The 125,520-nt window shown below is 40.1% G+C and overlaps 4 protein-coding genes across 6 annotated transcripts; 2 read left to right on the top strand and 2 right to left on the bottom strand.

Annotated features, from left to right (window-relative positions):
* Nucleotides 1–24,406: 24,406 nt before the first annotated feature.
* Nucleotides 24,407–29,171, bottom strand: LOC127652905 (heterogeneous nuclear ribonucleoprotein A0). Its single transcript, XM_052139351.1, has 4 exons — nucleotides 29,036–29,171; nucleotides 28,842–28,937; nucleotides 24,705–24,851; nucleotides 24,407–24,590 (listed from the first exon to the last, which is right to left on the bottom strand). The coding sequence occupies exons 1-4, from the start codon at nucleotides 29,114–29,116 to the stop codon at nucleotides 24,486–24,488; spliced, it is 429 nt and encodes a 142-aa protein (XP_051995311.1). The 5' UTR covers nucleotides 29,117–29,171; the 3' UTR covers nucleotides 24,407–24,485.
* Nucleotides 29,172–29,716: 545 nt separating this feature from the next.
* Nucleotides 29,717–78,105, bottom strand: LOC127652894 (transmembrane channel-like protein 6). Its single transcript, XM_052139331.1, has 20 exons — nucleotides 78,000–78,105; nucleotides 76,215–76,319; nucleotides 75,989–76,129; nucleotides 75,760–75,903; nucleotides 67,874–67,982; nucleotides 67,701–67,788; nucleotides 65,725–65,967; nucleotides 65,130–65,302; nucleotides 64,889–65,033; nucleotides 61,083–61,238; nucleotides 56,098–56,252; nucleotides 52,627–52,717; nucleotides 43,743–43,840; nucleotides 43,572–43,667; nucleotides 43,397–43,472; nucleotides 43,153–43,286; nucleotides 36,847–37,023; nucleotides 33,681–33,759; nucleotides 30,426–30,512; nucleotides 29,717–30,278 (listed from the first exon to the last, which is right to left on the bottom strand). Exons 2-19 carry the CDS (start codon nucleotides 76,294–76,296, stop codon nucleotides 30,441–30,443), a joined length of 2,259 nt encoding a protein of 752 aa, XP_051995291.1. The 5' UTR covers nucleotides 76,297–76,319; nucleotides 78,000–78,105; the 3' UTR covers nucleotides 29,717–30,278; nucleotides 30,426–30,440.
* Nucleotides 78,106–83,671: 5,566 nt separating this feature from the next.
* cant1a (calcium activated nucleotidase 1a) lies at nucleotides 83,672–94,851 on the top strand. 3 transcript variants are annotated; one of them, XM_052139343.1, is made up of 4 exons: nucleotides 83,672–83,727; nucleotides 90,124–90,786; nucleotides 92,655–92,858; nucleotides 93,652–94,851. In XM_052139343.1, exons 1-4 carry the CDS (start codon nucleotides 83,724–83,726, stop codon nucleotides 94,020–94,022), a joined length of 1,242 nt encoding a protein of 413 aa, XP_051995303.1. In that variant the 5' UTR covers nucleotides 83,672–83,723; the 3' UTR covers nucleotides 94,023–94,851. The 3 variants fall into 3 exon arrangements, with proteins under 3 accessions (XP_051995303.1, XP_051995304.1, XP_051995305.1); XM_052139344.1 differs by having other exon boundaries at nucleotides 83,691–83,825; nucleotides 93,652–94,844; XM_052139345.1 differs by lacking the exon at nucleotides 83,672–83,727 and adding an exon at nucleotides 87,061–87,132 and having other exon boundaries at nucleotides 93,652–94,848.
* A 9,143-nt stretch (nucleotides 94,852–103,994) lies between these two features.
* Nucleotides 103,995–124,668, top strand: LOC127652902 (gastrula zinc finger protein XlCGF7.1-like). Its single transcript, XM_052139347.1, has 4 exons — nucleotides 103,995–104,135; nucleotides 113,596–114,518; nucleotides 119,134–119,181; nucleotides 119,304–124,668. The coding sequence occupies exons 2-3, from the start codon at nucleotides 113,601–113,603 to the stop codon at nucleotides 119,158–119,160; spliced, it is 945 nt and encodes a 314-aa protein (XP_051995307.1). The 5' UTR covers nucleotides 103,995–104,135; nucleotides 113,596–113,600; the 3' UTR covers nucleotides 119,161–119,181; nucleotides 119,304–124,668.
* Nucleotides 124,669–125,520: the final 852 nt, after the last annotated feature.

Raw genomic sequence — 125,520 nt, 5'->3', positions numbered from 1 at the left:
AAATAGAGTTCTCTGCTGACCTCCAGTTAAGAGGTCACTTCTAGTTTGGGTTTCCCATCGCCCCAGTCACTTCTAACCTTTTGACGTCACTCAAGACAATGCAGCTTTTATTTTTAGAGGCCTTCCCAAAAACGAACTGAAGGACTTTCAGGCATTTACAGGCTACTGTTATGTAAGGAGATTACCTCGATGTTACTGCATGTGTCTTGGGCATCTAGTACGACCCGCTTGGTGGTTACCAACAAAGGAAAGGGCAGAGTGGCTCCAGAAATAACCCAGCCTAATTGTTCATCCCTTTAGCTCCAACAAGGTCAGTGACCCTATCATCCACCTCGCTTGTTCCGGAAGAGTCTTTTCCGCCCCCTGTGGTTTCAAGAGCACCAGTCAATAGGCAGAGCACAGCAGTAATCGACCTCAGCCCCAGAAAAACAGCCAAGTGCCAAAAGCACTTAGGAGTGATCCCAGCAAAGTGCCCTAGTGTCTGAAGCTGCCAGGTATGTTTTTATCAGCACAAATACGGAGCCTGAGGCTCCCTATGGAAGCTGAGCCAGTCTTTGGAGGAAGGCCTCTCAGAAGCCAGGTCAAGCTGCTTGTGGGCCCCCTTCAGGTCAGGCAACCAGTGATGAACAGCACTACATCTCTCCAGGCCTTGACATGCAACACTTTATGTAGATCTTTCCAAAATATTCTTGAAAGTAGAGAAGTGTGTAACTATTTCGATTTTAAATTAGTTTATCCTATACCAGCTTCATATCCAGAGAAAATTTAGAAAAAGTAAGCTATTGTAGGTTGATTCCACCAAACAGTAGTCTGTTTCCATTCAAATTATGACTTTACACACAAATTGCAATATCACAAAACGAAAAATGTCACATGCGAATTAAGCATGAATAGTGAATTATTTTAAGTTTGGAGTGCACAGACAACTCTGATGAACTTCATGTTTGCAAATGTTTAGTGGCAGATGCCTTTTGTCTAGGAGCGTGTCAAACAGTTCTGGAAGATAACAGAGTGAAACTGTGTCCGCACTCTTTTTCAGCTGTCTGGGATCCGGAAGTATTTTTCCCATACATTTTTTGCATAGGCTTTTAAAAAAATCCTCAATAAAAGTGTTGTAAGCCATGAACTAAACCAACCAGCTTCAACGTGAATCACAACATTACAAACTTTGCTTTGAGGATTTGAAAATCGGACCAAAAGACTAAGGTACAAGACTATGTACTTACCACCTTTAACTAGGGAACAAACTACAATCCCATGAAGTATTGCGAATTGTGTAATTCAATAAAAAACTAAAAACAATATTTTTAACAATTATTGTGAAATATTTTAATATGTACAACTATATAAGTAGTTTAAGAGTAAAAGTAGACTGACTTGATTGCATCATTCACAGTGTGTCATGGGAGTGGGAGGTCGCTCCTAGGCTCGTATCATGGGCTTTGTTGGCTACGGTTCTCTGATTCGTGAATATTTCTCTATATAATATGGATAAGGGGCAGACGCGGCATCAGCCGATTTTGCTGGGGCTTCAGCCCCGAATGTTTTCAGTGTAGCCCTGAATGTATTTTGAAAAGTTGACTGACAATTATGAAACAATAGCCTATGTAAACCCCCGAAATCATTAGTTGCTTTATTTCATTGTGCTTTGGCTTTGCATATACTGCATACAGCCTGTAAATATAGACATTAGTCTTAAAAATAATCTAGCCTATAGAATAAGTTTCTTTGCTGTCGGTAGCCTATGGGCAACTCCTTCTCTTCCTCTCTGTTGAATATGCAGTAGGTAGGGGAGGAGCTAGTATAGTCATTGACATCAACTAACGTTACTTAGTGGCGAGTTAACAGCATTTAGCAGGAAAGACAGCAAAAATGAAGCAAATGAGGCTTTGGGGATTTTTCCAAAAGGAAAGTCAGTGGGCAAAAATTCTATTTATTTTGGTAATAAAAGTCTGAAGATCATCCTCTGGCTGGCTTTCACCCACAGTAGGCTAGTTATTACCATAGGCTACATTAGCACTTGGACCAGCATGCTTATCATCGCATTTGAAGATAAACAACGGCTACACATTTCGAGATAAGTGTGCCCATTTCTAGAAAAGTGTAGGCTACATAACCTTGCTATTGTTCATGCTGAAGGTAGCCAGGAACACTAGTTTTATCCCACTGCACTGAATACTTTCCTTGTTTATCAGGTGTTGATTTCTCTAAGGATAACCAATAAGCATTAACAGAAAATGTATGTGTGACTTGTTTTGTGATATTAGTTTGTAGTAAATATACACTTTGATTTGATTAAATGGTTTTGTAGAGGGTAGCAAAGATGAGCAACAGACTGAGGAGCAGCAGCAGCAGCTGTGCCAGAATCAGGCATGGAAACTGGTAACAATTAATAAGTCACTTTACTATAAAGTTAAAAGTGAAACATTGTTTATCCCAATGCTCCTAATGATCCTAATGAAAGGATTTTGACAGATGAACATTGAGAATGATATACAGTTCGATGCCATGGTGTGTCAATGAACTTGGACTAAAGTAATTCATGTATTGCTTTAACTTAGGATCTTATACATCATTTTGACTAATATGTCAAAAAATATAAATTATTTATATTAAATATTTTTTTTTACCTCACTTTACTCACTATAATATAACTCTTTTATGATGACTTTATGGTAATGTACATGAAAATTCAAGAATCATGATAGATCATAGGGCAATCCCACTGATCTGCTCTTCCCAATACATTTTCTTCAATGGTATTGGTCTTCACTTTGAAATATGTAGCACTTGATGAATTAGTTGCTTGAAGCTGATTTGCAATAAGTTATGTGCTGTATCTGTTCTTTTGCATCACAGATGATTCAGGGAGGAGAGAGGATGAGTTAGTCGAGGATAGTACTAGAGAGAGAGAGAAACAACAGCAAGTGATGAAAGAGACAACATTAATTGATGAGAGAGTGAAATATAACAAGTAATGAGAAGGACACCAGATAGACAGCAAGAGGTGAATAGAGAGAGAGAGTGTGTGTATGTGTGTGTTAAACTAATGTTAACATGAAATACCTTTTGTCTCTCTGGTAGCTTTCTGGTGGAAGGAGAGAGAAAAAGACAGCAACACTTGATGAGAAGGGAGAGCGACAGGAGCAGGTGAAAAGAGATTGACTGAACTCTCTAGGACAGTTGTTTTGTTGACATAAATTGTAATATACCAATACATAACAGTTCATATTATGTTCTACTAAAGTCTTACACAATTAAGATGCACTTTGACTGAAAGTAAAGTATTACTGTAAAAAAAAAAAACTCTTCGAGTGATCCCTGTATTTGCATAAAATGGTCTGGGCTAAGCCTCAGATGTCCTTCAATGCTGTAAACACCTCTGATAAGGGGTAATGTAGTTGTTCACCAGGAATTCCCCTATCAAACTCAGTGAAGTTGAAATAATGCAGACTGATGGCTTCAACGGAAGCATATACCATTGAATAACAACCTCAGAGCTCAAGTTAGGTCTGTCTTTAAAGGTTTAAAAACGTTTTGGCTGTGTTTAGCCTGTCAGTCCAAATAAAATTTTTGTGCATCTCTGATTGGAATCCGATCATATTTAGCAAGCATGAACGGCAAAAATATCAAATTCACATGAAATACGTTTTTTACAAATACAGTTCAAGCTACATTCATGTGTGGTTTGAAATCCTATTCAAATCACATTTCTGGAAATCTATTTTAGTCTGACAGCTCTGATCAGATCTCAAGTGGCTTTTTGCCGTATGTCACTTTTTTAAAGACACGTTCCCCGTCTGTAGCTCACTTCGACGTTGTGTCGAAGCAGCGACACTAGGACCTCTTCGATTTCTTGAGAACCTCGGTCTCTTGAGAACCTTGCCCATCTCTGAAAGTCCAATGAGTAATTGGCAGACAGACTTTGCATGTCCCTCCCCCAGACATACGGGTATAAAGGGAGGGAATCATGCGTCTGTCCATTCAGATTTTTTCTTCGGAGCTGAGCGGTTGTGTGATCAGCGAGCTGCAGTGACTTACTGTTCCGCTCATCTCTGTAGAGTGTATGATGTTGGATCTACGGCGCATATCAGCGGATTTTTCTCCAGCTTTACCCCTGGGCGCTTCAACAGCGCTTCTAAAAGAGAATACTTCCTAAAAGAGTTTATTTTCTCTAAAAGAGCAATACACAGCGGCGTTGAATGTCCTTTCAGGTCGAGTCTTTATAAAGATGCCACTCTGCCCCTGTGAAGTTCCTGGATGTGGTCGATTTCTCTCCGCTCCTGAAGGTCACAGATGCTGCCGCATGTGACTGGGCAGCGATTACACCGAGGCAGCATTTGTAAATGGTTCGTGTTCTCACTGCAAGAACCTCACCATGGCAACATTGCGGTCGCAGCTTTCCTTCTTAAAGAGGAATGCCACTCCAGCCACCCCCTGCGTCGCTCATTCTTCCCACGGAATTGAGGAGGACCCGGCTGGCGATGGAGGCAATTTGGGAATGGCAGCGGGCTTGGTTTTGCCGATTAGATCCCCAGGAACCACCGTCGCCCCGGCACGCTTGTTGACTTCCGTCCAGGTTCAGGGTGAGAGCGGCTCGCCCCATGGCCAGTCTGCTTACTCCCTTGAGCCCCCTGAGCTGGATGATGAGTTCGCCGCTGCATCGGAGAGCGTTCCGGCATCTGATGCGGAAGACTCGTCTGGACTGCCACCTTCGGGTTTTTTTTTTCATCATTACAGCGAAAACAACATAAAATACTCTGTAATTTTGGGGCATACAGATATGTGTAAGACATCATTAGAGACTATAAAGGGTCTACTTTTATTTGTGTAACACTCACAATAACAACAAAACCTTGTGTTTTTGTAAAATAAAGAAAACAAAAAGGGGGAGCTTTCAGCAGTCTACAAACATCTATTTTGTTTTGTCCACATTCAGAGACAGGTTGTTGGCTCTACACCAGTCCGTTAGCCGCTGCACCTCCTCTCTGTATGCTGACTCGTCATTCTTGCTGATGAGACCCACCATGGTCGTGTCATCTGCGAATTTGATGATGTGGTTCGAGCTGTGCATTGCTGCACAGTCGTGAGTCAGCAGAGCAAACACCAGTGGACTGAGCACACAGCCCTGTGGGGGCCCCAGTGCTCAGTGTGGTGGTGGAGATGCTGTTCCCGATCCGGACTGACTGAGGTCTCCCAGTCAGGAAGTCCAGGATCCAGTTGCAGAGGGAGGTGTCCAGGCCCAGTAGGTTCAGCTTTCCAATCAGGTGCTGAGGAATTATTGTGTTGAATGCTGAGCTGAAGTTTATGAACAGCATTTGAACGTATGAGTCCTTTTTATCTAAGTGGGTGAGAGCCAGATGGAGGGTGGTGGCGATGGCGTCGTCTGTTGAACGGTTTGGACAATACGCAAACTGCAGTGGGTCTAGTAAGGGGGGCAGCTGATTCTTAATGTGCCTCATGACAAGCCTCTCGAAGCACTTCATGATGATGGGTGTAAGTGCAATGGGACGGTGGTCGTTGAGGCAGGACACCGAAGACTTCTTTGGCATGAGGACAATGGTGGTGGCCTTGAAGCACGTTTGAACGATGGTGCTGCTCAGAGAAATGTTGAAGATGTCGGTAAGAACATCTGCCAGCTGATCTACACATCCTCTGAGCACTCTGCCAGGAATGTTGTCTGGTCCAGCAGCCTTCCGTGGGTTGACTCTATGTAGAGTTTTTCTCACATCAGTCGTGGTAAGACAGAGCACCTGGTCGTTGGGAGGAGGGGTGGTCTTCCTCGCCACCACATCGTTCTGCGCCTCAAACCGAGCATAGAAGTCACATCCGGAAGGGAGGCATCTTTGTCACAGGCAACTGATGTTGTTCTGTAGTTGGTGATGGCCTGGATGCCCTGCCACATACTCCGCGTGTCGCCGCTGTCCTGGAAGTGACTGTGGATTCTCTGGGCGTGTGTGACATTGAAAACTGCAGTAATGATGCTGAAAATACAGCTTTGATCACAAATTGCATTTTACAATATTTTCAAAAAGAAAAAGTAAATTCTTTATGTAAAGAAAATGTATAGTCTGATTACTTCTTTTAACTTAAAACTTGATTTTGATCATTAAGTCACATTCCTCATTGATAGGCCTAGGGGAGGGATCCTTGTCTCCTCAGGTGTGAATTACAATATTCATGATAATTCACGCCTCCTCACATATGACATTTCTAACACTAAAAGTGTCTTACAAAAGTTAAATTACTATATTGTTTTGTATGAATGAGTGATCAGGATGGTTTTCACATAATTTTGTAGCAAAAACTCTAGGCTACAAGATCCAGTATTATGGACAAATGTTTAGTATGTGTTATATGGCTTTATTTCAATTACTTCAAAAACAAAGCAGAAACGTTACTTTCTAAAAAATACAAACATGTACACACATGTTGCTCACACATTATTTTAGCCCAGTTTGTGCTGAATACAGTGTTATCAGACTTTAGCCATTAATATGTTTTTAAGCAACTGAAAAAAGCACAAATGTCAAGACATGTCAAAACTTCTCCAAGGCCCAAAACAGTCCCGGCCGCAGACCCCCTGCCTCTGGACCCACGACTGCTGCCCCCCAGCCAGCCAGTTCTAACGAGTTCAGAGGATGCCACAAGGGACCTCCTCCTCAGTCACTAACCCAACCCCTGCCGGGTGTGCGGCGCAAGGTAAGTGCTTCGAGTCTTCTCTCAGCACCAGAGCCTCGGGACGCACTTTTTCCTCTCGACGCCACACTACCTGCCCTGCCCCGCTGCGATGAAAATGATCGTCCCCTTAGTGCCACTCGCACGGAGCTTGGACGCATTGGGTTTCACTTCCCAACCCGTCGCGCTGGTTGGCCAGGACTATCCGACTCGGCTATGTGATTCAGTTTGCCAGGCCCCCGCCTCATTTTGGCGGCGTCAACTTGACCTCGGTGCATGGCGAAGACCCTTTTACTCAAATATGCGATAGAGCCTGTCCCTCCAGCCGAGATGAAGAAGGGTTTCTACAGCCCTTACTTCATCGTACCCAAAAACGGCAGCGGCTTACGACCAATCTAGGACTTTTCAGCCGGGCCTTGCACAAACTCCGTTCAAAATGATCACGCAAGACACATTCTAATTTGCGTCCGACATCAAGATTGGTTCGCAGCAGTAGACCTGAAGGATGCGTACTTCAACATCTCTATCTTGCCTCGACACTGACCCTTTCTACAGTTCGCGTTCGACAGCCAGTCGTATCAGTACATGGTCCTCCCCTTTGGCATGTCCCTGTCCCCTTGCATCTTCACGAAGGTCACAGAGGCAGCTCTTGCCCCGCTAAGGGAAGTGGGCATCCGCATACTAAACTACATCGACTATTAGCTCATCCTGGCCCACTCTCGAGAGTTACTGTGCGCCCACAGGGACCAGGTGCTCAGGCACCTCAGCCATTTAGGGCTTCTGGTCAACTGGGAAAAGAGCAAGCTCGCCCCGGTTCAGAGCATCTCTTTTCTCGGCATGGAGTTAGACTCAGTCTCAATGACAGACTAGCAGACATATGCAGAGCAGTGGGCTGGGCAACACCCAATACCTTTACAAGATTTTACAGTCTCAATCTCTTGAGTCGGTCTTGTCCCGTGTTTTCTAAAATACGAGCCGATAGAATTTGGTAACACGGAACAACTGACCTGGTGTACCGCTTGCACCTAGTGCCTTTCCCCTCCACTGAGGCGATCATGTGCGCTCCTATCCCAGGATATCACACTAACTCGGCTCCCTGGATGACTCCTCCCTAGCCCTCTGGGCCGTGAATTCAGCAGAGGATACTGAAACTACTTTGTACTGGAATAGGTGCTCCACAGGACGGGCCCGTGTGTGGATTAATCCCCCTGTGTGTATTTTCCACGGTACAGTCCCTCTACGGGTGGACCCGCGTCTCCCTTGGGCTGTCCCCACTGCCCCCCAGTCACCGTGTTTGTAGCAACTCCTCCCTCACAGCAGGTAGGATCTACCACCGCGCCATTCCCACACGTGTCCTGAAAACCCATGTGACGTATTCCGCCAATCTTTACCTCCCCCCAGCCTGGGCAGGTGGTGGTCTCCGTGGGGTCTTTTCCCCCTGAAAGAATAGGAGTTGGAAAGGAACGCCTTCCCTGATGCATGTGATAGCGTTAAGATGGACAGAGGTTACAACAGTAACCTAGACGTTGTATGTCACATATTGTTGCAGGAAACAGCATTAATATGCTGTGCGGTGGTGAAGTGTAGGTCTCACGAAGAATAGTGCATTCTTCCAGAGTGCATTCTGAATTTCGACAGACACATCGTTGTTATACACAGTGCAGACACATCGTTTCATGAAAGGTGGTTACTACACGAGTCCACCAGTCACTGCTAGTATGTCTGGACAACAAACTACTTTGAAGTATGATACCGGCAGAGACGGCAGCACAAAATATAGTGGCGCATGCCAGCCTCCTCCTCCTCTGCCTTATAAGGAAGTCAAGCACCACAGATATACATTGCCATGTTATAAGCTAACATCTCTATTCCATTCCCCTTCATGTTTTATTTTTTTGATTACTGACTCAATGTCATTGCTACAGCAACCAATGCAGATATGGCAGAAAATGAAGGTGTCCATGGGACATATTGGATCTGATCAATTGAGATACACAGTACGGACAGTCAGTCATGAAGATCAGATTGCGATAAGACACACACAAAAAAATATTTGTTTTTGGACTGACAGTCTGAACATAGCTTTTAATGTGAATCTATATTACTATATCAGTTGTATAGAAATATATTTGGTAAATGTGTTACCATCGTAGTTTATGTGCATTTCTTCTTACCGAACAAAAAATATTGTCCACCTCAAGCGAGCTTATACTTTTTTTTAACCATTATTTTTGGAAATTTTTATTCGTATCTTGGTGTTTCCGTACAGTATTCTTTATGCGCTATCCCAACATTTACATAAAAATACATGGATGGAAACCCATCTACTGAGCATCCCGACATCACGACATCGGTTTGAACAATGGTGTGCGTTTGGGGCAGGACTGTTTGATCTGTTTGTCCGACCAACACCAGATGGGAAGTGTTTAGGAATTTTTTGCAATTCTGCTTGGTGATACCTGTGGTAGAGAAATTCTATTTGAGAAAAAAAAAGACACTCAAAAAAAGTTTTTACAAACACATCTAAGACTGACCCACAAGTTGTACGAGCACTGGAAATTTTACAATAAATTTGACATTTTACAGCAAATTTGACAACAAAACATGTATTTTTATGTACACACTACAAGTTTTATGGGGCACCTAAACTGCCCAACTTATTTCACCTGATATATGCAATTCTTGGATGGGATTGTTTTGTATTTTTGTGACTTGGACAAAATGCCTAATACTGTATTGCAAGGACAAGTAAAGAAAATTAGATGACATTAGGCACATGGCGACTGTTTATGCTGATGCCAACTCAACTAGCAACAAAGCAAATACTACAGCTCTTTGCAAAGTTGGAGAGCATACTCACACCATACATGGACATGCTATCATTTACAACACATGTACAGAGTGCATTCCAAAAGTTATATTGTGTTCTTGTCTGAGATGACTTGGTTTATTTCTCAGTTTCAGAGAATATAAATGGAGCTTGAACAAAGGAGCATCTTAGAAGGTAACATGATGGGTGTTGTGTTGAAGAAACTATACCAAAAAGTTAATATTTTTGCCAGAAGTGAAAAAGCTAGAGCTAGTTTAGAAGATGTGGTTCATATTTGTATAGCATTCAACAGTGTCTCGCTGCAGTAATTCTGTAACATCAGCCGAGATCATCCTCACAATCTACATCCCTGATTACTGACATATATATACAGGCAGCTCAAACTCTGCTGCTGAATTGGAGATGGATCAGTCTCTGTTTCGCGAGCTTCTCCAAAGTGTCTGGAATGGCTGTTGACACTCCCAGCCTTTAATGTTGGATCAAGAAAAACTTCAACTCATTACTCTTTTCAACCCACCCCTCCATTTTTAACTGCTTTCAAATGTTTAATAAGTAACCAACCTTGGTCACCCCGCTGCGAATGGGACTCGAACCGACGTCTATGGCGTGGGAGGCAGGAGCACTAACAAGGAGACTATAGGCAGTAAGATTTGCAGTGTGCAAGAATATTAGAGTGCAATTCTGCTGCATGTTGTAAGTTAAGGAAAAAAACCAGAAACATTTCTGGAATATCTAGAAATAAAGCAAAGCACAAAGAGTATGGCACTTATACAGTTCACAAAACCCAAATGCAGTTTTCTTGCAATACACTGCTTTCTGGTGTCCATGTAAATATAGTCAGTGCCTGTTCAGGTAAGACAGAACTTTTTGTTTCCTATAACAAACAACCCAAGCTTTCTAGGTACTCTGCTAACACAATAAGAAAAACAAGCAAGCAAACCTTCACTACTGGAAACTTATTGGCGTCAGGTTATTGTGACGCTTTTGAATTAGTAACGGAGGCTTGGGCGCATCTTTCGAACTAGCAATGGTACATCCTGAATCTGTGGTATAAGAAAGTAGTTCCACACACACATGCATTTTTTTGGGACAGCCCTTAGTTTTCCGTAGTTATTTTTTACTTGTTTGTTGAAATGTTGTATAAAAGCAATATCACTTGAGCAAGAGTTCCATTTAGTCCGTGCATACCAGCATGGCATTTACCTGCGGCCGAATCACAAAAGTGCTGATATACAGCTATAACAGCACTCTTGCTCATGTGATATGGCTTTAATATACACTCAAGGAGAACTTTATTAGGAACACTATGGTCCTACTAAAGTGCCTGACATGGTCTTCTGCTGTTGTAACCCATCTGCCTCAAGGTTTGATGTGTTGTGCATTCTGAGATGATATTCTGCTCACAACAATTGCACAGAGGGGTTATCTGAGTTGCCGTAGTCTTTCTGTCAGCTCGAACCAGTTTGGCCATTCGCCATTGACCACTCTCATCAACAAGGCATTTCTGACCACAGAACTGCCGCTCACTGAATGTTTTTGGTTTTTGGCACCATTCGGAGTAAACTCTAGAGACTGTTGTGTGTGAAAGTCCCAGGAGATCAGCAGTTACAGAAATACTCAAACCAGCCCGTCTGGCACCAACAATCATACCACGGTCCAAATCAAAACATTTTCCCCAGTCTGATGGCCCTTATGATTTTATGCACTGTACTGCTGCCACAAGATTGGCTGAATAGATAATTGCATGAATAAGTAGGTGTACAGGTGTACCTATTAAAGTGGTCTGTGAATGTATAATTTAAATACATGGGGGGGGTACAGTCTTGTACATTTTGACTGCTTAAGACTGAAAACTTCTGGTTAAACTGATTCCAAAGGCACAATTATCGGAGCAAAATCTGCCATGATGAAAGACTGGGAGCCCCCCTTATGCGACTCAACGTCTTGTTTATTTACCTTCAAAATTACACCCCTCTCTTCCTGTGTCATGTTTTTCTGTTCCAATTTGCTTTGTTATGCTTCCTCTAAAACCGAACAACTATGCGTGTGGTCACAGTAATTCTAACAGGCTGACACTCTCTCTGCGCACAAACACACACACATTCCGCTCTGTGCCCTCTCACCTCCATGACACCTTCAACTATACCACATTGCAGGACAGCGAGGGGAAAGGGGAACTTCAAAGTGGCTGGAGGGGGGTGCTCATTTATCCTGCCACTTGTCATCATCTAAGGGGCTTTGCTGCCTCCCTTATTACTTTAATCAATTCCAACTGCTTCAAGAGGCTTTGATGGGGAGCGGAGCGAAGCATGCTGGAAGCACCTGCTGCTGAGCGGAGCACAGGTGGCCTACAGAGCCACGACGGGGTGAGACTCAAGACCCCTTTACAAGGAGGCAATAACACTGCTGGTAACCAGCAGGCATTCCAACTGGCCAATCTTCACATGGCATTGCTGCAGTTAAACTACTAAACAACATAAAAGTTGAACAGACTGATAAAAACAAGATAACAAGTAAAATGACTAATAAAAATGTGAATGTTTTTTTATTTAATTAGTCATACATGAAAAACATACACAGTCAAGACAAGATTGCTGAAATTGGAAAGCTGCAAAGGAAGTGAAGTGAAATCCAGGTTGTTTGTGATCCGTAGAACTAGGTAACATCGCCATCTTGTGGTTCCATAGCGCAAAAATGATACATTAGACTGTAAGAGAAACTGCAGAATACTTGTTACAGAATACGCAAAATGATGCATTGCAGACTGATAGCAAACAATAATAATATTTGACATTCATTTTCATAAAAAATCAGTTCAGTAAAAACATTTAGAGCACAGAGCTGCAATTTTTTAAAATTGTTTTTTACATAAAATGAAAGTGAAACAAATAAATTATGAATTAAGATGGAAATTACTAAAAGTGCTAGTTCACCCAAAAAAATGTAAAATCTCTCATCATTTACTCACCCTCATGCATCCCAGATGTGTATGACTTTTTCTTCTGCTGAACACAAACAAAGATTTTTTAGAAGAATATCTCCGCTCTCTAGGCCCATACAATGGAAGTCAACATCGTACAAAACTTTGAAGCTACAAAAAGCAAATAAAGACAGCATAAAAGCAGAAGAGAGAAGAACTTTAGTGAATGCGCATAGGAGAGCTGTTTGAAAGTTTATTTATAGTAAAAAAGGACTTTAAAAAAATTATCTGTTTCTCATCCACACCTGTCATATCACTTCTGAAGACATTGATTTTACCACTGGAGTCTTATGGATTAATTTTATGCTGCTTTTATATGCTTTTTGGAGCTTCAAAGTTCTGGTCACCATTCACTTACATGTATATTGTATGGCCAAACAGAGCTAAGATATTCTTCTGAAAATGTTAATTTGTGTTCTACAAAAAAAAAAAATTCAGCATTTCGAAAGTGCTCTCTATTACCACATACTTTGTAAAAAGATGACGTTAGGAATCATTAGTATGGATATGGTATTAGAAGAGAGCTTTGAACAACCTTTAACTCAATATAAACAGTGTCACAGTTCTCACTGTCGTCCTGATTAACTGTTCTGCCACCTTTAAAGCATTAAGACATCACATTAATAGCATTAAAAGAAATAACCTCATATAGATCATATAATACATTAGCAATTCTCCAAACTATTATTTGGGGTTGTATGTACGACTGCTCAAGATAGAACAGAGTTATTTTCCAGATTAACTTTTGCAAATGGAATGAAGTATAGTTTGTTTTACCTTCAACAAACACTTTCAGCATCTCAGCCATGAGCAGCACAGCATCACTATGCTGTGGAAGAAAAATATGGTGAAACCACCTAAACCCGGATTCTTAACAGTTCTATGAAGACAACGTGTCAGATAATTCTAAATCATTGGGCTCTGGAGACATTAAAAGACACTTAAATGCTGAAGCTGATACCCCAGACAGGGCCGCAAACCAGGGACTCTGTTTGGACTGTGTGGCGGGAGAGATTCAGCATCAGCTGTCCAGTATGTTGGCAATGCTGGTGAAGGTTGTAGCTGACTTGGATGATCTTGCTGTAACCTTTCAATTGATTACGGCCATTGAGACTAAATTCACTGAGTGGGTTACAAGAATGGGGGACGTTGGGAAATGGATCGATTATCTGCTAACATGCCATCAACCATGGATTTGCAACGCATTTGGGAAAAACTGGAGGATTTGGCCGAGGTAAGGTGCAATTCCTAGACATGCTCTTCCAGAGTCTGCATGACATAACAGGCCATAAGCTGGAAATCGAGCGAGCTAACAGAGTCCCAGCTCGGAGATCTGCTAAGGGAGACAGGCCCCAATCAATTCTGGCCAAATTTCTGAGATCATCCGATAAAGTTCTTGTGTTACGTGAGGTGAGGAGTAAAGGAAAGCTTTCTTGGAAGAACCACAGCATTTTCTTGTTCCCAGACTTTGCAAATTTGACCGTTGAAACCTGATTGATTCAGGGAATGCAAGAATCTCTTACATCAATAGAAGGTCACTTTTGCTCTGATGTTTCCGGCCAAACTGAGAATAGATACTAAGGATGGCTGTAGAGACTATACATGCCCACAGCAAGCATTGTCCTTCATAAAGACAATCGAATGTGTAAGCCATTTGGTGATTTTCATGTTGCTGTCTAGTGGGCCTGACTCACTGAACATTCACTTGTCTGTCCGAGGAAGCTGGGTACCTTTTTCAGGGTTTATTTGTGCTGGTTCCTCTTAGCAGCTGGAATTATTTTGTGTAAGATCATTTCTTCGAGACAGCTTGTGGGTAAATCTGCAAAACCTGGGTTGTGATTCCACTCCCTTAATCAGGGATAAAGGCCGACTGGAAGCTGCATTGTGTGTGTGAGAGAGAGAGAGAGAGAGAGAGAGAGAGAGAGAGAGAGAGAGAGAGAGAGAGAGAGAGAGATTTACGGACAGCTGTCCGACACCTTTGTGTGTTTGTCTTTTTGTTTCAGATTTATATTAAAACTATTATTTATATTGTCAAGTCCCTCATTTCATCTGTCGTTGATTGCTCAGTTGGAAACATCTTAGTCTGAGATCACGCCCTGTTGAGTTTAGAAGTGTTGCCACATACAGAGAAAAAAAATCATTCAGCTTTAATGTATCCCCCCAAAGTCCTGAATTCCAACAAATGTTAAAGGCTGCAATCAATGTTTATATGGAGATCAACTGGTCCTCAGTATCCTCAGTGGGTGTAGATTGGGAGGCACTAAAGGTGGTTCATAGGGGCCGGAACGTACATTATGCCTCATTCATCAAAAAATCCTAAGCACGAGAACTCGTGGAGTTGGAAGGGAATATTAAAAGTGCCGAGGAAGAGATGAAGTGCCGAATGTCGTCTGATGTCCTCAGAGAACTGACCCAATTAAAATACAGATATAATACTATTTTGTCACAGAAAGTGGAGTTTTGGCTATTCAGGGCAAGACAGTCATACTTTGAGTCAGGGGACAAAGCAGGCATGCTTTTGGCAATATGTATAAAGCAAAGAGAATCTTTTTCTACCTTCCCTCAGTGAAATCTGCTGGTGGTAAAATATTTACCTCAGCCATTGATATTAATAATGCTTTTAAAGAATTCTATCTGGATCTCTATAGTTCCACATCTTCGTCTACTGATGAAGATATTAGAAACTTTGTGGAACCATTAGAACTCCCTAAACTGACGATTGAGCTAAAAGTTATCTTGATTCTGAAATAAACTTGGAGGAGCTTGATGAGGTAATTAAGGCCTTGCCTACAGGCAAGGCTCCATGGCCAGATGGCTTTGCCACTTAATTTTTTAGATCATTATGCTACAGAACTGGCTCCAATTTTGTTAGAAGTTCATACAGAATCATTAAAGAATGGAAAGCTTCTGCCAACCATGACGCAAGCCTGGATCAGTCTGATTCAAGTTATGACATCTCTTATACATACAGATCAGGTGGGGTTTATTTATGGGTGGCAGCTCTTCTGATAACATTAGGCGTTTCATTAATATTATGTGGTCAGTGGCGAATGATCAGACTCCGGCCGATGCCATCTCACTTGATGCCAAAAATGCTTTGATAGGTAGAATGGGATTATCTTTTTAAGCTTCTGGAAATATACAGGTTCGGGAATACTTTTAATGGATGGATTAAGTTACTTTATAGACACCCGGTAGCGGCAAACAAATGGATTCATTTCCGATTATTTAACTCTGGATAGGGGCACCCGGCTTGCCCGGGTTGCTCTCTTTCCCCATTATTGCTCTGTCTTGCCCTGGAACCATTAGCAGCCCCGATAAGAAAGGAAGATGGCACATAAACTTGATTTATGCAGATAATATTTTATTATTTGTCTTCGACCACACTAGATCTATGTCTTGGCTTTTATTAATTATTAATTCATTTTCTAAGTTCTCAGCATACAGAGTCAATTGGTCTAAATCTGAAGCTTTGCCTCTGACAGCATATTGCCCATTAACGGCTTTTCAGCCGAGCCCCTTCCAGTGGCCCAAACAGGGCATTAAGTATTTGGGCATTTATTCCCAGCAAATGTGTGTGATTTAGTTAATTTTGACCCCTTAATAAAAAGGTTTACGAGTAATGTTGGCAGCTGGGCTTCATTACATTTATCGATGATTGGGAATGTTAATGTTATTAAAATTAATTGTATTTCAAAATTCAACTACCTGCTACTATATCTCCCTGTAGATGTCCCCCTCTCTTATTTCAAGCAATTAGATAGCATAGTGAAGTCCTTCATTTGGAATGTTAAGCGTACCAGATTACATTTCAATAAGTTATATATGCTGATTGAGAAAGGTGGGCTAGGCCTACACAAGATTTAGTTTTATTATTATGCATTCGGTCTCAGACATTTGGCTTATTGGTTGCTTCCAACTGAGAGAGCCCCTGAAGTTGTTGCCCCTATTTTGCCATTACAAAACTTTTCTATTAAACTAAGAGGAGAAGTTAAGTTACACCCTGTTATCTCGTATTTGTACTCGGTATGGACAAAAGTATCCAGAGTGTTTAATTTGGACATTTATTTAAATGTTGACTCAAGCATTTGTATGAACCCAAATAATAAGTCCCCTTACTGCTGGCCAGAGTTGATTGTGAGGGGGTTACTACACTCGGTGACCTATATGAGAGTGGAGTGTTGAGATCTTTTAAAAATATGGTTCAACATTTTAGTATTCCCAGACCTTTAGGTATTTACAGCTGTGCCAGATACCGTGGAAGTAGTGATTACTGCTTTTGGAAAAGGTCATGAGGCATCAGTGTATTACTCCCAGTTAGTTCAGAGTCTGGGGGATGTGGCTTCAACTTCTCTCAAGAGATAATGTGAGAAAGATTTAAACTTGGTATTGGAGGAGGTAGTGTGTGCTAGGATTCTAAAAAACATCAAGTCTGCATCTAGAGATGCAAGGGTGCACCTATGCAATATAAGATTTTGCATAGATTCTATTGGACCCCTCTTGATTGTATAGGCTTGGCCTTAAAGACCCACCAACCTGCTGGCGATGCCAGTCAGAAGACACAGACATGTCCCATGTTTTTTTGGGGATGTGTTAAGATCCAGGAATTTTGGTTGAGGGTCCAGAGCTTTGTGTGTGACATACTGGACACTATACAGTATAGTATAAATGGTTATAAGTTGGATAATTCTGTGGTTAAATGTATTCTTGTCTTTGTTGGAATCAATACAAAATGTTAATAACAACAACAACAACTAGTGTCCCATCTCTAATTAGTCAGTCACTTTGTTATATTTAATGGTCAAAAGAAAGTTACTCATACAATTTTAGTTAATCAAGCTATTATATATATATATATATATATATATATATATATATATATATATATATATATATATATATATATATATATATATATGTATGTATATATATATATATATATAAACAGCTCTGAAAAAACTATAAAGACCATTGCAAAATGATCAGTTTCTCTGGGTTTACTATTTATAGGAATGTGTTTGAGTGAAATTATTTTTTTTATTTATTCTATAAAGTATTGACAAAATTTCTCCCAAACTCCAAATAAAAATATTGTAATTTAGATCATTTATTTGCATAAAATGACAACTGGTCAAAATAACAAAAAATAACAAAATATTTTCTTTTAATAATGAAAAAACAAAAATTAAATATTGAGTGTAGGTTTATTACATTATGCTTTGTGTTATATAACCCTGGAATTAGTTGTATAAACTGAATTTCCACAGCTGTGAGGGGGTTTGTATTAAAGCTGCTTAGAGAGCGACAGTAAATCTGGCATCTTCTCCCATCTGACTGTCTATATCACCGCTCTCTATTTATTAACTCTTCTGGAAAGTCAGTTAAATGTAAGAGTGGATTTTTTTCTTTTGGTCTTGGAGCAAATGGGTAAGTGAAAATAATATTTGCTGTGGTCTCCCATTCACTGCTGTCGATTTTATATTGTGACTTAGGTAGTTTTCACACTGGGCACGGTTTCTACACGTTTCAGACTCGTGTATGATTCTGTTGAATCCCGGTGCTTTTACGTCATCGACTTGAATCATCACAAACGTGCACATGATGGAAAGAAATGTGTGTGTTTGTTATTCATTTTGTGACATTATGCACACCAACATAAATGACACTGCACCTCTGTGCTTTGCATAGTGTCATTCAGCAGTTGTACATGTCCAGGGGAAGGAGACTATATCTGATGCTCCAAATGATCTTTTTTGAGGACACAGCTGGTTGCACTCACTCATGTATATAAAAGGCACCTCATCTTTACTGTGTCCTGCAACACTTCCCTGCCACTCATGACGCATGTGTTTGTTTTTGTGCAACTGATGATGCAATGCACAAGTGATTTTATTTCCTGAACAAGTGCGGACCCCAGTGCAAGGCTGCGTTCCATTTAAAATTTGCAACCCCTCACAAACTTTATTCCGTCTCATGGACTTGGATGTACGTCACTGCTTACGTTGCGCAAGTGTCCACTACTGGTGGAAGATGTGCAATGGGTTTAACTGGAACACATTTAACCCTTGATCACTTGGAGCATGTTGAAGGCTGATGTCAATTTGTGGAATTATTTAGTGATTTTTGCACCTAAGAAAACAATGTTTTCTGAGATTGATTTCAGAGACATATCTATAAATCTCGTATGTTATATTTTGTATTTTTTGGGGGGGGGGATTAGAATTAATTGTTAGAAAGGATTCATCAAGATTTACACGAACGAAAATGTTAACATAACAAAAGCTAACATAACTGATAAACCGTTCAAGGTAGCTACAAGTATTATGCTGTTAAATCTCAATATAAATTTTCTGAACTGCTTAACTGACCTAACTTCACTTCCATCATACATAAGGGTTGTGTGGGGGTGGGGTTGATAAAGGGTAATCTGCTGTCACATCACAATTGAGATTATTTGTGGGATATGGATCTGCCTGAAGCGTACATCAGAGTAAGCTCGCTCCCTCTGTCAAAATCGAGGGGTTAAGGGTCTGTTAACAGAAACTTCCCTCGCTCACTTAACGAAGTGGAACAGACTTCCAAAATGGTGGCGGGGATTCCCCCGAGGGGAAGTGCTTAGGGGAGTTAGAAAGTTGATGTTAAAAGTGAAGTGGAACGCAGCCCAGGTTGCTCAGATCACCTCCTACAGGTAGTGGTACCTACACATGAACCTTTCATGCATACTGTGCTCTGTTTCAGACTAAACTGTCAGTGTGTTCAATGGGAGAGCATATGATTTATGTGAGAATGTTCATGCTGAATTTTACTGAGCTTGCTCGAAGCTGCAAGCGGCTGGATCCGCAGGCATGGGCCCACACGGTAGGATGAACAGGATGAATCCTCGAGTGTGGACTCATGTGGCGTTTAACAGGAAGACCCCATGTTTTTGTGTGAAAGGTTTATGCTGCAAATAAGCAAGAACTCACCCTGCTGTTTGAATTGGTTGAGCAAGGCATTTCGATTTATTTGAGAAGACGGCCGAGGTATGGAAGTGGGCTCTCGACCAGTGTGCAGCCCACTTATTGCCCTTACTCTCCAGGGAGGTGCAGCTAGCGGCACAACAACTTCCCGCCGCCACCCTCCTTAACTATTAACATCTGAGGAAAGCCATCCAGCAACGGGTTGGTCGTAGCCCTGAACAGAGTCGTCAGCTCTTCGGATCCCTGAGCTTCGGGAGGCATGACCGCCCGTTCGCTTTTGCTGGCCGGAAATTGTTGCTGGCAGAGAAAACCCGTGGCTCCGTGGATGATGGAGTGGTACTGGAGTAGTTCGTCTCCAAGCTTCCTCGAGGAATGTCCGAGTGGGTCCAGTGCCACCATACAGCATCACTGGAGGAGGCCGTCCAGCTGGCAGAGGACTACATGGTGGCATTTTCAGGAGGCAGTGATGCAGTGTTTTTTTCTTCCCCCCCTTCTCGTCCCTCCCACCTGTGCCCTGTTCCGGCTCCCTGGAAGAGGGGAGGAGCCCCACCCAAACCCCTCTCCTTGTCCGTCCCTCCTACTCCCCCTGTCTCTCTCTCCGCTCTCCTCCCCAGGTTGGTGAGACCACCCCCATGAGTGTGAAAGGAAAGCCTGGGCCGGTCTGTTGGGGCTGCAGGGAAGCCGGGCACTGCCAGGATCAATGTCAGGGGATGGAGGTGGGGACACTGATCCAGATCCCTGACACTCCACAGGCCGCCCCTGATTAGGCGGGGGTGTATCGGATACTGGTAAAGGTAAAAGGGATACACATCAAGCTTTGGTGGATTCAGATTGTTCCCAAACCTCTATCCACCAACACTTGGTGCAAGACAGGGCATTGGATAAGTATAAATGGGTGAGGGGTCTGTGTGTGTGTGTGTGCATGGTGACATTCACAAGTTTCCGGTGGTTACCATTGAGATACGATTCAGGGTAAAAAGGCATAGAGTCAATGGTTAATTCCCGCCTCACCCCTCCACTAATTCTGGGAACCAATTGACCTGGCTTTAAAAATGTATTGAGGGTAATTTGTTTGGATGGGTCCTGCAAAGTGGTGTTGCGGTGTGTGATGTGCGACGCTATATCTGGAGAGGTGGTGCCAGGGCCGTTGATGACTGCTTTGCATCATGAGGACGCAAACGAGGGAACTCCCATACTCAGGGCTTCCCTGAGGGGTATTTCCCTCTGGAGCAGTCATGTGACAAGTCCCTCAAGCACTCCTTTGACCAAGTGAAAGTAATAGATGGTCCAGCCTAATGTTGTGCTCACATACCCATACTTCTCTATTATCAAAGAGCAGTTGTATCGAGTGAGGCAGGATTTTCAGACCAAAGAGAATACAACTCAGCTATTAGTACCAAAGAGCATCAGGAAACACTCTTCCAGGCAGCTCAATATAACCCAATGTCTGGTCACCTAGGTCACGACAATACTTTTAATCGTGTAATGGCCAGTGTCTTTTTTCCGGACATTCACAGAGATGTACGCAAATGGTCGGTGTGTGCTTTGAATGTCAGTTGGTGAATCCACCAGCAATGATTGAAATGGGCATAATAGAAGAGTCACACAGCGATTGGGCCAGCCCGATAGTTCTGGTATTGAAGAGCAATGGCTCAGTCTGGTTCTGTGATGACTACCAGAAAGTGAACGCGGTGTTCAAATTTTATGATTATCCAATGCCGCGAATTGACGAGCTATTCGATCGGTTGGGTGCGGCTCAATTTTACTCAATGCTGGACTTAACAAAGAGTTATTGGCAGATCCCTTTAACTCCAATATCCTGAGAAAAAATGGCTTTTCCAACACCATTCAGATTACGGCAATTTGTGACGCTTCCGTTCTGTTTGATCGGAGCCCCAGCCACAATTCAGCACCTCATGGACAAGATCCTCAGACCATATATGGCATATGATGCTACATATCTAGACAATATCGTCATTTATAGTAATGACTGGCAGCGGCATATGCAACATCTTAGGGCAGTCCTGAGAGTGCTGCGGCAGGTGGGACTCACTGCCAACCCGAAGAATTGTGCAATTGGGCAGGTGGAAGTTAGGTATCTAAGGTTCCACTTGGGTCAATGGCAGGTGCGTCCACAGGTTAACAAAACTGCAGCTATCGCAGCCTGCCTGTCACCCAAGACCAAAAAGGCAGTTTGAATCTGTTCCAGTGGACAGAGTTGTGCCAACAGGCTTTCCTGAAGGTAAACTCTGCACTTTGTGGGAGGCTGCTTTTACATGCACCTGACAACTCTCTCCCCTTTATTTTGCAGACTGATTCATTTTATGTGGCATGGGAAGGTGCTCTCGCAGGAGGTGGGAGAGGAGGAATGGCCAATGCAGTTTATTAGTAACAAGCTCTCCTTCAGGGAGACAAAATATATTACCTTTGAGAAGGAGTGTCTTGCGATTAAGTGGGCTGTTCTTACCCTATTCTACTACCTGATGGGGCAGGCCTTCACCCTCTGCTCTGATCACACTCCTCTGCAGTGTCTCCACCACATGAAGGATACTAACATGCGGATCACCCATTGGTATCTGGCTCTTCACCCCTAAAATTTGAGGTAGTCCACAGACCAGGGGTACAGATGGTTATGGTTTACTTTCTCTCCAGAAATGGGGGGGGTAGTAGGCAGGCTGGATGTTGTCCTGGCCTGAGTCCACAGCATGCCCATGTGTGAACCTTTGCCCAATCCTAATTGCCGAATACGCTGATGTGTGAGCAAAATTTCATTACATTTTAAGCATGCCAACTGCCTCAAAAACACCTAAATATAGGGAGAAAGGAATAATAACAATTAATGTGTTGCCAACAGTATTTAAGATATAAAATATTCCTTTAATATTTTACATCAACAGCGTCTTGACATTATTCTAGAGAATTTTGAAGCAATTCATGTAAACATAAGATAGCTATTTCAAAGTCTGTTAAAAGTGCCATTCTTCCAGCAGCCAGTTGGTGGCACTATGACCATGACCCATAATAGCCACATTAGTGTGCTCAGTCCCCATTACCAAACATACAGCTGAATTGTCATCAAAATCACACAATGCATACAGAAGATATAAGACACTTCCTGTTTTGCATTTTTCACCATAAATGTATTTCTTTGCTATGGCGACAGTTCAAAATATATAAAAATCTGTTCTCAATGTCTTGTCATAATATTGTCTAATTATGGTGACAATCTCTTGAATCACTTGGGAGTATTTAAAAGTTCAGAGGGTGCAATATTCAAAAAATCCAAAATGGCTGACTTCCTGTTGGGTGGACCTAACAACTATTATGAAAGTTGTCTTGAGTTGGCTTGATGAGAACTGTATACAGTATGTACCAAGTTTGGTGACTGTAAGTGAAAATGGGGGTGCGACAGAGGCCGTCTTACATGCCCATTTAAAGGGGGCGCTACAGAGCACCCCTGCATGACAAAGTGAAATGACAAATTGATTTTTAGTAATGGAGTGATATACACTCACCTAAAGGATTATTAGGAACACCTGTTCAATTTCTCATTAATGCAATTATCTAATCAACCAATCACATGGCAGTTGCTTCAATGCATTTAGGGGTGTGGTCCTGGTCAAGACAATCTCCTGAACTCCAAACTGAATGTCAGAATGGGAAAGAAAGGTGATTTAAGCAATTTTGAGCGTGGCATGGTTGTTGGTGCCAGACGGGCCGGTCTGAGTATTTCACAATCTGCTCAGTTACTGGGATTTTCACGCACAACCATTTCTAGGGTTTACAAAGAATGGTGTGAAAAGGGAAAAACATCCAGTATGCGGCAGTCCTGTGGGTGAAAATGCCTTGTTGATGCTAGAGGTCAGAGGAGAATGGGCCGACTGATTCAAGCTGATAGAAGAGCAACTTTGCCTGAAATAACCACTCATTACAACCGAGGTATGCAGCAAAGCATTTGTGAAGCCACAACACGCACAACCTTGAGGCGGATGGGCTACAACAGCAGAAGACCCCACCGGGTACCACTCATCTCCACTACAAATAGGAAAAAGAGGCTACAATTTGCAAGAGCTCACCAAAATTGGACAGTTGAAGACTGGAAAAATGTTGCCTGGTCTGATGAGTCTCGATTTCTGTTGAGACATTCAGATGGTAGAGTCAGAATTTGGCGTAAACAGAATGAGAACATGGATCCATCATGCCTTGTTACCACTGTGCAGGCTGGTGGTGGTGGTGGTGTAATGGTGTGGGGGATGTTTTCTTGGCACACTTTAGGCCCTTTAGTGCCAATTGGGCATCGTTTAAATGCCACGACCTACCTGAGCATTGTTTCTGACCATGTCCATCCCTTTATGGCCACCATGTACCCATCCTCTGATGGCTACTTCCAGCAGGATAATGCACCATGTCACAAAGCTTGAATCATTTCAAATTGGTTTCTTGAACATGACAATGAGTTCACTGTACTAAAATGGCCCCCACAGTCACCAGATCTCAACCCAATAGAGCATCTTTGGGATGTGGTGGAACGGGAGCTTCATGCCCTGGATGTGCATCCCACAAATCTCCATCAACTGCAAGATGCTATCCTATCAATATGGGCCAACATTTCTAAAGAATGCTTTCAGCACCTTGTTGAATCAATGCCACGTAGAATTAAGGCAGTTCTGAAGGCGAAAGGGGGTCAAACACAGTATTAGTATGGTGTTCCTAATAATCCTTTAGGTGAGTGTATAAAACACTGTCATCATCTGGACAGTATGTGAAATCTGCTGTGTAACCTATATTGTTACATTAGTGGGCAAAATAACAAAGAAATAAAATAAATATACCTTGCATGTCAATTAAAACTGATTTTAGAATGAATTTATTCAACATTATAAAAGGCATCCTTTACAGTAAGACATTTTACATACATAAAATCACATCAAAAACAAAAAAGGAATATGAAGGTGATAATTAAAGTTAAAAAAATGACAATAAATTGGTATAACAAACAGTTTGAGGGAGTAATATTAGAGTATGAGTTTAGAGTAAATCACTGCAGACAGAGACTGTTAGTGTGTCTGTATGGCATTTCTAATTCATGTGAAGGTTTGCATGAAAGGGTTGGTATTGGAGATTTTTTAACCGGCTCAGCAACCTGTTCAGGACAGACAGATGATAAAGTTGTAACAGAGTCTTGATGCTTCATATCTGATCATAAATGTTTAAGATGTTGCTACTCTGTTAGGGCAAAAACAGCAGTTTGACTCACCTTTGGTGTAACAACTTTGATTATATCTGTCTGAAACCCTCCAAGATGTGGCGGTCCAGCTGCCTCTGCTGCTTCAGCCTCCTCTGAAGTTGAATATCTAACAAACCCCACACCCTTTGGCCAACCTGATGTCTTGTCAGTCTTGATCTGTTCATTGGGGGAAAGTTGCACATGACAAGGAAAGTTTGTCACATTTAACTAGTTTATCACAAATACTAGTGTTTTGTCTCAATCAGCTTCCTATACTGATAGCACATATTCATCACCCAGACATCTAGTTGATGTGTGTTTACATCTGGAAGATATAATTTTTGTAATTATTTGTTCATCTGCAATATGTCTATAAGAGGTTTCCTCTCGGATGTCAATAAGACATTCATCAGATGTCTTTGAGACATTAATAACTTAAAAATAAAGATCTTTTTAAGATATTTAGCGGATGTTAATTAGATTGTGATGCCAGCTAGTTGTGATTTCCAGATGAAAAGATCTAAAACAGACATAACAGTGATGTATGCACACTATCCAGCTCAGTAGTCAGTGCACTGGCCAGGGTGTCAGCCATTTCTAGGGCTGTCCCATTCCAGTGCATCTGTGAAAACTACCAAGCATCAGCTGCGCACTACTGTGCCTTTCACGTCTCATCTATTACAAGTAAGTGAAGTAAGCTGATTTGGTATATTACTGTAATTACTTTTCAAAATCATGAATTAACTACATGTTTTTTCCTCTGTTGTGAGCCAGGAATGAGAGTGTGACATCTTCTCTGTAACCGAAGGACAGATCGCCCTGTTTTTACTATTCTTGATGACATAGCAATGACTGCTTTGTCGCAACAAGGTGCCCCCATGTTGTCTAGTGGCCCTCTCACTTTCCCCAATATCACCAGCCAGGAACGGGTTTGTTGCGTGGCACAGGTCACTTCGATGCCTGATGTTTTTACAGTTGTTGACGCAATGCTAGAAGACTGCCATATTGCAACAAGGAGATTTTTGGCCCCTCCATGTGAGCTAGGTAGCCCTCTCACATACCCCTCTTTTGCAAGATGGGAATGAGTTGACACAGGTCACTTTGATGCCCATTTTCACTGTTGGTTAAACCATGATGGACGACTTTAGGCACCGAAGATTTTAGGCACCGTCATGTCACATAGTAGCCCGCTCGCTTATCAACCGTTGAAGAGGCAGGAATGAGAACAGTTACAGTGTGTTCACTATGTGTTTCTGTTGGCTCTGTGTCATGATTGAAGTTTTCGAACCCCATTGCAGTTGCACAAGGCACAAAACTTCTCATGACCATGGGCTTCAGTCTAGAGTTGGGGTACTCAAGTTTGGACTTGGACTCAAGTCCAATTTTAATGAACTAGGACTCGTCACAGAATAAGATGCATCAAGCCTTTGGGACTCTGGATTCTAACCGCATCAATGACATTTGTGATGCAATAAAAAACATAATAAATAAATTAATGAACACATCTCTGTCTGCATGCAGCTGTTTTAGCCCCTGAAGTCGTAGACATGGCCAGATTTGTTTCACTGTGTTTTAGCAAACACACACACATACACATGTGCACAGGCACACTCATCAGTCAACCAATATGCTTGAAAGTTACTACTGAGACTACTGTATAACATTGACTTCCAAGGAGCTGGCACGACGAAAACATAAAGACAGGAATGTATCCAATGTAATAGAAACTAAACAAGGCAGTTTCACACAACACGGGACCGGACAACTGGTAGAATTGCATGTAGCGTTTGTGTAGCCAAGACAGTGCTCGCATTGAGGTTTCATCGTGGTTAAAAACTTAAAATCAAGAACATCATTGAGTCAAGTCACACATATTATGTCACTCACAGTTTACTAAAAACAGTATATCAAAATAAAAATACATGAATAGTATTAATATTGGATATTAAGTATTTTTAGGTGTAATATATTTACACGTGTAGGCTTCTGTAGTCTCTCGTGGTCCATGCAGTGTTGTCAGCTTGAACTGTTCATAATAGCTTGATGAATAAACTGTGCAACTTTTTAAATAGTCGGGGATATTAGGATATTTTGGGCAGTGAAATGTTTTGTTTATAATTTAAGTATAGACTATAAAATAAATGTATTATTTGATGACAGAATTTGCGTATGAAGCTAAACTTCATGTTACGAGATGAATTTAGTTGATTATGACGTTTTTATTTCATTTTTATTGTAAACCAGCAGGTAACTTATGCACGTCTTGTTTTAGCCTATATCTCTGACATATTTGAGGGAAAATTCTGTTAAATTTATGATTCAAAATGATTATTCTTCAAGTTTTTGCGGTTAAAAAGAGCTCAATAAAAATGTTTTTGGTTGACCCACTGCATTGTCCTTGGACTACCTATGACAATAATGTCCTGCTGAGACTGTCCTCAAATCTAGTGAATTTTAATTGCATGGTAGTCTTCTTTGAGTATTTTTTGTACAGTAAAGCCATTTGAGCTTCATCCCCTGCATGTAAACAAAATACACCAACAACTGTATATTGACTTTATGTTAGGATAATGTCATAAGGAAATTGTTTGCCCGAGACAAAGGTCCATAATAAAGTTTAGACGTCTTTATACAAAAATATTTGACAGCAGAATTCCATAATTGGCATTCACTAACAAGTCTTTAATTATTCAGAAGTTTTGCTAATTTAAAACATCAGATGTTGCATTTATTTGTTAATCTTAAACCTCCAAATAACAGAAAAACAATAAACTTAATTGAATCTAATTTTTTTGGTTGGTATTTAAAGATTTCTGACTGATTGCAGACCAATGCGGCTGCTGCTCAAGGAAATATTTATTATTATTTTTTTGTTCTACGGCAGCTGCTGCGTGACACACATGGATGCATCAGGTATTTAGATACACAATCAGCATGCAAATGCCCTGCATTTTGCGGTTTCCTGCAAATTAAATAGAAGATCATGTCCGTGACGATATGACCCTAATATTATCAGTGGGCTTTTCAAAACTGTTTTTGGATGTAGCATTTGCAGTCAAATTGTGAGACGTAACTTCTCATCGAGTGCAAATTACTACTGTGCTGACTCATTTCTATGTACTATATTTTCCCAAATCAGTCAGCAGATGGCTCAGTATAAACTATTATTTCTTTAGATAGGGATAATTTTAAATAAAACTTAAATTGACAAATTGAAGTAGAAATAAAAATGAAATACATTTTTTAAACATAACTCAGGTTGTATTGACTAACACAGATTTCACTTCTTTATTCTATGTTTGAGTGGAGGAGAAAAAGCAACAAATAATTGAAATGTCAACAGGATTTCTCAATAAGATTTGTGTTGAAGGACAGTTTTGTATATGTAAAGTATGCTTTCATTCTGAAACCATTTGAAGTGTTCAGCAGGATACCAATCATAAAATGTGAATATGAATGTAACAAGAGGTGTTTTGTTACATTTATATTGACAAACTGATTTTCTTAGTTGTGAAGTTTAAAATAAGTTTAAAATATTGATGTAGAGTTTAAATTCAGATTCATGAACAGATTCATTCGGACTCGATTTGGCCTGTTATGGACTCTGTCTTGAGTCTGACTCTGCCCCTTTTGGACTCCAACGTGATTGTTTGAAGACTTGGACTCGACTAAGTTGGACTAGAAACCAACACTACTTCAGTCAAAGGGCATCCATCTTGCTTTTACGGCATCCACTCCTCGGAAATCTTCATCTAAGATGATTACTCAAGAGACAGATTTTGTCTTGCGTCCATACTCTTTTTGCCTTATCGGTCTGTGGCCATTATTTGTTTCACTTACTGAAAGTGTGAATGCGTACCATACATTTGTGTATATATTTGTACATTGTCTCACTACTCGATGGCTAGTGTCATTATTGACTTCTAACCCATTTATTGTGCATTTTGGTTCTCCTTCCTTTCTATTATTCAATACAAAGGGGAGATCATGTCTGAACTTTTCTACCCTTTTGGCTAGAAGCGCAAAAATGTATTGAATCATCACCTCTGCTAGTGCCCAAACTCGTGTTCACAAGGGAGTCCACAACAACATAGGTAAGTTGCTAATGAGAAGGTTGAAAAGTGTGTTGTACCCTGGTTTAAATATTTTCATTATAAAAGCACTTACAACACATTCTGTAATTGTCCCAAACTTTTGGAAGTAGGCCTGAAGCCCAGTCTCTGTCAAGAATGGATTCAGGTCTACGACAACAATCCCATGGTCCTGTGAAAAAGATAGAGGATAACATCTATCAGAGTTGTAAATCTATTAGCATAACTTAAAAATTACAGCATAAAAAACATAATATAACAACAGCTTACCCATTCTCCCAATTCTTGAATAGATCTTTCATATTCTTTTGGGAGACTGATGTATAAGGGGCGTGTGGATTTCATTGCCATTCAAACCCAGTATCTATAAATAATGAATAGAAAACAATTCCAAGGTTGTGTGCTGATGTACCATAAACAAGCAGTTATACAAAACCAGCATGGTTAACCAATTAATCTAATCATAAACAGATGCAGAATAGTTTAAAGTAATAGTATTTTTTTTTAAAGTACCAAGTAAAAAACAAAAAAAGGCTATAGTACAAGATAAGAAATACACGCTGAACATACCTTCCTTTGGGTGAGTAAATGACAGATTCTGTAGTTAATATGGCATGATATTGACACCTCAAATGAAAACACCTCTTTTATACAGTGGATAGCAGATCAAGATATGCAAGATCCTCCCTCTGAGAATGCATTTCTGGCATTCTTATCCTTCCTCAGAATAAAATCGGACCAGTTTCAATGACAGTTAAGAAACCAAAACTTGACCCACTGCATTGTCCTTGTACTACCTATGACAATAATGTCCTGCTGAGACTGTCCTCAAATCTAGTGACTTTTTAATTGCATGGTAGTCTTCTTTGAGTATTTTTTGTACAGTAAAGCCATTTGTGCTTCATCCCCTGGATGTAAACAAAATACACCAACAACAACAAATAAGGGATTGTATATTGACTTTATGTTAGGATAATGTCCTTCGGAAATTGGTTGGCCGAGACAAAGGTCGAAATACGAAAATATTTGACAGCAGAATTCCAGAATTGGCATTCACCAACAAACTCATTAATTATTCAGAAGTATTGCTCATTTAAAACATCAAATGTTGCATTTATTTGTTAATCTTAAACCTCCAAATAACAGCAAAACAATAAACTAATGAATCTCATTAATGTGTAATGGAAAATGCTAAATAAAAGGTATTGATCGTCTTCCTCGTTTAAAATGATCATAATTTACTCAAACATACCAAAATGTTGCTGTTGCGATGCAACAAATAATTGATGCAAGAAAAAAAGGTATTAAAAGGTATTAAAAAAACATTTTAAATTATGCTTAACATGATTACATCACAAGAACAACCACAAAGCACAGGTGTAATTTGAGTCCAACAAGCAGCTTTAATCCTAGTCCATCTACTATGCACTGGTTTTTCAGGTCTCGTGTTTCCTGGATTACGTATTGTTGAAAATTTTCTGTAGAATCCAGCCTTCCTTGAAACAAACAACTCCTTTACAGAAGAAGGAAAAATGACAACAAGTATAAAAGCTGTGGTATTTCAATTTATCCATGACTCAAATGAAAAAAAATCAAACCTCTAGAATGTACAAAAGGAATGTGCCAACAAGAATTCAGAGGATTACAAAGAATGTCTCACCTGAGTCCTTGGGAGTTATAGCACATGTGCACTCTGCTCATTGATAGCCTGCAGTTTAGCTATAAGGAACTTCTTATCTTCACCCTCCTAAGAAAGTCAGATTTGTTTATCCATTAATGCAGCCAAGAAAGGGGTGAAAACCAAAATGTCATAATTATAAGGTTATTGTGACGATTACTATGGCAAACCTCCTTATTAAAGCAGATTTGGTCCATTTCAGTGGTTCCCAAACTTTTTAGTGTTGTACCCCTCCAAACATTTAACATTCTTTTGCGTACCCCCTCTCTAACGCATAATCACATTCACGCAAGGTATTTTAAAATATATGTGCATTTAACACAATTATCTTTGTAAAACAACTCTTCAACTCAACTCAAACATGTTAGATCACATTTTATGGGCCCTATTTTAAGATCGCAAGCGTTAAGCACAGGGCTTTAAGTCATAAGAGCAAAGTCAATGGCCATGCCCAAGACATTTTGGTATTTTCATGCAAGCATGTGCCAAGTCCAGATGCAAGTGGGGTTGGTGAAATTGCCTGCGCAAACTGCAAAAAAGCTGGACCAAGTGCCATTTAATTCTGAGGTTTTTCTCCCGTTATTCCTGCATCTGCATTATATTATATCCTGCATTATATTAGTCCATTCCCTCGAGCACCAACGAACGAACCAAACGTTTCAGCACAATTACATATTTCTCAGGAAAATAGCAAATGGCACTTTACGGCATTTAATTTCTATCCAATACACCTTCAGTTTGTGCTCATACACCCACAGTAGCACAAACACTCCCTCCCACGCCCAATTGCACTAGCAAGAAAGTTGCACTTAGAATTAGCACTCACAAAAATTGGATAAGACATGGTCTTAGCACTGCACTTTCACATTTGACACGGTCAGCAAAATTGAGCTAATTTGCTGAAAAAACATCCTAAACAATGAAAAAAACCCTAGGGTGTGAGCAAATGCGAGTGAAAATTACTGCGTGGGAATGTGTCAAAATATTTTGCCGCACCAGTGTGAGTGACATCTGAAACCGGTCATCAAAACTTAAGAACCTTTACCATCAGAATCAAATCTCCCTATGCATCTCATCTTTTACAAATTATGTTTCAAACGGTGATAAAAAAAAAACATAACAGACGAGCTTGGCAGACAACATGTCACATTCTAAAATTAGTAACAATTATTTATTTTCTACAAAAGGTACAAACACACCGTCAACGCTTGGTGTCAACATTCTGAAGTGCCACGGAGCACAACTCACATAGTTTTCCATTAAATTCTAAACAAATCATTATCAAATGGACAAAGATTATTCACTCTAGTATAACTGGATATATTGTGTATAAGTATCTTTCATAGAGCCTACACAATGTATTTTCAATTACAAATATGTCTATTTGTGGTTGTTTGACAGCTTGAATGAAAAGGCCTATTCAATGCTTCATACAGAGAAATTGCATAATAAAATTAGCAGTTATACAAGTTTCACTAACCTGCAAACCAATCAACATCACTGTTAATTCTTAAATTACAAAAACATTTGTACATTTGGACTTCAATCTGCGCAAACTCCCGTGTGTGTGTGTGTGTTATGCGTGTGATCATGACCGGCTTCAGTAAATGGTATATCGCCCTCTTGTGGTCTCCCAATGCTATTACGCCTCACTGTTAAACAGTAATCATAATCGTAGCCCCATCGTCACATCACGAACCCCCAGGGGTATGCTTACTCCAGTTTGGGAAACACTGATCTATTTGAAAAACCTCTAGCCAGAAGTACAATACATCATTGTGTACCTTGTACCACACTGTTTATGTTACAAACATGAATGAAACCTAAAATCATGCAGCTTAATGACAAATTAGGCTTAATTTTAGGAAACTCTGTGGCACAGGCTGATAGGTCACCCTGGCAATCCTTTCTACGTTAACCAATCAGAACCCCTTTTGTCCTCATCAAATGTATATATATATATATATATATATATATATATATATATATATATATATATATATATATATATATATATATATATATATATATGTTATATTATTCCAAGTGTTGTCCTAACTAAATTGACATAAGGTGTTCTATTGCAATAAAACACATAGGTGGAAAAAAAGAAACTTGGACTTGAGCCATATCTAAAGACCAAAGTGACATGGGGTGGGCCCTTTTGTGTCATACCTCCAAATGAAGAGAGCAAGATCTCATCAAAACAGTTTGGCAGACACTCTCAGCCAAAATCTATTTGTTTTGAGTCTGCTAGTGTGGTGCCGGCTTTAGTAACCACATTGCGACTTCCTGGCAACTACCTTCAACACCCTAACATCATGGCAAGCACCACTCACATTTTCTTCAGAAGATGTAAAAACGAAGGATGCCACAATTCTCAATATAATATTGAACCATTCGGTACGACATCCACTATTAAATACCGTAATTTCCATGTGTTTCATTTCCTCCAAATTGGCTCTGTTTGTGTGCCCATGAGTCTACATGCTGAGATGAGGAAACGCCAAACCATGAGTAAATATCCAATCACCATGCACTAAATTTAGGGGGCACTTAACCATGCTTGCAATGCTGGTGCAGATTTCACACTTTAACATAACGTAGGAAAAGATATATATTGCACTTTACATTCTGAATGAATGGAGTACTGGGAAGTTTAATTGAGATGGTTAATGTTTACTGAAGTACATGTATGTTTATTTGAAATGGTCAATTTATGTTTACATGTATGTTTATTTAAAAAAATTTGGAATTCATGTGCTCCCCAGTTTATATATGGGCTACCAGCAGCTGTGAGCTACCAGTGTTAATTTTTTTATATACATTTATTTTATACTATACAATACACTAATGTGTACAAGTGGAATCTCATTTTCTTTTTTATTTCAAGTAAAAGAGTATTGCAAAAAAATATATATATATATATATATTTTCTCCTTAACCTCTTACTGTTACTCAAGCATAGAATAACAAAAAAACACTCTGATGTGCCAAGCCATCAGAACCGAACATCATGGTTAAAAAAACCGAGGTATGTATTGAAACGTGGGCTAACTGTATTGTTGCATCCCTAGTAAAAAAAATATAGTTAGGATACTTTTCTTGCTTGCTTTATCACCCGCTTACTGCTGTATTGCTTATTCACTATCTGGGTGTAATAAATAAATAAATAAATAAAATTTACCACAAGAGTGCAAAGGATTTTACTAATTCAAAGTGGATAATAGTACTCACATAGCCCATTTGTTCCTGTAACACTGAAATCACTTTTTTTTGTCCATCCAAAATTTGCATGTGAATGTATATAACAGTTCTGGAAAGAGACAGAGAGGGCAATTAAAAAAATCACATGGGAAGTTAAGCACATTGCATCAGCAGTATGGGAGACCTGGGTTCAGATTCTGCATTGGAACCAGGAAGTAATTGCATAATCAGTGATAAGTGATTGGGGGTTCCATTTTTACTCAGCTGATTGATAGGTTTAGGTTTGGGGAGGGAGTTCACTGGGGCAGCATTTTGCATTCCAGTAAGCGCAGACCGATTTTATCAAAAGAAATGTCAACCTACGGTTTCCGATTTCACTGTGAGATCAGCATTTGTAAATTGCAGTTCATGTTAAGTCTGTCAATGCATCTGGAGCATAAAGGCCAAATCATACTCTACCCAAATACGTGAACGCAGACACTTTCAGATACACAAACTCAATTTTGAGAGTTGTTGTGTTCCAAAATGTGTCAGGCTGCAATTCATAACAGTGCAAGTAAGTGTTGCATTCTCAATGTTGCCACAAGAGGCGATATAGTGGACATTAATATTCCTATTTTAAGCTGAGTTTTCAGTTTCAAGACAACTACTGTCATGGCGGTGCAACTGTTTGAAGAGAATATTGCTGCGCAAGTAAGATATAGTCAATATATTTATAGCAATTTACAAGAATAATAACACATCCAGTTGCTTGAAGGTAACTATCGCCCCCTTATGTAATGAGGTTTGTTCCAGCAGTTTTCTGAGGTTTGTTGTCAACATTAACACAAGAAAACACATTAAGCCTGTTCAGCCAGACAGCGTGTTGGCGATATGGTGGTCAAGTGCTCGCATCTGTGTTTACATACTTAAGTGTGTTTTGGCCTTAATGGTTTGGGGAAAAAATGTCAATGTTATTGCCAAAAATATGTAGCCATACTCCATTGTTAAAGATTTGATATTTCAGCTTATGATTAAAACATTCAAGCCACATTACGTCCCTTCCCATATCCATTTTTGCAATGATGCATTCCTTATAGTGATGTTACAGAATGTTGAATATATGGCATGTTCAGTTTGAAATAATAATGTATTTAAGTTCAAATGTTGATTTAGCCTGCTAAAAAGACCAGCTTATTTCCATGCTGGTCTAGGCTGGTTATTGCAGGTTTAGCTGGTGGACCAGCATATCCATGTTTGTCACCAGCAAAATATAACTGTTAAATGGTTGACCAGCATGGCCTTTCTGAAGAAGCTGGTTAAGATAGTTTAAAAGCCTTGTGAAGACACCAGCATCCCATGCTGGGGAACCAGCACCCAAAATAAAATCTGTTGATCAGAAATGCTGGGTAGTAAAAAATATTTAAAAGCAAGCATGTTTAAGTGTTTGTTACCAAGTAAAGATAATTCTCACTTCACATTTGGCAGCACTAGTTATTTTCTGTACATAACAAGTGGTGAACCATAGATAGTATGTGATTATGTCTTCAAACACACCCCTTCTGCCATTTTAGATCGGGACACCGGTAAACAAAGCACTGAGTTTCCAACAAGATAAAGAAATTTGAAACATTGTGATCGCAAAAAAAACAAAAACATTAAGTTTATATAGAAACACTGGATTATTTTTCACAAAGTTGTTAAAAGATGATATTACAACCTGGAGTTAAGTGCCTTGCTCAAGGACACAACGGTGGCTGTGGGGATCGAACCGACAACATTCTGCTTAAAAGTTGTGTGCTTTAGCTCATTACGCCGTCACTTCATTTACTGTGATCAAGGAATATATATATATATAAAAAAAAGCCTATCACATTCATAAATTAAAAAGGGTCTCTTTATTCCTATACCTGCTTTATTTACAGTGATTGAGAGCGTTTACTACAGACTTTAGGAACAAGACCCAGCCATGTTTTGTATTACCTTAAAAGTAACATTGTCGACTTGAAAATAAATGTAATAATTGAGATTGTCAAACACGTATTAATTTTGAAGTATTAAGCAAATAAGAGCCTACTTACAAGACATGAAAGCAAGCTTGCATGCAGATGCTAGTGGTTTTGCTTTATGTAAACAAGCCACAGAATGCTAGTGTTGTAACCTCAAGATTAAATTCATTGCATTTACACAGGTGTACAAGAGATACAAATATTTGTCTAAAGGGCCTGTATTACTCCAGTAACAATGAGATATATATCCTTACAGTTCCTAGATTTATCTTAAAATATGTGACCAGAATACACTTGGCTGAAATTATTTAATAATACTCTTTCTCCCACCACACTGGCAGAGAACTGTTTTGATCGGTGTCTCCAGATAATGTAGCGGTGGTGCTAGTCGTGACATCAGAATACTATCTCCTGTATACAGACACCGTGACCCTGAAACCGTAATACAAACCAGCACATGACAAATTTTAACTGTTAAATCCCCTTAAAGTTGTTTATCATCGCAGTCTAATGAAAGGCAACTATCTCCAAAAGATTTTATATTTTAATTGGACTTACATTGGATTTTTGTTAGCTTACATAGACAAACAAGGTTTTCTTAACGTGGGTTCCAATGGTGCGTGTTCAGTTAACAAATCATGTCTAAATGTTTGTGTTCCCAGAACTCAGTTGTTAGGTTATTGATTGCTTGAGAATTTATTTTTGGATATAATCGGAGCTTTCACTTACCATTTTAGATCAAAATCAATTTTAATAGAAGGGTTTCTAGTCCGGTTGTTGAGTGGACTGTTCGGTTTCGAGATTAATTTTCTGGGTCCAATACATAAATTGTCAGAATTAGCTTTCACTTGCAGTTTCGCGAAGCTGGAAATCTGGCAACCGTATATGGCTGGTATACTCTACTTTTTAAAGCCACCTGACATTGTGGGTGCATGAATGGCTTTGGTTGTCAGGGAAATCACAGAGCCAGCATGATGTAGGCAATCTCTTCACTACACTTCAAACTAAAAAACAATAATATTTTTACACAAACACATGCTTTTGGACTCCTTTATACTGTACATAACACTATCTTCAAAGAACAAGAGGAGATACTTTACATTGGTGGAGGTGTTATAAATGAGCAGACATTTAGAACCTCATTCTAGTGTTAACAAATCTCACAAATCTATACTGGCCCACCAGACCAACAAGTAAAAAATACTCACAGCAACAGGCCTGCAATAATGAAAAGGAATAAAGGGTTGTCCACCATATAGGTGTATGCCCAGCTCAGCCAGGCCATATTGGGGTTAGAGTTTTCCAGACCCCTGATCCACTCCTTGGCTGATAGAAGCATGTTGTGGAGGTTCCTGAATGGCCCACATCCTGACGACGGCTTGATCCTAAGAGAACCGATCAAATAAACCAATTAACAAATCACACTCACATTGTAATATCAACTATTATGGAAATAATTTGTTCCCCGTCTGTCGCTCACTTCGACATTGTGTCAAAGAAGCGACACTAGGGGTCTCTCTTGAGTGCCGAATATGCCTCTGATCTATGAAAAAAGGCCAATGAGAAATTGGCAGATAGTATTTGCATACCCTGCCCCCGGACATACGGGTATAAAGGCGAGGTAATATTATGAGTTCATTCAGAAACTTTCTTCGGAGCCGATGGTAGTGCATGCAGTCAGCTGCGAGTCACACACACCAGTTCCTGCCTTTTCCTCTGACGTTCTGCATGCTGTTGGATTGACGGCGCATAAACAGTGGCTTTCTCCTTCTCTGCACGGCAGTGCAGTTGCCCCTGGGCACATCGACAGCGCAGTTAAAAGAGTTAATTTCTCTAAAAGAGCAAATACACAGCTGGCGTTGAACGCTTTTTAAAGACGTGTTTCCACCTCGGTGTATTTTCTGGGTGCGGTAGATTTCTCCCCACCTCTGACGGTCATAAAAGCTGCCTTGCGTGCCTGTGCTGCGATTACACACAGGCAGTGTTTTATGAATGGTCTATGTTCTCAGTGCGAGAACATAGCCATAACAGCATTGCGGTCGCGGCTTTCTTTTGTCATGAGAGAAAGCCACTTCAGCCGCTCCCCGCGTCTCGCCTCTTTCCTACGGGATTGGGGCAGGTGCCCCCCGGTTCCTTTCTTCCTGGACGTTCATGACGAGTTGAGTAAGCAGTAGAAGGGCACCTTTTACACGGACGGCTTCCTCACTCCTCCGCTCTCACTACCCTCGATGGTGGACCGACCCAGAGTCCGAGACGTTAGCTCCAGAGGTGGTAAGACTGCTCCGTCCCCCGGTGGAGGGCCGGGAGGAGAATGTTGTGTTGAAATTATTTCACATTCTCAATAACAGAGCTATTTCCTTTGTCTCGGCACCAAAGCCTCTGGACGCACCTTTACCTCCCGACGCCGCGTTACCTGCTCCACCCCGCTGCGAAGCCCTGCCGGGTACGTCAAAAATACTCATCCCCTTGATGCCCCTAGCTCGGAGTTTAGAGGCGTGGCTTTCACTGCACAACCCATCACGCTGGCTGGGCCGGACCATTCGACTCGGTTCCGCAATTCAGTTTGCGGGCGTCCGTTTTTCCGCAGTATACGGCGAACATGCAAAGTCCCTGCGTACGGAAATCGTTACTCTTTTACTCAAAGACGCGATAGAGCCTGTCCCTCCAACCAAAATGAAGAAGGGTCTATACAGCCCTTACTTCGTTGTACCCAAGAAAGGCGGCGGCTTACGACCGATCTTGGACTTGCGAGTTTTCAACCGGACTCTGCTCAAACTCCCGTTCAAAATGCTCACGCAAAAACATATGCTGACTTGCGTCCGGCATCTAGACTGGTTTGCAGCAGTACACCTGAAGGACGCATACTTTCACGTCTCGATTTTGCCGCGACATCGACCCTTTCTACGGTTCACGTTCTGATACGCCGGGCATATTCTCCCTTTCGGCCTGTCTCTGTCCCCTCGCGTCTTCACGGAAGTCGCAGAGGCAGCCCTTGCCCCACTCCGAGAAGCCTGTATCCACATACCCAACTATCCTGCCACATGTCACGGCTCGCCCGTCGTCTCCTCCTTTGGAGCCAGCAGCGACACTGCGTGCCACTCACATCCCGGCAACCTCAATGTGATAGCGGACGCGTTGTCACGACAACACTGTGCAAGGTCAGGGAGGATGAGGAGCAAGTCACCCTAGTGGCTCCATATTGGCTTACTCGGACTTGGTTCTCAGACCTTACGCTTCTCGCAACAGCCCCTCCCTGGCGAATTCCGACGGGGCACGCTCTGGCATCCGCACCCAGACCTCTGGAACCTCCACGTCTGGCCCTTGGACAGGACGTGGAAAATCTAGCTGGTCTACCACCGGCCATCTTACACACGATTAACCAAGCCAGAGCCCCTTCCACCAGGCACCTTTACATCCTAAAGTGGCGCCTGTTCGCAAATTGGTGTTTTTCCCGAGCTGAAGACCCATAGAGGTGCGCAGTTAGGTCAGTGCTTTTATTCTTACAGGAGCGGTTTGAGGGGAGGCTGTCCCCTTCCACCCTTAAGGTGTATGTCGCCGCCATCATGGCTCACCACGATGCAGTAGACGGCAAGTCTCTGGGTAAGCACTACTTAATTAGCAGGTTCCTAAGAGGCGCCCGGAGGTCAAATCCCTCCCGGCCAAGCCTGTTCCCCTCCTGGGATCTCCCAGTGGTCCTCACGTGCCTCCAGAGACCCCCTTCGAGCTGCTAGATTCAGCTGGACTCAGGGCCCTCTCTCTCAAAACGGCCGTGCTGATCGTGCTCGCCTCCATCAAGCGGGTCGGGGACCTTCAAGTGTTCTCTGTCAGCGACACTTGCCTGGAGTTCGGTCCGGCAGACACATATGTGATCCTAGGACCGCGGCCAGGCTACGTGCCCAAGGTTCCTACCACGCCCTTCAGAGATCAGGTAGTGAGCCTGCAAGCGCTGCCCGGGAGGACGCAAACCCAGCCCTTTCGTTGCTGTGTCCGGTACGTGCTTTGCGTACTTATTTGGACCGCACACAGAGCTCTAGACGTTCTGAGCAGCTCTTTGTCTGCTTCGGGGACAGCGGAAAGGGAACGCTGTCTCCAAACAGAGGCTCACCCACTGGGTTGATGATGACATTTCATTGGCTTATCACACCTAGGCCATCCCCCCTCCTTGTGGGTTCGAGCGCACTCAACCAGAAGTGTTGCGTCCTTGTGGGCACTGGCACGAGGCACCTCCCTGGCAGACATTTGTAGAGCAGCAGGGTGGGCAACACCTAATACCTTCACGAGATTTTACAATCTGAGTCAGTATCGTCCCGTGTTCTCTCAGGTCCGAGTCCGTAGAACTCGGTAACACGCTGACGAACTGGCCGGGTGAATCGCTTACGCCTAGCACCCTTTCCCTCAGCTGAGGTAAAACCATGCGCCTGTTTCTCCCAGGAGACCCCATCTCTCGGATCCCTTGATGATTTCTCCCTAGCTCTCGTGGGTCCGCAGTTCAGCGGAGGAACTCGCCGACCCAATCCACTGCGGGTACTTAATCTACCCTGTACTGGAATAGGTGATCCACAGGTCAAAGGCTCCTACGCGGACTCCCCCTGTGTGTATATTCCGCGGTGTACGGTCCCCTTACAAAAGTGGACCCGCGTTTTCTTTAGGCAGTCCCCGGCTGCCCTCCGTTCGCAGTGTGTAGCAACTCCCCCCTCCTTGAGGCTGGATCTACCACCGCGCCACTTTCCACATGTCGCCTAAAGAGCCCATGTGACGTATTTACCACGCTGACCTACCCTTTCGGGTAGGTGTGGTCTCCGCAGGGTCTTTTCCCCCTGAAAGAATAGGAAACTGGGAAGACCCCCTTCCCTTGATGCATGTAAGGGCCCCGACCGTAATTGCTCTATGCGAGAAACATAGAGAGAAAAGAGGCCCGACCAGGCTTGGCCCATTCCCAGGTTGGCAAGTATCACCTTGTTCCCCTCATTAGGGTAACCAGAAGGAATCTGATGACATTTTTGGGGCATGGGGGAAGGGTACGTGCAGCCTGATACAGCTGGTCAAGTTTGCACGTAAGAGTACCTGTATCAGCAGTTCACGTTCATGGCATGATCCAAGTGGGACCTACGGTTACGTATGTAACCTCAGTTCCCTGATGGAAGGAACGAGACGTTGTGTCTTCCCTGCCATATCTCTGAGTCAAGCCACTGTTGTGGCCGGACCATTTCCGGCTCCTCAGAAAAATCCTGAATGAACTCATAGTATGCCTCGCCTTTATACCCATATGTCCGGGGGCGGGGTATGCAATTACTATCTGCCAACTTCTCATTGGCCTTTTTTCATAGATCAGAGGCATATTCGGCGCTCAAGAGAGACCCCTAGTGTCGCTTCTTCGACACAACGTCTCGATCCCTCCATCGGGGAACTGAGGTTACATATGTAACCTAGACGTTTTGTGTGCTGGACTAGCATGCAGTGTGCATTGCCAGGACTTTAATGCCATTTATTTATAGGCTGTAATTCAAATTAAACAAGAGTTAGTATTTATTTACATTTGTATTAAACTACTTATTAGTGTAATACATATTTATTTGAATGTATTTACATATATTTATGTCTGGATTTATTTTTCATTTATTTAGGTATTTCTTTGTCCTTATGTGATAATGGGGAGGTGTGGCTTTCACATTCAAGCATAGCTATAGAGTCCTGATTAGAGCAGTCAGAGTGTACAGTGAAATATATAGATATTTTGTAGGGCTGTCGAGATAACGCGTTAATAACGCGTGATTAATTATACAAAAAATTATGCGTTAAAATAATTAACACATTTAATCGCAGTACCACTTGTATACTCCAGAGGGCAGTAAGTGAAATGTCAGCTGTGTGAGCAACACACAGTTTATACAGTGAAGAAACAACACAGATATGCATTACTAAGGGTTCAAATGTGAACTAAGGGATCTCAATATGTGTTTAAAGATTGAGTATTAAACTATATTTAACTTGACACAGTGACCTAAACGTTTTATTTTTATGATGCAACACACCCGAGACACGACACAAGCATGTCTGACGCAGGTCATATTGTAGAGTGACCACCTGTTCCCGCATTTTGCTTTGTCCCGCATCCTGCAAGTCATAAGCAGTGTCCCGCATTTTAATTTTGTATGTATAATTTTTTATCTTTATTATTATTTCGGCATCATTTTATTTAATCGTCCTTTAATTACAAAATCACTATAAAAAAATTGTTAATAAGAAAACACTGAACATGCACAGCGCAGCCTTTTTTTCTTGCCAGAGCAGGAAAACACTGGAAAAAAAACTGCAACAGAAAAATGGGTCTATCCGGAGCTCCCGAGAAGAAAAAGTGTCTTTGTTCGTTAAATAACGAATTGGAGACAATATATACATGGTTAAAACCAGTTACAAGTGACCCTAAAAAAGGAGAGTGCAGGGTATGCCACCAAAGTTTCACAGACAGCTCTGCTGAAGCAGTTCAGTGCTCCAAACATGACAGCTCTGATATCTTTGGCTTTGAGCATTCCTGTCACCAACACGTTCGTGGAGAGGGTGTTTTCACTGATGACCGCTGCATGGACAGAGACAAGGAACTGAGCATCTGTGGACCTCATCAAAAGTGAACTCCTGGTGAAAGTGAACACCTACACCTGCCAGGAGTTCTACAGTCATACTGAATGAGAAGGCCCTACTCGAAGCAGCCAGATCAGACCAAAAAAAATGAATTCAAGATGCACTAAATCCGGTAAGAACGCATTTAATCTTTCTAGTCTTTAATAATGGAATTGATGTGCTTATTTGGAAATGTGCTTTTTAAAATGAGTTAAAATGAGTGTTGTTCACAGCGCGTCATTAACATTTAACATCACTGCAAAAATACATCTAATATAAAATCAATATTTATTCACCTTGTACAATAATAGTACGTTATCTCTCCCACTTGTCCAGCAAAATCAGGTCTGCTGACCTGCAACAGAGCAATAGCCAGGTGGTCACCCTATGTATACCCCTGGCTTGTTTCTAAAAAATAAAAAAAATGTCCGACACAGGTGTACATTGACGCTTCTTAAACAAACTCTCATAATAAATCTCCAACTGATTGACAAATGCACTTGTGAAATGGATTGCTGTGAACTGTATGCCAATGATTGACTTATGATCAATAATATGGTAATAAACAATACATTGTATTCTAAAGCTACTTTTATATTGTTTTATCAATGATGAACTCTTCTGCTACAAGAATGTCATGCATTTTAATAATCTGAATATTTTTTTATTTTATATATATATATATATATATATATATATATATATATATATAATTTTTCTCAGCAAATATTTGTATATGCGATTAATCGCGATTAATTAATCGGGATACCATGTAATTAATTCGATTAAAAATTTTTATCGATTTACAGCCCTAATATTTTGTTTAGTTTTTTGCCAGATTTAGTCCTCCATAGGCAGTGTCTTGCAGAGTGTGAATGTAAATGCTCTTATCATACCTCCACATTGTATATAAGACACATGCAAGGGCTCCAATGAAGCAGGGGAAGAACAGGAGGGTGATGAAGAGGGTGCTCATATGTGTGGCTCTCCAGTGCTTCTTGGGTGCTTGGAAGTTAATCATCAAACTTTTCTATTAAAGGGGTGAGAGAAATAGGCCCTCAGTGAACAGTGGATATTACATTTTACATTTATGCATTTGTCAGAAAATATTTCAAATTTTTGGGTGAACTATCCCTTCACCTTTTTCATGTAGAACAAGAGAAACAGTTTCCCAGTTTGTACTGAAGGCAGCAGCGGGGCAAACAGAACACCAAGCCTAAAAAGAGAACAAAGAAAGACAGTTTGAGAGAAACTACCTGAAAAAAAAGTGGGGATGATATGTTTCTTCATGATTGGCAAGGGGAGATGACATTACCACACAAGTGTTTGACCATAGATAAGCTCCAGTACATTTCGTGCTATGTCAAACACTAGTTTCCTTCTTCTAAATGATATGCTTTGAGTACATAGCCTGAGGGGACAGAAAACATCAACAAACCTGGGCGAACATCATTCACTGTCACAATAGAGAATCATATGAACTCACCCCCACAGAAATTCTCTAATGATTATGTAAAGCATCGCAAATATGAGATCCATCAAAACCAGACGATAAACCTCTTGACCAACAAGTGTCTCCCAACACTGCAAGGAAACACAATTGAAAATTTGTTTTGTAAACAAACCCTTGTCATAATAAAAAAAAAAAATAGAAAGAAGATACAGTTTAAGTCAGAAGTTTAAGTCATACATCTTAGACAAATACAGTACATTTAAACTCAGCCTTCCACAAGCTCCTCACAATAAGTTGTTGGACATTTGGCCCATTCCTCCAGTCAGAACTGATGTAAGTTAGGTTTGTAGGCCTCCTTGCTCACACACGCCTTTTCAATTCTGCCCACAAATGTTCTATCGGATTGAGGTCAGGGCCTTGTGATGGCCACTCCAATACCTTGACTTTGTTGTTCTTAAGCCATTTTGCCACAATTTTGGAGGAATGCTTGGGGTCATTGTCCATTTAGAAGACCCATTTGTGACTGAGCTTTAACTTCCTGGCTGAAGTCTTGAGATGTTGCTTCAATATGTCCATATTTTCCTTCCTCATGATGTCATCTATTTTGTGAAGTGCACCAGTCCCTCCTGCAGCAAAGCACCCCCACAACATGATGCTGCCGCCCCCATGCTTCACATTTGGTATGGTGTTCTTCGGCTTGCAAGCCTCTCCCTTTATCCTCCAAACATAACGATGGTCATTGTGGCCAAACAGTTACATTTTTGTTTCATCAGACCAGAGGACATTTCTCCAAAAAGTAAGATCTTTGTCCCCATGTGCACTTGCAAACTTTTTATGGTGGTTTTGGAGCAGAGGCTTCTTCCTTGCCAAGCAGCCTTTCAGTTTACATTTACATACATTTATTCATTTGGCAGACGCTTTTATCTAAAGGGACTTACAAAAGAGGAAGAACATCAGCGAATCATCTTAGGGAGACAGTGGTACAAAAAGTGCCACATTACAAAGTTTTACTACCATCAGAATAGTATACAAAACAGATTTAAGTGCAACAAGAAATGTAAATAATTATTTTTTTATTTTTTTTTTAGTGACCGGTTAAGTGCTTTTGGAAAAGATGTGTTTTTAGCCGTTCTTTGAAGATAGAGAGTGAGTTAGCTTCCCGGATTGAGTTGGGAAGGTCATTCCACCACCGTGGTATGATGAAACTGAAAGTCCGGGAAAGTGTTTTGGTGCCTCTTTGTTTTGGTATGACAAGGTGACGTTCCTTAGCCGACCGCAGGCTTCTGGTGGGAACGTAGCTCTGCATAAATGTTCTCTTACGAGAGGTTCTCTCGTATTGCGTAAACTAGCTTACGCTACGGGAAAGATTAATCTTTTCTGAGATATTGAAGCCAAAAAATTATCCTTAATTTTGTATCCATTGTCAACGCAGTGCGGCAGCTGCAGACCTTGAGCGGGCTAGCTAGCGAGCTCATTGGTTGCTCTGTGGCAACTGCTGCAGCCTATAGACGAGCTTGGGCGAACTCGCATCCAATGAGAGGCGTCCGCGCTCACTGCATCAAAGCCCGCCAAAAGGGCGTGACTAGAGTGCATATAAGCGTAGTTCGTAGGCTGGAACCCTGATTTTCATCTCTTCAGCGAAGCTCTTCGCATCACTGAACTGGAAGCCGCGTCGCCGTTTGAGGGGCATCAAGCAAGCGTGGACAGCGCTCGAAGAAGCCGGCCGTCTTCGCCACCTTCAGCCGTCCTGCGAGCTACGCCATCCGGCGACGTATCCTTTTAAAAGCAAGCTAGTTCTTAAAGAACTTCACAAAAGAGTACTGAGCGTCTTTTTAAGATGCCTCGCTCCACTTGCGCCTCATGCCGCGCTCCTCTCAGCACCGGAGACCGCCACATCATCTGCGCTCTCTGCCTGGGACTGGGGCATGCAGAGCTCGCCCTCGCCGAAGGCGGATGCGATCTATGCGAGGAGCTGCCGATGTCGACCCTGCGGGCTCGACTCGAAGCGCTCAGGACCGAAGCCGCCGCGGCACCTTCCGTTCAGCCGCGCAGAAAAAAGCGCCGCTCTCAAAGGCTGCCGGAAACAGTGGTAGAAGCGATTGCCTCACCGGAGCCCATCCCTCGAGCATCGCCTTCACCCTCCCCGCCCACCCGGGACGCGCAGTTGCCGCCGAGCGGCTGCTCTGCTGCCATCTCGGATGAAGAAGCGGAGGATAAGGGCTGTTCCATCATGGCTTCGGACAGCGAGGAGTGGTCAGGCTCACACGCCTCCTCCTCAGCCCAGGAATCCAGCAGGACCCGCGCCGGAGTCGAAGGGGAACTAACATGCCTCCTCACACAGGCCGTCGACCGCATTGGGCTTGAGTGGTCACCGCCCCTTGAGCAGGCACCCAACAGACTTGACGGCTGCTTTCTACAGAGCCGCCGCCGCGCAGCACCCGCTACCCGGGCCGCTCCCTTCCTGCCGGAACTCCACGCCGAGCTTTCCAAATCATGGAACGCGCCTTTCTCGGCCAGGGTCCGATCCCACGTCTCCACCTCTCTTGCTTCGGTGGACGGCGCCACTGAGAAGGGCTACGCTTCCATCCCTCCGGTCAAGGATGCGGTAGCAGCACACCTTTTGCCCGCCCTCCGCGAGATGGCGGTCTAAACCAGTGCTCCCGTCTAAGGCCTGCAGAACAACTTCCGCCTGTGTTGGCCGCGCCTATTCCACCGCCGGCCAAGCTGCATCTGCTCTGCACTCTATGGCCGTCCTACAGATCCTCCAAGCGGACCTTCTGCGGGAGTGGGATGAGGAAATCAGGCATCCAGAGGCGGTTGCAGACATACGGAGTGCTACGGACCTCGCCCTCCTCGCTACCAAAGCTGCAGCCCAAACTATAGGGAAGTGCTTGGCCGCGCTGACTGTGACCGAGAGACATCTGTGGCTAACGCTAGCCGACATGGGAGAAGCAGAGCACTCTACGTTCCTCAACGCACCGCTCTCTCCATCCGGTCTCTTCGGCTCCGCGGTGAGTGGTATCTTTGACCGGTTTTCAGAGGTCCAAAAAGCCACACAAGCCATGAATCTCTTTCTGCCTCGTCGCGCTAGCTCCTCTGCAGGCCGCCCACGTGAGCCTCCTGCACGAGCCTCTTCAGAGCGCGCCCAGCTCAACAAAGCCAGACTTCTCAGCGTCGACAGGGCGGCCGCCCTCGATCGCGCTCAGACAGCCGCCGCAGACCGCCGCCCCCCCGCGGGCCTCGGACTAGAATTGCGCTGAAACCTGAACAACCGAAGTCCTCCTAGCTTTGTTGACAAAACGACGGATCAGTCCCGCTGCGGCCGGACCACCGTCAAAGCTTCGCCCCCTGTCAGTCCCCTTCAGGCTACTACGGTGGTAGATTCAGCAGCCAACAAGCCGGTGTTAACGCCCGTTTTCACGGCGACCCAAATAAATCTGGTAAAGAGCAAGCATGCCATATGTGTAGAAAATGTGCCCACAACCCAGTGTTCACCTCTACACACAAGCATTACACATCCCGTGTCCATACCAGAGAGCAAACATGTCTTATGTGTAGAAAATGTGCCCACACTCCAGTGTTCACCCCTACACACAAGCATTACACATCCCGTGGCCCTATCACGGCACACTCACATAAATCGGTTACGAACCGCTCGAGGGTTAGGGTTAATAAACGCACCCACGAATCCGTCCGCGCGCCCATTCTCTGGCCGCTCCGTCACACGACCAGCCTTATGTGTAGAAAATGTGCCCACAATCCAGTGTTCACCTCTACACACAAGCATTACACGTTCCGTGTCCCCATCAGAGCACACTCAAAAGCGGTTACGAACCACTCGAGTGTTAGAGTCAATAAATGCGCTCACGAATACGTGCGCGCGCCCATTCTCTGCCCGCTCTGTCAAACGGCCAGCAAACACTTCTCTGTATGTAAGTCCCGTGCCCGTGACTATGCTTGCGTATCACTTAACAGACGTGACTCTTTCCCCATTCACCTCAATCGGGAAGTCACTCACAGAACAGCCTGTCCATGCTGTCTGCGAGCAGTCCAGCATAAGCACAGTAAGCACGCTCACACATTCTGTTCAGCGTGCTGTGTGCGGCAATCAGAGCGATTTGGCCACTCACCCTCTAACATTACGCTTCAAAGCGTGGGAAGATATCCCAGGGATATCCGAATGGGTGTTAAGCACAGTAAAACAGGGCTATTTACTACAGTTTGATCGCCGTCCTCCTCGCTTCAGAGCGCGGCTCGAAACTACTGTGAACACAGAAGCAGCGTGCATGCTTCGTTCAGAAATAGCAAACCTTCTGTGCAAAAGGGCCATAGAGAGAGTGCCGCCTCCCCTGAGCGAGTCGGGGTTTTACAGCCGTTATTTTCTTGTCCCCAAGAAAGACGGCGGCCTCAGACCAATATTAGATCTCAGGGTTTTGAACAAAGCGCTTGCAAAAAGACCATTCAAAATGCTTACAACCAGCAAACTCCTCGTGCATGTGCGCCAGGGGGACTGGTTTATTTCTCTCGATCTGAAAGATGCATACTTTCAGATTCAGATAAATCTCCGTCACAGGCCATTCTTGAGATTCGCCTTCGACGGCCAGGTTTATCAAGACACCGTCCTTCCGTTCGGCCTGTCCTTAGCACCCCGTACTTTCACGAAGTGCATGGACGCGGTGCTCGCACCCCTGCGGAGTCAGGGTTTGCGAATTCTGAACTATTTGGACGATTGGCTGATTTTGGCACAATCACATACGGAGCTTCTGTCTCACAGGACAGTTCTCCTCAGTCATCTGAACAGTTTGGGCCTTGCAGTCAATTGGACCAAGAGCTCACTACAGCCCAGTCAGACAATTTCCTTCCTTGGAATAGAACTAGACTCAGTGGCAATGACGGCTCGCTTATCTACACAGCGCGCGCGCCGTGTGCAGCAACTAGCCGCGTCATTTCAGATGAACAGCCTCACACCTCTGAAGAAGTTTCAGAGAGTGCTAGGCTACATGGCCTCAACCGCAGCAGTACTTCAACTGGGTTTACTGCGCATGCGCCCGCTTCAGCATTGGCTAAACACCCGCGCGTCTCGCCGGGCTTGGGCCACAGGCCGCCAGCCAATCAGAGTGACTCAGACCTGTATTTCAGCTCTGCAGCCCTGGACAGTGGCCGAGTGGTATCAGCGGGGAGTGATGATGGGAGCTGTATCTTGCCGAAAAGTCATCTCGACAGACGCGTCCAACACGGGTTGGGGCGCGGTCTGCGAGGGCTCTCCGGTTTTTGGCCTATGGTCAGTTCAGGAAAAGCTCCTTCACATAAATTGTCTGGAAATGATAGTGGTCGAGTACGCGCTCGTGCGCTTCCTCCCGATCATTCAGGGTCACCACGTCCTGGTCCGCTCGGACAACAGGTCTGTGGTATCCTATCTAAACCGTCAGGGCGGTGTCAGATCCAGGAACCTCTTCCATCTGACGAAACGCATACTGAGTTGGTCCCAGCGCCACCTGCGCTCGCTGAGGGTGATGCACGTGCCAGGCCACCTGAACGACGGCCCAGACAGACTGTCCAGAGACAATATTCCCCCAGGGGAATGGTCCCTGCACGCTCAAACAGTCCAGACGTTATGGCGCATATTCGGCAGAGCAGAGATAGACCTCTTTGCGTCAGAAGAGAACTCTCACTGCCCAATATTTTTCTCGAAAAACGAGGACGCGCTGGCCCAGGACTGCTGGGCGCTACACGCGTGGGTGATCAACGACTACCCGTCACTTTGCCAGAAGGAGTAATAAACACCATCATACACGCTAGAGCCCCCTCCATGAGAAGACTCAATGCGTCAAAATGGTCTGTGTTTTCAAAATGGTGCACCGACAGAGACCTGGATCCACGGACATGTGGGGTGTCACCGCTGCTCGTGTTTTTACAAGAGCTGCTGGATAAGGGCAGATCCCCATCCACGCTCAAAGTGTACGTGGCGGCCGTCGCGGCGTTCGCTGAACCCCTGCACGGCCAGATTTTACAATCTGGAAGTACCCGCTCTGCAGGCTAAACTGCTAGCGGCTTAATACGCTACAGCTCCCCTGGTGAGCTGCATTAATGGGACACAGTCCACACAGACCGGCACCGCCGCTCTGTCTATGTGCTTATGTACTACACACACACTGGCCCGCACTCTTGCCGGCCAAATATTAATTCCCCACTCACAAGGGCTCCCCCGGGTCCCCCTTAATTCCCTGGGGCTCATGCAGTGGATGCTTGGCGCGCCATGAGCGATTTTTCGCTTCATTCAATGAAAACCAGGGTTCCAGCCTACGAACTAGGCTTATATGCATTCTAGTCATGCCCTTTTTGGCGGGCTTTGATGCAGTGAGCGCGCGGACGCCTCTCATTGGATGCGAGTTCGCCCAAGCTCGTCTATAGGCTGCAGCATTTGCCACAGAGCAACCAATGAGCTCGCTAGCTAGCCCGCTCAAGGTCTGCAGCTGCCGCACTGCGTTGACAATGGATACAAAATTAAGGATAATTTTTGGCTTCAATATCTCAGAAAAGATTAATCTTTCCCATAGCGTAAGCTAGCTTACGCAATACTCGTTCCCTCATCTAGAGAGAACCGAGGTTACGTTAGTAACCGATTCGTTTTTAGGTATGCTGGAGCAGACCCAGTGACTGTTTTGTATGCCAGCATCAGGGCCTTGAATCCGGGATAGTGTTTTGGTGCCTCTTTGTTTTGGTACGACAAGGTGACGTTCCTTAGCCGACCGCAGGCTTCTGGTGGGAACGTAGCTCTGCATAAATGTTTTTAGGTATGCTGGAGCAGACCCAGTGACTGTTTTGTATGCCAGCATCAGGGCCTTGAATTTAATACGTGCATGAACCGGCAGCCAGTGGAGAGAGACAAAGAGTGGTGTAACATGTGCTCTCTTAGGTTCATTAAAGACCAGACGTGCTGCTGCATTCTGGATCATTTGGAGAGGTCTAATAGCACATGCAGGAAGGCCTGCAATGAGAGCGTTACAGTAGTCCAGTCTAGTTATGACAAGGGACTGAACGAGCAGTTGTGTGGCCTGTGCAGAGAGGAAGGGTCTTATCTTCCTGATATTGTAGAGTGTAAATCTACATGATCTTGCAGTTTTTGAAATGTGGTCTGTGAAATTTAGCTCATCATCAATGGTAACCCCTAGATTTCTGACCGTTTTGGAAGGCGAAACTGTAGTTGGACCCAGCTGCACGGTGATGTTGTGTTCAACAGCCGTGTTGGCTGGAAAGACAAGGAGTTCGGTCTTGGCTGGGTTGAGTTGAAGGTGGTGTTCCTTCATCCAGGCTGAGATGTCTGCCAGACAGGCAGCGATTCGAGCGGTCACTGTGGTGTCTTGGGCTGGAAAGACAAGTAGAGTTGCGTGTCATCAGCGTAGCAGTGGTAAGAGAAACCATGTGACTGGATGATGGGTCCCAGTGATGTTGTGTATATGGAGAAGAGAAGTGGCCCAAGCACTGATCCCTGAGATACCCCAGTAAGTAACTGGTGTGGCTTGGATACTTCCCCTCTCCATGCTACCTCAAAGGACATTTCTGAGAGATAAGAGTTGAACCAGTCAAGCACAGTTCCAGTGATGCCCAGTTTAGAGAGGGTGGAGAGAAGGATCTGATGGTTGACTGTGTCAAAGGCAGCAGAAAGGTCCAGCAGAATCAGAACGGATGATCTGGATTCAGCTTTCGCCTGTCTCAGCGACTCGATGACAGACAGCAGGGCAGTCTCAGTGGAGTGTCCACTTTTGAAGCCTGACTGATTGTCATCCAGCAGCTTGTTCTGTGAGAGATAAGCAGAGATCTGATTGAAAACTGCCCTTTCAAGTGTTTTTGCCATGAATGGGATGAGAGAGACTGGTCTGTAGTGTTCTATCTGTGTGGGGTTAAGTGCAGGTTTTTTCAGCAGTGGGGTTACTCGAGCCTGCTTAAATGTAGTGGGAAAAGTGCCTGCAAGAAGGGATGTGTTAATTATGTGTGTAATTGCCGGTAGGATGGACGAAGAGATGGCCTGGAGAAGGTGTGATGGAATGGGGTCAAGGGAATAGGTTGTGGGGTGGTTGGAGAGGAGGAGTTTAGAGACCTCAGTGTCAGTTAAAGGAGAGAACATAGGGTTTATGTTGATATAGGACTCGTTTTACTGTGGATATAGATGCTTGTCTACCAGTATCCTCCAGCATCTTCCTTTGCTTGAATACTATTGTTTATACAGATGAACGTGGTATATTCAGGTGTTTGGAAATTGCCCCAAGGATGAATCAGACTTGTGGAGGTCCACAATTCTTTTTTTCTGTGGTCTTGCCTGATTTATTTTGATTTTCCCATGATATCAAGCAAAGAGGCACTGAGTTTGAAGGTAGGCCTTAAAATACATCCACAGGTACACTCCAATTGACTCCAATTAGCCAATTACCCTATCAGAAGCTAATTGGCTAATTACCTAAAGGCTTGACATAATTTTCTGTAATTGTCCAAGCTGCTTAAAGGCACAGTTAACTTAGTGTATGTAAACTTCTGACCCACCGGAATTGTGATATAGTCAATTAAAAGTGGAACAATCTGTCTGTAAACAATTGTTGGGAAAATGACTCATGTCGTGCACAAATTAGATCTTAAACAACAAGCCTATATATAGTTTGCTAATATGAAATCTGTGTTTGGTTAAAAAAATTGTTTTAATGGCTTCAACCTAAGTGTACATAAACTTCTGACTTCAACTGTACATCTATAAATAAAAAGTACAAAGTTTTTATTCACATGCATCCTAATGGTTGGGATTGACAGCTTGATCGATTGCAATGAATCGTAATGAATTGCCATGATTGTCATTTGCAACACCAGTAATAACATTGTGCTACTAGATTCAGAAAGATCAGAAAGAAGTTTCATGTTTTATGGTCACCTGAATATTTTGTGCTTCCTGCTCAGCAGCAATCTTACCCAGCCAGTGGAAACACAACACACTAAAAATGCAACCCTTCAACAACAAGTTCCTATGAAAAAGGAAGAAACAAAAATGTTATATGATTCATGTGATAACGGTCTACTAATATGTTAACAAACTTATCTGGAACTCACGATTCTGAATTGTGCAAGTATTACTAGGAAATTAACATTAGTATTAGACAATTAGATAAGTATTACAGAATTACACACATTAAGAAAATTAATTAAATCACATGAGAGAAGTAGGACTGAGCTCCAAATAGACATTAAAGATATAGGGAGCCCCTAACCTAACACTTTGCCTAACCTTAACTGTGAGTGACCCAGCAACAATGGGTTTTTTTATTTTCTGGATCATTTCTATAAAAATCAGCTTAAAACTTCTCAAACAATTATAATAGACTCTCGTTAGAAAAAGTAAATGGGATACTGCAACAGTTGCTAAAATAGAATTGGTTAGAAATGCTTTTAAAGCAGGGCTTAGGGAAGGGTCAAATTGTGCCACTAGCGTCACCGAACAGAATTGAAGAAAAACATTCGCTATGTCAGAATATCCATACTATATAGTATGCCAAAAACAGTATGCCAATGGAGTAGTATGTCCGAATCCTCAATATTCATAAAACAGTATGTGAGAAATACCCGGACAACCTACTGTTTCCTGCGAGATTCTGAAGTCTGGATTGACTGGACACTTTACAATCCCATAATCCACCTGAAGCCGAGGAGATGTCATGTTGAAATGCTGGATTTTACCCTTTGCACTTGCAATCAAACCAGTGTGTTTACACTAGGCTGGGCTAAGAGATGTACGATCAAACCGGTGTGATCAGCATTCGTGTTGCTGTTTACTAGCAAAAGAGGGACTGGAGCGGTTGTCATAATGAACCAGCTGCTCAAATAGTCTTTTCAACATCACAAAATCTTTATTTTTATATGTTACAAACATTCAAACAATCACTAAATAAAGGTTTAAAGCCATTACCATTGGAGCGCACTGACTGGATGCAGCGATATGGCTATGTTCCCTATCCGTCACTCACTCGACGTTGTGTCGATGAGTTGACACTAGGGGTCACCCAGACATCTCTGATCTTTGAGAAAAGGCTAATGAGAATTGGATTGTGGGATTTGCAATGACACTCCTCCGGACAATAGGGTATAAAAGGAGTGCCGCTTGCAAACACGCACTCAGATTTCATCTTCGGAGCCGAGCAGACACATTCACTGAGCTGAATCCTTCCTGCCATTCCATTCATCTCTACCTCTTGCTGAAGTTTCTTGATCTACGGTGCATTACAGCGGTTCTCCCCATCACACACTACACTTCCGCCTTGCACGCCGTGGCGCTCCTGCAGGTGCACCAAGCCAAGACATTTAGAGAACTACACGAAGGTAGTCCTGATCAAAGTCTAATCAGGAGCTGCGCTCTGCGACCAACTTCGCCCAGTTTCCTTGATGCCCCCATCTCCCAGGTTGGACTGTTTGGCGAAAACGTTGTAGACTTCGTCCAGCAGTTTTCAACATTATGAAAGCAGACGGAGGCCATACAACATATCCTGTCCTGGAGGAGCCACAGACTCCACACTTCGTCTACTCGTCGCCCTGGGCATCCCCCTGCGGTGGCAACACCAGCTCATTCTGGAACCGGGCCTCCCGCTTCCGCGCGCCCAGCCGTGGCACAAATCCACCTCGATGTGATGGTCCCACAGGCTTCGAGGATGAAGATCTTCCTCCCCTGTCCCAGGATGTTCCGGCAGCATTCACAAGGAGCCAGGTAAGTGCGTTGATGTCTCTAGACTCAGCACCTCGGGCTCTCCCCCGTCGCGAGGCCCAGTCCGCTGGTACGTCCGATGTGGTAGTTCCATTGGTCTCTCTCGCACGGAGCTTGGGGCTGTGGCTCGCGCTCCCCAACCCTCTCGATGACAGCGCGCCTCACCAATGAGCACAGTTGGTGCTGCACTGTCTGCATGCGTTCAGACAGAATACGCTGGTCCCACTGAAATCCTTTCAGAGGCTACTGGGGCATATGGCATCCTCAGTGACGGTCATGCCGCTTGGGTTGATGCATATGAGACCACTTCAGCACTGGCTACAGACTCGAGTCGAGAGACAAGTATGGCGCCACGGCACATACCTTGTTCTCGTCACGCAGGTTTGTCACCGTCTTTTCAGTCCCTGGTCAGACCTAGCGTTCCTACGGACAGGAGTCCCCTAGGCCAGGTCCCCAGGCATGTCGTGGTTACGACAGATGCCTCCCAGCGTGGCCCTTGGATCGGCCCGCGACTGCATTGGCACATCAACTGCCTCGAGTTGGAGCTGTGCGTGTGTGGGTGTGCGTGTGTGCGTCATCATTTCGCAGGGGGCATGCCTTAGCAAGCACATATACAAAAGGTTGATACAGAGATTAGCGTGGCAATTTTTCCTTTTTCACAAATAATAGCTTATTCTGTTATATTTCTCACAAAAAGCACCATGTTAATACAATTGTTGTTTATTTATTTTCAGACATGGTCTGTGATAACCCCATGTTTATGACATATGTCATAGTAAAACCATGGTATTTTTTAAAGTACCTTGGAGTACCATGACAGTATCATGAAATATGAACATGATCAATCATTCAGTACCATGGCATTACCCTGGAAATGGGGTGCATGGTGCAGCGGCGCAATGAAAAGATGTGAGCGCAAGGCTACAGGGTCCTTGAATAAGTCATGTCAAGTCAAGCCAATTTTATTTGTATAGCGCCTTTCACAACACACATCGTTTCAAAGCAGCTTTACAGAATATCAGCATTAACAGACGATAAAATTGTAATGTCTATAAAGTCATGAATCATCATTGTGTAATTTAGATAAAATACGATTTTTAATAGTGTTTTAAAAATAATTAAATGATAATTGTATTAATAACCCCAGTGAGCAAGATGTAGGCGACTGTGGCAAGGAACACAAAACTCCATAAGATGTAGATTAATGGAGAAAAATAACCTTGGGAGAATAATGTATAACATGCAAGTGAGGGCAGTTTCTGGTGCCCCCCTAGGGAGTTTGTGCCGTACGCTTGCACCCCAGCTGCCCCCGTTCTGTGTACGTCAGTGCCAGGTGTGATTGTGTGTGTGAGAGATTTCTTATAAAATATGGCCAGTTGTATACTGTATACGAAATATTGTAATTACTGTTGTAAAAGGAAAAATATATATATTAAAATGACATTATTTTGCAGCAAGTTAGCAATTTAGCAGTGTTTAACCACCAACACAGTATAAGAGACATGCCATGGCAATACTTAAACAAGTCATGTTTGATTGAGCAGCAATATAAGTGATCAAATGAAGCATGCTGTTTCCTGCTGCATGCAGGGGAGTTAGACAGGAAGTGAATAAGTGGTAAATAGTGTAGAAGTGTAATGGGCCTTTACTGACCTTATGATGGAGACATAAATGTGAACGTTTGGTGACTCATAATGCTCCACCCAAGATAAGATGTCAAAAAAACCAGGCAGTAGATGACTGATGCAAGACACGACCACAGGCAACATCAGCAAACGCAAAGGATCATCTTCCTTAACAGAGCTCACCTATATGTGAGGCAGGCATGCACATACAATATATATTATTTCAAATAAAGTTTTCACAGAAACTATGGCAGATAAGATAAGGCTTATTCTCAGGAAATGGTGCATGAAATTTGGTTTTTCATTTGTAAAATGGAGAAATTTCACAGCATAACAGGTTTGAAAAGGACAAAGCAAGTGACAAAGACATTTTCTCAGAATATGCATGAGGCTGATATTTTAATTTCAATAAAGCACAAATATTTTTTTATTTTATATCATGCAGATTTTGTTATATTCTGATGAGAAAAATAAAAGGTTTGTTTTTTAGTTTAAAAATGTATTTTCTATTTCAGACTAAACACAGTTAAATTTATCAAATAATGTGACTAGATTAAATATCTGTGAATTTTCCTGTTAAATAGGATAAATTAGCAAGTTCACTTCCACACATTGTTTGACGTTTTTGTACATCGAAGAATTTAGCTTTTCGAAAACGCTCTCCCAATTGGATAAATTTGAAAACAGCGTCATGTTCGCATTGTAGTGTGGACAGGGATATAGATATTTTTTAAAAACTGTGATGTATTTGTTGTCATGTGACCCAGTCATGTGACCCATTCAACCCAAAACAATCAAGATGATGGCCCATTTTGTAGTGGTGTTGTTGTGTCTGATATCCACTTTGATAACATTGTTAAAGATAAATGGTATTTTGTACAACCTTTACATTGCATTCCTTCAAAGGCGATGGGAAGTTTATTTGGAATTGCTGTCTGGCAGCGGATCACAATTGTGTTTCAGATTGTACATGGAAATGCCTCCGGGCTTATGTTTCTTTTTCTTTTTTCACATGCTCAGTAAGGGGGTTTTAGCATTTTCAGACATTTGAGTGTGGACAAGCAACTTATGGAAAACATTTGGCACATTGTTGGCATCATTTGGACAGAGAGCATTTCAAAAACGAAAACACCATTTTCAAATGTATCCAAATTAGTGTGGCTGTAGTCCAAGTCAGTTTCAGCATGCACTTAGACCAGTGATGGGTAATTTACTCAAAAAAAGTAATCCACTACAATTAATTAATTACTTCTCTAAAATTGTAATCAGATTAATTTACTAATTACTTCCTCAAGTAATCACATTACTAATTACTTTCATTTTAAGTTACTTTCTAAAATGCTTTCCACAGAAAAGTTTGTTTTTCCACTCAACAAATTCAAAATAATGTCTGTATTTCCTTTTTTTGCATTGTTGCACATGAGTCATACACTCAGCAAATCTAATTTATCCCTTACAGTGACTCTTTAGAAGGCTCATGCTTTCATAGAAACGTCCACATATGTGCATAATTTATGTTTTAAATGTAGTCTACATAAATAATACTACTTTAGTGTAAACCAAGTAATGTACTTAAAAGTAATGAACTTTATTGAAAGTCAGTAACTGTAATCTGATTACAAGATTTTAAAATGATATGCGTTACGGCCCGATATACATTGAACATTCTGATACTTGCCACACAGCTGTGTGAGGCGTTTAGAAGTAAAACATTTTTTTTGTTTATTGTAATTAACATTTTTGATAGATTACTTCATTAAATAAAGAAGAGCAAAACATATACATGGAATCAACATTTAAACCACATAACCACCCCTTCCCCTCCCAATCTCCAACCCCACCCTGACCCCCAACAAACATCCCTGTGGTCACATATGAGTATATACTCATGATTATAGACAAACACACAAAGTCCAGCAACGTCAGATATCCGCCCCATTTCTAACCCCTTAAAAGAATCTGTCTGGCGATCATGATGCTGGCTAGGACCCAACTCTTTATGTGTCTATTCTCAATGTCGATGACTGCCCCATCGCCCAAAATACAGAGCCTGGGGCAAAATGTAACCTGAGTGGCCAATACATCACACACAAGACTCAAGAACCTTCAACCAAAACTCCTGGATCTTAACACACCCCCAAAGACATGGGTTATGTATCCATCCTCTGATTGACATCGCAGCAGGTGGGTGTGTCTTTAAGAACAAGCCTATACAATTAAGAGGGGGTACAATAGAATCTATGTAAAATCTTGAATTGCATAAGATGCATCCTTGCATCTCTAGTTTCAGACTTGATGTTTTTTTTAGAATCCTAGCCCACTCTCCCTCCTCCAATACCAAGTTTAAATCTTTCTTCCATAATCTCTTGATAGAAGTTTAAGCTCCGTCACCCAGACTCTGAATTAGCAGGCAGTAATTCACTGATGCCTCATGACCTTCTCAAAAAGCAGTAATCACCACTCGCAGAGTATCTGCTGCTTTAGGGAGGTGTATGCTACTACCAAAAATAGTACAGAGCAGGTGGCACAGCTGTAAATATATAAGAAATGAGATCTGGGAATCCGAAAATGTTGAATAAGATTTTTAAAGGATCTCAACACTTCGCTCTTATTTAGGACACCAAGTGTATTAACCTCTCTCACAACCCAGTCTAACCAGCAGAAAGGGGACTTATTAATACATAATTTGGGGTTAAGACATAAGTTTGAGGCAACATTTAAATAAATGTAATTTAATTTAACTTCGCCGGTTAGTTTGATAGAAAGGCTTTGCCATGGCGAAATAGGGGCAAGAACTTCCTGTTCAATACAAAATTAGGGAGTGGCTGTCTCAGGTGGAAGCGTCCAATGAGTCAAATGTCTGTGACAGAACACATAGTAATAAAACAAATCTTGGGAAGGCCTAGCCCACCTTTGTCAATCGGCCTATGCAACTTACTGAAATGTAATCTGGGACATTTCCCATTCCAAATAAATCAAATTGTTTGAAAAAAGAGAGGGGGACATCTATTTAGAGTGACTGTAGCAGGTAGTTTAATTTTGGAATACAATTCATTTTAATAACATTAACCTTCCCTATCATCGATAAATGTAATGAAGCCCACCTGCCCACATCGCTCGAAAACCTTTTAAATAAAGGGTCAAAATGAACTCTTTCACACAAATTTGCTTGGAATAAAATACCCAAATATTTAATGCCCTGTTTGGGCCACTGAAAGGCACCTGGCTGAAAAGCTGTTATCGGGCAGTACGCTGTCAGAGTCAAAGCTTCAAATTTAGACAAATTAACTCTGTATCCTAAGTTAATATTAGGACATAGAATTAATAATTCTGTGGAGGCAGGGCATAGATCTAGAAGGGTCAGAATTGTGAGACAGAATTACACAACAGAGCGTAATCTGTAAAACAAACAGATTTTTATCCCACCAAAAGCCAAAAGGTGGGATAAATACAAAGACATGTAGATTCATCCACAACTGTTTCGAAGGTGTGTTACTCCACAAAACAAACTCCAGCCGCTAGATGGACCCAGCACAAAAAGAAACAAAACAGGCACTCAGTTTCCTTGAACAGTCAAGTGAATGTTCAGTGAGTCGGGCCCACTCGGCTATTACACAAGAGCAACAAGTACCTTAATCACTCCAATGATTGCAAGAAATATTCCAGAAAACGAACTCCAACCAATAGGAGGCAAAAGAACATATAACGTACAGGTTCATCCACAAACTGCTCCGAAGGATTGTTATTCCACAAAACATACTCCAGCCGCTAGGCGGAACCAGCACAAAGTAGGCGCTCAGTTCCTCATACGAACAAGTGAATGTACAGTGAGTCAGGTCCACTCGGCTGCATAGACAGTATCAAACAATAACTTATTCCATTGACTTTATAAAGGACATCGCTAGCTGTGGGCATGTAAATATTTTGCGTCCATCCTTAGTATCTCTTCACAATTTGGCCTCATGTTACACCTACTGATGGCATGGACCACTGGCAGTAAGAAGGTGTTTAGCAGCCGGTTAGAGGTTTTCCTAAAAGTTCACCCAGACGAGCTGTTCTGAAACACTGAAAAGAATGCAAAAACACCTTCTTTTTGGCTAACTTTTGTTCCACATTACATCATACCTGTTCGTTCTTCGATTTCATATGAAGTACATTTGGGGCAATTAGATTATGGTAACAGATCCAACAATGACCTTGACAGTTAATAAAACCACTCCATTATGTAGACATTTACTTCTAATGAACGTGCTTGGCTTGGCCACTTAATTCCAGTGAAGACAAATCATAATGGTACAACATATAGTGACATTCTGCAGAACTGTGTCCTTCCAACAGTTTGTGGAGGGTAACTGTCTGTTCTTGCAAGGCATTGCCCCTGTGCACAAATTGAGATCCATAGAGAAATGTTTTCCTGAGTCTGGTGTGGAAGAAGTTGACTGGACAGCACAAAGTCCAAATATGAACCCCACTGAACACCTTTGGGACGAGTTGGATGCTGACTGCAAGCCAGGCACCAATGCCCGACACCAGTGTCTGACCTTACTGATGCTCTTGTGTCTGAATGGGAGCAACAAAAAAAAATCTAGTGGAAAGCCCTCAAAGGAGAGTGGAAGCTGTTAAGGAAGTCCAACTTCCTATTAATGGTTTTGAATGTAAAATTTCAACTTATGGGAGTTTTATTTGGATATCCACATATTTTTTACCATATAGTGAGTAAGCCGTCCACATAAAAAATATTTTAAGATGTCGAGTTTAATATGTCATTAAGAAATGTGTAGAAAATGGCCAAGCAGAGAACACAGTTTGCAGATGCACAAAGCTGTTTGTACATGATGAGGTTGCAGAAGTGTGTGCACTAAACCGGATGTGACTGGTCTGAAGCGCCACTAATTGTATGATTTCTTTAGTAATAAGCTTTCCGCTACCAACGCAGAGCACCACAGTCTCAAATAGACACATATCTGAAAATAAGCCTTTGCTCAATGAATATAAAAATGAATATAGTCTGACCTGGTTAATATCATGACAGAAGTAGTAAACAGCCAGCATGCACAAAGCTATGCTAAGTAGGCAAATGGTCCATGCTAGTGTGTGTATAGCTAACAAGCCCAGTGTTGACCTCATATTTCCCTTCTTTTTAGTGCAGCTGAGCTCCGACAGCATCTCCTAAAACACAAACAAAAGCACAGAGTCTGTAGTTTGACATTTCGGCATAACTATAGTCGCACCAAATGGAACTTTCTGGAAGTCAACCTGCGTTCAGCTTACTTGAAAAAATGGCAATGATTATGAAAAGCAATCTCTGCACTCTCTGGAAAAAAGTACCTGTTTAAGGTACAAGGGCCGTCAATGGGGTGGTACATTCAAGGGGATGTTTTCTGTGCCTCTAGTTAAAATGTATAACTCAAATTGTGTACAGAATTGTATATAAGGTAGCAGTGATGGTCTTGTATCTTTTTTAGAGAGTGTTTACAGATCTTTAAAGTTTAAAAAATTGTTCACCCAAAAATGAAAATTCTCTCATCATTTACTCACCCTCATGCCATCCCAGATGTGTATGACTTTCTTTCTTCTGCTGAACACAAACGAAGATTTTTAAAAGATTATCTCAGCTCTGTAGGTTCACACAATGCAAGTGAATGGTGATCAGGCCTTTGAAGCTCCAAGGACATAAAGTCAGTGTAAAAATAATCCATATGACTCCAGTGGTTAAACAATGTCTTCCAAAGTGATATAATAGGTGTGGGTGAGAAACAGATTCATATTTAAGTAATTATATCTATTTATGTCATTTCCACTCTCACTTTCATGTTCTTTTTCTTTTGTTTTTGTCAATTATTTGGCAACCCACACCTATCATATCACTTCTGAAGATATAGATTTAACAACTGGAGTCTTCAAAATTTTCATCTTCATTGGTGTTAAGCAGAAAACAAATGTAATCTGGGATGGCATGAGGGTGAGTAAATGATGAGAACTTTTATTTTTAGGTGAACTAATCCTTTAGAAATAGTAGATAGGAGTTTTTTTTTTTTTTGGAACATAATGGTTGATAGCTGATCCAAGATGGCTTACATAACGGGTTTTCAAACTTTTTGATGCCAAGGACCCTCAAATATATTGATCCCATTGTGGGGACCCCTTCGTAAAATATACAGGTAGCTATACCTGGGGTAGCTATGCCCCCTCTTTCCAAAACCCTGCACTCCAAAGCTACCAAATTAGTTTTATTGAGACCAATATCATGCAGAAACAGCAAAAATAGTAAAATAGCGCCCTCAACTGACAACTGTTATGAGCAACATGGCATAAAAATGTCTTTAAGCCTCAATAATTTGCTGCAACTACAATGCATTGGTTGATGTAAAAGTCATACGCTTTCTTACAAATTAATTTGTACGCATTGCTACAAAGTTGCCACCTAGAGGTATTGTGATGTATTCTCAATAACTATGTTGCAACAGACCAATTTAACAGCGTGAGAAAAATTGTAACTGTGATATTATAAATAAAACATGGTCTTTGATAAATTAATTAATTGCCTTTTACATTGTCATTGTTTTAAATGTTGTTTTTATTCAATTACAATAACATATATAAATATTTTACATATCTAATATAAAAATTACATTTAGTAAAACGATTTGTTTTTCTGCAGACTTCCAAATGCTCCCGAGTGGAAACCTGGTCTCCTGACCCCAGTTTGAAAACCCCTGGCTTATAGATGGATTATCAGCCAGTAGAGACACAGACCATATGTTTGATCATATCAGACCAGCAACAACTCTGCTTTCACATAAACCAGCTTAAAATTGGCATGACCTGGTTATTCCAGCAATGACCATGGTAAAAATGGTCTACCAACTGAGCCAGGTCCATTTTACACAAAAATTCAAAAATATGCCACTTTTGATTTCTTTGTCATTTGTATTACTCATCATAATGATTCTCATTACTGTAATAGCGTGAAAAATACTGTAAAACAATATTTTTTTAAAACCAAAAATAAAGGCAGCACATCAAATACTACCATAATGTAGAAACACTTTATAATTTAATATTTCATTGCTGTATTTTTCACCACATCTGCTGTTAGTTTCTCTAGGTGTGATCTGAATCAAAGTGCGAGACGCTATCAACAACACAAGGCTTCATTGACTTCTCTTTTCTACTCTAATGACATGTTACTTTCATATGCTCTTTAAACCTTACACATTTGCATCGCATATGTGACCTGCAATTTTTTTACACTAGCTAGTATGTTGACCACAATTAGAACAGAAAATGTGCAAAAATGTGTGTTTCTTCAAACATTAAAATGAGTGAAATGATGCACAATCATCAGCTCACAAGGTATAACTGCCAGGGATTTTTAGTTTTTTTGTTTAGTTTTGTTTTGTTTGTCCTTGTACACTTTTGGGACAAAATTGTGGTGGAAACAATTGAGGGCAACTGATATAATTTTCACACAATAAATACTTAAAGGGATAATTCAACCAAAAATGAAAATGTTGTCTTTGTTTACTCACCTCTGTGTTGTTATAACACTGTATCTTTCTTTTTCTGAACACAAAGGGAGAAACCGTGAAAATATGATGTGCTCAGTGATGTCATAGAATGGCAGTTTATAGTGACCACCTCATCAAGCTTCAAAAGGACACAAAAGTATAATTCAGAAGTCTAATAAATGATTCCATGATACTCATGATTGTTATAAAAGTATACAATAAGGTCTGGTGGGAAACAAACCAAAATTTTATGTATTATTTAATGAAAATGTTCACTGACCATTGATCTTCTGTTCACATTCATGATAGGGCATGAGAGCAAGAATTCACGCAGTCCCCTCGCGACATTGGGGCATTCAAGCAAAAATCTGTTCGCAAAAATTTGCAAAAAATCTAAAAACATGTCCACCACAGCAATAATGACAAAAGAACACAACACAGCTGGATACAAAGAGAGAACTGAATTTATTAAACATGTCTGACGAGTTTGTAGGAGAAGAATTGATGCAATTCTATGCCCAGCCTTATTTACATTTACATTTACATTTATTCATTTGGCAGACGCTGGTTAGGACAACAACTCTGATTAACATAGATAAGATATATTTTATCGCATGTTGTTTGCTGTCAGGTTAGGACAAGGTGTGACAGTGGCTGCCTTTAGCCTCATCTATGTTTATGTTTGATTTCCAAGTACTCCGAAAAATAAGGGTGTGCATAGAAATGCATCAATTCTTCAGCTACAAACTCTTCAGACATGTTTAGTAAATTCTATTCTCTGTTTTGTGTGCAGCTGTGTTGTGTTCTGATGTCACTATCGCTGTGGGGGACTTGTTTTTAGATCAACAAAACAAGTTTTCTAATGAACGCCCCAATGTCGCAAGGGGGCTGCGTGAACTGCTCTCATGCTTCTTTTGAAGCTTGAATCTTTTGGTCACTATAAACTGCCAATGCATGACATCACTTAGCACAACATTTTGTAAACAATGACTGAATTAAAATTTTTGGGTTAACTATATCTTTAAATGATTTAAAGTTAAATGTTTAAGTAATATTTCTATGATGGACTTTCAAATGTTTGGGCCAGGGACAATGGTGAAATTATAAAATCTACACAGAAAAGACATTTGATAAGTACCAAAAGTTTTTAAAGGTTTTCTGACAGTTTTAATATGGGACATAAAAGTGCCTGTAACTGAAGAAATACCTTTGAATTCAATTTGCCCTTGCATCACATATCGCAGTGCAATTATTGGTGTTCTCCAGCATACAATCCTACCATGAATTAAATAATATATTTCTACAAACCTTCAGCTGATTACAGATGTTCACTGACTGCAGTTTAACAGATCTTTTCCTGCTCACTTTAAAGTCCCATGAGCTGAACACCTTCAAAGCCAGGAAACCAGTAGACTTGAATAAGTGGAAACTCTTCCCAAATGATTCAGACATGCTACAAGAGAAACAAAAGTTGATTCGGTCAAAAGGCAAGTGATGATGTAAAACTGAATTGACTCAAATTGTGAATTACAGAGAAAGAGAAACAAACCTGTACACTAGCATTACACAGGTGATAAACAGGCCTATTCCAATGGTAAATATATACGCCAGAGGAATGTTGTAATTTTCAGGACACATCATCATTGTATTTTCAGCTCTGCAGTTTCCGCTTGTGGAGTTGGAATAGTAACCGTAAAACATACCAGAGTCTTTAAGAATACCCTGTTTAGGAAGAAAGAAATCATTTATATCAGTATTTTTGATTAAGCAATCTTTAAGCAAGATAGTAACACTTATATTCATTTTAATCTCATTTGGCATTTTATAACAAGTATTCCGTAAACAATATATGATTGGATCAGTCAACATGAGCACACTGATAATTCATCATATCAAATCTATTTGCCCAACTTAAAAAAATAAACCAATGTGATTAATGAGGGCTTTTAGCCCCTTTAACAGGGGGCCTTTTACCCCAAATACTTTCATTTCATTTATTGGACAGTTATTGAATAACTTTTGATTAAATCACCTTGAACAAAACTGAACATATTTCAACAGGGTCAAGGGGGATAATGTTCCCAGTTGTCCAACACTGGCAAATGGCCCTGATAAAAAGTTCCTACAAAATATGCAATCCTTACCATCCCAGTAAGCAGCCAGGGGCCTGTCAGGGCAGCTGTGGTTCTGGCTTCTGAATGAGGGGGATTTGTGATTTGTGGCAGGAACAGAAAGAGGCAGTTGATGAGGAAGAGGAGGATGTTGTAGTGTAATAGAGTTCTGAGGAAGATAAAATAAGACAGAACCCCAGTGCCAAAGCGGGCGCTGATACTTTTAAGCATACCCTGCCACAGCTGTAGTCTACCTGACCAGCCAACACACAGGACCTAAGCATCAAAAACAGGTGTGCATTCAGGTCTAACAATTATAAATAGCTTATTTTAAATATTAAACACTCCAGAAAATCTCATTTTAAAGGGGTCATGTCATGATGAATCAAACTTTCCTTGATATTTTGACATATAAGAGGTCTTTCTACAATAAACGCTACTCAACGGCTACTTTTGCATCATCGCACCCTTGGCCCTGCCCATTGGTGCTTCCGTTCGTAAACCGAGAGAGAATGAAAAGCAAGGCCTGCTGTTGCAGTAACTATTAAGTTTTTTTCCGCCTGTGTAAGGCGCATTATAATTATCACAGAAGCACATCAAATCTTAACTTGCACCAAAACGCAGAATGAGATTTTGTGGATATCACAGCGTTGCCTGCGATGCTGCCCTGATGCGACTCATGAATGCAGCTTCACGATTGCTGTAACAAAGCATATAGCCGGCAGATTAGTGTTGGAAGATTTCAATTTAAGAGATTTAATGCACATTGCAATGAATATGCAACCTATGTGGGTACTAGTAGTCTTTAAATTAGTCAAACTCCCACTTAGACTTTGGGAAATGTTTAATGTTACTTGAATTGGTGCTATATTAGTGCAATTCTATCTTTGTACTGTAGAAGTCTTTGTTTGGAAAATGTTAATAAAGAATTATATTGTTCCATATTGTTTTTGTTTCTTTCTTAAGACAGGAATAAAAGCATTTTGACAGCACAAGAATTATAAATAGTGTAAAATTTCAGCACTTTCAAAATCTGCAATTAATCACGATTAACTACAAAAAACTTATGTGATTAATTGTGATTACAAATTTTAATCGACTGACAGCACTAAATAAAACTATATATATATAAAAAAGAGCATTTCATGACCCCTTTAATATATTTATAAGTGGCACTCTCCATTTACAGGGAACAAACTGGTGTCTTATTACATTTTAAAAGCAAAAATGGCCTAAGCAATGTTGTTCTTAACATTTTCCATACAAATAAATTCATACATTAATGTCATCATAGTTTTGACAAAATCTGTTAAAAATGTATATTTAATAAACATTTTTATCTGTAAAGTTTTGTATAATTTAAACATCTGTGTAATTGTGCATACAACCTTAATGATTAAGAAACAAAATATTCCATCAAATTCTGGCACTTAAGAATCATCAAGAATCAAGAAACACCACATAATTTGGACCTTTTTCACAGTATGGGGAAGGAAATTAAATAATCTCATTCCATTTTCTCAATTTTCTCATTAATTGTAGTGTTGCTTTCATCAAACTAAACTATTCAACCCTGTTACTAAAGTTATTATATATTATATATATACGACAATGAACAAGAAGAAAAGTAATTAGTCATGTGATTACTTTATGGGAAAGTAATCAACTAAGTAATGTGATTAAAATTTTATATATAAGTTATTAGTAACTTGTTATTACTAATTTAGAGTAACTTACCCAACACTGCAAACTAGCCCCTACTGAGTGACAAAGTTAATTTAGGCTAAATCTGCAAATGTCATTCAGCCATATTTGTATCTTGTTTGGCCCAGGATTTTCTTTTGCATGTTTATTTTTGCATGTTGCTGGAAAATCATACATAATAATGCAACAAAAAATTTGCCCTGTTTTGTACCCTATTCATGCAGAGTGCCAAATATTCATCAGATAAAGTTTATTTTAATGTAACTGCCCTTAATGATGATGTGCACACAGTAAAAGTGTTTCACCTTCAAGACACTAGCTTTAACCTGATGGCAACACCAAGCTTTTTTAGCAAAAAGAGACTGTCCCGACTTCCCAACACAGGCCAGAGCTCTAATGAGACACATTTAGAAACAGAAAGCTTATATAGAGGCTGTATTCCATCAGAATTTTGATCATTTAAAGCTGAATTTTGTACCTGAGTTGACGCTTCTCAGAGATGGTAAGAGGCATTTCACGCAAGAGACGTACACATTCACCAGCAGACAAACCCTGCAGGTTCTCTAGCAACCCTTTATTTTGGGTCACTAAGACCAAAACACAAAGAAAGATGATTGAAAACGTCTCGGGTTACGTATGTAACCATTGTTCTCCGAAAAAAGCGCAACGAGATGCTGTGCTGAAAAGCGCTTTGGGAACAATCCTAGTTGTGACCGAGCTGTGAATATGTGTGTAACACGTCAATGAACATTGACTGGAATTTATAGCCTCGGCTGATGAAATCATTAGATGCACCTGTAGCCAGGCTATAAATGGATGCATCACCAGAGTGTCGTCAGATACTTCTTTTTGAAGAGCAGTCCTGGGGCATCCCAGTGCGGCAAAGAAGCGCAGCATCTCGTTCCGCTTTTTTCAGGGAACAAGGGTTACATACGTAACCCGAGACGTTCCCTTTACAAAAAGCTCCACTAGGATGCTGCGCTGAAAAGCGCTTTGGGAATGAGAGTACCCACGCTGCCGCATTCTGGCTGTCCGGAGCCCTTACGGTTGTGTAGTGTGTTCACAAGAGCGTGAGAGGCCTCAGGCATGAGTTTGAGATGTCGACACAAGGACATAAGAGTGGCGAAAACCTCCAAACTATAAAAATTGAATGAATGTGTGCGGAGGGGATAACCTGCCGCATCACACACTTGCTGCAGAGGGAGACCTCTAGCCAAGGCTTTAGAGGAGGCGAGCCCTCTGGTAGAGTGAGACTTAATACCTACTGGCGAAGCTTGACCGCGCACCTCGTAGGCCAGGCCAGTAGCGTCCCTCACTCATGTTCCACAATTCGGGCCGGGGATGAAATACAGTCCCCTGTGCCTGTGAAAGAAGGTCCTTCCTGTTCGAAATCTCCCAATGCGAGCCGTCGAGGAGAGAATTTAGTTCCGAGAACCATACCCTGTTCGGCCAGCGTGGTGCTACCAGTAGGAGGCAAGACCCTTGCTGGCGAACTCTGGCCAAGACTCCCGGGAGCAGAGAGACCGGGGAAAAAACGCATACAGAGGCATTCCGGGTGTCATTACATCCAGACCCAAGGGGGCTGGGTGACTCAGGGAGAAGTCGAGGAAACATTGCGCTGTTCATAGAGGCGAAGAGGTTCTCTTCCGCCCTGAAAAATCTCGCCCAGATTTATTCCACTACCTCAGGGTGGAGTTTCCACTCCCCCGTCAGTATTTTTTGCCTGGACAGTAAATCTTCTCCCACATACGGGCATCCAGGGATATAATCTGCTCTGAGTAACAGGAGCTGACCTGGACCCCAAGGAGAATCTGACGCATCAAAAATACAGCTGACAAGAACTTGGATCTCCCTGATGTTTTATGTTAGAGGCTACCGCTGTATTACCCACCCGCACCAAGACATGGCAGCCTGAGGAGGAAGTATTTCAGGGCCAGAAATACAGGCATCAACTCGAGACAGTGACTGTGACAACTGAGCTGACGACCCTCCTATTCCCTTTAAGTTGGACAACCACTTAAGGCCGCTACCCAGCCCGTCAGGGAAGCGTCTGTCATTAGCAGCCTGCGACAACAAGACACACCTAGAGTGGGACCCAAGGTAAAAAACTGGGGTCTGAACCACATAGAAAGGGAACGAAGCCTGCGGCGCGTAACCCTTATTAGCCCAAGGGATTTGGCCCTTGGAAGAAATCCCCTGACTTTGAGTCACAACAAAAACGGTCTCATGAGCAGAAGGTCCAGAGGGATCACCGAGGATGCAGTCACCCTGAGACCTAGAAATCGTTGATACTGATAACAGTGCAACCTTGAACTAGCCTGACTTTGCTCAGGGTGATCTGAATGGACTCAATCCTAGCAGGAGACAGTTGTGCCCGCATTGTGATTGAACTCCATACGATGCCCGACAGACAGTGTTCTGAGTGGGAGAGAGGACGCTTTTCTTGGCGTTGAGCCTCAACCCCAGAGAAACATGGAGACGATGTCCCTGTGCTGAACTGCCAGTTCCTGGAACTGCGCTAGGATCAGCCAGTCGTCTACATAATTCAGAATGCAGATGCCCCGGAGTCGCAAGGAGCCAGCGCTACATCATGCTTTGTGAATGTGCGGGTAAAAAGGGCTAGGCCGAGTGAAAGAACCTGACACTGGAAGACTTCGCCCCCGGAAGCGAACCTCAGGAACTTTCCATGTTGTGGCAGAACTTCTAAATGAAGTATAGAAGTGCGTCATAAGATCGATGGTGACCAGCCAAACGAGTTGTAGGGCTTGAAACAAGACCGTCTTGATCATCTTGGACTTGAACACCCATGGGCAGTTCAAGCTTTAAGATCTAAGCCAGACGCCACCCCTCACCTTCCATGGGAACCAGGAAGTTCTTGGTGTAATAACCTAACTCTCTCTCTGGAAGGGAAACATGTTCTATGGCCCCTTTAACCAGGAGATTTGCAGGTTTTTTTTTTTTTGCTTTTCACAGTAGACATAACAAATCCGGTTTACGGTAGTGAGAACCACGGAAGGCGGCGAGTGAATTAAATCCTGTCGCCCTTTCCTACTGTCCTTGAGACCCACAAAAAACTATGCTTCTACGCTGCCAGGATCTCTGAGATGGGTATTCAATTTTTAACACTTCCTGTTGAGGGGCTGTCGAGTGTTCCACGTCCTGAATAAATGCAGGGAGCAGTGAAAACACCCAACTCTTGATGGGAGCCTCTGCCACCCGAAACACCAAGAGGTGGCGGGAATGGAGAGGCTTTGCCGAGATACCGGGAGGGGTGAAATGGAGCATGCGCCCCGTCCCGAGGTGAGCTACCCCCTAAATCTAGGCGCAAGACCATCAGGGTTTTCTCTTTTTTGAAATTATGGTCCTGAGGGGGCTGCCGAGGGCGACGAGACTGTCCCCAATCCCTGGGAGGAGGAGCACGACTCGCCACGCTTTGCTTTTGTGACTCCCTTCTAACGGGACCGAGGCCGGTCTGGGGGGCCGAAGGACCCGCCCCCTGAGTGCGGCGAGGGAGGAACTGCCCGAAGGATTCCTCATGGCTTTTCGTCTCCAAATAGGCCAGTGGGAGAAACCGGGGCATCAAGGAGGAAAACTTTGTCCTTGTCCTTGATGCTCGAAGGGTTGAGCCAAAGGTGCCTCTCTGCGGTGACCAAGGCAGACATAGACCGGCCAATAGCACGGGCTGTTTGCTTGGTCACACGGAGAGAAAGATCTGTGGCTCGGCAAAAATCTGAAAAAGCTTGCTCGTCGAGCACAGCATCCACCCTCAGGTCGTCCAGCAGGTCAGCCTGGTCGAACTGATGAGGCGTTCCCTTCACCAGATTACTAGATAAAAATATATCCCCTAACTTGGAGGGTTTGGGGGTCTCTTTTTGGCGTGGCCAGTCCAACTGGAGTCTGGCCACCGCACGAGTAACCACATCAAGCAATTCCTCCACTGATTTTTTATCGCGGACGGAAAGCTCGGAGGCGGGTAGAGATTCGAGGTCCCCCTCATGAACTGAAGAGGCGCCGGAACGTTCTTCGAGATCATGGGAAAGACCAGCTGGGTTTGGGGAGAGAGCGAGAGAAAGGGACAAACTCGTCTCTTGCTCCTCAGCCAAATCCATGCGAGAGCCCCACGACGTAAGCGTGGGTGCTGACTCCCGGAATCAAGCGAGTTGAGTGCGAAGCACTTTGCCCGAAAGCAGATCGCAGTGCTCGCACCCGCCCCACTGCAACGCGAGAGCAGCGTGCTCCTCCCCCAAACAAACAGAGCAAAACTCATGCGTGTCCTCTTCGGCTATAGAGTGAGAACAGGGGAACACGCATCTTTGGCTTTCAGTCATTCTCTTTTTCTATAAATATATATGTAATATTTTCTGGAAAGCAGAGAAAGGAGAAAAGGTTCATGTCTGCATAACCTAACCTAACCCTAACCCTAACCCTAACTGCCTAACTAAATTCTAACTCCTAACAGAGGAAAGAAAGTTTTGACAGGCTTGTGAAACACACACACAGAATCGCTCCTAAAAAAGAGGATCTGACGACACTCTGGTGACGCATCCATTTATAGCCTGGCTACAGGTGCATCTTTCATCAGCCGAGGCAATAAATGCCATTGACATGTTACACACATATTCACAGCTTGGCCACAACTAGGATTGTTCCCAAAGCGCTTTTCAGCGCAGCATCCTATTGAAGCTTTTTGTAAAGGGAACCGCACTCAGAGTCTCACAGAAGTGGTGTGGAGTTGACATGAATATTTGCTATATTTTATTGAAAACTATTCAAAAGCATTTTGCTCATTCTTTTGTAATTATTATGGATGCAGCTTTTATTAATTTATATTATTGAGAGACTACATGGAATATATGTACTTATTGTTAGGAATTCCTTACATAGCCCCCCCTCAACAAAATGGCAGTGAAGATGGCAGGTGGATTCTGGGAAGTGTAGTTCTAAACAATGACAAGTGAACACGAAGGCTAACCAAAAGACAAAAGTGAAAACTAAGGAATGCAAAGGTGGCAGACAAAGGGCAACAGTGAAACAAGACAAGGAATTCCTAACACTTATAAACATGCATGTGTCATACCGTAGGATAATTTATGGGAATGTTCAGAGTTCAAAACAGGTTAATCTCAATAAACAGCATTTGTGGCATAATGTTGATTACCACAAAAAAAATTATAATAAAAAAAAAACATTCAATCATTTAAAAAAGTAAATGGAACTATGAAGTGAATGGGTCCAGTCCATGAATGCTAAAATAAACACCCTTTCAAAAGTATAGCCATAAGACATAAACATTAAATGTGTTAACATGATTTTAGTGTGATAACATTACTTACTAACATTATCTGTGTAAATTTAAATCCAATATTTCAACTTTTGAGGGTGTTAATATTGAGGGTGTTTTTAAAGATTTACTGTTTCAGTGGAATACTCAAAATGAAAGGCTTATGACCCAACAGAAATAAAAATGGATGGTCTAGTGGTTGCATTTACATTTAAATTTAGCAGATGCTTTTATCCAAAGCAACTTAGAAATGAGGAACAAAGCAAGCAATTATTTGTCATACAAAGTTCAACAACATCTGCCAAGCTCTCAAGGTGTTTGGAGCAATATAGGTGCTAGCGCAAAAGAGAGAGAAGTATATATATATATATATATATATATATATATATAGATATAGATATATATACACACACACATACATATATGTAAATGTTCAGCTCTATAGTAAGTACAATTAGTGTGGGTTGGTTAAGTGCTTGCGGAACAGATGTGTTTTCAGCTGGTTCTTGAATGCTGAGATGTATCAGCAGATCGTGAGAAGTTTGGAAGCTCATTCCACAACAGTGGAACAGAGAAAGTGAACCATCTTGAAATAGACTTTGAACCTCTTTGTGATGGGACCACCAGGTGCCCCTCATTCATAGATTGCAGAGAGAGAGAGTTGGAGCATAGACCTGGAGAACTGAATTGAATTAAGTGGGTGCGGATCCATTTGCTGTCCTGAATGCCAGAGTCAAAGCCTTGAATCTGATGCAGGCAGCTACAAGTAGCCAGTCAATGGTATCATTGAAATGTTTGGTATTATTTTAAAGAATACTTTTTTTTATGATACAGATTATGATAAATTCTGAGACTCTCGGCCTAAGAAACTGCTGAAAAATCACAAAAAAATATTGAGCCAAAAAAAATCTTTCTTTCTTATTTTTCTGATTTTACATTATATATTAGGTGGCTCAGAATAAAAAATTTTTTTTATTTTGTTCCCAGTCATGTGAACTGTAACTGAGTAAAATTGGTTGTTGATATAACAAAGCAATCAAAAGTTATAGCATTACAAATATCATTTACCCTAGTTTCCAAAAATGTTTCCATCTCTCCAAAAGCCTCTCCAAACAAATGAAGCATAATAATTGTACATACAAACTAATTACAGATGCAAACACAACAATGACTAATAGTTTGCATAGCATGCAGACATAATTGTAGTAATAAGATTTAACAGGGTTTCATTCTGTGCGATTTGAGTCATCATTGAGTCTGTGTCATGTACTTGGCATCATCTCCTGGTGGCCATATGTAATTACAGTGATTGATCACATGACTCTCTATCCAATTAGTGGTTGCAACAATCTGAACCCAATCTGATTGGTTTAACATTACATGACGCTTCATCATTTCTGATGACGTCTTCTAATCCAGGAAAGCTAAGCGCTGCATCCGAATATCCATATTTCTCTACTATGTAGTATGCCAAAAACTGTATGTCAATGGAATAGTATGTCTGAATCTACAGTAGTCATGAAGCAATAAGCGAGAAATGCCTGGATAACCTATTTCCGGCGAGATTTTGAAGTGTGGCTCGACTGGACAATTAATGATCCTATAATCCCTTGGGAGCTGATGAGACATCATGTTCAAAACACTAGATTTAAATTAAAGGGTTAGTTCACCCAAAAATGAAAATGATCCCATAATTTACTCACGCTCAAGCCAGTAGGTGGATATATCTTTATTCTTTCAGCCAAACACAAACAATTATATAAAAAAATATCCTGGCTCGTGCGGATGGCCGTTACTGGCTGTTACCGGAAGCCAGTGATTATAGTTTATGAAGTTATAAAAATATATATTTTATAACATACCGCTTCACTTCAGAAGGTCTTTATTAACCCCCTGGAGCAGTATGGATTACTTTATTGATGGATGGATGCGCTTTTTTGGGCTTCAAAATCTAAGGTACCATTCACTCCCATTATAAAGTTTGGAAGAGCCAGGATATTTTTTAATATAACTCCGATTGTGTTTGGCTGAAAGAAGAAAGTCATATACACCTAAGATGGCTTGAGGGTGAGTAAATTATGGGATAATTTTTGTGTGAACTAACCCTTTAACGATGGTGAATCACGAGGCAGATGCCTCTAATCAACTGTAAGTTCTAGACAATAATAATTGTTCCCTTTTTCTCCCCAATTTGGAATAATCAATCCCTAGTGCACTCTAAGTCCTAGTGGTGGTGTAGTGACTCACCTCAATCTGGGTGGAGGAGGACGAATCTCAGTTGCGTCTGAGACGTCAACTCACGTATCTTATCACTTGGCTTGTTGAGCGCATTACAGCGGAGGAGGCTTCACACTATTCTCCGCGGCATCCACGCACAACTCGCCATGTACCCCACTGAGAGCGAGATCCACATTATAGCGACTACGAGGTTACCCCATGTGACTCTACCCTCCATAGCAACCGGGCCAATTTGGTTGCTTAGGAGACCTGGCTGGAGTCACTCAGCATGCCCTGGATTCAAACTTGTGACTCCAAGTGTGGTAGTCAGCATCTTTACTCGCTGACATACCCAGGCCCCCCTGAATAGTGCTTGTCAAAACCAAAGCAGAAAGTTTCTATGGCTGTTGTTATTACATCCTATATTCGGGTCACGAGATGATGCCAACATCCCCGTATGATGTATGAAATCTATTCATACTACTTGAATGCACACCTAAAAGAACAGCTGGCAGATAGGAGCATCCTTAATCAAATACTATGACAATACGCATTTTCAGACACAGCAAAGGTGTTTGTAGCCAGATAGCACATCTGAGCTAAAAGGGATCATGTTTACGTCTTGTGGATATACTATTGAAACTGTGCAAATTTTAGCATTTATGGACTGGCCTTATTCACTTCCATTGTTAGTGCCTCACTGTAACCAAGATTTTTACCTCTTGATGTTATGTGTAAACTACCCATATATCTACTATAACTGCCCACTATCATCGACATAACTGTAGAAAAAGTTTATGAGATTGTGTCTTGTATAAAGAAATTCATATAGCTCATTGTAAGTGTTTTGGTGTACTGTCACAAACCATCATTGGAGCAATCTTCCAGCCTTATAAAAGTGTCCTGCTCTGTAGAGCAGGGTGTGGTGAAGACAGTGCTGTAAGGTCGTCTTCTGCGTGTCTGGTTGGATCGGCTCTGATTTTGGGAGAGCACAGCTGTCTGACTCCATCCTGAGAATAAGAGATGTACAGTAGGTACTCATAGATATAGAAACTCCCAGATGTTCAGTGTGACGGTACTAAAATTATCTCTCACCGACAGAGCGACTTGGCATGGAGGAAAGGACCCTTTGGGTTAAAGTGGACCAGTTATTCCTCAGCAGTGAATTTGTCTGATTGGGCTCTTGGCAACTATCCTCCTCTCTCAGGTCATCTTGATTCTCATGTATCAGATCAACTACAAGCAAAATAGAGTCATTCCTCTGGATTCATTGAAAGCATTTACAGAGAAATAACACTATGTTATCTGTTTGAGTGCCTACATCTCACTCCTCTGTGGGGACTCCTAACAGCATCCAGCTTGATCAACTCTTGGGCTCCATCTCCACTCGGAACAGTTTCCATGATTAGGCCAGAGCTGCCTAGAGCTGCATGCATCAGAGCAGTGATGGGTCGTGACTCAAAAACCCACAAAATATTAGAAAAATATAGATCTTTCAAGACACATTAATCTGATTGTCATAACCATATCTAGACGATATTCAGGTTTCTAGAAATCTGAATAAGACAGCAGAATATTCTGAAATTAATATTCCATATTAATCAGAATCTGGTCATATTCTGATTATATAAGCATCATGTAAACACATTAACCGATTGTCATAACCATTTTGAGACAATATTCTGGTTTGTAGAAATCAAAATGAGCCGGCAGAATACTGTATTCCAATAATCATTTATATTCAGAACATTCCAATATTCATCAGAATTTGGTCATATTCTGATTACGTGAGCATCATGTAAACAAATTAACCTGATTGTCATAACCATTCTGAGCCAATATTCTGGATTTTAGAAATCTTATATCTTATATTTTGATATTAATTTATATTAAGAATATTCTAATATTCATCAGAATTTGGTCATATTCTGATTATATAAACACCATGCAAACACATTAAGCTGATTGTCATAACCATTTTTGACAAAATTCTGGTTTCTAGAAATCTGAATGTGACAGTAGAATACTGTATTCCAATAATAATTTATATTCAGAATATTCCAATATTCATCAGAATTTGGATATATTCTGATTATGTAAGCATCAAGTAAACAAATTAGCCTGATTGTCAACCATTTTGAGATGATATTCTGGTTTCTAGAAATCTAAATAAGACAACAGAATACTGTATTCCAATAATAATTTATATTCAGAATATTCTAACATTCATCAAGATTTGGTCATATCCTTATTACATAAACATCACGTAAACAAACTAACCTGATTGCCATTACCGTATTGATACAATATTTTGGTTTCTAGAAAGCTGAATAAGACAAAAGAATACTGAATTCCAATAATAATTTATATTCAGAATATTCTAACATTCATCAAGATTTGGTCATATCCTTATTACATAAACATCACGTAAACAAACTAACCTGATTGCCATTACCGTATTGATACAATATTTTGGTTTCTAGAAAGCTGAATAAGACAAAAGAATACTGAATTCCAATAATAATTTATATTCTGAATATTCCAATATTCATCAGAATTTGGTCATATTCTGATTACGTAACCATCATGTAAACAAATTAACCTGATTGTCATAAGGAATACAGTATATCTCTATTAATCAGAATTTTGAAAAGTTGTGAAAAGTCTAGCTATTGAAGAAACACATTTGTGGAGCGAGGAGGACACTTTTTCAACTAACATTTTACAAACATTTAGAAATGTCATAGCCTACATTAATACAAATCTAATAAACAAAATTTTTAAATGAATTGCGCTATTGTGTTAAATTGTTAAAGACATGAATGAGAATGAATTAATTTATTAAAGTCATTATAGAGTTGATTAGCAGGAAAGGCATCTCTACGTTTATTAGGAGTAAGGGAGTAAAAGGCTTAGCCAGAATTAAAACCTTAATTGGAAAACTTTACATATAAACATAATTAATAATTTTGGCAAATTTGAAGTAGAACACCACAGACTCAACAGGAGATTCACCAGACTCACTACTTGTCATGAATGATGTACTAACATCTGGAATCAAATAGATAACATCATGAGAAATAGTGCAACAAATTGCGATACTCACGTTAATGGCCGCTGCTCTACAGAGTTTCAAACACAGATCTGAACGAAATAACAATGTATCTTTAGAAAATTTTGTTGCAACATGCAAGCTGTGAATTGCAGACACACTTCACAGTTAAGAGTCTGCAAATAAAGTGACAAACCACGGTCAGCATGCAGGAGGAAGTAACAAGAAGTGTCTTTCATTTAAAAGTTTCAAAGATAAACATAAAGGGCTGATTATTTGAACTTACTCAAATTTGGTAAGCATATAGAATTGTGCTGCCATTGTTGACCTCCATGTATCCTGATATGCAGCGTTAAGGGAGAAAGATGAAAGTGAAGTGACTGACTGCTATAGTGGGAGTTCCAGCCTATTCATATGTCTTAGCACAGGGTGCCACCTCATGTTTATTCATTTGTTTATATTTCCAAAAAAGCTGATTGACAGATATAATACTGTTTTTTGTTTTTTTTTCATAATTTATTAAAAAAAACACAGACGACTACATAAAAAAAACATAAAAGAAACGAATAATAACTCAAAATGACACCCCTAACCCACCATCACACGCAACAAAGAAGAGAGAGAGAGAGAGAGAGAGAGAGAGAGAGAGAGAGAGAGAGAGAGAGAGAGAGAGAGAGAGAGAGAGAGAGAAAATCCTCTTTGGCTTTCTCACAATATCAAGATATAACAGTCTGTACTATAACAATATGTACACAATTAATAGCTAGGTGTCATTAAAACTGAACCACTCTAACTTATAATTTCCTCATTTACATTTTTATTTACATTTATGCATTTGGCAGACACTTTTATCCAAAGTGACTTACAGAGCCCTTATTACAGGGACAATCCCCCCCGGAGCAACCTGGAGTTAAGTGCCTTGATCAAGGACACAATGGTGGTGGCTGTGGGGCTCAAACCAGCATCCTTCTGATTACCAGATTACCAGTTATGTGCTTAGACCACTACACCACCACCACCACTCCATATATCTACCATTTCCTCTCCACGATATCTACCAAGTCATTAGGGACATGATCTAAAACATCTGGTGTAACCCCTGTTACCTGATGGACATTGTGTAGATGTAGTGACACTAGTGACTGTTGTACATGAAAATCCCAGGAGATCAGCAGTTGCAGAAATATTCAAACCATCCCGTCTGGCACCAACAATCATGTCATGGTCAAAATCTTTATTTTCCCATTCTGATGGTTGATGTGAACATTAACTGAAGCTCCTAACCTATATCTGAATGATTTTATTCATTGCACTGCTGCCACATGATTGGCTGATTAGAAAACCACATGAATAAGTAGGTGAACAGGTGTACCTAATAAGTGGTCAGTGAGTGTATTCCTATACCACCTTTGCATTTTGAGCATAGTGGTCAGTGTTTTCTATGTAATATCTTAAATTGAGTTTCTATAAATGTATTATAACAAAATATAATGGGGAAATACTGTATTGCCTTTCAAAGAGGCAAACAAAGAGGACATTCTTTTCCTGTCTGTCATTTTCAATAATTCTTGCCATATTCTTCTTGTTGGAAACCAACTGAATTCTTTCTAATATAAGTTGGAATTTTCCCCCCACAGTTGGTAAGCATACAGTAGGTTTGCTGGAGCACAATACCATGTATCTAGGGGATCCACACCCATGCACGCAGAACACGAGCAAAACATTTCCCCTCACTTTCAATAAAACCAAACTTCACCCACAAACTTTTTCACAGGATAAATGTGTTTACTTTATGTGTTTCATAACCAAATGGGTACAGTATATGTGTAAATGCAAATGCTAAAATTCACTGGTCAATCTTTTAAGAGGAGATATCTGCTTAACCATGCACTACATGAGTTTGACATGTAGCATCGTTTCAATGGTGGTGACTATGTCACTCACCCAGCATACCAGTTCATTTGCCCACTTTGTGAATCACTCAAGGCAACAATGGTGGCAGGAACAATGAAGGAAAGTTAAAAAAATATTTTCTCAGTTCTTCCATGTCTCCACTGAATGACCATTAGGCTCTATATAATACATTTGTACTAATTCTGTGCTGTCTGAGTTTGACTGAAAAATAGGTCTGTAAATTAAAATGATCAATATAATGTATGTATTACTGCTTATATACATAATATGAAGTTATCCAGCCAAAGAGTGGTTTTTTTTCTCTAGCTATTAGCTGTCAAATTGTGCCCCACAAAGGCAAAATGCAGTAATTACGGCAACACTTAAACAGAAATATTGGCTTCAAAGTGCTTCAGATTTCTACACACTTTTCAGAATCGGTTAGTAGATAATAATAGATATTAATAATAGACCAATAGATAGTTGAGCTAAACCTGTCTGTCGCAGGATCACTGTAAAAAGTGGTATCCTGCATTGTTACCTTAAGGAGCTATTTCTATTTAAATAAACTCAAAAGCTAGTTTGTTATGGTGTAACCTAATGTAGTTAAATAAAATCAGTTATGTAAAATAATATTTTTGACTTCAAAGCAATTACCGGTCATTTAGATGTTAGGACATGAAGCAAATTTTAAGTCTAAAGAGTTTAAGACTGAAAAGAAAGAGACCCAATTCCAGTCATAATTAATAGACTTCATATGGACGAAATGTGTTGTTACTGTGTTTTGCATTTGATATACATATTGATCTATGTAAAAAGCTGGTAGCTTGAGTTAGAAAAAATGTGCTTCAACATCTAAATGAACTTTTCATTTTTAAATTATTATTTGATAGGACTGAATCAATATGATTACATTTCTGTAAGTTATACAAACAAAATACCCCTTTTACCATGTAAATTTCATGAAATCTTAAGCTTTCTGGAAAATGAAATGAGTGAATTGGATGTTCTCCCTTTTAATTTTTTACCCAAAATCTGTTTTTAAAGCAGCATAAAGTTGATTATGGACTTTACTGTAACTTTAGTCTTTGTGTCATCTTGGACACACACTGACACCTAGTGGTTTTGATGCAGCATCATTTAAAATCAATAGTTTTCAGTTTCAGATGTCATTGTAGAAATGTTGTATTCACAGTCAGTCATGATTACTTTAATCAATGAGTGAAAGTGTCCAATATCAGGACGGTTACTGAGATTAAGTGAGTAGTATTGAGCTGGACATGCGATTCAAACACGGCAGCCTCATGTGTAAATCACCATTCATCACCTCCTTAAATGAATGTGAATGGGGACTGAAGCTGTGAGTCTTTAAAATTCTGCCTAACATCTCCTTTTGGAATGACTTGAGGGTGAGCAAATGACAAAATAAATACATTTTAAAATAAATAACTTTAAATCGAGGATCGTTTTTTTTTTATATCGAGGATCGTTTTTTAAGAGCTGTAATTTTACTTCAAGTGAAATGGGAAAGTCTATTACAAAGCAATGTGAAGGTCTGTTCAACTTAAATTGCTCCATTTCTATCATTGCTTATTTAAAACATCTGTATGTTTGCGGTTGAATTAAAAATTGTATTTAAATGTTTGGAACTTTAACAGACAGAATTATACTGATATTGATTACATGCTGAGCTTGACAATCTCAAAACACATTTCAAACTATCCCAAAACAAAGCATAACACTGCAATCTAGAGGCCAACCTTGGTTTTAAATGTACATTATGTTACTTTAAAATAAATAAAGGGACAGTTCACCCAAAAATTCTAATTCTCTCATAATTTACTCACCCTCATGCCATCCCAGATGTGTATGACTCACTTTCTTCTGCTGAACACAAATGAAGATTTTCAGAAGAATATCTCAGCTCTGTAGGCCCATGCAATGTAAGTTAATGGTGGCCAGAACTTTGAATCTCCAAAAAAGCATATTATTTGCTGTCCCCTCAAAATAACTCAACACACAGCCATTAATGTCTAAACCTCTGGCAACAAAAGTGAGTACACCCCTAAGTGAAAATGTCCAAATTGGGCCCAAAGTGTCAATATTTTGTGTGGCCACCATTATTTTTCAGCGCTGCTTTAACCCTCTTGGGCATGGAGTTCACCAGAGCTTCACATGTTGCCACTGGAGTCCTCTTCCACTCCTCCATAATGACATCACGGAGCTGGTGGATGTTAGAGAACTTGTGCTCCTCCACCTTCCGTTTGAGGTTGCCCCACAGATGCTCAATAGGGTTTAGGTCTGGAGACATGCTTGGCCAGTCCATCACCTTTACCCTCAGCTTCTTTAGCAAGGCAGTGGTCATCTTGGAGGTGTATTTGGGGTCGTTATCATGCTGGAATACTGCCCTGCGGCCCAGTTTTCGAAGGTTGGGGATCATGCTCTGCTTCAGTATGTTACAGTACATGTTGGCATTCATGGTTCCCACAATGAACTGTAGCTCCCCAGTGCTGGCAGCACTCATGCAGTCCCAGACCATCACACTCCCACCACCATGCTTGACTGTAGGCAAGACACACTTGTCTTTGTACTCCTCACCTGGTTTCCGCCTCACACGCTTGACACCATCTGAACCAAATACGTTTATCTTGGTCTCATCAGACCACAGGACATGGTTCCAGTAATCCATGTCCTTAGTCTGCTTGTCTTCAGCAAACTGTTTGCAGGCTTTCTTGTGCATCATCTTTAGAAGAGGCTTCCTTCTGGGACGACAGCCATGCAGACCAATTTGATGCAGTGTGCGGCGTATGGTTTTAGCACTGACAGGCTGACCCCCCACCCCTTCAACCTCTGCAGTAATAATGGCAGCACTCACACGTCTATTTCCCAAAGACAACCTCTGGATATGACGCTGAGCATGTGCACTCAACTTCTTTGGTCAATCATGGCGAGGCCTGTTCTGAGTGGAACCTGTCCTGTTAAACCGCTGTATGGTCTTGGCCACCATGCAGCAGCTCAGTGTCAGGGTCTTGGTAATCTTCTTATAGCCTAGGCCATCTTTATGTAGAGCAACAATTCTTTTTTTTTCAGATACTCAGTTCTCATCCACCATCAGTTATTTGCCATAAGGTGCTTTGTTGAACTTTCAGTGTCCAGTTTGAGGGAGTGTGAGAGCGATGCCACCAAATTTAACACCCCTGCTACCCATTCACACCTGAAACCTTGTAACACTAACGAGTCACATGACACCGGGGAGGGAAAATGGCTAATTGGGCCCAATTTGGACATTTTCACTAAGGGGTGTACTCACTTTTGTTGCCAGCGGTTTAGACATTAATGGCTGTGTGTTGAGTTATTTTGAGGGGACAGTAAATTTACAATGTTATACAAGCTGTACACTAACTACTTTACATTGTAGCAAAGTGTAATTTCTTCAGTGTTGTCACATGAAAAGATATAATAAAATATTTACAAAAATGTGAGGGGTGTACTCACTTTGGTGAGATACTGTAGCTACATGATATTTCTTCTGCATCACTCGAGACACCAAACAGAATTGAAAAATAATGACGTTTGGCTTAGTTTAGAATAGTATACTTACATGCTTGCTACTATGTAGTATGGTACTATCCTATTCCGAACAATTATGCTTGTAATGGAACACTAACATATTACTTACTATATCGATTATTTCATTGTTTGTAATGTTTCTGTACTTTCATATTCTGTAGTTCTGTTTGTATTGTGCACCCCCAGTGCTTTTGCATTAAATAATACAAAATATTGCGTAAAGTCTACGCAAGATTGAGCTTAAAGAATCGTTTCGCCCAGCACGCGAGCATGCCCCCAAATGCGGAAGTGAACGGGACGCGCAGAGCACCTTGAATGGGTATGTAGGAATGAGACTTTACAACATCAAAGAGTGGCGATTTGAACATCAACAGAGCACGGAATCATTTTTAGCTTTGTCTGCCACCCATCTGTAAGGTGAGCCATCTTTATATAATGCTCGAGCTCTTGAATTAAAGAAAACGGCACTATATTTATGCAGCAACCAGCTTCTGTCTGACCAATGACACTGTTATGTGGAATCACGAATCTGTGAAATTAGATTTACACCTGAAAAACGTTTACTGAAATTTAGAGTAATAGCTCTCCGTGTGTATGCGACAGTTTCGTGTGTGATTGTAAAACGAAGTGAAGTCTGATCTCAATATAGGGCTTCAAGAGGTTGATTCTTATCAAACATATTTTATAAATACAATCAGCATATTTAGATAAATAATTTCACTGGGCAGAGAGATACATATAAGTGTAGCGTATTTTACGGTGAGTTTATTTAGTAACAATAATCAGATTGTAAAGGAGCAGTTAAAGTGGATACACGTAGAGTCAAGAGCTCTTTCTGATTGGTCCAGCGGGGATTGTTTACATCTCTTGATTACAGAAATGAAAAAGCAGAATCGAAAAAGAATTGAAGCTAGTCCATTTAGTTCTGCAACAATAATGGATTTCTTAACTACATTGTTCGATAGTGCCTACTATTGGATCAATATATATTTGTGGTCAACCATTATGGAGGTTTTGGACCCTGATAACGAAAAGAGTTGAATGGCCAGGATATGGTCGATATTATAATAAATAATAATAATTTTACGCAACATTTCCTCAAAATTCACAAAATATTTAAAAACAGAAATTGTGCAGATGACGGTAATCTAAAAATCGGTCGCTTAATCAGTCTCAATATTATATAGCGTTGCCATAGGGAGAACCGGGACTTATCCCGGTGGGCCAGCCACGAAACAGGGCCGAACAGCGTGTTATGCCGAACATGCCCTGATATGCAGAGAATAAAATATACTGTGTATATAGTACTGGGGCCGGATTCACAAAGTTTCTTAGGAAAAAGTTCATAGGATAAATTAAAAGAACATTCTTAAATGCAATTCTTGAAAAATTCTTAAGTTCTCAAATATTTTCTAGGAGTTTTTATTTTATTTCTTAAGAATAAAAAGACAAGCTTTAACATTGTCTGATCAGCCTGCTCATTTACTTGCCTTGTCTAATAACCTACAACAAATACAATACTTCAATACTGGGAAATCGTAACAATACATTTATCTATTAATCTTTTTTTTTTCAAGTAGCAAGCATCTCGCAATATTTTATTTTGAATGTAACGTGCGTCATTAACAGTCAAAGGAGAATTTATTTGCTGCCAACCATAACTTTTAATTTTACATTGAGGAAAAGAAAAGAAACAAAAGCTGAGGAAGAGCTGAGAAAATGACTGCAAGGAAAAAAAATTCCTTGGGAAGCTTGATAATAATATCATGTCGGGCAGTAAGAGGCGGGTAAATAGGAAAGGGTGATGGAGCCTGTCTCCGCTGTGCCCAACTCTGATAGGGATGTGGATGGGGGTTAAAAAGAGTCTCAGCTTTCTAATGTTATTAAGTTTCAAGGAACTCTAAAGATTGTTGAAAGAGCGTTATATGCAGCACATCCATTAGCATGATTGGTCACCACATAAAGAAGTTTCAAAACAAAAAGTATTGTTTGAATTTGGTGATAACATTTACATGGTTTAGTGCAAGCTGAAAATTAAAATATAATTAATCACAAAAAAATCAAAAAGGTTTTTTGGACTAAAACAACATTTCAACATAAAGACTCAACAAGAAATCCCCAGTAAATTAATTAAACATCTTACCTTTTAGGATTTAAGACAGCTGTGAGGTTATCCTAACTTTAAGGTGTTATTTAAGATGATATTTAAGAGAAAAAAACTAAATAGAGAATTTGAATGCTTCTAAAGAACAATCTTAAGAAAAAAAGATGAGAAATTCTTAAGAAGTTTATTCAGGAATACAAAATATTCTTAACTTTTTTCTTAAGTTACAAATTAAGAAGAAAATATTTCCTCTAAAGAAAGTTTTGTGAATCCGGCCCCTGGACTAGTTTTAATTCTTCTTTGTCGCAGCCACACTTCGTTTTAGAGAAGCATACTTTTAAAAGAACGATTAAAATACAATGCACTACATTGACACCACAGGCCAACATAAGCATAAATTATATTCAGGTTCGTGGAGTAACGGTATACATTTAACAGGATTACGTATTTAAAATACAAAATATAAGTAACTGTATTCCACTACAGTTACAGTTTAAATAGTTGGTAATCAGAATACAGTTACATTCCATATAAATGATGCGATCAAAACCAACAGCGGTGAAACACTTTATTAAGATGTGTTACATTTATACGAGCAGACAGAGAATTACTTTTTAAGCAGCAGAAATAGAAATAAACCTTGGGTAAATTGTTATGTGAACATTTAGCTTTACAGTAAGCTAAATAGCAGTAAGCACTTCTATAGCGCCTGTTTTTAACCTTAAGGTTTAGCGAAGCGCTTTACGCTGTGTCCCATTCACACTCACATGTAAGGTGCTAGTCTGCCATTGGGAGCAACTTGGGGTTCAGTGTCTTGCCCAAGGACACTTCGGCATTTGGGCCGGAAATCGAACCGCCAACCCTGCGATTCGCGACCGACCCGCTCTACCACCTGAGCCACAGCCGCCCCCGTGGCTCAGCTATCAAATAAAAGTAAACAGAAGTGTAACCATATGCAGATTAAATATATATTTTGAGATTTGGTCAAATCTAGTGGTGGGCATTTCAGCTCTTTTCAGTGAGCCGGCTCATTTGGTTCCCAAACGAATTTTTTTTTCAAGTCAAACAGTTTGCAATATTTTGACTATAATTGGTGTTAAAACAATTCTAATTAAATTATTAAATGAAATCATACTCTACCTTAACCACAATGTATTTAAATGCATTGGTTTGTTATGAAAAAGAATGCTATTAAACATTTGCATTTAATGTATAACTTTTTAATGTATATAAACAAAGTGCATATAAATGTAACCATTCAAAACGAATACAATCTGAACAACATAATAAGTTGGCTCCGCCATATTGATCAAATATTAATTGTCTGGTTATTAAAACCAGTTTGAAGATTTTCATTTATTTTTACTACTAGAAACTATATTAATGCTGCTAATTACCATTACTGTAATTTAGTTATTTAAGTAACAATTGTGTTAAACCATCAAGCAGGTTCACTATCCAGCCATACCTGTTTTCACTCTATTTGCCTAAACTCCAGTCACTAAGCCACTCCTTACCTCCACGTCAACTCTGTTCATTTCCTACTGAAAATGTTGTCATACATGTCCTGTCATACATGTCCTGTCATAATCTGACAACTTCGGTACAGAAGAGACGCTGGTAAGTGGTTGGTGTCTTGTGTCCAAATTATGTAGGACCAGAATGTTCTTCTAACAATTGTTTGTTGTGAGCATTGGATTTTGTTTACATTTTTAAATCTTAAAAAGTTTAGTTAAATGAGAATCTACCGGTAGTCAAAGTAGTAAATGTTTGTTGAGATTCACTAACTAGTTGAGGTGTCTTGCATTTGTGTTGGGAAAATATCCTACTGTAAATGTAAAAACTTTGATTTGGTATGTTTCAATGAATGAATTGAGAGGAAAAGTTAGTAGAAGAAAGCTGCTAAACAAGTATATCAGCACTGCAAGAAGGTGGTTATGCTTGGAAAAGATTGTGAATTCACACTGGCAGCAATTTAAAGCATAGTGAACAGAAGTCATTCAGTTCCATTAAGAGTTGGCAGTTTGAGGTGACAGGAGTAACAACAACTTTGGGCATATGAAAGAACAAGGCTGAGTAAAAAATTTTACTTAATGCAAATAAGCAGCAACATGATGCAGCGACCAGAGATGGCATAAGGAAAAGACAGCCAACTTATAGGAAACTGAAGGGAAGAAATCGCAATGTTAAATATGGTGGCTGTAAGTAACCCAGCACTAGGAACACTTACTTCGCACAACTTTAACCACGTGAGTGGGACTGCTGTGTGCATTTTCATTTCCCTCTTTGATTTGTAACTAGTAGCACCTAATAAACAGGAAAAATAGTTTTCCTAAAAATTTATGGCAAAATTACATTAAAATTTAAAGAATGCTAGCCATATCGGATGAATCTAGTGACTTTCGACTCAAACAGGTTTCAAATTAAAACCTAATTAGGTTTCTTACCAGATGTAGTTTTGTTGGCGTTCCTCCCAAAGACAAACTCTGCTGTGGTCGGCACCATGTTGTTTTGTCACATGAAAATGTAACCCTTTACTGAGAGCAGTGTCTTCTGAACTGAGATCAGTTGGTTTAAATTAATTTAAATTATGCATTGCATATAGCGAAACCAAAATACAAAGTCCACACATGTGCATGCGAGGTCAAACGAGGATATAGCCATTGTGTGACCTCAATAAAATATTTTTCAGTATGAACCGAGCTTAGCTACATAAGGTGGAAATATGTTGTTAAAGATTAAGTGTGCAAATTCTGCACTACTAGTGTCAACAAATGGAATTGCAAAAGTAACAGTTGTTTCCCCGCCTGCCCCCAAAATCATGGCATTGGTTGAGCCAATGATACTTGTTGGGATGCTTAAACAACAAAGCAAAACAGAGATTTGATAACCCAACAGTGTTCATATTTTGAAGGAATTCAACCTACTAAAAGTTGACTCTGCATATACTATAATACTTTGATAGGAGAAAGTATCACACATCACCTTAACTGTGTCACATGGACCTACAGTTGAAGTCAGAAGTTTACATACAGAAGTTTGTAAAAATAAGTTTTGAACCAATCCACAGATTTTATATTAGCAAACTATAGTTTTGGCAAGTTGTTTAGGACATCTACTTTGTGCACGACACAAGTAATTTTTCCAAAAATTGTTTACAGACAGATTGTTTCAATTTAAATGACTATATCACAATTCCAGTGGGTCAGAAGTTTACATTCGTAAACAGAAGTTTACACAAGTTATCTGTGCCTTTAAGCAGCTTGGAAAATTCCAGAAAATTAAGTCAAGCATTTAGGCAATTATCTTCTGATAGCAGGTGGATATGTGGATGTATTTTAAGGCCTACCTTCAAACTCAGTGCCTCTTTGCTTGACATCATGGGAAAATCTAAAGAAATTAGCCAAGATTAAGAAACTAAATGTATGGACCTCCACAAGTCTGGTTTATCCTTGGGAACAATTTCCAAATGCCTGAAGGTACCCTGTTCACGTGTACAAACAATAGTATGCAAGTATAAACACCATGGGACCACGCAGCCATCATACCGCACAGGAAGGAGATGCATTCTGTCTCCTAGATATGAATATAGTTTGGTGCGTAAAGTGCAAAACAATCCCAAAACAACAGCAAAGGACCTTGTGAAAATGCTGGAGGAAACAGGTAGACAAGTATCTATATGCACTGTAAAACGAGTCCTATATCGACATAACCTGAAATGCTGCTCAGCAAGGAAGAAATCACTGCTCCAAAATAACTAGACTACAGTTTTCAAGTGCACATGGGGACAAAGATCTTACTCTTTGGAGAAATGTCCTCTGGTCTGATTAAATAAATATTGAACTGTTTGGCCATAATGACCTTTGTTATGTTTGGAGGAAAAAGGGTGAGGCTTGCAAGCCTAAGAACACCATCCCAACCGTGAAGCATGGGGGTGGGAACATCATGTTGTGGGGGTGTTTTGCTGCAGGAGGGACTGGTGCACTTCACAAAATTGATGGCATCATGAGGAAGGAAACTGATGTGGATATATTGAAGTAACATCTCAAGACATCAGCCAGGAAGATTTCCAAATGGACAGTGACCCCAGCATACCTCCAGAGTTGTGGTAAAATGGTTTAAGGACAACAAAGTCAAGGTATTGGAGTGGGCATTGCAAAGCCCTGACCTCAATCTGATTGAAATTTGTGGGCAGGATTAAAAAACCGTGTAAGAGCAAGGAGGCCTACAAACCTGACTCATTTACATCAGTTCTGTCTGGAGGAATGGGCCAAAATTCCAGCAACTTATTGTGAGAAACTTGTGGAAGGCTACCCAAAATGTTTGAACCAAGTTAAATAATTGAAATGCAATGCTACCAAATACTAACAAATTGTATGTAAACTTCTGACCCACTAGGAATGTGATGAAAGATATAAAAACTGAAGTAAATCATTTTCTCTACTATTATTCTGACATTTCAGATTCTTAAAGTAGTGATCCTAACTGACCTAAGACAGGGAATGTTTTCTATGATTAAATGTCAGGAATTGTGAAAAACTGAGTTTAAATGTATTTGGCTAAGGTGTATGCTGAATTCTACTGTAACTATTCCCTCTGTTCTCTGTACAGGTGTGGCTGCCAAGCCCTCCCTGATGCCTGTTTCTCCAGGCTATGCACGTCTTAACCAAAATGAGCCTATGAACTCTCTGCGCATCACTGTTGGAGGGCTACCGATGCTCACTTCCATGACTAACACCACGGACTCCCGCTTCCGCATAAAATGGAAAGCCATTGTGGTGGTTGCGTCAGCGCTTACCCTCGTCCTCTTCATCTACCTGCAGTTTCTGCCCTTTCACCCTCAACCTAAAGGCAGATATGGCTTGAGGTTGAACCATCCAGAGATCCGAGCAGAGGACCACTACAATGACACTTACCCCCTCAGTCCACCAGAACACACAACCCAGGGCATGCGCTACCGTATCGGGGTCATCGCTGACCTAGACACAAACTCGCGCAGTGAAAAGAAGCTGACATGGTTCAGTTATATGCTGAAGGGTTATCTTCTGGTGTCAGGGAGTGGAGATACAGTGGCGGTTGAGTGGGACCAGGACAGGGTGGTCCTGGAAAGCCACCTGGCAGAGAAGGGTCGAGGCATGGAGCTCTCTGAATTAGTGGTCTTTAATGGGAAACTGTACAGTGTGGATGATCGTACCGGCATAGTATATAACATAGAAGGACAGAAGGTAGTGCCCTGGGTCATACTGCCAGATGGTGATGGCTCTGTTTCTAAAGGTTAGTGTTTCTAGTACATTTGTTGCTGAAATGGTGCCTGTACCAGTACTTCTCAGAACTCGCCATTGTTTCAACTGATTTGAGCTGAACGATGACTTGAATCACTACGCCAACCAGAATGACCCTTATCCCTGTGGTAAAGCTGCTGCGGTAAATACACACAAGGTAGATGTAAAGCTAATTTGCAAAATTACCGGCAGGTAGCTTAAAGGAAAATTATAATTTTTTTGCATTGAAAAAAAAAAGGTTCTGTGAAAATGAAATAGACTAAAATAGTGACATTTTGATTTGTAAATGGAGATCAAATTGAAATTGTTTGGTTATAGTGCTACTTAGTGGGTTATAGCTGCAAATGCACAATTACTTCTGTAGTAAAAATACCATTCTGGTTGAGCACCTTCTGTACTCAACCTGTCTACAGACATGGCACATCATGTCTTTTTGTTTAGTCTTTAGTCTGTATACAGTCGCATTGAGTATAATGGGAGCAATCTAGATTTTGTTTATTTATTTGTTTGCTTATTCGTGTTTTTTTAGGACCAGTATCTGGTTACCATTTCAAATTTGTCACTATTTTTAATTATTTTTCACCTTCATAAGTTTATTTTAAATAGTATGACCACTACAAAATGGCATGAAAAATACATTTTTAAAAGTGAAATGGATACTTAAAGGTGCAGTATGTAAAATTCAGAAACCCTTGTTATTAGTGACACCTGTGACCATTAAGTGAACTGCAGCCAGCTACCTGTTGCTCGTGATTGCGTTCATATACTCCATAGGGACGCAAGCTAGCATCGACCAAAACTGACTGAACGTGATTGACCGGCATCATGCTGACAGATGAGGCAGCATAATTAAAATTACACAGTTATGATTGTTTTACTTCAAACATTGAGACTGTATATTATATTTGACTCTCCAGTGCTGGAACAGGGCTAAAACATATTGTGGATATACTGTCGGTCTGACAATTAGAGTCTGTAGTTTGAAGTAATCACTTTTCTTTACATGATACATTGACTGCATTTATACGATAGCCTATGTCGGCGTTAGCGAGCTAGCCAGCTTTATCAATAGCTGTTAGCTAAATTTGGTGTATGATAACAGTAGCTGTTTATAAAGACTGTACATTATAAATATGTTGACACAATTCAGTATTGATGTGATTCCATCACAACTGTTATTTTGATATATTGATACGCTTTTGTTTTATAATAATAGAATGTATTTATTTTCTGTATAATCAAGTTACGTTACACTAATGATTGGAGCTTTTTGCATTATCTTGAACATTGTCTAACATTCATTTCATGTGTTATTGTAGTTTACCTTGCTGAATAATTACACATTGACATTAAACTGACTTTTAGCATAAAGAGAAGTTTGTTGAAATTACGAAGTAAGGTAGATTTCAATTCGTCAGCGTTAGCAGGCAAGATCAAGTCCTTATGGCACTATATTTCACATAGTTTCACATATTAGTCCAATAAGAAAAACAGCAATTCAGGATCAGTTTTGATCCAAAAAAAACCCAAACAAATGTCCCTCCAGGAATCAAATGTCCTGCCGATGTTCACTCTAGTTTTTGCTCAACCAAAATCAAGTTCCCGCTTAGCCAGACGGGATTAAGTATATAAATGATTCTTTTTTTTGTCTTTGTCTGAGTTTGTGTTGGAGTCAGTGTTGTGTCTATCTCCAAGATAACGTTACCTAGTGTTGCAGTTTGTTGTCGCTGTTGAATAGTGGAAGAGAAGAGTCAAGGCTCTCAGGAGCACGCATAAATGTCACATCCTTTGAATTTTCCTGGCAAAAGTGACCCGTGAAAAGATGTAAAACTACATCTTTTCTTTCTCTCTCTGCCTCAGGGTTTAAGGCAGAGTGGCTTGCTGTGAAGAATGAGCATTTATACGTGGGAGGTTTGGGGAAGGAGTGGACCACCACCACAGGAGAGGTGCTCAATGAAAATCCAGAGTGGGTGAAAGTGGTGGGTTTCCACGGAGATGTGCAGCATCAGAACTGGGTGCCTAAATACAACTCTCTCCGCAGTGCCGCAGGCATCAGTCCTCCTGGTAAGCGCCAGATTTTCACTGACATCTGACATGTAGAGGGAGTGAAATAAAAGTTAGACTAGAGCTTTGGGACTGTGTTTAACTTGTCTGCAAACAGGTGCAAACTTCTCCAATATCATGTCAGAAGTGGCTTATTGCTTTACTGAGCTCTTTATTTGGAACATATGGTCCTAATTTGGGCTGCAACAACTAATCGATAATTATTGATAATGACAAGCTCCGGTCTGTAAAGACATCACTTTACAGCCCAGTGGAAAAGGTTTGAAAAACGACAGAGACAGAGTATTTATCTGAGTTACCGTAGACTTTCTGTCAGCTGACCTCTCTCTTCAACAAAGTGTTTCCATCAGCAGAACTGCTGCTCACTGGATGTTTTTTGCACCCTTCTGAGTAAACTAGAGATGTGAAAATGTTGTTCTAGTGCGTGAAAATCCCAGGAGATCAGCAGTTACAGAAATACTGAAAACAGTCCGTCTGGCACCAACAATCATGCCACGGTCCATATCACTGAGATCAATTTTTTCCCCATTCTGATGGTTGATGTGAAGATTAACTAAAGCTCCCGACCCATATCTGCATGATTTTATGCATCAAACTGCTGTCACATGATTGGCTGATTAGATAATCACATGAATAAGTAGGTGTACAGGTGTTCCTTATAAAGTACGGGTGAATCTTGCATAGCCTGATATATGACACGTATATGTTCTTGGCAGGTTTCCGTAGATTCACTATTGTTCAATCTTTTCTAAGAATGCTTCATGTCTGTTAATTAACTGTATGGTCATCTCAGGGTACCTCATACATGAGTCGGCAGCTTGGAGCGACACACTGCAACGTTGGTTCTTCCTGCCACGGCGTGCTAGCAGCGAGCGGTACGATGAGACTGCGGATGAACGGCGGGGTGTCAATATAATGCTCAGCTGCTCTCCAGACTTCCAGGACATCAAAGCAAAAGAGGTGGGACCTCTGAACCCTACCCACGGCTTTTCCTCTTTTAAGTTTGTCCCAAACACAGACGACCAGATTATTGTTGCCCTCAAATCTGAGGAGGACGCTGGAAAAATTGCCACTTACATTGTGGTTTTCACCCTGGATGGGCGAATTCTGCTTCCTGAAACGAAGATTGGAGACGTGAAGTATGAGGGACTTGAGTTCATTTAGTGCGAGAGACATATACGTGCCAAGAACTGGTTAATGCCATTTTTCTAGGTGATGGACATCTAGATGTGGACAATGAGGTGTCTCTATGTTGAAATAGATGAAGAATTTACATTTCTCTCATTGATTCTTATAATGCCAACTGGCTGTTGGCAGCCTTTGCCTAAAGTTGGGTTCTGGTTAGTTAGACAAAATAATTTAGGATTGTCATGCTTTAATTTGTATAAGAGATTTGTCAGAGCCTTAATCAAATGCTGAAACCTTTGCTCCAACCACTAGTGGTCTCATGCAAGAATGTAAAAGAATGAAGTGCCATGTGTTTTTGCTTATTGTCAAATTTCTCATAATGTGTGTGTTTTTTTTCTTTTGATCTAAATGAGGTAAAAAGATCAGATATGTTTAAAAAAAAAAAAATGAAATATAAAAAAATCTGAATTGTGTCAAAATTATGAATGATTATTTTACATTGATGCACCATTGAGTTATTTTTTATTTATTTATTTTTTTAAATGTTTTCTGAAAATGTGGGCTTGACTATTTTTAAGAATGATATTGATGTACCTGGATTTTTTTAATCCAGTTGTTTGAATCAGTCTGTATTTGTCATGGTTTTAGGGATTTTATAAAAAATAAAAAGCACATTCAAAGTGAACCAACACGAAACGCTACATACATCATATCAGTGGGAATGTAGACAGAACTCATACATACATTAATAATCACTGTTAACAAATATTGCAAGATGATGTATTTGGAGGTCAAGAGGAGTTTGCTTCTGTTCTGATTTTTCTGTATATTTAGAACCCATTCAAATACATGAGCTCACAATAATTTATTATTACTGGATGAGGATTTTTTTAAATGTGTTCTAGATAATGCTGAGGTGGATTTTCATTCACAGGTATCTTCACAGGTACCTTGCAACTATAAATTTTTATTAAGAAATAGCTATCCAGTGTAAAATGTTTTTTTTTTATTTATTTATTTTTATTATTAATGCTTAACACAATACACAACTAATAACAGAATACAAAAACAACACCAAAAAAAAAAAAATAATTAAAAAATAACAATGGGGAAATGATATAAATTAAACATATTGATACATTATAAGAATTACATGACACTGAAAAAAGGAAAAGAATTACAAACAGATAATGTTTTTAAGGCTTTTTTGTTCTCAGACAACTTAATTGAAAATAGATATTTTTCAAGTTCTTTAATAAATATAAGAAAGAGAGGTTTGGCATTTAGATATTTAGATTTATGAATATGGAATTTTGCTAGTAATAAGATCATATTAATTACGTAAAAATGACCTTTTTTAGATTTATCATAATCAACAAAGCCTAGGACCACATCCTTCCAATACAACACACATTCATTATAGATTTCAGACCTAATAAATCCTAAAACATCTTGCCAAAACATTTTCATAAATGGACAATACCAAAAAAGATGAACTACGGTTTCGTCAGAGTTGTCACAAAAAGAGCAACTGGAGGAAATATCCTTTTTGAACTTTTTTAGATAGTGATTTGTAGGGTAGCTTTTATGAATTATTTTAAAAGAAATCTCTTTTACTTTATTGGTTAAAAAAAAGAGATGTGGAAGCATCCATACTTTTTCCAACAGATATTACCAACTAAACTACTCCAATAAGCGGTCACAGGCGGTAAAGTAACAATGTCTTGCTGAAATAGTGAACGGACTGATCTATTATTGTTTTTATTGGGAGAAGCAAAGCACAATTTGCCAACAGGAGTATTGACCAAACTAAGAGAGACTGGAAGAAGAGAATGAGTTCCTCTCAATAAAGCAAGAGCACCTGATGGGATTGAACCCATAACTATTGAAAATTCTTTGGGAGAAACAGGAAATAGAAAATGATCTAGAAATTCTTTATATGAAAACAACAGCCCTTGAGAATTGATTAATTGACTGACTAACAAGATATCTTTATCAAACCAATTCTGAAAAAATATAGATTTATTCTTGTATAAAATATTACAGTTATTCCAAATAAAATATTTATGAGGTGAAAAGTTGTGCTTAAATATCAAAGTCCAAGCCAAAAGTGACTGCTTATGAAAAGCAGATAATATTGCTGGTAATTTTTCAATTTTGTAGTTACATAACAGAAGAAAATCCCGACCGCCAAACTGAGAAAAAACATAATTAGGAATAAAGTTCCATAAAGACACTGGGTTCTTTTTAAACTGTTTTATCCAATTAATTTTAAAGGTATAATTTAAAGTACTAAAATCCAAAATATTTAGACCACCCTTTTCACTAATATTAATCACAACGGATTTTCTAATATAATGAATTGAGTTTTTCCACAAAAACTGAAAGAGTACCTGGTCAATAATTTTACCGGGCTTTGACTCCAAATGAACAGATTGAGCAGCATAGATAAGCCTTGAGAGGCCTTCAGCCTTCGTAAGAAGTACCCTGCCTCTCAGAGAGAGATCTCTTTGTAGCCACTGGTTAAATCTCTTCTGAATTTTATCCGTAAGGGGTTGAAAATTAAAAATGCATCTTTCTTTTTGGTCCTTCACTATATAAACTCCTAGATAACAAACCCTTTCTTTCACAGGAATACCGTGAATAAAGGAGTCATTGCAGTTTTTTATGGCCAAAAGCTCACATTTTTGAACATTTAAATGCAACCCCGAGGCTTTGAAAAAAAAATCAATAACACTTATTGCCAAAGGGATCTGCATAGCATCCCTAAGAAAGAGGGTCGTGTCATCAGCAAGCTGACTGATGATCACCTCTCTTTCAGCTATAGCTACTCCTTTCAGATTGCTGGTTTTTATGTGAACACAGAGAAGCTGAGCAGCGAGAAGAAAAAGGTAAGGTGAAATGGGGCAGCCCTGCCTTATTCCCCTTGAAATTTCAAAACGATGGGTTGCGCCATGATTTAGGATAACAGAACTACTGCCATTTGTGTATAAAGTTCTTATGGCACTACAGAAGAAATCTCCAAATCCAAATTTTTCAAGACACTGAAAAATAAACCCATGCTCTATAGTGTCGAAAGCTTTGCAAAAATCCAAAAAAAGAACAAAACTATCATCAGAAACTAGACTAGAATAATCTAAGATATCTAAAACTAAACGTATATTATTTGATATGTGTCTATTACTGATGAATCCAGATTGAGCCTCATCTATTATAGAACCGAGCACATGTTTTATTCTTTTGGAAAGTATGTGAGCCAAAATCTTATAATCATTATTTAATAAACTTATTGGGCGCCAATTGTCAATAAAGAGCATATCTTTGTTCTGTTTAGGAATGAGGGAAATTATTCCTTGAGTCATACTGGGAGGAAGTTTGTGATTTGTAATACTATCGATAAACACTTCCAAGTGAAAAGGGGCAAGAATATCTGAGAATTGTTGGTAGAATTCTGCTGTAATGCCGTCATTGCCAGGTGACTTGTTACATTTGAGATGTTTTATGGCATCAGCTACCTCTTCTAATATTATATCCTGATCACAAAAATCTTTTTCTATAGCACTTATTGAATTTACACTTTCTAAGGAGTTTAAGAAGAGAGTGGCAGTATCAGCACAATAGCTGGATTTGTAAAGGTTGGCAAAAAAGTTATGACAAAAGTGGGAAATAGTTTGACAATCATCCGTAACATGACCATTGATGCTCAGGTGGTGAATTGTGTTACGTTTACCCCGCTGTCTTTCAAGATTGAAAAAATATGATGACTTTTGTTCACCTTTTTCTAACCACTTAACTCTTGACCTGACAAATGCCCCTTCTGCTTTACGTTCACAGATCTCATCTAATTTATATTGTAGACTAGTCAATCGCAATCTCTCCTCAGGTGAGAGCTTGTCAGGAGATACCATAGAAAGAGAGGTGATTTCAGACACAATTTTCTCCTCTGAAATTCTATTTACTTTAGAAAGCAAAGCACGATAGGACCTTAGATATTTATCAACTTCATATTTTAAAAGTTCCCAATATCTACCAAAGGCTTCTTCCTTTTTTGCCAAATCCCAATGTACAGAAATAATTTTTGTAAGTTCTAATTTAACTGAATCGTGTCTTAAGTGAGAATTGTTCATTTTCCAAAAAGAACTAAAATGTGGCGCTACAAAAGAGGAAAATCTAATATTTATAAAAACAGCCTTGTGGTCTGTTAAGGGAGTAACAAGACTATTTACTAAAACATTCTCCTTTGAAATGTTACTTGAGACCAACCAAAAATCTATGCGAGACTGCCTCGTACCATTTTTATTACTCCAGGTATTAAGTATTCTGATTTGGGTGCATCTCCCTCCAAACATCAACCAAATTGTATTTTTGCATAAAGTTTTTCAAAGTATTACTGGATGATCCCGACTGCTTAGGAGGCCATCTGTCGACTATGGAATGATTTTCCGGACATTATTCAAAAGGAATTGCAAATTGTATTTACAATTGCGTTTTCAATTTGTGGACGCATAAAATGTGACATAATCCAAACGCAATTGCAAATCGCGCATTACCGTTTGCATTTTCGTTTAAGCGAACGCACAGTGACTGCCAGATTTCAAATGGAAAAGCAAAGTCCGTTTGCAACTGTGTTTCCCATATCTTACGAGTTTTGGCCCTGTCATATTTAAATAGCAATTTCAATTACCACGTCTGCTTTTTCACTTTCTCACCGTCGCGTATGTAGCCAGCCAAAACTCAAATGGAATACTAATTCCCTTAGTATTTCCATTGATGCCTTACACGGAAACCTGTCAATCAGGGTCAAGGGTGGGATTATGCTATGGGGTGTGTTTGTCTTGGGAAGAGACGTCACTCACAGTCGACGGTCAAGATCAAATAAACCGGCGTCTGTTCAGGGCATCACCTCTTTATTTATTTTGTATTTATTTTAATGTTTATTTGACAGGGACAAATGCATAGAACATTGCTTTATAAAGAATACAAAGTAGATGCCACGCATACATGTTTCTAGCATGACTAATTTGCAACCCCTGTCCCTGGTTAGGCTTGTAAATTTAAAACAAAAATGACAGAGTATTGAGTTTAAGATTTATAATTAATAAAATACATACAACAAATACATCCCATATATGAAATAAGATATTGGCTTAAGTAGATGTGGAAGTCACTATAAAACAAAGTCTAGACACATTTAACAATACAAGAACACAAAAGGGTGCATATGTCTGTGCGTGCTCACATATGCAACATTATGTTTGTATGCATTGTGTTATGTCCTGTACAGTCAGTGTTCACAAAGTTGTTTCAGTTTCAGCCATTGCTTTAAATGTGTATTAAGTCTGTCAATGTTTTAATTTCAGATGCATTCCACAAATGTATGCCTCTTACTGAAAATGATGTCTGACCAAATGTTGTTCTACGTTTTGCGGCTATAGTTTCCACTTATTGTGCCTCTAGTTCTTATTCCGCTCTTTTGTTTATGTACTAGTTGACAGAATATTTCTGGTGCAACGTTGTTCACACACTTAAAAATTAGTTTTAAAAAAGAAAAATTTACAAAACTGTCAAAACTCAAGATATTATGCTTCCTTAGAATGATGCAGCGATGCCATCTTACAGATTTCTGGTCCATTACTTTTAATGCTTGTTTATATAATGACTCTTGACCGTCGACTGTGACCGTCTTCCCAAGACAAACACGCCCCATAGCATAATCCCACCCTTGACCCTGATTGACAGGTTTCCGTGTAAGGCATCAATGGAAATACTAAGGGAATTAGAATTCCATTTGAGTTTTGGCTGGCTACATACGCGACGGTGAGAAAGTGAAAAAGCAGGCGTGGTAATTGAAATTGCTATTTAAATATGACAGGGCCAAAACTCGTAAGATATGGGAAACACAGTTGCAAACGGACTTTGCTTTTCCATTTGAAATTTGGCAGTCACTGTGCGTTCGCTTAAACGAAAATGCAAACGGTAATGCGCGATTTGCAATTGCGTTTGGATTATGTCACATTTTATGCGTCCACAAATTGAAAACGCAATTGCAAATACAATTTGCAATTCCTTTTGAATAATGTCCGGAAAATCATTCCATAGTCGACCATGTCATTTAAAGTAATATTAAAATCACCACCCACCAGTAACAACGCCTGTGGATAGGCTACTTCTGAAACCAGATTGAAATTCTATCTTCTAAAGACTCAAAAAGTTTATCATTTTCTGTATTAAGATTGTATCCATAAATATTAACCAATATAAAAAATAAATTGTTCCAAGAAATAAGTAAACACAAAACCCAGTGTAAAATGTCTCCAACTGGAAATAAAGCGTAGTTTCGCCATGTTCACACATCCGTGAGTGGGGCTGTCGTGTTAGAGGTTCACATTGGCCAGGTCTCTTCCGCGAAAAACAGCAGCTCTTCTGCGCAGGAAATAAAGTTATCAATGGGGTCTTACGCCAAATGTTTTCTTTTATAAGGTCGTAATAAGCTGAGGTTATTGTTGCTTCAAGGACAACAGCGGACAATCACGTGCGCTTCGTCGTTATCACACACATAGTTGTGATTGGTTAATGTGTCTAAACTCTACACCTATTTACACAGAATGGCAAAAGGTCTGGCAGTTTATTAATTCTTTATTTATTTTATTGAGTTTACTTGCATGCAGACATATGAATTGTAGTGTAGATTCGGTTTGAATAATTTTGAGTTGCTTTTGTGGCTCAGTGTGAGCCGCGTGGCAAAAATAGGCTCAAAGCTGAAACTATCCGCTCACTGCCGCTTCTGTGACGCTTCATCTCACAGTTCACGTTTGCATTGTAAACGGTGTCATCTGTCAATATGGGCACCGAAATGAAAACGGCCGTTCACGCCTCGCTCACAGAGGATGTGTGAACCCGCCATTAGATTTAAATGTGGATGTTTGGAGGATTCGGTGTTCAGATTGTCAAGAGCCCCCTGCAGGATTAAAACTCACAGGACAGTGGCTGACAATGTGCTATTTCGGTCTGTAGGTCTGTAACCCACACAAAGCCTTCGTATGAATTTAGAAAACATGAAAAAAATATCACATGAGTCATGTGTGGAGTCAGTGAAGATGTTAAAGGCATTCATATAAATGATCAGATGTTTTTCATGGTGAGGATTTCAGAAGAGCAGGTAAGAATTACAATTTTCTGAAAGGGTACATTTTTTTATGAAACATTAATCCTAAAGCTTTTTTATGAATGTTTGAAACGATGCAGTGTATAAATATTTAAGTGTATATATTGAATTAGGGATGACTGAATTATATGGCTTTACTATTAACCACAATTAAAAATATCACAGTTCATTTAACCGTAAGAATTTAGAATCCACGGTTAAAAACCATGAAATGCTTTTGAAATTACACGTGGCAAAAATATTATTTCATATAAAGAATATTATTTAATATAAGAGTTTTTCATAAGATTTTGTGCCTGTGTGGGTACTGGAGCTGTTGCTATAGTTACGTACAGTGGCCGCATGGCGCTTTAATGGCCAGGTGTCACAAACTGAATGTAAACTATCATGTAAAACTGAAGCTTAAACACAAGCTTATATCTGTTATATTTTAAACTTTAAATATAACAGATCTACCAGACTCATATCCATCAGAAAAGTGATTTTAATCAGCTGTCTGAGAGAATTTAAATGACTGACTGAAGACGGTGGAGGTAAATTATGCAGACAGAGGTCAGAAAGATACACATCCTACAAATGGGACAGGATGCTCTACTAGTCGTCCTACATTAACATTAATATCCACTTAATATTTTTAGCTGCGGTGATTTTAAAGTGATGAATTTATGTTGGCACTTTTTGTAATGTTTAAGTGTGCTGACAGCATGTGGTGCATTACGTGTAGTTACTATCAGCGAGTAAACTTGAAAAGTTGTGTCTCAAATCATCCTCATTATTTCAAGAATTCTGTACAAATACATCTTGTACAACAATAAATGTCAATTTTAGGCATTATCCAACTTTAAATTGCCTGCTGTAAGCAATGTTAGCGTTATTATGCAGTGGGGTAAAGTTAGTTTTAGGTTCAATGTTTGTTAGTTATCAGTGGTGTAAAGTAACAAATTGCAAATAATTATGTTACTGTAATTAACTACTTTTTCCCAAGAATTTTACTTTTTAAGTAGTTTAAAAATGGTATTGTAATGTAGTTCGATGGAAAGGAGGAGGTGAGTACCGGCTTGACAATATAAATTATATTTTAATGATTAACTTAAACAGAAGACACAAACACACACATGACGGACATGTCCGTAAACAATCTCTCTCTCCCGCACCATCCTCCGAAGACGACCTTTATCCCTCTCGGAGGCTTGATTAGCCTGATAAGAGACCGGGTGTGTACAATCACGACCCGGCCGCACCCTCCGCCCTGCCACAGGTATACTTTTACTTGAGTACATTTTAAGTGCTGTAACTGTACTTTTACTGCACTATTTTATACTTCACTGTCCTAATAAAATTTTTATCTATCAACATAAATTGTCTTGGGAGAGTCTCGTGACTCCCGTCAAATCAAATCACTCTTGAAAAACTTGAGCTGCAGATCTGGCGCCAACTGTGGAGAATTCCTCAAACATATTTCAACACCTGAACATCTCGGCAGCACCTGAAAGGGATTTTCACAGTGAAAAATGACAATTGCTTGATCGTGTCATGTGAGTTTAACTTGCTCAAGCCAGATATCAACATTAATTCTGCCTCTAATTTGAAGAAACATATCGAGGTAAATTTCATATTTCTGATTACTAGATTCTGTGTGTCTATAATGTAGCCTGTAATTTAACTATCTATCACTGAGATTATTGGGCTGCTGAGAGAGATTAATACAATGTTATCAATAGGGCTGGGCAATAAAATGATCTTGATGTTTATTGGAAAAAAGTGAGATGTCCTCGATCAAACTTTTGAGTAGTTTTCTATATTTAGCCTATATTCTACATCTAGAACAGGGGTGTTCATTACATCAATCGCGATAGCAAGAGCACCACTGTTTTGTTGATCTAGATGAAATATAAAAGATTGACTTTTTATTTCCTGCGTCTGTCGCTGTGCACTGTTTAATTGACAGGCGGCTAATGTTTGAGTGCTTTACTTGCGCGTGTGTTCGCGCCTAATGATCAAATACACTTTATAATTCCGCCATGCCCATGCACAAAACTGTACAAATATTAAACTAAGTTGCAAATTAGGCAAATAACAAAAATATTGAGTTTTATGTTTTACATTTTCTTCTTATACAATATCTCAGCTTTCAGATTTCACATAATTTGGTATGGGGTGGAAGGGGGCGGCATGAGGTCAGGTAGTGAAGTAGGGGGGCGTTCATCCAAAAAAGGCTGAGAGCCACTGTTCTTGTGATGGTGAGAGATCCACTCTGTTCCACTTGCAGTCTGACATTTAATCTCTCATTGTCATTTGCACTGCAATAATATTCACAGTCACACTAGAGATGTAAATGTTTCCAGCTCAAAACCTCAATTCAATCTCATCATCTCTCAGTATGTCAGTGATATCATTGTGTAGAGTGACTAAATCTCTCTCCATCACAGACACTCAACACCAAACACACCCGCAGGACAAGATCAAATAACAATAATCAGATTTAAACAGGGGGTTATTATTCTGTACTAAAACGGAAGAAACGTATTTGTAACTCCAACCAGACCACACAACATAACAAAATAAACGTGTTGTCCATTTTATTAAACAGTTGAATCTGGAGACCAAAAAAAAGATGATTTAAAACACAAATGTGTCACTAATCTCTTAAAAGTCTTCATGAGTGCAAGCTTTATCAAAAAAAATTCTTAAAATTTCTTTAGATAATCGGAGTTTTGAAGTTTTATACTGTAGAGAAACTATTCCAGTTTATCGTCTCTGGTCCATACTAACAGTAGGTGGCGGTAATGCGCCATTGATCCGCCATTGAATAGAAGAAGAAGAAACACGTCTGTCCGGAATCTCTTCACACTGCAGAACGTCCTGTTTTTCCAGCCGTTGTATCAAATACAACACGAACTCTGACAGTACGCGATTTCTGACGCAGGGTCTGTTTCAGAATTACTGTAGATCAATATTAGAGGCCAATAAGATCACAGCTGCAGGTAATCTCTCTCTCCTAATAATTTCTAACATAATGCTTTTATCTGACAGCCAAATATACCAACCAAAATTGAGTAAAAATTATGGTGAAAACTTGCTTAGTTCTTTAGAATGTCAAATGAGGTAAAATTATTAAACAAAATGAATGACGGATCAACGTTTAAAGTTAGAATTTATACAGTATAAGGACATGTACAGGTCTTGTAAATGCTCACCATTTATTTTAAAATTTGCACAATTTGTAAGACCATTAAAAAGAACCACAACAACAACAAAAAAACACTCTTAATAATTTTAAACGGTCCTGCAGTTTAACAAATCAATTTTAGTATTCCATGTAGTATTTTAATTACTATGAAAACCTGGCAAAATACACAAAAATATTTCCACTTTATTATTGTTTAAAACAATAAACGCATGCCAATACCAATATAAGATCGATCATAAACAAGTTGGGCTCAGAAGTATTCAGTCCGACAGAAAATCTTTGTGATACAGAGATGATTTGGTGATAATAATGTGGAAAGTCCCGCTGTTAAAGTAATCTTAACATACTTTTCCCCCAGTAACACTGAAGCAGGAGCTACTGTTGAAGTCAGAAGTTTACCTACACCTTAGCCAAATACATTTAAACTCAGTTTTTCACAATTCCTGATTGCATTGACACATTCAAATCCAGGGCGTGCTGTGTGATTCCAGCCAGATCTTCTAAGCAACTAAATTGGCCGGTTGCTAGGGAGGGTAGAGTCGCATTGGTTAACCTCCTTGTTGTTGCGATTAGGGGTTCTCACTCTCAGTGGAGCATGTGGTAAGTTGTGCCTGGATCGCAGAGAATAGCATGAGCCTCCACATTCTGGGAGTCTCTGCGATGTCATGAACAATGAGCCACGGGATAAGATGTGCGGATTGATTGTCTCAGAAGCGGAGGCAACTGAGACTTGTCCTCCACCAAGCGGACTGAGGTGAGTAACCGCGCCACCATGAGGACCTACTAAGTTACAGGATCTTCTCTCACTTCACAACAACTTTCAAAATAAAGTGCTCTGTGACTGGAAAGAGGCAGAAATAACAGTTAACTGCAAATGAGTTGCTTTATATAACAAATGTCATTTTCCACTATTTTTATAAATGGACCTTTTTCTCTTTATTACTCGTCTAACAAAACAATTATTTAGGTTTATGACCTCAACCTGGCAACCTACAACCCATTTGCGCTGTTGATATTTGCAAAGGTAGTAGATGCGGGATGTTAAATCAAGCATCACTGGTAGATGGGAGGAGAAGAATCAGCTGGTGCTCCGGTTAAAAACACAAAATACATGTACATTTAACAACAGCTGGATGGAAGAATTAAATTTCATATCCCGAAGCCATATCGACAATGCCCACGCCTTTTGCAATGTGTGTCGCACTGATTTTAATATCGGACACGGTGGGAAAAATTACGTTACTCAGCACATTAAATCACAACGGCACAATTTCTATAGTATTTAGCCTGCCTCTGCCATCCAGCACCCCACTTCCCCTCTCCCGGATTTGTGTACCCAAATGTTGACAGATAACAGGCTGCGTGTGTGACATGACACAAGATTAAACAACTCGGGCTACGCGACGTCGGAAAATTACCACCTACTCTGTATCGAGGAAATGTATCAGATTTCTGAACCCTCTGTCCTCAACTATGGAGAACGGCTGGTCATCCAGGGCCATGAATTCCATCATTTTCCTCGTAATTGCTTTGGTCTTTTCGCTGCTCATTCCAAGGGATGATAGGAGACGCTGCTGACTTGTGACTGGCTCAGAGCTCTGGCTAGCTTTAGCCGCATTCCCTTTTTAGCTTCTTTTTTAAAATGGGCATTTTCAGCTGGGTGATGGTGTTTTAAATGTCTAATTAGGTTTGTTGTTCCGAAAGTTATTGTGCTGGTTCCCCCACAGTTTACTTTGGCCTTACAATTATTACACATTTCAAACTTTATATATACTTCACTCACAGTGAAGATCATCCACCCCAATGACATGTTTACGTGCAGCTGTGACGTTATTGCCTGCGCCGCTGGCAACAAAACGGACCGGCTTGGAATCGGAAAGACATGAGGCTTTCGATCGGTGCATCTCTAAATAATAGTAGAGACAATTATTTATTTCATCACATTCCCAGTGGGTCAGAAGTTTACATACACTTTGTTAGTATTTGGTAGCATTGCCTTTACATTGTTTAACTTGGGTCAAATATTTTGGGTGTCCTTCAGCAAGATTCTCACAATAAGTTGCTGGAATTTTGGCCCATTTCTCCAGACAGAACTGATGTAACTGAGTCAGGTTTGTAGGCCTCCTTGCTCGCACACGCTTTTTCAGTTCTGCCCACAGATTTTCTATTGGATTGAGGTCAGGGCTTTGCAATGGCCACTCCAATACCTTGACTTTGTTGTCCTTAAGCCATTTTGCCACAATTTTGGTGGTATGCTAAGATCCATTTGCTGATGTCTTGATATTGCTTCAATATATCCACATAATTTTCCTTCCTCATGATGTCATCCATTTTGTGAAGTGCACCAGTCCTTCCTGCAGCAAAGCACCCCACAACATGATGCTCCCACCCGCATGCTTCACGGTTGGGGTTGGATTTTTCGGCTTGCAAGCCTCACCCTTTTTCCTCCAAACATAACGATGGTCATTGTGGCCAAACAGTTACATTTTTGTTTTCTCAGTCCAAAGGACATTTCTCCAAAAAGATCTTTGTCCCCATGTGCACTTGAAAACTGTAGTCTAGATATTTTGGAGCATTGGCTTCTTCCTTGCTGTGCAGCCTTTAAGGTTATGTTGATATAGGACTAGTTTTACAGTGCATATAGATACTTGTCTACCTGTTTCTTCCAGCATCTTCACAAGGTACTTTTCTGTTGTTCTGGGTTTGATTTACACTTTTTGCACCAAACAACGTTCATCTCTAGGTGACAGAATGTGTCTCCTTACAGAGTGGAATGATGGCTGCGTACTGTTGTATTCTACATATGAGCATGGTCCCTTTAGGCATTTGGAAATTGCTCCCAAGTATGAACCAGACTTGTGGAGGTCCATGAGTTTTTGGCTGATTGCTTGACATCATGAGAAAATCTAAAGAAAAGAGGTAGGCCTTAAAATACATCCACAGGTACACCTCCAATTAACCGATTAGCCTACCAGAAGCTAATTGCCTATAGGGTCTATCATTTTCTGGAATTCAGGAAAAGCTGCTTAAAGACTTCTGACCCACTGGAATTGTGATATAGTCAATTAAAAATGAAACGATCCGTCTGTAAACAATTGTTGTAAAAATGACTTGTGTCACGCACAAAGTAGATGTACTAAAAACTTGCCAAAACTATAGTTTGCTAATATGAAATCTTTGGAGTTGTTAAAAAATTTATTTTAATGACTTCAACTGTATATTGAAACTGCCACCAATGCTTCTAAAATACAGTATAGTTGGTTCAATATTCATTGGACATTGTAGGGATGCACAGAGATGGAATTTCTGGGCCGATAACTGATAATTCACAGCTCATTGTTGCCGATACAGTTATTTGCAAAAAAGTTACAAATTGTAATGCTTTAACCTGGAACTGGAAGCTAATTCAGTAAAAGCTTCTCATTTGAGAAATATGTGTAATTTAAAAGCTTGTAATTTGGACTTGCTACTATTTAAGGTTGGTAGATGAACCACATGAACCACAACTTATTTGAATGAAAAATTAATGAAAATACACTTGCATAAATTGTATGGTGCCCATTTATATGAGTGTTTATGGTAATCCTGATGACTCACCAACAGAGAGAGAATAATGAACTTCAAACAGCTGTAATAATGCATTAAACCAAAATAAGGCAATAAACGGCATGTAACGAACATTAAAACAACAAAACCCTAAACTCTGTATACATCATGTAATATTTATGATCCTATGGCCCTAACCAGTTTGGTGCCCCTTGCATCGCAACAGAAACTGCATTTTTTTTTTATGTCTTAGAGATTTTCTTTAGTATAGAAACAAAACCCCTACAAAATAAAAACAGTATTAAAGAAACGAGTGACATAAAACAAATTATTAATACAATATAAATAAGAGTACACGAAAAGCATAGTACAGAAACCTCAGTGCAAAATATACGTAATGTAGCATTACAGCCTTTCTCGCCTTGCCTTTCTTGCAGCAAAGTCATCTATGACATCATCATAAGACAGCTGTTGTGAGACCACATGATTTATGCTTATGATGGAAATAGGGCTGGGACAACGGACGTCGACGCAAAAAATATGTCGACGCAAAATATGCGCGTCGATTCGTCGGACCCAAAACAAAGATGGTGGCACTGGCGAATAGTAGCAACACGAGTGGCTCCTCAGACTATCAGAAGTGCAAGGCGGCATGCACTCGTTCCTCTAAAGTATGGGAATTCTTCAATTTAAAAGGAAACAATTCCGTGATATGTCGTCTTTGCAAAATGGAGATGGCCTTCCATTCTAGCACCACGGCAATGCACCAGCACCCGGGAGCAGCTGCAGATGACAGCACCGTAAGTTTTTTTTCAACTCCCCACTTTGCACTCGATGTTGGAGTAGGCTATAATACGTTGTCGACACCTAAAGTTTTCGCTTATAGCTATTAATAATGCGCTTGTAGCTATGAATGTCGTGAAAAATACATAGAGGACACTGACAACGCGCTGACAGACAGGACCAAGCAGGTAACATTTAATAAAGTCTCAACTTTCAAATTTGGTCATTCAGTTTTGCATTTCCACAGCAAGTTCTTAGTTCTTGGCTTAGAGCAGTGCTCAGGGTTTGACAGTGCTCTAGCAACTCTTCTTTTGACATGTTGGGGAAGTTGAGGAGCACTCCAGCTTTGTCATTCACCTCTCCCAAGCTCTGAAATCTCTCATCAAGTGAAGAGAGGGCTGTATCCACTACCACATAAAAAATTTGGTTTCCATTTTTTGAAGTGCATCACCAATAGGCTGATGTGGTGCCTCATAACCAAAGTGCCTTTTTGTGGTTCTCAACTGCTTTTGTATGAGTACAGTCTCCACGGTCATCTCCTTGCACATTTCCTTTGCAGTTTTCTGTGCATCAGTTGCAGGTGAGGGAATCTCTGGTTTTCTTCAGCAAGTTGACAGCCACATCTAGCTGCATGGAGGGTGACTGCATCAGTTTACTCACATGCTGGATCATGTTGAGGATGTCATACCATATTACTGTGCAAACAGAAAATCTCCTCAGCCACAGACTGGGCTTCAACTTTCACCACAGGGTCTGCAATAGTTTCCCTCACCTCCAAAAGAGCCTCTCTGACTTGCCCAGCCTGGTACCTTACTGCCTTAATGCTGTTTAGCCTGCTTTCACACCTGGTCTCTGACCAAGATTTCAGGGTGGTTTTGACATGTTTCAGGAGGACATCCCATCTATGGATGGAGACTGAGAAGAGTTTAAATAATTTAGCTAAATATTCAAAGTAGCCAATGGCATCAGCTACCACCTGATGTAATGTCTGGACACCACATGGGACAAAAAATGCTCTTGAATTCAGTTGAAGCAGTCTTGCCTGAACACCTTTTATTCTTTCCCTTCATGTTGGTGCCATGGTCATAGGACTGTCCTCAAAGGGGATGTTCAGCTGTTCCAGCCTTTTGAGGATGAGGGATGACAAACTTTCCCCTGTTGACTCCTCTGCCACAAGAAAGCCCATGAAATGTTCTTTAATTTGTGGTAGGTCTTCCTGTGACACAATCCTGACAATGACAGAGAGCTGTTCCTTGTGACTCAGACCAGGGGTGCAATCTAAAATATGTATATAAAATATGCACACAACATGTATTCAATGAGCACTTCTGATCGATGCACTGGGCCAGGGTGATGCTCAGGGCAACAGAAAATATAAGCTATGTAGTTATGTTTTTGTAATATTTTGCATTAATAGTATTAGCAAAAAAACAATATCACTATGATCCTATGGATGGACAGCGCCCCTAGCATTTGCCTATTCTACCTATGCCACGCTCTGGCCCTATATGTGTGCTTTTGCGCGTCTCATTCAGATGCTTATTACGGCACTCATCCTTGATAATTTCTCTGTATAATTTATGAAATGTGAACACAAAAATCATATTGGGAATAGGTAACATTATAGAGGTTTTGAAAAAGGGACAACACTGGTGTGAAATTTGTTCTTGGTAAAAGGTGGAAACTTTATGAATGGAACGTCCAATATCAATAGAATAGCCTAACGAATAGCTTTAAATAAAGAATAGTTGCCTAATGAAGAGTTTGCAACCCATTATAAATGAACCTAAATAACGCATTGAAAGCCAGATGTTCTTTACCAACATATCAAATGACAAAAGCAGCAAAGTACTTGCACTGACAGAAGACGTTTGATTGCAGGTAGCAAATATAATGTGCAGGGTGGGTAACTGTAAAACATCTCCGATTCAGAATGACACAAGAAATGCTGTTAGACACACAGACACGTGCTTGAAGAAACACTATTTTTAAGAACAGATGACAGAAAAGCTATCTATATATCGTCTATGAGAATGCTGTAATTTACCTCAGACATCTCAGCTCAGGAGGTGCTTTGAGTTTAGTTTACTTTATTTCCACAGAACAGTTTGTGAGCGCAACTCTGCAGCCTATACATCTATGATTAAAACATAAAATAATACAAAAACACATTCTGCTCGAACCTTGATTTATATTTCAGTGATTATTTTCATCATTGTAATTATAATGTTTAAATTTATAATTGTTTTTAGATCTTAATTTGTATTGGTAATTTTCCACCTGTTGTCAGACTGATACTTGCGTGACGGTAAATGGTGGTTGTTTTTAAAAAAATGTTTTCTTCGTTATTTTAATTGCTTATTTGTTTAGTTTGAAGTGCAGTTTGAATGTAGAAATGTCTATGGTTTAAGTTTTTTGTTTTTTAAATGAATGAATTTAATTTTCAATGAAAAATCACTAACGCAAGAATATTCTCCGATCCCTCAGCCCAGGGGGGTGGGTGGGTGTGTGTATGTTTTATATATATATATATATATATATATATAATTACAGGGTTTTTCTTGGCTCAAAATTAGGCGGCGGTGGTACCATACTGATCAAAAAAGTGACGTTAAGAACACGTAAACATTGGCTTTGCATTAATACACTCCTAATGACCTGGCAACAGAATAATAGTGTTAATTTTGTCATCTGTTTTTTTATTTAGTCTTAGTCCTGTGTCAAATGTCCTTTTTTATTTTTATCATATTTGGTCAACCTTATCCTATTTGTTTTTTTAAAGTTTTAGTTGACAAATCTGGGCATTTTAATGTAGTTTTAGTCAATGAAAACTGTAAACATTTTTAGCCATAAGAGTATTATTGATAAGCATTTGGCAATGTAGTCTATCCAAAACCTATATATATATATATATATATATATATATATATACACACACACACACACACACATTTTATTTATTTTTTTGTCATTTTTGTGTTATTTTTCACATAATATTGATATTATCATGATGATCTCGTGATCATGACATTGCGAGCTGCAGACAGCGGGGGTGAGAGACGAGCATCTCTGTGTTAGTGTGCGTATCAGCCGGCAGAACTTTATATCTCTCCCGGTCTCGACTCCCGCTCAGATTAGGTCTCTTCCTGGTTGAAGCAGCTCTGACCACATAGAGAATGACAGTTTTGAAGTTTGTGTTCATTTACATGGCATGCTCCCATATTATATGAACTTTAATTAAGGATGAAATAAAGATATATCACCAAGCTGAGATCTGTGTTTCTATCAGAAACTCGAGCTGCAGCGCTCCTTTCGTCTCGTGTGTCAATATTATAGTATTATATGATCTCAAGTTACGTTAAATGACATCAAGCGACTATTTTTTTATTATTATTGCTGTTACAAATAACAATCCACCGAGTGCAACGCTTGTTAGTGTTTTCCATGAAGACACCCAGTTTTGTAGACAGCCTGAGGTGGCATGAAATTTGATGGAGGTGGCCACCTAGTACGTCTCTATGCAGGAAAAACCCTGCATTAGGTCTGAAATGATTAGTTGACATTATCGACAATAAAAAAAATGTTGTTGTTGAATAGTCGTTTGATCTCATTTAACGTAACATGAGATTACATTAAACTGTAATGATGACGTGTGAGAGCAGTCTGACGAGAGGAAGAATTACACAGATCAGACTCTAAACAGACTTTAAACTTTCAGATGATGTAGATTGCTAAGTGGAATTATAAAAAAAAAAGTCAAGTCAATTCAGAAGGAATTGTGGAATAGTGGAGTTGGATCTCTTTAAAGGAAACACCCTGGTGTTACATCTCTAATGCAGTTTTAATACATTATAGCTTTATTAAAGTTCAAATAATTCAGAAGCAGATCATGTAAATAACTACAAACTCTGAAACTGGCATTTCTCTGTGTGGTCAGGCACCTCTTCTATGAGTTGCACAAATGTCCCGATCTAAGGGGAGAGATTGAAACTGCACCCGGCTGATGAACACTTTCATGGGGACACTCATCCCTCGAGCGCACACACTTAATACAGCCAGATTATAACATGATGGCTCGCGACTTACTGAATCATAATATATGTCACTGTGCATTTCTTATCGTGAAGACAAATTGGCAATACGCAGCTTTATTGATAAGAGAGTGTGTTGTTTGTGAGTTTAAGATGGATTGAAGTGAACAGAAAGATGAGAGAGGAAGTCTTCGCCCCTTTATACACTGCAACTAAATATGTTTTTGATTTCTTTTGGCTTGTTTTCCAAAATCTAAAACTCATATAAAACAATGTACATTTCTTTAGCAGCTATACTGCAGAAAGAAATACATTTTCTTAGAATGTTGAATATAATGTTAAAAATGCTAATATTTTAAAATATCTAAAAATAGTTTTTTTTGGTCTCTGCCTGAATGAAAGGCGCTTGCTGGCAGTCAGAGATTCTCAGCCGCAAGCAAATGAACCATAAATTAACGGTGTAAATATTGCCGGTAATTCCATTATCGGTGCGATTTTTAATAATATTTAGATTTTCCCGGTTATCGGCCTATAATATATTGGATTCTGCAGCCAATATATCGTGCATCCGTACGGATATTCTGTTTGTCCTACCCACACTCTCCTACCAGCTACATGCTCATAAATCGTGTTTTCACTATATTTGAGATTTTGTTGGTGGCCACGACTAGAATCTCTAGAATTACGTGCACTTCATTTTATCGCTGTTCGAAAAGATTGATCAGACATAAACATTAAAATTCTTTCAGTATTCCCTAAATAATTATTAATATAAAGTGACGCATCACTAGTCAAATCATGTTTTGGTGAGTTCTTGAGATCTGGTTTCTGGAAAGCTGTGTAGCTATTTTGCACTTGCTTATTAAACTGCACTTTTTTTTACGTTCATTTTAGCCCTGATGGAAGTCAATAAAGTGAAGGAGAAACATTATCATCACTCACACACTGAAGAGAAGAGAAGAGGAGATGAAAAATCTGCAACCTGCCCTGTATATGCAAAGAGTTCCACATGTAAAGAATCCTTTTCGAGACACAAAAGAGTTCACACTGGAGAGAAACTGCACACATGTCATCAGTGTGGAAAGAGTTTTACAATTAAAGCAAAACTTCGGAATCACATGAGAATCCACACAGGAGAGAAACCGTACACATGTAATCAGTGTGGAAAGAGTTTCATACGAAAAGAACATCTTATGAGGCACATGAGAATTCACACTGGAGAGAAGCCGTACACATGTGATCAGTGTGGAAAGAGTTTCAATGATAAAGCAAACTTAAAGAGTCACATGAAGGTTCACACTGGAGAGAAGCCACACACTTGCCATCAGTGCGGAAAGAGTTTTGCACATCTGAACGATTTAAAAAAGCACCAGAATATACACAGCGGTGTGAAAAATTATGTGTGCTTTGAGTGTGTGAAGACTTTTACTACAGTCGGCGAATTGAAACAGCACCAAAAAAGTCACACAGGAGAAAAACCTTACAAGTGTTCAAACTGTGACAAGAGATTCACTCGGTTAGAATCCCTTAAAGCACATAAGAGAATCTACACTGGAGAAAAACCATACAAGTGTTCACACTGTGACAAAAGATTCACTCAGAGAAGGTCCCTGAAATTACATGAGAGAATTCACACTGGAGAGAAACCTTTCAAGTGTTCACACTGTGACAAGAGATTTACTCAGTCATCAAGTCTGAAAACACATGAGAGGATCCACACTGGAGAGAAGCCACACCACTGCGCTTCATGTGGGAGGAGTTTCATCCAAATTAGTCATCTAATGGGTCATATGAAAAGGTGTCATCCAAGCCTTTGTGTAAGTAATATGAGATTGAAGTAAACTTGTCACTGTAATAGCAGAACAACCTGTTTCAAGCTAAGGACCCCTTTGTAAATGCAGAAACGGAGCAGGGACCCTTTGTTACATTTTGCGTAACTTTAGTGTTGCATTTAAAGCCTGGACTATAATATATATCATGCATATAGTACCATTATTGTTGTCAAAATTACCAGTACTTCGGTACTAAGACGACACTAAAATAAAAGATATCCGTGTTTCTGCAGTACCGGTAGTACCAAACACCGACTCTATCAGTATGACTGACAGACGACAGCTTTAAAATGCGCACAGGCGTATTTTGAAAGTGTGCTCTTCTTGTACACTGAAATGGACAATTAATCATATTAGAATCGTGACATGTCAAAGTGCGATTTATTAAACCGCATAAGGCAGCAATCTTATTGTGGAAGAGCTAAGTACTTTAAATCTGACCACTCATCTGACCACTGAGATGTTTAAAAGTTTTATTTTCACTTGCTAACATTTTTAAGTATTTATTGATTAGACACCATTTTGATGATGAAACTAAAATAAACTTAAAAATAAAATTCTGGAAACTTCTGGAAAATAATTATCAGGCCTGTCAATCGATTAAAATTTTTAATCAAATTAAATACATGTTGTCCCGATTAATTTATCGCGATTTAATCGCATATACAAATATTTGCTGAGAAAGCCCCTCATATAACAATAACTCAATATGTAATGATTATACATATTTATATCAATATATAATTATACATTGTTATCATTAAATATAAAAAGATTATATATATAATATTCAGATAATTAAAATGCATTACATTCTTGTGGCAGAAGAGTAAATCATTGATAAGACAATACAAAAAGCGGCTTTAGAATACAATGTATTGTTTACTACCATATTATTGATCATAAGTCATTATCCGTTACACAAGTGAATTTGTCAGTCAGTTGGAGATTTATTATGAGGACTTGTTTAAGGGCCCGTCAATTTACACCTGCTTCAGACGTCTCGGGTGTGTTGCGTCATAAACATAAAATGTTTAGGTCACTGTGTTAAATATAGTTTAATACTCAATCTTTAAACACATCTTGAGATCCCTTAGATCGCATTTGCGCTCCTTGAGTGTTTTGAAAGCAAGAACGTAACGCATTTTTTTGTTGTTCTGCCTACTGAAGTGTTTCTTCACTGTATAAACTGTGCGTTGCTCACACAGCTGAAATTTCACTTACTGCCCTCTGGAGTAAACAGGTGGTACTACAAGCTTGCATTTCTCAGGAATCTTCCTTATTATTGTCGATTAATTGCTTAAATTATTTTAACTGAATTAACGTGTTAAATCGACAGCCCTAATAATTATTAAAGTATAATTATTAAATAATTAAAAATAACTAAACATTATCATATTAGCATATTTTTGCTGTGATATCGAAATTGGTATCGAGAACCGTGAAATTTCACTGGTATCGGTACTGACTACTGAAATTTTGGTACCATGACAACACTAAGTACCATAATAATGTATTTACACATTTTATGACACCAAAGGCCTGATCACGTGTGAGATGAACCTCTGACAGATGGTCTTTTCACACAGAGACAAAAAGAAAAACAATTATAAACAAAAAACGCATGCTGATGCAGTTCTACAAACATTAATATCAGTCTCCTGCCCGCACCGTCAGCTGTTAGAGATTAATATATTGAACGCTGTTAAAGCATTTACTTACCTAATTTTGCAAAACTGTTTCATTATGTTCTTTCCATGGCGTGGATGCGTTCTGAGGAGTATATAATCTGTGTTTTTATGCGAAGTGAGATGTGTAAAGAGCGCTGTTGAATGTTTGCTCATGTATTTTGCTACACGTATATTCCAAACTGACTTCCAAACCCAACTTCTCTTTTTGAATGCCTGAATTACAAGGTACAGTGATGGAATGATATAGTTATGTAGTTTTAAAAATGAATACTATTAAAAAAGAATCTAAAAGAAAACACTGGCTAATTGTCTCTTCTTTATACTGCATGGCTCTATAATTCGTTTGTCTAGTAAAACATTACAACAAAAAAACATAAGCAGACTTTCAAAAACAGACCGGTTTTTGTTTGCAGTACAAAGAACTGCAACTATTTATTTTTAAATGTATAATTTTCGAGGTGGGCATCAGCTGTACGTCCAGTGCTGGTGTTTTCCAGTTGATTAGCGCCACCAACACACTGGATTGAGCAGCTGTAGCGACTCTGGAAAAATGACAAAAAGCTCTTATCTCATTGGTTAGTAAGTGTTCATCACAGTCTGAAGAAAAAAACAATCAGACACTCTTCATAAATAAAAACAACCTTTGATTTGTCTGTGGCCGATTTGTCAGACCCAATGTGAATAGCGCCATGGGAATCCATTTTTCCCATTAAAAACCGCGTTAGAATGATCAATCACATGGAAATATGGACTTGGTGTGAACAGGCCTTAACACGGAGTAATTAAAATAATCATTATTGATGTATAAATTCATATACTTGAACAGTTGGCTGTACTCGAGTCCGCGAGAGAGGGCACACAAGGTTTTAAAAGTTTTTTCCATTGGAAGTAGCATTCCCGTTTAGAGACAAGAAACATCAAAAGCTGCTTTGATGTAACTGGACAAGAACTGTTTCAATATGTTCTTTCCATGGCGTGGATGCCTTTTGAGGAGTAGATAATCTGTTTTTTATGCGAGTGAGATGAGTAAAGAGCGCTTTTTAATATTTGCTCATGTATTTTGCTACACGTCTATTCCAAACTGACTCCCAAACCCAACTTCTCTTTTTTTTTTTTAATCATCAATGGATGTTTCCAGTACAAACAGCTCCGTAGATCATGATGGAAGCGATCCGCTTTTGTTAAGTGTGTATAAGCCATGTGAAATATATTAGGCATTTTGTTTAATAAACCTTTAAGAGAACTACGGGAAACATTAAAGACCAAAACAAATTGTAGAAAGTGAAAATGTATTTGCGGGTCAGGTTTGAGGATAAACTATTAACACTCATGCAGCTGTATGAAGTTCAGCCTGCGAGCTGGTGGTTTGTGACCCCTGCCTTAAGACATATAACTTTAACATTCTAACATTACTGCAACAGAAGGAGTAGCATTACCAGTTGTACAAACAACACTACAAAAAGGACATACCTTGCCACGTAGGGTTTTCAAATTACACAATGAATCTGTGACGGGGTGAACACATTACAAAACATTTCACTATTGATGAATCCCCAACGACTCTGACAGGACTCCAAATTAAGTTTCACAACAGAGTACACATGAGAAGTGATACGATTTGCCCATGATTTCAGGCTTTTGTCAGCGATCTCCACAAAACTGTTGGCGAGCGAAAATCAGGCTTAAAATCATGTAATGTAAACTCGGCATTACCTGCACATATTATAGCCGTATTCATTTGTATGGTATCCGCAAACAGTGAACATGCTAGTTGTACATTATGCTCTCCAGTGTTGAAAACACAGAGGTTGTTATCTAGAAGATCGCTGACCTTTTGCAAGCTTGTCAAGCAGTGGCGTGGGTGCGGTGCATAAACCAGGTAATCCTTAACATAATACATTTGATTGGTCATATATTCTGTCATTCTGCTAATACAAATAAATTACAGAACCCTTCAGAATCTCCTGTGAAGTGGGACGTAGTAACGTAGAGCTACAGCACAATAAGTCGTTTTGATTAGCTGCCGCGGATAGCTTAAACAATGTGAATATATTTATGGTGTACGTTTTTTTGAAGTTGTATATTTAAATATTGTAATGCATTTATTTGTCTAAAGAACATACATTGTTAAATAAACAGGAAGAATGTTTCATTATTTGAATAACGTTTCTGTCTCAGTTTATGTCACCTCTGAAGGGTTTGAAGGTGCTGAATGCCATCCAATAACAGGCCGTCTTACATCTATTTTAGCCTACAGCCATATCACCCTATAGCTCAAGACTTGTTGCCCACTGAATCTTATCAGGTTTGAGCCTGGTCAGTACCTGGATGGGAGACCTCCTGGTGAAAACTAAGGTTGCTGCTGGAAGAGGCATTAGGGAGGCCAGCAGGGGGTGCTCACTCTGCGCTCAGAATGGGTCCTAATGCCCCAGTACAGTGATGGGACACTATACTTATAAAAGGCAACGTCCTTCCGATTAAACCAAGGCCCTAACTCTGTGGTCATTAAAATCCCAGGGCACTTGTAAAGAGTAGGGGTGTAAACCTGGTGTCCTGGCTAAATCCCCCATATTGGCCCTTATCAATCATGGCCTCCTAAAAATCCCCATCCATTAATTGGCTCTATAACTCTACTCTCTCCTCTCCACCAATAACTGCTGTGTGGTGAGCGCACTGGATGCTGCACACTGGTGGTGGTTAAGGACACTCCCCTGTTCACTGTGTAATGTGCTTTGAGTGTAGTGTCAGAAAAGTGATATATAAAGGTAACATTCATCATTATTGTGTGTGAGTTAGAAATCTGTGTTGACGTTATTTTTTTCCCCTGTTTAAGTAGGTGTGTAAGAGATGGACAGTTTTTACTGCATATGAGGGAAAGAAATTGAACTGTGTGTGTTTGTCTTTTATAGTGTGAATCATGGGGGAAGAGTTCATGATTACATCATGACTACAATTATGTAAGTCCACACACACTGACACTTACACAAACACACACTCACTCACTCACTCACTCACACTTACACACTCACACACTGCTTCAGTGATTGTTCTGTTGTAAATGTTTTCTTCATGTGTTCAGATGCTTGTGATCTCACACTGGATCCAGACGCAGTAAACGCTCATCTTGTTCTGTCTGAGGAGAACAGAAAGGTGACACGTGTTGAAGGGCGTCCTGATCATCCAGAGAGATTTGATGTGTATCCTCAGGTTATGTGTTGAGAGACTGTCTGGACGCTGTAACTGGGAGATTGAATACAGTTGACGTGATGTTTATATTAGTGGTCAGCTGATATATTGCAGAGGCCGATATTCAGATGTTTTTAATTATCGCATCGACTGATACATTTTCCCATTTGGCCGATTTATTTCTTGAGGGCGCTGAGAATCGGCTGCTTGCATGTGAAGACTGAGACATGTAAACGACCAGTCACAGTTAGTTTTGTTGTTACGTGCATCGTGTTACTAAAATAACAGACCGGTGTTCAACACAGCGTCATTTAAATGGTCCACATATCAGAGCCATGTCAGACACGTTTGAACTCATAATGTTAAAGTGCTCACCTGTTTAGTTCTCTCTCCTCAACAGTTCCACGTAACTTTTAATTGTCTTATTAAATGATAAAAAGGCAAATATCAATAAAAGTGTCATATACCGTCTGCAAATATGCCATTATCTTGTTTAAACAAATGTAATAAACCAACCTCACACAACTTCAGCAGATCCAGCATCCTGTTGAGTGCTCATATTTCTTCCTCAACAGTTCCCTGTAACGTTTAACTTTTCTAATGATAAAAGACAAATATCAATAAAACTTGTATTATATACCATATGCAGATATCTCGTTTAAACAGATGTAATTCATGGACGTCACGAAAGTCCAGTGTTTTCTTCCCATTGAGCGTTCATTTAATATCTTCCATTTAATATTAAGCATGTATTTTATCAGCCAGAATAAAAACTTCAGCATCAAAAGTTCCTCTTCACAAATCATGACGGTCACTCTGTGACAATCCAAGCAGGTGATCCAGGTCATTTAAACTGTCAGGAGATTGCTGCTCATCTGCATGGGCATGTGAGAGCATCTTCAAAGTAAAAGTGCTTCACGTGCGCTATAAGTAAACGTCTTATTCAATATGCACTGTGTGTACAATTGGTTTGATTTGGTATTTGAGTAAATGCAATAGCTAACGTGGACATGCCATCCATGGTTGCTGGACTACTGCGAGTACTGTTATTTCCTTAATATATTTACAATTTCTTCATGTACAAATTAAGTTTGATGACTAAACAGAAATCAGAAGAAACTGCTATCTACCATTTTAAAATACAATATTATTTTAGATTTTAGATTATTATAAGTTAGTATAAGAGTAAATATAGTGCTAAATAAGATTTAATAATAGTTTTTTTTTTTTTTGCAATTTTATGTTTTTATTAGTTCATCCATCCATCCATCCATCGTCAACCGCTTATCCTGTGTACAGGGTCGCGGGGGGCTGGAGCCTATCTTAGCTAACATTGGGCGAAAGGCGGGGGACACCCTGGACAGGTCGCCAGTCCATCGCAGGTTTTTCATGCTGTTTTTATTAGTTACTATATTAAATTGTTTGATATTGGATATCAGCATCAGCCATTAAAAAACACATATCGGTCCACCACTAGTAGGACAGAATCACAATTTGTTCTGCCGTTAACTATTTAGAGACTGCAGGAATTGCTTTCTATTTATGTTTGTCATGCTGTCATTATTCTGATGTGGTTTAGTAAAACACAAGCAAAACTATTTTCTGTTTTTCTAAGTTATGTCTGCGTAATATGTCTGGGAGTCTCTGTGAATTTTCAGCTATTTTTCCATGTGTTTTTTTTTGTACAATTGCTTTATTTGTGATGTACAATATCAAAAATCAACCTTTTATTTTTCTGATATATCTTAGAAACACCATCTTTAAAATGGCATATCATAACAATATAAACTGTCTGGTCACTTCACATGTCAGTTCTTGGATAGAATAAGCTGCAATCTTGTGCCGCTGAAGGCGATATGTGAGAGTTTGTGGAAACCCAATAATGTGTTCGTCGGGACACTTCAGCAGTGAGCGACTTCCAGTGTCTTTACAAATATTTATTTTCTGTCAATTACAGTATGTTGTGTTGGGACCTACTTTCATTGTATTTTCAACTTTTGTTTGCTTCATTATTTTGTGTCAATGTAAGAGATTCATTCACTTTTCTGAATCAACTGGAGTAATTCATGTTATCTACTCTGATAGCATGGCTCTAATTATTTATTTGTAGTTGTGTTAATCTACAGTCAGCTAGTCATTATAATAAATTGTTAATTACAAAATGATATATCAGTATCAATATGCAGGCAATTCAAAGCTTAAGCAATGAAATTCTTCACTCATTCTTCACTAAGTAGTTCATATGCGATTATCTCATAGACCATCGGTTTATAATGTATAATCAGACACATGATTTTCAATTTAAAACTACATTTCATTCATTAACAAGTGATAAACATTACATCTATGAAAAATTATGACAACTGTGGAAAATGATATGGTATGATGCACATTTTTAGTAACCTGAATTTTACACGGGGTACATCTGATGGAATAAAAATAAAAGTACATACAGGTCACATGACATACAGTGAAATAAAATAAGTACATGGTAAAATATCAGTAAAATTAACCTTAAAATAAGAAAATATATAGTAAACCCATATAAGCCATTATTATAGCATTAATACTGTATAATATAAATGTTATAACCTATACTGAAGATCACTACAAACAAATAACAACAGTCACATATTAAACATTAATGTGTGCGAGAGAGCAGACCAGAGGAGGTGAGAGCTTCAAAATTCACTTTGGCTGCCCTGCCAACAATGCTATCGAAGATTCTTGGACACTCTAACGTAGTTGAAATAGGCAGCAACGTTCGTTCGGAATGCTTGGTTTTGTGAACTATATTTAAAGGGGCCGCAAAACATCCAGACATGTCGACCGGTATCTTTTTGCCGACCTATCACAAGTAGCCTATATACTCATGAAATCTTTAAAATGTGAAAGAAATGTATCGATGGCAGAAAGTATTTCAAATTATGGTTGTTTGTTACCAAAATAAACAAAATAATATATATGGATCCCTGTAAACAAACAGGGACATATAGTATATTACGGGTAAACCCTCCACGTCAATAATTAGTTTCGCCTTTCTTCTTCTGACACTCACTCGACGTTGTGTCATTACAATCGACACAAGGGGCTTCTTTCGACCTCTGAATATGAAAAAGGCCAATGCCAAATTGGCAAACAGAATTTGCATGTCCCGCCCCCGGACATACGGGTATAAAAGATTTTAAAAGACGCATCTTTTTCAAGATGCCTTTCCGCCTTTGTGTAGTTCCTGGATGCGGTAGATATCTCTCCGCTTCTGAAGGTTATATATGCTGCCTCACGTGCATGGGCTGCGATCATACTGAGGCAGCGTTTATGAATGGTTCACGCCTTCTTCCCATGGGATTGAGGCCGACTTGGCTGACGATGGAGGCAATTTGGGGAGTTTGACCGGTTCGGCTCACTACCACTAACACTACCTGCTCCCCACTGCTGTGAAGCCCACAAAGTACGTCAAACATGATCGTCCCATTAGTGCCCCTCGTGCAAACGCATGGTTTATGCTTTCCAACCCGTCGCGCTGGCTGGCCAGGACCATCCGACACAGCTACGCGTTTCAGTTTGCCAGGCGTCCGCCCCGTTTCAGCGACATCCGCAGACAAAACCTGACGGAACAGATGCACAATCCCCGCCTGTTATATCCATATGTCTGGAGGCGGAACATGCAAATTCTGTTAGCCAATTTGGCATTGGCCTTTTCCATATTCAGAGGAATCCAAGGCTCTCGAAAGAAGCCCCTTGTTTCACTACAATCGACACAACATCTCATTCCCTCCATCAGGGAATGGGGGTTACACTAGTAACCTAGACGTTTGGTGGGAACCAAAGTTTACGCTGTTGTGTTCTCTAGACTTCACTAGAGCGGAGCACTTCTATATTCCAATAGGTTGCCGCCGAACCGCATCAAAGCTCATTACCATCATGTTGCCCGCACTTGAACTTTCCTTTGACGCCCACAATGGCCAATACACGTCGGCCATGGACCCACCACTTCTCGCCGCCAAGAGACTCTGTCTACCATAGAAAATTAATGACTTCCGGTCATTTTGACGCTCTTGACGCCTCTGGTCTGAATGCACCATTAAGCTCTTATAAGTTCGGTAAAAACACATCGATGCCTTCCATCAAGCAAACTCTCAGTCCTAAAGCGATGCTGGCCCTATCACTAAAGACACCTTTATAATGCTTGTTCGTAGTCATTAAAACTTCAAGATCTATGTCACTGAAATATGGCACGCATTTCTTCTTAGCGTCTGTTTCCATTGTGACTCATGGATTGGGCGCTCTGCTGAAAATGCCTTTCTGAGTTCACTGTGAATGTGCACAGAATTTCAAACTCAGGTTTGAGTAAACTAACTAAAATCTGGTATTCTGGAATCAATTCTCAGATTAATCAACTAAAAGTTTAGGGTTTGTCAGAGTTGGTTAACTCAGCTTTCTGATATGATGACAGGTGGATCATCAGTACTTTTGAAAAAGAGTTTGAATGGGATTTAATTCTGAATACATTTAGAACAATTGTATTTGTTTTCACTATATAACCCAGCTCTACATCCTACTACCCTTTTACATAGAAGGACAGCTAATTCACTACAGGTAAATGCAATGTAGCAAATGAGCCTTTATGTAAACATTTCTTTCAAAAGAGCAGTTCTATTATTTTAATTTCTCTAAATTTCATACCAATGACATACAATTTCCTGCAGTTTGCTCACTACAAAAACTCTTGACAATGCCCATTTCTATGATTCCTTAAAGACCTTAATTGACAGAAACGTATCCCACATGAAGTGCAGTGGTATGGCTTCTCTCCAGTATGCACTCTCTCGTGTCGTTTTAAGTTGTGTGACAAACTGAAACTCTTTCCACATTGACTGCATGTCTAAGGCTTCACTCCAGTGTGAATTCTCGTGGGAACTTCAAGGGTTCTTTTGAGCAGAAAACACTGTCCACACTGAGGGCATGTGTAATGTTTTTCTCCACTGTGAATTATTGTGTGTCTCTTAAGATTTACTTTCTGTGTGAAACGAGTTTTGGCTAGAGTTCTGTTTGCTGAAGAATTTTTCCCAGTCTGTGAGCAAATAAAAGATTCTTCTCCAGTTCTGATCAGGATTCTGATGTTCCTCAATTTCATTCAGTTCTTGACTTTCTTCTTTCTCTTCTATCAGTTCTTGATTTTCTTTTTTCAGTTCTTGACATTCTTCTTTCTCTTCTATCATTTCATGATTTTCTTTTTTCAGTTCTTGACTTTCTTCTTTTTCTTCTATCAGTTCTTGATATTCTTTTTTCATTTCCATCAAGTCTAAAAAGAAAATATGAAAATCAATAAATGTGGCTTTATCTATTAACTTTAATGCATCTGTTTTAAATGGCCAAAAAGTGGGGTATATGTTGGCTATGCATTTATGTAACCTATAGCATGCATTATGAACTACAGTAAACAACATTCTTCAGCATCCAAGACAAAGTAGAACACCTGAACTCCAAACTGAATGTCAGAATGGGAAAGAAAGGTGATTTAAGCAATTTTGAGCGTGGCATGGTTGTTGGTGCCAGACGGGCCGGTCTGAGTATTTCACAATCTGCTCAGTTACTGGGATTTTCACGCACAACCATTTCTAGGGTTTACAAAGAATGGTGTGAAAAGGGAAAAACATCCAGTATGCGGCAGTCCTGTGGGCAAAAATGCCTTGTTGATGCTAGAGGTCAGAGGAGAATGGGCTGACTGATTCAAGCTGATAGAAGAGCAACTTTGCCTGAAATAACCACTCGTTACAACCGAGGTATGCAGCAAAGCATTTGTGAAGCCACAACACGCACAACCTTAAGGCGGATGGGCTACAACAGAAGAAGACCCCACCGGGTACCACTCGTCTCCACTACAAATAGGAAAAAGAGGCTACAATTTGCAAGAGCTCACCAAAATTGGACAGTTGAAGACTGGAAAAATGTTGCCTGGTCTGATGAGTCTCGATTTCTGTTGAGACAGAATTTGGCGTAAACAGAATGAGAACATGGATCCATCATGCCTTGTTACCACTGTGCAGGCTGGTGGTGGTGGTGTAATGGTGTGGGGGATGTTTTCTTGGCCCACTTTAGGCCCCTTA

Source organism: Xyrauchen texanus, chromosome 12 (genome assembly GCF_025860055.1).
Source record: "Xyrauchen texanus isolate HMW12.3.18 chromosome 12, RBS_HiC_50CHRs, whole genome shotgun sequence".
In the NCBI taxonomy this organism is placed as follows: domain Eukaryota; kingdom Metazoa; phylum Chordata; class Actinopteri; order Cypriniformes; family Catostomidae; genus Xyrauchen; species Xyrauchen texanus.
The sequence above is the reverse complement of the archived record's forward strand: the minus strand, read 5'-3'. Positions and strand labels throughout refer to the sequence as shown.

Coding starts and splice junctions, on each gene's coding strand:
- LOC127652902 (XM_052139347.1), top strand. CDS start 113,601: ATGGAAGTCAATAAAGTGAAGGAGAAACATTATCATCACTCACACACT. Junction 114,519..119,133: donor GGTGTCATCCAAGCCTTTGT/GTAAGTAATATG, acceptor TGTCTTTTATAG/TGTGAATCATGGGGGAAGAG.
- cant1a (XM_052139343.1), top strand. Junction 90,787..92,654: donor TGATGGCTCTGTTTCTAAAG/GTTAGTGTTTCT, acceptor TCTCTGCCTCAG/GGTTTAAGGCAGAGTGGCTT. Junction 92,859..93,651: donor CGCAGGCATCAGTCCTCCTG/GTAAGCGCCAGA, acceptor TGGTCATCTCAG/GGTACCTCATACATGAGTCG.
- LOC127652905 (XM_052139351.1), bottom strand. CDS start 29,116: ATGGCAATGAAATCCACACGCCCCTTATACATCAGTCTCCCAAAAGAA. Junction 28,938..29,035: donor TTCAAGAATTGGGAGAATGG/GTAAGCTGTTGT, acceptor TCTTTTTCACAG/GACCATGGGATTGTTGTCGT. Junction 24,591..24,704: donor TCAAAGTTGTTACACCAAAG/GTGAGTCAAACT, acceptor TGTCCTGAACAG/GTTGCTGAGCCGGTTAAAAA.
- LOC127652894 (XM_052139331.1), bottom strand. CDS start 76,296: ATGGAAACTGTTCCGAGTGGAGATGGAGCCCAAGAGTTGATCAAGCTG. Junction 67,789..67,873: donor TCTGAGAAGCGTCAACTCAG/GTACAAAATTCA, acceptor GTGTCTCATTAG/AGCTCTGGCCTGTGTTGGGA. Junction 65,034..65,129: donor TGTGTAATGCTAGTGTACAG/GTTTGTTTCTCT, acceptor TTTCTCTTGTAG/CATGTCTGAATCATTTGGGA.